Here is a 144,179-nt window from a genome sequence, read left to right on the forward strand (position 1 = left end):
ACCCTAAATATGTGAGAAGCTAAAGAATTTGAAGATTCCTCAAAAGCTTCTCATAATGACCAAGGTAGAGTCCTATGAGAGTGTTACTGTATTAGCAAATGTAAATCTATAGTGTAGTAAATCTATACCCCATGTAATAAAAATAAAAAATAAATTTATACCCCATTTGATTATAAAAAAATGTGTTGGCAGAATTTTTTTAAATATGTTTTTCTTTGTTTGTTTTTTAACACAGTATTGAATGTTTACTTAGAACCATTATTCGCTACAAGTTATAAATTTTGAAGAGTTAACAAACACAAGCATTTAAAAAGTAGAAAAATCGCAGTATTATCTTTTTTATTAACAGACTTACATACCCTAAAATTCTTTTTTTCTTACATACTCTGATTACCTCCTTTTTTTTTTTTACAGATGTTTCTCCTTTTTTTTTTAAATTAATTTTTTTAGAGAAAGAGGAAGGGGGAGAGAAAGAGAAATATTGATGTGAGAGAGAAACATCGATGGGCTGCCTCTTACATTCCCCCTACCAGGGATGGAGCCCAAAACCCGGGCATGTGCCCTAACCGGGAATTGAATCGACACCTCTCAGTCCATGGGACGGCACTCAGTCCACTGAGCCACACGGGCCAGACAAAGATGGTTTTTACATGAGCTAGAGAAAATCAGCCAAAATAGTAAGACTTCAGTGTTAAAATTTCCAGATGTTTTGTGCTGAGGTCAAGGTAGAAACACCTTCAAACACTCTAGATACTAGGAAGATATTTTCTCTGTGGGTCTGACTGAAGTCAGTGGATAGCAGTGTTATTGTTTCCTTTTACTTTCATCAGATTTCATTTTTGTCAAAAGTAATTTTTTCTGAAATTAAACTTCACATATACTATAGCGATGAGAATTTCATGGACAGCAAACATACATATTCCAGTTCCAGGGAATGCATGTCCCCAACTGTACATGAATAGACCGACTTTCTGGTTTGTTCAGCAATCCAACAGGAGCTCCCAGACAGCCAGCCCATCTCTCTGGAACCTTCCCCATTGTGCTTGTGACTTTGAATTAACTGCTATTTAATAAATACTGCTGTCTTTTTATTCCTATTCAGTGAAAAAGCTTACCTCATTAGTGATTTAATTCACACATTCCTCTAGCTCTTTAGAATTTATTTTTCTTTGAAATGTCTTGCCCAATCTTAATCTTTAATTGAATAACACTTTATGTGGTAATTTATTTGCAAGCTGAAAAACACTATATTCAGCCTAATCAAGCTTGTTCTTACTTCAGAAACATGAGATCTATTTTAGGTCTTTTTATAATCTTTTTACACTCTTCAGGTCAAATGCCAACACCTCAGAGGCCTCCTCTGACTAACCGTGTGGAAATGACCTCTCACCGCCAGCCTCAGTCTCTGCGTAGAAAAGTGGCTGACAATACTTAGGGCCAGTGAATGTCTTTCCTAAACAAAATCTGTGAGTCAGTGAATCCGTTTTTTGGAGCTTGTAGACTATTTGAAGAATAAAAGGGACAATTCAATTTTTTTTTTTAATTTTTAAATATCCATACATGTTCATGATTTAAGTAAACATTTGTTAAAATTGTACATAATATAATTGTATATAATATCTATGTTCCTATAATATACAACATTTATGAGTTCATACTGTCTTCCATTTGAAAACAAGTGATCCTTAGCTTCCAATCCTTAGCTCACCAGTCGATGATTTACCTGAGTGATTCTCAAAGTGTGGTCCTCAAGAAAATTGTTACAAACGCAAGTTTTGGACCCGCCCCAGAACAACTGAATCAGAAACTCTGGTGGTGTGGTCCAGTTATGTGTATTTTAACAGAACTCTCAAGTGAGTCATTTGTGAACCACTGGTTTACCTAATAAAAAGTCTAAATCAATATTTATAGCTATTTGAATTAAAATAGTAGCATTGCCATCTGTATATATTGAAGTTCTTTAGTCATTTTAGAACCTACTGATATTATGGTAGAAAATCAATCTTCTATCACTCTGATTTATAATTCCATTCACAGGCTTGGCATCTCAAAATTATCCAAGAGCCCTATACCTTATTTCTCAGCTAAAAGTCAATGTAGACTTGGGTTCATTTCCTAATACATGGATGAAAAGCTATTTCCCATTACATTTCTTTGGTATGGGACAGGGAAAAAAATGAACAGGAAATGACAGTAACCCAGCACCGATTCATCAACCCTGCTGTCATTTCTTAAATATCACTTTCACAAATATGTAATTTCAGAACTTTGGTAGAGGACAAAGGGATGATCTGGCAAGCTCCAAAAAGACTCTTAAATGTCAGGGAAAATATTTTGTTCCAGAATCATGACATATTTATGCTAAGAATAAATGTTTGAAATTCAGACAATATATGTCACTATTTTTTGGTGGCACAAAGATAACAGCGTTATAAGAGAGGAACTTCATTGTTTTACCCTAAGACAAAAAAAAAATAAAAAAATGGGTCTGCTTTGAAAAGGGAAAAACAGTAGCATGTATTACTGAAGAAGCAGGAGCCAGTGATTGAATACCCTCCTGCCTTTTATCTCCACCTGTAGTGAACTCACTTGTACTCTTCCTGCCCTACAAACAGAACTGCAATCTCCAATGCAATTATTACCTAACCTTTGCAAGCTGCCTATATTGTTACAACATTTCTTTTCAGTCACATACTAGACTTAAACAAGCTAGTTACTAATACATTGAAGCACATCTTTCTCCTTCAGGCAGAAATTCTTGACTCTTAAATACAGAGAATTTTTTTCACTTTTACTTTTATTTTGACTGTATTTTAATCTAAAAAAGTGAAAGTTAAAATGTCTATGATTGAAATCATTTGTGAATGAAATTGAGGACCATGTATATAAATATAAAAATAATTATTCATAAGAACTTCATTATATATATATATATATGCACACATATATATGTTGAATATACATACACATATACGAAGGTCTAAGTATGGTAGGGAAACAGAATTTATGACAAAAATGAAGTTTAAAACAATTTTAAAAAGTTAGAGTACAAACATTTTTTAGACCACTTTGTATGTACCCCAATTCACTTACCTACAATTATTGAGAGTTGCATTTTCCACTGGATTGTCCTATGAGTTTCTTATTAAAATATTAATAATATATGATTAAAACATGTGCCCTGGCCCGTTTGGCTCAGCAGTTAGAGTGTCAGCCTGCGGACCAGAGAGTTCTGGGTTCAGTTCCCACTAAGGGCACGTACCTCGGATGCAGTTTGTCCCCAGCCCCAGATTGAGTTGTGTGAGTAGCAAACAGTTGATGTGTCTCTCTCGCATTGATGTTTCTCTCTCTCTCTTCCATGCTCTCTCCCTCCTGATCTATCTGAAGATAAATGCAGGACTGTCCTTGGGTGAGGATAAAAAAACAAAACAAAAAATTTGTATACTACGAAGAAAATATATTTCACAGTTTTTATGATACTTGACATTTTATAATATCAATTATATCAACAATGTTTTTCTTCTTATCATTGTTGAAAGTATTACAGAGGCCCCCCTTTCTTCCCCATTTACCCACTCCTCCCTGCTCCCACACGCCTCCAGCTGTCCCCAACCTAAGGTCTGTGTCCATTCGTTGTGTATGTATGCATATAAGTTCTTTGGTTTCTCTCTTCCCACCCCTCCCACCCCCTTTCTCTGTGAGGTTTGTTAGTCTGTTCCCTACTTCCATGACTCGGGATCTATTTTGGTCAACAGCTTATTTTGTTCATGACATTTCATAAATAAGTGAGATCATGTGGTGCTTGCCTTTCTCTGATTGGCTAATTTCACTCAGCATAATACTCTCCAGGTCCCTCCATGTCTTCTCAAAGGGTAAGAGATCTTTCTTCCTTAAAGCTACATAGTACTCCATTGTGTATATGTACCACAACTTTTTTATCCACTCATCTACTGATGGGCACTTGGGCTGTTTGCAGATCTTAATATTGTAGATAACGCCACTATGAACATAGGGGTGCATATATTCTTTCTGATTGATGTTTCAGGAAAATTTCTTTCTTTTTAAATTTTTTTCTTCATTTATTTTAGAGAGAGAGGAAGGGGGGGAGAGAGAGAGAAACAATGATGAGAGAGAACATCGATTGGCCGCCTTCTGCATGTCCCCCACTCGGGACTGGGCCCACAACCTGGGCATGTGCCCTGACCGAGAGTTGAACTGGTGACCTCTTTAAGCATGAGTTGATGTTCAACCACTGAGCCACACTGGCCAGGCAAAAAATTATTTCTTAAAAATTACTTCTAAATTACGGGGCACGTATGTAGAAAGAGGGCATACTTTGATTCTTCCCCAGAGCAAACAATTGTCATGTAGTGCTTATTTATGAGAGCATAGATTTAATGTGGCTTAAATTAATGTCTTTGTGGAAAATAGCTGCACTTTTTCTAAATATTACAATGTCAAGAAAAACTTAGACCTTCAAGGAACTACCTACTCCAGATATTAATCAATACCAGAATTACATATTTTTAATTCCTCAAATTAGGAAAATACTCAAAAGGAAAAAAATAATTATAATTTGTGATCACTATTTCACTGCCATTATAGATAGTTCCACATTCAACTTACACCTTTTCCCATAGGAATCGATGATAATTGTATAATGTTAGCTAGTGTAAAATCGCATTCATTTTTCAATAACTTCTCAACTACATATATAACTAAAACTTAAAGTGATTGGGAAGAGAAAGATACATAAACAATGTACACATTTGTTTAAAGAGGTAACACATATATTTAATGCCATGTGCACAATTAATACAAAAGCCTTATTAATTTAAAAACAAAAACAGTAGGTTTTCCTATTAAACAAATATGGAATATATTTATGTCTTGGGTATAGTAACAGAAAAATTAGGATTTGTTTACATTGTGGCAGACCAAGATGACATTAAAGTTTAAATTAGAAATCATGTTTTTTGCATTTTAGTTTTTTCTTTCTTTTCCTTGGTGCTTTACGTTTAAAATACCTCAAACCATGGGAAATATGAATCAGGAGGCAGCAGGGAGGATGTACCCAAGTCTATTTACATGGCATGCTGTGAGCCCAAGGGAAATTAGTTTGCACAATTTTTACTGCTGCTTTGTTGTAGAAAAGATATGTAAAGAAACAAATATAGTAAAATATTAAGATGCAGAACAAAAGAGAAAACTTAGCTATCTGATTGTTTTCAAACAGAAATATTGTAAGAATAAGTTATAATGAAACAGGTCGTAGTCAGTTAATGCTGTTTTTTTTTTGTTTTGTTTTGTTTTACCATTTATATACGTTAGCTGGTGATTTGCCTAATTTAATTTAGGTCAGTATTTCCAGTAGTCTCTAATACTTACAACTATTGATTACATGTAATGAAAACATTTGATTTCTACCTCTGTTCTTTTCATCATGTGTGACAATCGTTTTTCATATGATTTTAAAAAAAGAACTTCAATTATACATTCATAGATTCCAGAATACAAATCTTTCACAGCCAATCCAACTGCCAAATGGTGACATATATTAACTCACTAAGTCAATAAACATTCTGAACGACTAGCATGTGCAAGGCTCTGTTTGAAGCCTTGGGTATTCAACAGTAAAATTAAGATTCTGCAGGATCAAAAGACTCCCATTCATGTGAGGGTGAGAGGAAGATGGATATAAAACTAAACAAACAGGCATAAAATGTGCTAGGAAGTGATGAGTTCTAAGCATTTAAAAAAAAAAAAAAAAAAAAAGGATAAATGGACCTGGCTGGTGTGGCTCAGTTGAGCATCGACCATGCACCAAGAGGTCCCTGGTTCAATTCCTGGTCAGGGCACATGCCCAGGTTGTAGGCCAAATCCCCAGTGGGGGGCATGCAGGAGGCGGCTAATTGATGTTCTCTCTCATTGATATTTCTATCTCTCGCTAAAAAAAAATGGAAAGAGAGTGTCATGAAAGGAAAGAAAGTGCTCTTTTGAAATCAAGAGAGATTTCTTTCGGATGGTGACATTTTCCTAGAGTCCTGAAGAAGGTGATTGAACCAGCCACATGGACACATGGGGCAGTACAGTCGTCCTCGCCACTTCACGCTGACTTTCGTGGCTTCACTCTATCGCAGTTTTTCCAAATACTATAATATATTTGAAAAGACAGAGATAGATTGAAGCTGCGAAACTCAAAGTGGTGAGGGACGACTGTACCTCAGTTGAGGCTCAGTCCCCCGCTCTGTTTGGGGTCATGCAGGAGGCAACCAGTCCATGTGTCTCTCTCTCTCTCCCCCTCCTTCTCCCTCCCACTCTATCTGAAGATAAATAGAAAATATCCTCTGGTGAGGATTAAAAAAAACACTTTAATAAAACCAAAAACAGTCATAATAGCTATAATTTATAGTGTTGCATCCGTTATCCATTTTGTTATTTTATTTTTTTATCCTCATCCGAGGATATATTTCCATTGATTTTTCGATAGAGTGGAAGAGAGGGAGGGAGGGAGGGAGGGAGGGAGGGAGGGAGGGAACTTGTGAACTTGAGGGAGGAAGAGAGAGAGAAACATCAATGTGAGAGAGACACATCAATTGGTTGCCTCCTGCATATATTGAACCTGCAACCCTGATATGTTCCCTTGACCAGAATCGAACCCACAACCCTTCAGTCCATAGGCCGATGCTCTAACTGCTGAGCCAAACCAGCCAGAGCCATTATCCAATTTTTTAAAATTAATTTATTGGGATAACATTGATTGATAACAGAGAAGTTTCAGCTATACAATCCTATAATACATCATCTTGTATATTGCATTTTGTGCTCACCACCCAAAGTCTATTTTTTTCTATCACCATATATTTGACCCCAATTACTTTCTTATCTTCCCCCATCTCCCTTCCTTTATGTTAACCATTATACTGTTGTCTTTGTCAGTAAGTTTGTTTGTTTGTTCATTTGTTTGTTGCTTTCTGTTTTATATCCCACATGAGTGAAATCATATAGTTCTTGTCCTTTTCCATCTGACTTATTTCACTTAGCCTGATAGTCTCAAGATCCATCTGTGTTGTTGTGAGTGGCAGTATTTAATCCTTTTTTTCTGGCTAGTAGTATTGTATTTTATATATGTAACATATCTTTATGCATTCACCCATTGTGAATAATGCTGCAATGAACACAGAGGCACATTACATCTTCACAAATAAATGTTTCCAATTGTTTAGGTGCATCTCCAGAAGAAGGATTGCAGGATCAGATGGTAGCTCTGTTCTTAATTTTTAGGGGAACTTTCATACTCTTTTTCATAGTGGCTGTACCAATTAACAATCCTAGCAGCAGTGTATGAGGGTTCCTTCATCTCAGCCTCTCCAGAACTTGTGATTACTTGTTTGTTGATAACAGCCATTCTAACAGTTACGAGGTGGTATTTCAGTGTAGTTTTGATTTGCATTTTCCTCATAGTTACTGATATTTAGCATCTTTTTCATATATCTGTTGGCCATTTGTATGTCTTCTTAGGAAAAGTGTCTGGTCGGCCCTGCTCTTTTTTAATTGGATTGTTCCTTTTTGTTGTTTGTTATTAAGTTGTATGAATTATTTTTATATTTTGGATATTAGCCCCTTATCAGAAGTATTTTTGGAAAATTTTTTCTTCCAAATGGTTAATTGCCTTTTTGTATGTGTGGTTTTTTAAATAGTTTATTTTGTTGTGCAGAAGCTTTATAGTAATGAAGTAATTCCACCCATCACCCAATTTAGTTTTTTTTTTTTTCCCACATTAAGCCTATGAGGCAAAATTACCCACTTTACAGATAAAGAAACAGTGGCTTAGAGTAGTTGAGAGTATGGCCTTAGGTGTGTATAGCTGGACAGCAGTGATTAGCCAGATTGCTAATCAAATTAAATGAAACTTTCTTAGCCAAACAGTTAAGGTCTTCCACATGAAGCTTAAGTTTGAGCTAAACTGACCTGGGTTTTATGTGTCATCTCCATCATTTATTAAAATGATACTCACAATAAAACTTTCCTCAAAATTAATGAGAGGATGCACACAAAACACTTTACACAGATCTTACTGTATTATGTATACTTAACAGCTATGGGCTCTAATCATTGCCTCAATATTACCATGTTCATTGAATAATGAATCGGAACATAAAAGAATATTTCCATGGAAACGTAAAGGTTTTAATTAAATTGTAGGACTGCACACTCAGGGTACTTTTTTTTTATCATAACATGGGTAAAACTATGCCATATTATCAATATACCTATAATATCTGTGAACATTTACAAATAAAAGTTATTCACGCCCTGGCCGGTTTGGCTCAGCTGTTAGAGCATCCGCCTGCGGTCCGGAGAGACCCGGGTTCGGTTCCCGCTAAGGGCACGTACCTCGGTTGCAGTTTGTCCCCAGCCCTGGTTGGTCGTGCGGGTGGCAGCCACTGGATGTGTTCCTTTCACATCGATGTTTCCCTCTCTCTCTCTCTCTTCCTCTCTCTCCCTCCCACTCTATCTGTGCAAAAAATGGAAAAATATCCTCCGGTGAGGATTAAAAAAAAAAAAAAGTTATTCACACTGTATTTTTTAAAATTATTTTTCTTCATTGACTTCAGAGAGGAAGGGGGGGGGAGAGAGAGAGAGAAACATTGATGAGAGAGAACATTAATTGGCCACCTCCTGCATGCCCCCCCACTGGGAATCAGGCCCACAACCTGGGCATGTGTCCTGACCAGGAATTGAACCAATGACCTCTTGGTTCATGGGTCGATGCTTAACCACTGAGCCACACCAGCTGGGTTCACACTGTATTTTTTTTTTAATGTATACTTTGCTTATTGATTATAATTTTAAAAACATCTAAATAGCCCAGCCAATGTGGCTCAGTGGATTGAGCAGTGTCCCATGGACTGATAGGTCCTAGCTCCATTCCCTACTAGGGCACATGCCAGGGTTGTGGGCTCGATCCCCAGTAGGGGACGTGCAGGAGGCAGCTGGCCAATGTTTCTCTTACACATTGATGTTTCTATCTGTCTCTCCCTTCCTTTCTTTCTAAAAAATCAATAAAATCATATTTTAAAAAAATCTAAATAAAGTTGTAAATTTTTTTATTTGGCCAGTTGCCCTGAAGAATAACTTTCCTTATCATTAAAGAATACGACTTTTATATATGTGGCTAGCTATCAGACAGATCAGCACATGGGGAGTGGTTACAGTGATAATGATTAATGCTAAAAATATCATAATTTACAATTTTTCATGTTATTCAAATGCATTACTCATTCAAAATCTTAACTGACCCTGAAGAGTAAAATATGTCAGTGCTAATAGTTTTTTGTTTGTTTTGTTTTATGTTTTACAGTGTAGTGACATGTCTGATGATGGCAGCTTCTATTAGGAAAAATAAAATGGTATTTCTGAAGCTAGTAAATAGTGTACTTTGGCCAGGTTTTCAGTATACTCCTGTTGTGTACAATTGTTAATTGCATAGTGTCAGTCCTCTCTGTGGGCAGGCTCTTGGCTTGTCTCTTATGGGAGGTAGGGTGTATTTTATTTTAAGAATGCATTATAATGGACAGATTTTTATAAAAGCTTCTCAACACCACTCCACCATCGCTGTCTGTAGAAATGTAAATGCAAAGTTACTGACAACAATCTTACTGGCTAGAAGTATATTCTCAAATTATCTGCTGCCCCAACCATCTGAAAATCTCAGTAGAAAGCCAGTCCATCCATTCCTTTGGATCAACAGTTTTCAAACTGATTTTAAGTTGCTGAATCCTTCCTTCAAATAAAATCATATGAGGAACTAAATTTACAAAATCAAAAAAGTGTGTGACTTCCCTGGGAGCCACGCGTGAACTGGCTACCTTCCGCGGGCTTTCCGTTTCCCAGGGCTTCTTGAGGACAACCGCAGGTCCCTGGGGAGCGTGTTCTGCGTTCTGCCCTGTATCCCCAGAGAAGCCCACCTGACAGAGATGCTCTGACTGTAAATCATTCGTTCAATGTAAATCTGTGCTTTAAGATCATAGCATGGCCTGAACTAAAGGACACGCTCTGAGAAGCCATCTATTTTTTTTTTTTTATTCCTCATCCAAGGATATTTTTCTATTTATCATTAGATAGAGTGGGAGGGAGGGACAGAGAGAAACATCTATGTGATAGAGCCACATCAATTGGTTACCTCCCGCACAACCCGATCAGGGCCAAGAACAAACCACTACTGAGTTACGTGCCCTTGACTAGAATCAAACCCATGACTCACTGGTCCACAGGTGATGCTCTAACCACTGAGCGGACTGGCCGGGGCAAAGCCATCTATTAAACCTACGGTAATGATGTTGAAGATGTTTACTGATTTACACTATGAATCCTCAGGAGCCATTTCTCTCTGGTCTTAGGCCTTTCTTGAACAATTTCCTGTGAGGGAATAGAGGACAATCTTCATAGAGTTAGTGATCTTTTAACTCAGCCATTTCATAATGGATTATTTTATAGGACCATTTCATAGGAGGGGAATTTATAGATTTGAGAAAGTGCATGGTGAGTTGAGGTAACAACAAGTGATTTGGTGTGCTGGTAGCATTAATGTGTGAAATAGCGTTTTAAGAAATAAAGCTAGATATATATATTCCCATTTTACACAGTGTAGAATCATTTGCATGTTTCATTAAAAGCTTTGAGGAACAAACATATAATGATTGAAAATCTCTGAAAGCAATGTGAAATGTTCATAAATATTATCCACAAGGAGCATAAAATTTGTGGGCAAGATGAGTATTCCATAGAAACAAACATAGTTTCCTTATGGATTGATATTATTAACTTGGTTTTTAATATCAAATATATCTACATTTTTAAAAAGGATTGAACAAAAAAGTAAATCTCAGAAATGTTGAATGTTAGCAAGGCAAGCTAACTAGGAATATAGTTCTGTATACCTATCTTTCTACAGTAGAGCTCTTTTTATAACCATTTTTGCTGCTAATTTTGAGCATGATTTCTAAGGAGTATCATGTAATACACATTTAAAGTTTCCATGAATCTTTCTTCTATGTTTTATATATAATGACTAGTAATTACCTGTATTTGCTGTCACAAAATGAGTAACTAGAATTATAATTCTTAGATATATTAACACAGTCTCATTAGGTCAATATTCAATAGAGCATAATTTATATCTTATTAAATATCACTAAATCCTTACATTTAAAAATTATTTATCAAAGTTAAAAGTTTCAAAAAATATGAAGGAGGTTTTTTGTTTGTTTTGTTTTTGTTTTCACAACAATGATTGATATTTTCATAGAAAATATTTGAATTTTAAGGGAGCATTTCTCAAATCTAATCTCTATGGAAATAGAGAAAATGATATGATTTTTATTTTTTCACAAATGATTGCTTTTCAAATAAAAAAATCATCATTTTTAAAATAGTATCTTAATGTCCCTTCAGGAAGACATCTGGCTTAATAGAATACTCCTGGGCAGCATTCCATGCAGAGATCTTCCTGGTCTAAAGCTCAGGTTTCCAAATGCTTGTGCCATATTCCAGTGTGGCTTTTGATTGATTTAATTTTTTGTGGTTTTGTCTTCTCATATTTTCTATAAAATATAAGCAAATATATTAAAAGAGTATGTATACTTACTGCCTAGTGTATAATATATGTTCAAAACAGAAAACAAAAGATACAGCAGCAAAATTAATACTCATCCATGCCTTCATCAAGTGTCATAATTATGATTAGAACAGTAACCAGATGTTGTCCGCCAATGGCTGATATCTACATACAACAATACTTGAATAAGCATTCATGGTAATGAATAAAAAAAATAATAATTAAGTTTAAAAAAAACACACCAAGAATATGAAATACAAACTATATGTTTTTTTTATTATATTTATATTTTTATTATTTTAATCATATGCCCTTCAGTTTCTAAACATTTTTTAAAATGTATCTTTATTGTTCAAAGTATGACAGATGTCCTTTTCCCCCACATTGACACCCTCCACCCCCCACCCACCCCTGCTGCCCTCACCACCCTATTGTCTGTGTCCATTGGTTGTGCATATATGCATATACTTTCTTTGGTTTATCTCTTCCCTCCCCTCCCACCCCTCTTCCCTCTGAGGTTTGTCAGTCTGTTTCCTGCTTTTATAACTCTGGATCTATTTTGTTCATCAGTTTAATTTGTTCACTATATCCAAAAAATAGGCAAGATCATATGATACTTATTTTTCTCTGACTACCTTATTTCACTTAATATAATACCCTCCAGGTCCCTTCATGTCATCTCAAAGGGTAAGAGATCTTTCTTTCTTACACCTGTATAGTATTTTATTTTGTAAATGTACCACAGCTTTTTTATCCACTCATCTACAGATGGACACTTGGGTTATTTCCAGATCTTACCTATTATAAATAGCACTGCTATGAATACAGGGGTACATATATTCTTTCTGATTGGTATTTTAGGCTTCTTACGATATATTCCTGAAAGTGGGATCACTGGATCAAATATCAGTTCCACTTTTAATTTTCTGAGGAAACACCATGTTGTTTTCCATAGTGGCTGCACCAGTCTGCATTCTCACCAGCAGTGTACTAGAGTCCCCTTTTCTCCACATCCTCACCAGCACTTGTCTAACGATTTGTTGTTGATGGTAGCCATTCTGGCAGGTGTGAGGTGATACCTCATAGCCATTTCATTTTGCATCTTTCTTTTTTTTTCTTCCTTTTTTTAAAAAAATATTTATTTATTTATTTTTATCCTCACCTGATGACATTTTTTATTCAGATAGAGTGGGAGGGAGAGAGAGAAAGAGAGAGAAAGAGAGAAACATGGATGTAAAAGGGACACATCGAGTGGTTGCCACCCGCACAACCCAAACAGGGCCGGGGACAAACTGCAACCGAGGTACGTGCCCTTAGCAGGAACCAAACCTGGGTCTCTCTGGACTGCAGGCCGACGCTGTAACCGCTGAGCCAAACCAGCCAGGGCCTCATTTTGCATCTTTCTGATGATCAGTGGCAATGAGCATTTTTTCTTATATCTCTTGGCCATTTGTATGTCCTCTTTGGAGAAGTGCCTCTGATTATTTTTAATTGGATTGTTTGTCTTATGTTGAGTTGTATGAGTACTTTATATATTTTGGAAATCAACCATTTATCCAATGTATCATTGGCAAATATTCTCCCATATAGCGGGTTCCCTTTCCATTTTGATACTGGTTTCTTTTGCTGTGCAGAAGCTTTTTAGTTTGATGTAGTCACATTTATTATTTTTTTCTTCTTTGTTTCTTTTGCCCTTGGCGATATATTGGTGAAAATTTTGGTACATGTGATGTCTGAGATTTTGCAGCCTCCATTTTGTTCTAGGATTTTTATAGATTCTCAAGTCACATTTAAGTCTTTTGCATGTAGCTGTCCAATTTTCCCAACACCATTTATTGAAGAGACTATCTTTATTCCATTGTATGCTCTTACCTCGTTTTCAAATATTAATTGAGCATAAAATCTTAGGTCAATTTCTAGGTTCTCTATTCTGTTCCATTGATCTATATGTCTATTCTTGTGCCAGTACCAGGCTGTTTTTATTACAGTGGCTTTGTAGTATAACCTGATATCTGGTATTGTAATTCCTCCAACTTGTTCCTTTTTCAAGATGCTGTAACAATGTGGGGTCTTTTTTGGTTCCATATAACTTTTGGAGATCTGTGAAATATGCCATTGGTATTTTAATGGGGATTGCATTAAATCTATCAATTGCTTTGGATAGTATGGACATTTTAATGATGTTGATTCTTCCAATCAATGAACAGGGTATATGCTTCTACTTTTTTATATCATCTTCTATTTATTTTTTCAATGTCCTGTAGTTTTCTGAGAACAGGTCTTTTGTCTCCTTGCTTAAGTGTATTCCTAACTATCTTAAGTTTTTTTGTTGCAATGGTAAATGATATTTATTTTTTAGTTTCTCTGAGTGTTCATTATTGGTGTATAAATATGCCATCAATTTCTGAATGTTAATTTTGTATCCCATTACTTTGCCAGATTCATTTATTAAATCTAGTAGTTTTCTGGTGGAGTCTTTAGAGTTTTCTATGTGTAATATCATGTCTTCTGAAAATAATGACAGTTTCACTTCCTTCTTTCCAATTTGGATTCCTTGTATTTTTTCTTCTTGTTTGATTGTTGTGGCTAAGACTTCCAGTGCTATGTTGAGTAAGAGTGTTGAAAGCAGACATCTCTATATTTAAAGGAAACACGTTTAGTTTTTGCCCACTGAATATGGTGATGGCTGTAGGTTTTGTTAATACATACACATAGTTAAGATTAGAAACTGATGAAAACCATCATTTAATAAAATTATCTCTGTTTTGGTCCAGATATTTCTTCTTTGATATTTCTGGTTCTAATAACTGTATTACCTATGATGAATTATTTTTTATTCTTGCTCAAAATTTAAACCAAAAGAAAAAAAACAGCACACTATCAACTGTATTGCCAAGGTTTTACTTTTTTCAATGTGCTTGGTAAATTTTTGTCACTAGTTACTTACAGTCTGATGAACATCTTGTTTCTATGTTTTCAGTTATACAACTTTTTCTAATCTGAGTTCTCTGTGATTTTCCTCCCTATGCCATGTTCTGTACCTGTATTAGTTCTCACACTATAATTATATCCTCCTCATTTTATTGAAATAGTAACTTTCTAATTCAATGTTACATGTGAATTTAAGGAGCAGGTTCTGGTATCTGTAAAATACCTAAAGGAAAATTTATTTAGACCCAAGCCATTGTCCCCTATCCCCAAACAATGGGGTAAAAAATAAAAATAAAGAAAAACAAACAAAAATAAAAACCCAAAAAACAAAAAAATAGAAAAGTGGAAAAACAATGGAAAGTTTTCTTTCATTCCAAACCTAGATTTTGGAAGACCTAAAAGCCACTATTGGTGGCCAATATTCTTGCTAGACTCCTATATGTCTTGGGTTCTAAATGAACAGCTGTTTAAGGATAGTTATTCTGCCTAATCTTCTTGTTTTTTTTTCTTTTTCTGATAAACAGACATTTATTGCATTATAGCTCTGTCAATAAACCTTTATCCTACTGATACCTGACAGATGAGCACTGACAAAGAAACATTGTTGACATTTGTATGAATTATTGCGATCAGAAATGACCAATATATCTGTGTGTGTGTGTGTGTACCTACACACAATTATATATATATGTATATATACATCTGATTATTATATATATATATATATATATATATATATATATTGACTCAGTACTACATTGGTGTGTTTATATATAGTGAAGAGTGTAATATTTCAAGGTATTAAAATAGTCTAAAAATAATATATTTTATTAATCTCTTGTACTCAAGAGAGTCATTTCAGCTATATAGTTGGAGATAAAATATTTTTTTTTCTTTTTAAATCCTCACCCAAGGACACTTTTCCACTTGATTTTCAGATAGAGTGGGAGGAAGGGAGAGAGGGAGAGAAAAAGAAAAACATCAATGTGAGAGAAACATACCAATTGGTTGCCTCCTGCACAACCCCAACCAGGGCCAGGGATCAAACCGCAACCAAGGTACATGCCCTTGACCAAATTGAACCGGTGATCCTTTGGTCCTTGGACCAATGCTCTAACTGCTGAGCCAAACCCCCCAGGGCATAAAATACTTTTTCAATTATTTTCTTAAATATTTCATTTGAACAAAATTTAGTTAGGTTCTAAGAGAATAAATTCTTACATTTATATAAAAGATTTTAAGCATTTATAAAGTTTTAAATTAAGTAATATTTTCCTTTTAAAACATGATTAGATAAATTTATTAATTCATTTCTAAAATATATTAAGAATTATAAAACTATTAAGAATAAAGTTTTATTTGGGATTTTTTAAGGTAAGAAATAACTTTAAAATAGGGACATCTGTAAAAGTGTCAACAATAAATATAAAGAAAATATTAACTCTACTACTCAAGGCAGCTCTTCACATAAGTCTCATTCTATCTATCTATCATCTATCTATCATCTATCTATCTATCTATCTATCTATCTATCTATCTATCTATCTATCATCTATCTATCATCTATCTATCTATCTATCTATCTATCTATCTATCTATCTATATCTATCTATCTATCATCATCTATCTATCTATCTTTCATCTATTATCTATCATCTATCAATCTATCATCTCTATCTATCTATCTACCTACCTACCTACCTACCTACCTATCATCTATCTGTCATCTACCTCTATCATCTATCTGTTTTTTTGCAAAAGAGTGAATATCTGGACACTCCCAAAATTCATATGTTTAAACCATAATCCCAATATAATGATATTTTGAGGTGGGGCCTTTGGGAGGTAATTCGTTGGTGAGAATGGTACCCCCATGAATGGGATTAGTGTCTTTATAAGAGGCCAGGGAGTTAGCTAGCTCTCTTTCTGCCATGTGAAGATACAACAAGAAGTCTACAGTTTGTAGCCCAGAAAAAGCTACTCACCAGAGCCGAACCAACCATACTGGCACCTTAATCTCAGACTTCCAGCCTCCAGAACTGTGAGAAATACATTTCTGTTGTTATAAGCCACCCAGTCTGTGGTACATTTTTACAGTAGCCCTAACTGGTAGCATATTGTATCTAATGGACATGATAAATTTTAACTTTAGTTATAATCTATTTAAAGTCAGTAGCATAACAATTTGAAGGAAATATTCATAATTCTTTTGGGAATTTGTGCTTTTAAGAAAAAAAAATATAATTAACATTTACTTCCCTAGATATACTATTAGCATACTAAAAAAGATAATGAGTCTATAAATGTTAAAAAATTCAGATAGTCACTTTAACAGACAAAATATAATAGTTAAACTGTTTAACTGAGTTGGACTTGATCCTTTAGTTGATGGAAAATTGCACCAAAAAAGTAAACTGAACAGTGCTAGGAGAGTAATTATAGTTAGAAAATCTATTTTGGACAATTTCAAGAATGACTAACTGGGGCCAGGTTAGGAGAGGACTGAGAAAGACAAAAAATGTAGTGCCATTCGTTAAAAAAGAAATAACAGCTGAGGAGAGACGGGAGGGATTTACATTTACTAGCTGTTGATGAATCATTTCTATGACTTTCCCTTTTATTTTTTTATGTTGTGGTAGAAATTATTGCCATAATGAAATAAATGATTAAATACTTATTTATTTTATTAATGATTGTTAAGTCCACTGACTCAGTTATATCTTGGTTAATATAACAGATTAAACAATATCACTACTTATTTATAATACATAAAGCAATATGATGAGTCAGTAACATATCTGAAATAGTTGTTTCAATATTTCTTTTTCTGGTCAATTTTTATTTCTTCAGTCTTGTGAGTTTTCTATTAAGCTATCATGCAGTTACCAACCTTCTTATTTTGGGTTATGAGTAGAAATATTCAGAAATATTTTCTCCCAAAATATATTATTTAAGTGTCATAATTAATTTCAGTAGGTGAAAATTTTAATGTTAAAGTAAAATAATAAATTTCTCAATATTGGTCTATCCTAATTCACTCTGTTTATAATAAAATGATAGAAAAATAAAAATTACTGTATATTCTAATGAAGATCATAATTTTTTCTTTATATCATTCAGTAAGTACTGGGTAAAATTAATTAAAAATACCATAGGCTTATATATGACAAACTTTTGAGTAAAAGCATGAGAATTAAAATCCTGGTAAAGCTTAGCATAACTAATAGCAAATAAGTCAATTTGTATAAAACCTTTATTTTAAAAACAGTGCATTAAGTTGTGCCTTATGCTATTTAGATAATGTGAGTCATTCACAAATCACTGTAATCTCTCATCATTAGACAAAAAGTAGCAAAGGTCCTGAAAAATCCCAGGTATAAATGACAGCGGATGGTAATTTGATTATTCTTTGGAAACAACCCAAAATGAAATGGTTGAGATTTTTCTTCATGGTTCTGACCTGAGAATAAGAGAAGAGAGAAAATGAAATACGGAGAGAATCGTTGGACTATTGTTGAAATGTGAGGTGCTGCTTGGTCATTGAGGACAGGGGTTCGGCTCACTGTGTTTGTACCACCAGTCTAGCAGATTAGAATACATGAAGCTAAACAAACACATCTTCAAGCACCGTATGGCAACTGCTACCAAAATATTCAATATACTTTTTTTATGTTACACACTAAAATTATAGTTTAATTATATTTTGCCTTAAAATAATTCTTTTCTTGGTACATTGCAATTTACTTTGTGTTGCCCTTGTGTAAACACTCCCTACATAAATATGAGCATGGAGGTTAAAGGTGGCATAACATTTGTAAATATATATATATATATTCAATTCAAATATACATATTTAACTAAATTATGTAAAAAGCTCACATACTTTGGCTATGAAGGTAGGGAATAAGAAGTTGCATAGACTTATCTATGTTGCTCACCATCTGACCATCCTTACTGTTATTGTTCTTTCTTTACTTAAAACCAGACTTGATCTCTCCATGGATGGTCTTAGTGACAGTATATATTATACTAATTAATAACACAAGCTCTGAGGTTAAATGATTGGGTTCAAACCCCAGGTTCCCACTTGCTCATTATTTGTGCTTGGTCAAGTTTCTTAACCAAGTTTAAGCCTTGGGTTTCTCTTGTGAGTTGTGGTTAAAATAAGAATACTCACATCAGGTAGTGCTTTTGAGAATTAAATTAAATAATACAGCTTTTGAAACACTGCCTGCATTAGATAATAAGTTTATGTGCTACTAATAATATGCCTTACTGCACTCCTAATATTTTTTAGTGTATGTATTTCAAAATCCTATTAGAGATATGTCCACAAAATTCTTTTTAGGAAAGAGAAATAAATATCTAGCAATGGTTGAAAGTAACTAAATGAAGTTTAATGAAACAAAAATTCTTGTGTTGTAAGCAGAAATTATTTTCTATATGTTTGGCACTTTTTATAAAAGAGCTAAATCTGATTCTTCTGATTATGACCTCATAACCAACGATGGCTTACAACAGGTTTTGAAGGATATTGTAATGAATACTTTTTTAAAAAGAGGTGGGAGGTTTCTATGTTCAGTAATCAACACCAATCTTTAGGAGATTTTAAAGCTAGAGATAAAGAATATATACATTAAAATTTGAAATGATATGGGGAGGAGGGTGTCTAGAGGGGAAAAAAAAGAAACATTCGTAACAAAAATAATAAGAATTGAAAAGAGGATAGTATATGTTTTCCTCAGTTTGCCTTTGTTTGAGAAAATAAAAACAGATATCTAGGATTCATTATTACATCAACTTTTTAAAAATTCTTAATAAGAGGAACCAGACATTTAATAATGTATAATGTGCTGGTTGTGCAAAAACTGTATGAATTTTCCTTCAACCTCTAGAAGTGTCTTTCCCCCACAATTCTGATCTCCACCCTCATGTGTGAAAGAGGTCGTTTAAGTATCCAGCATTCCAGTTCGTAGTGTGATTACTACAATGAACTGTGTGCATCTCCAAGCAAGATATACCATTATGCAAAGCCACTGTGAGCAGGTGATACGTTAAGCACAGCTCTGCTTTGCATCCCACCCTTGATACGGAGAAATGCAGCAGCTGAGATGTAATATGCAAGAAAAATCCACTCAAGGTCAGAATGAGGAAAGCAAAATGACATTGTTGGTTTCAAAATAAGAAATTCATTTCTGTTGTACAGTAAAGTGAAAATAAGAGTTAAAGAAAATCAGTAATATGAAATTTAGATATGTTACCTCCTCCTGTCTTCTTGGGCTAGAAAATAGTTCAGTGATTTTTGCCACTACAAAGAAAAGGGAGAATTGTTTACACTGTATATTATCCCTCCTGGATAACTACACTTTTATTTGCTAACATTCTCCTCCTTATGAGAGGAAATGTTATGTAGGTGATAGAACATTACTCTAGAAATTTTCCATGGTCTTTGTGCTATTTATATTTTTATTACTGGTTGGGTGACCTTGAGGAAGTATTTTTTTCTATACTTCTCTTTCTAAGTATAATATATATTCATTGTTTCTGGAGGGATAAAAACTTTGTTAACTGATCAGTAGATTTATTTGGGTAAGTAAACTTTATATGCAAAATATTTTCTTCCTCTTTCGTGGGCACCTCAGGTACAGAGGGATCATTTAATGATATTCTTCAGTTTACCACACAGTGTCCTCATATACCTTATCCTTTTCCTTATATATAATTTCTACTCCCCACTTCTCCTTTTGTGCACTTTTAAAATATGGACTTGTGTGACCATGTTTTATACAAAATACATCCCATTGCACATGCTTAATTTACACAGCTATAACTCAGTTTCTTCTTTCAGTCAATCTTATGTTTAAAATATCTATGGACTCTAATTTAATGTTTATAAAATGGCATAGGATTTTATTGTGCATAACCACTACGATTTACTTATTTATCATGCTCATGTTGCTTCCAGCTACCTTAGATTGCCTCTAACTCCCTGTTACTGCACACAGTGCTCAAATAAAGCTTTTTACTTTCTGTACCTTTCTGGACTTGTACAAGAATTTCTTGAAAACTGAAAACTATGACTGGAATGGTTGTATCAAATGAGACATATAATCTAATTTACTTTAATCTTATTAAATTGTGTGTGTGTGTGTATACTTAATTTAATTGAATGCTCTAAATATTTTTTTTAATCTGCAACCTGAGGATATTTTTTATCTTTAGATAGAGTGGGAGGAAGGGGGGAGGAAGAGAGAGAGAGAGATGTGAGAGAGACACATCAACTGATTGCCTCCCTCACAACCCCGACCAGGGACGGGGACAAACTGCAACCGAGGTTTGTGCCCTTGACCTGAATCGAACCAGCCACTCTTTGGTCCACTGGCCAATGCTCCAACTGCTGAGCCAAACAAGGCAGGACGAATGCTCTAAATTTCCATCAAAGTGGTAGATGTTTGTATTCCACAAATTTTGAGAATTAGTATTTGTTGTTTGATTGTATTGTGCACTTACTATATTTTTTAAGTCTACAGATATATGGAGGTTTTATTTAATTAATGAACTTGATTTATAGAGCAATTTTAGGTTCACAGCAAAAGTGGGCAGAAAGTATAGAGATTTTCTGTATTCTACCTATCCATACACATGTGCAGGCTCCCTTAATATCAACATCCCTTGCCAGAATTGTACATATATTGCAATTGATGAACCTATATTTGATAACTTCATTATCACCCCAAGTCATAGTTTACGTTAGTGTTCACTCCTTGCGTAAAGTCTAGGGATTTGAAAAAATGTATAATGATATGTATCCATACAAAATAGTGTCACTGCTTTAAAAGTCTACCGTGCTGTGCCTATTCATGCCTCCTTCAGCCCTGCTCCTGGGCAACCATTGATCTTTTTATTGTCTCCATAGTTTTGCTTTTCCTGAGTGTCCTATAATTGGAATGATACAGTATGGAGTCCTTGCAGATTGGCTTCTTTCACTTAGTAATATGCTTTCAACTTTCCACCATGTCTTTTCAGGGCTTGGTAGCTCATTTCTTTTTAGCACTGAATAATATTTCATTGTCTGGATGTACCAGTTTATTTATCCATTCACCTACTGAAGGACATTTTGGGGGCTTCCAAGTTTTGACAAGAATGAATAAAACTGCTATTGGACATAAATTTTCAATTCATTTGGGTATATACTAAGGAGTGTGGTTGCTGGAGTGAATTGTGTAAGCATGTTTGGTTTTGCAAAGAAACTGGCAAAGTGTCTTTCAAAGTGGTTGTACCATTTTGTATTCCAATAGCAGTGAATATGTGTTCCCTAGTTCCATATCCTCGCCCAGTATTTGGTATATCAGTGTTTCGGATTTTTGCCATTTTAGTAGATATGTAGTGGTACCTCATTGTCGTTTTAATGTGCATTTTCCTAATAGTATACATTGTTAAACATATTTTCATATGCTTACTTACCTCTGTATATCTTTGGTGAGATGTCTTTTCAAGACTTTTGTCCATTTTTTTTGTTGTATTTTAGGACTTCTTTGTATCAGTCATTATCAGATGTGGCTCTTGCTAACATTTTCCCCCAATCTGTGGCTTGTCTTCTGATTCTCTTGATGTGGAGTTTTTTAATCTATCCCCACCTCCCATTTTATTTATTATGGCCCAGGCCTTAGTGAGTGATATGTCTCTTTTAAAATGGGTTGCTGCTCTTATTTTTAGCCACAATCCATAGGTATAGACCGATTATTAAATAAATTAATTTAGGTTAGGTACTTACACAGTACCTGATTAATGCTTATTCATGATTAATACTTATTAAGATGGAATAATTACAAAGTTTCTTGCATTTCTATATCTTTATTTTATCTGCTTTAGCTAACAGTTTTTATAGGAATATATTGTGTTTTTAATATTTCATAGTTTAATTGTTTTATGTATATGAATATAGTCTGAAGCTATATTATTAGGTGTGTCTTATGCTGAAAATATTACATTGACCCACTTTTCTTTTAATAGTATATAATAGCCCACTTTGTTTATGATACATTATTAGTCTTTTGCTTGTATGTTTTTTCATTGAATATCAAACTGTTTGATATTGAAATTGACATCTTGAATTTGTTTTTGGGTCATCACTTTATTTCTTTATTTTTAGATTTCAGCCTTCTATGATTTAACGTTTCTCATTTCATGACATTGTTAATTCTTATTTTTTACTTGTTTCAGGATGTATAATTATAATAGGTTTACTCACTTACATTTATTGTAATCACTGATAAATTAGTATTTCTTCCATTTTATTTTGTATTTACTTTCATTTTTTTTGTCTTCTTTTGGATTTTTCACACTTTAGCTAATTTGAAAAATTGTTTTTAATCCATTTATATTTTTCTGAAGATTGCCTCCCTTAAGACTGATCTTTATTGTTATTCTTTTCTTTTCTATGTTTCACAATATGTGTAAGTTACCTGGAAAAATTATATTTATGTACTCTTCCCTCCTCCTTTTCCTTTTTTGTACCCATACTTTTGCTTCTGATATTTTTTCTAGAATTTTATATTTTTCAAGACTTTTTTTTGTTTGTTTTAGACAACAGAAAACTTCACTAAATTATATATCAATATCTAACTTATGTATATCTATATATTTTTTTAATTTAACCTTATACTATAAGTGATAATATTGATAAATATAACATTTTAGGTTTAAATTCCTTTGCTTCAAACTTTTCAGTAGATCATTATTATTTCTTGCAGCTAGTATTGCTGTTAAAGGATCTGATATCAATTTATAACTTGTTTTTTTGCAGGTGATTTGCTTTTCTTTTTATGGAAATTTTATAGTTATCTTTTGTCTTCTTTTATATCATGTGTATGATTGTGTGCATCTGTGTGTCTTCTTAAACACCCTGTTCATAGTTTATGGACTTTTAATACTGGGTCCTTTTTTTTTCTTAAATTCTGAAAAATTCTCTACCATTTTTTTGTATATTTCCCCCCAGCCCATTTATTTATTTCTTTAAAAATTTTCCCTAGGCTTCTTTTATACAAATTTTGACATTTTGTTGCCTTTATTTCTATATTTACTAACTTTAATTTTCTATTATCAAACTTTTCATTGCTTATTTATGTCTCCTGGGGAGAATTAAGCCCCATATTTAAAAACAAAAACAAAAACGTATCCTTATGATACCTATTGTAGAGCATGTTCATTTTACTAAATTAAATGAAATTTAATAAATGAAATTAAATAAAATATTCACAAGGTATGTAATGATCATAATAATACCAGTACCATCAACCATAATAATAATACTTACTGCACATTTTCTGAGTGCCAGGAGTTTTCACTCATTTGATCTCACTACAATCCTATGTAGTAAATGCCATTATAGCTCCTGTTACAGATAATGAAGCTGAATCACAGAAAGATCTCAGATTTAAACCAGGTGTCTCACTTGCCAAATATTCCTCACAAAGAGACATTAGGCAATTTCCGTCATAAGCCTCATGTGGATGCTTCATTATTATTAAAGAATTTTCCTGTTTCACTTTTTTCTTTCTCTTTGTTGGCCTCTGTCACTAACGCATAGTAAAATAAGTAGAGCACACTATCTGGTCTTAACCTTCACTGAATATTTAATGCTGTAAATAGTGCCCGATTTGTAATAGTTTAATAAATATTTGAGAAATCAATTAACTGACTGAAGAGAGTCTTAACTTGTATTCAAATTACAAGCAGTCATTGATGTCCATGCTTTTAAAATCACACTGAGACATAATTATAGCATAGATGCATAATTTGCAGTATTTTGAATCAATATATCATTGAATAACAAAACCAATTTTGTTTTTAAACCATTGTTTGTGAAAAATCTGTGTAAGAGTTGCCATTTTCTCAATGGTATATTTGCTATAGAAAAGGAAATTTGATAAAATATTATAAGTAAAATAAATTATTTGTTACAAATATATATAATGTGAGAAATACTAGTAAATAAAATACTTTCAACTTTAATGTATTTGAAGTATAGTAAAGCACTGGCCTCCGGTCATGCTTTCATTTGTCCTTTGGGAAATTCCTTCTTTGAGTTAACAAAGTTTAAAAGGATAAATATATAAATGTTTCCTCAGAAGGCTAGAATTGAAAGGCTCCAGGGTACAGAACTTTTTACTAAAACATCAGAAACTAATAAAAACAAAAATAATAAGAATATTATCTTTGAATAACTTATTGTAGTGGTATTAGATCAAGAAAGGTTACAAGTAGCTGTGAATGGTATTGCTCAGTGGTTAGAATGACGGCCCATGAACCAAAGGGTCTTGGGTTTGATTCCCAGTTAAGGGCACATACCTGGATTGCAGGTTCTATCCCTGGCCCCAGTCAGGGCTTGTGCAGGAGGCAATCAATCCTCACATCAATGTTTCTCTCTTTCTCTCCCCTCCTCCCTCCGTCTCTTCCACTATTTCTAAAAATCAATAGAAAAAAAATCCTTAAAGATTAACAAAATTAAAATTAAAATAAAAGGTTACAAGTAGATTAATTCAATTTGTGAAAGCACCTTAAAAATAGCTCCAGCTGGATAAAGCATTGAATAATTCTGGAAAAATAACATTTCATGGAAGTAAATATATAAATGGCTAACAAACATGTAATAAGGTTACTAATCATTAGTCATTAGGGAAGTGCAAATTAAAGCCACAGAGATATATCTCTGGAATGGCTGATAATTTAACAACACACAATATCAAGTATTGTTGGGAACGTAGAGAAACTTAACACTTAAGCACAGTGAATGAGAAGGTAAAATAGCTCAACAGATTTGGGAAACATTTGACAGTTTCTTAAAAAGTTACACATAACCTATTACACAAGAGATCAGTTTCACTCCTGTCAATCTACTCTACATAAATGTAAACATACGTATGCACAGATACTTGTACATGAATGTTCATGGTAACACTATTTATGTTGGCAAAAAACAGAGACAATTCACATGACCTTCAACCGATGAATAGATAGATAAAAATCTCATGTATCCGTACATGGAATACTGGTCAGCAAAAGTAAAGAGCAAACTACTGGTACACATGCTACAGTAGGAATGTACCTCAAAGACATTGTAAGTGAAAGGAGCCAGATGCAGAGGACTATACCTTGTATGACTGCATTTATATAAAATGTCCTTAAAAGGCAAATTCGCAGAGACAGAGAACAAATCAGTAGTTGCCTGGAACTAGGGTAGTTCTGGGGATTGACTGCAAATAGGTGTAAGGGAAATTCTTGGAGGGATATAAAATTCTAAACTTGGTTGGTGTAATGATGCAGCAAATATCTAAATTTATTCAAATCACTGAATTGTACATTTACAAAGGGTAAATTTTACAGCATTTAATTTGTATTTTAATAAAGATGAAGATGTTAAAAATAGTTACTGCTATAAAGGCAAAGTAGAATTGGTGCATATTGAGAGTTTGTGTTAATATTACTAAAAATTAATAGACATTATATAAGACATTTTTAAAATTTAATAATAATATCAGTAATATAACATAATAAACGTGAATTAAGTATTTCCATATGGCTGGCAATTAACTCATTTAATCTTACCACAATCTTAAGAGGCGCCTACCATTGCCATCCCCTTTTTTGTGATACTGAAATAAAAACCAGAAAGGTTAATCTACTCAGTAATCACATGGCCATTAATTAAACCAAGATATTAACCCAGGCTATTTGGCTTAAGAGAGCCTACTCTTCACCAGATGCTCCTACTGCCTCCATCCCTCCTGTGTGTGCAGCTACAAGGGGCTGCATGAGAGAAAGATGAAGTTGAACAGCATGGTTTTTCACCCAGGAATTTGTTTTAATGTTGTAATAGTAATGACTAACATATTAGAATAAGTGTCTCACATGCAAAATTAGAAAAGATGACTAATTTTTACGGTGCTAGCTAAAATATCAAAAATACAGGTAAAAATTGTGACAATTAGGAGATGCTGAAACAATAAAAAATAAAAAAAAACACACCTAAAAACAGGTAGTGAAAACTTTATGTTCTTTTAAAAATAAATGTATGCACCTGGCCAGTGGGACTCAGTGGTTGAGCGTTGACCCATGCACCAAGAGATCGCCAGTTTGATTCCTGGTCAGGGCGCATGCCCAGGTTGTGGGCCCGATCCCCAGGAGGGGCATGCAGAGGCGGCCAATCGATGTTCTCTCATTGATGTTTCAGTCTCTCTCTCCCTTTCTCTTCCTCTCTTTCTGAAATCAATAAAGAAAAAATAAATCTATGCCCATCTAAGATCTAAGCTGCTACCACCTGATTATTGTGAGATGGGTTTGTACTACTTAGTCACTGCTCTGTATAGTACTTTCCCAGCCGTCTTCTGGAGACCTTGACTGTTATTTGACTGTGAAAATTGAATCATATGGTTGTTATAATTTTTGTACCCAAAAGCATGACACAGGACATGATGGCAGATATATAATATATAAAGAGCATTAGAGTCTGTTTATTAATCTTTGCAAGACTGCATAATTCAACTAATGAATTCGTTCCATCACTGTTCTTAGAGAAAAGATTTCCTAAAAACCTTCTTGCTTTCAGAACAAACATGAAAATCAATTATGTATTGAGATGGGCTCTTTACATTATTTTATATATCACATTAGATGATAATGGAAATTAAACTAAGTAATATTCTCTCTGAGATAGATTGCAAATTTGCAAATCAAGAGAAAATTTGGACTTGACAAGTATCTTGGTAGTATTATTTTTCATATGGCTGTTATAATTTATAGTAATTAGGAAGATATTTAACCTAGTCTCTGAAATGACTACACAATTGTTTAGAATTAACTTAAGCAAATGGTAGAAAAGAAAATATCAATATTCTTGATATTTAATAAAAAATAAAGCATTACCTAAATGCTTGTTTGAAATGACTGAAATGACAGCATGCAGTGTTTCATGTTTCAATGAATTGTGACAATGAAAAATGCCTTGAGGATATACCTTGGAGACTTCATCAGAATTCACATAATAAAAACAAACAAGGAAGGGATGAGAAGAATCATTTTAGGAAAGGTATTAAGTTCAATATTTATAGGGATGAAAATAAAAACATTAGATTGATACTGCAATAGGGAAACTACAATATGCCCTATTTAAAAGATAGCAATATATTATCACTTTAAGAGTAGATAAAAAATAATAGAATATATTGTTACATATCATTGCCTTTTGTTATGCTTACTATTAAGATATAATTAAGGATTCCATTTGTTAAAATATGTGCAAAGAACTTTTGGAAAAATATAAAATTTATTCTAGAGCTTGAGAAGAGCTGTCATCCAAATTACCAGTCACAATGAAGGCTGTTATAAGAAAAATAGTAGCTTCCTCTAGCCCCCTAGGACTAAATATATGATTATATTGACTACTTTCAAAATATTCCTGAGTCCTTGCCAGTTGCAGGATATAATGAGAGTTTAATGAAAAGTACCATTAGATTGAATGATAGTATTGGATTTATCTCAGACAGGATTCTTATATTACTAGCCACCCTGTATAAAAAAAATGTCTTTTTAATATACTTATTGAACTGAATTAAATTAAATTGAGGTTTTAGATTATAAATGCACAAGATCACAGCTGAAGGGCTACATGTCACAGAAAGGCATGACACTCTGCAGGGGAGACTACTATTAAACATTCAGACTAGAATGATACATACTTTATTTTTAGGAAAAGGTATATATACATATGTTTATTGTTGAAAGTGTTATAGATATCCCTTGTTTGTTCACTGTTGACCCCACTACTCCCCAGGCTTTCACTGCACTATGGTCTGTGTCCATCAGTGATGCATATATGCATATAAATTCTTTGGATAATTTCTTCCCAAGCCCCACCCCCACCCCCCTTCCCTCTGAGGTTTGTTGGTCTGTTTCATGTTCCCATGTCTCTGGATTTGTTTTGTTTGCCAATTTATTTTGTTCATTAGAGTCCACATATAAGTGAAATCATTGATACTTGTCTATCTCTGACTGGCTTATTTCTGGGTCCCTCCAAGTTGTCTCAAAAGATAAGAGATCCTTCTTTTTTACATCTGCATAATATTCCATTGTGTAAATGTACCACGGCTTTTAAATCCACTCATCTACTGATGGACACTTGGGCTGTTTCCAGATTTAGCTACTACAAATAGTGCTTCTATGAACATTGGGAAGCATATATTCTTTCTGATTAGTGTTCTGGGATTCTTAGGATATATTCCTAGAAGTGGAATCACTGGGTCAAATGGCAGTTCTGTTTTTATTTATTTATTTTTCCAGATAGGAAAGATAATCATTATATGTTTGGGTAATCCACAGACCCCTTTTATATATAAAAGAATATATAGTGAATAATAACTATAGGTATAATAAGATATTATTGCATTATCTCTAGGTATTCCAATATTGTGGTCACACTTCAAATCTCTTACCCTTTGAGACGGCATGGAGAGACCTGGAGAGTATTATGCTAAGTGAAATAGGCCCGTCAAAGAAAGACAAGTACCACATGATCTCATTTATTTGTGGAACATAATGGAACAAAATAAGCAATTTTGTTTTAATTTTTTGAGGAAACTCCATACTCTTTTCCATGGCCGCAGCACCAGTCTACATTCCCACCAGCAGTGTACTAGAGCCCCCTTTTCTCCACACCCTTGCCAGCACTTGTGGTTTGTTTATTTGTTGATGGCAGCCATTCTGGCAGGTATAAGGTGATACCTCATTGTTGCTCCAATTTGCATCTCTCTGATGATTAGTAACTTTGAACATTTTTTCATATGTCTGTTGGCCATCTATATGTCCTTTTTGGAAAAGTGTCTGTTTAGGTCCCTTGCCCATTTTGTTTTTATTGGATTGTTTGTCTTCTTTTTGTTGAGTTGTATGAGTTCTTTATATATTTTGGAATTTAAAATATCAGATGTGTCATTGGAAAATATATTTTTCCATACAGCGGGATCCTTTTTCATTTTGTTGATGGTTTCTTTTGTTGTGCAGAAGCTTTTTATTTTGATGTCCCATTTATTTATTTTTTCCTTTGTTATTATTTGGCAATGTATAGGTGAAAATTCTGCTATGTGAGATATCTGAGATTTTACTGCCTATGATATCTTCTAGAATTTTATGGTCTCACTACTGACATTTAAGTATATTTTGAGTATATTCTTTTGTATTATATAATTTGATGATCTAGTTTCATTTTTTTGCATGTACCTGTCCAATTTTTCCAACATCATTTATTGAAGAAGCTGTCTTTACTCCATTGTATGCTCTTGCCTCCTTTGTCAAATATTAATTGAGTGTAATGTCTTGGGTCAATTTCTGGGTTTCCTGTTCTGTTCCATTGATCTATATGCCTGTTTGTGTGCCAGTACCAGGCTGTTTTGATTACAGTTGATTGGTAGCATGATTTGATTTTGAAAATTATACCTTCTGATAAGAGGAGCAAATAAAATTTTGGATGGGAATAACAATCATTCTCATACAATAAAAAAGAAATTAAGAAAATTGTGTCTGAGTCTTTATTAACTATTGTAAAATGTGGAAGGACCAGATATTGTTTCTCCTAATCATATCTCTTTCTCCCTATTGATGGTTTTCAAAACAAAATCTAAAGTTCCCTAAATTTACAGAACGAAATAAAAGAATATAGAAAGTTATAGGTCTTATCCCAGAAAAAAATTATTTTATGTTATCCACTAAAAGTGTTTGAGTATGTCTTAATTGTAATGCTAGCCTTTATTCAAGAAAAAAAAAAACCCGCAAGAAAACATTTGTAGATGAACAAATTTATAGAGGTTTCATTATACTATCACTTAATCCCATATGGTTTTATTAAATATTAATGAACAATAATTTTATCTAATTTTTACCATTGAAATAATCTTTAAGGAATAATTGCAAAGCCATTATTGTCTTTTTATTCACTAATTTTAATTTCAATATCAATGTTTTTATTATTCCTATTATCTAGTATAATTATTATTTATTTAATAATAAATAAAATTTGCATGTAAATTAAATAAAACATGATTAAATATGAATATATTTTTAAATTATTTAATAGTCAAAGTTATCCTGGTGACTAGGAGTCAGGTGTGCAGAATGATAAACCAAATAAAAAAATTATTAAGATGCTTATATGATTTTCCTTAGTCACTTAATATCTTTCTAAATCCTCTTGATTATTTTATTCTTAAATTTAAAAATGATTATCATACTTTTTAAAATTTTTTATTATTTTTTTTTCTTTATTGATTTTAGAGAGAGAGGAAGTGAGAGAGAGACAGAAACATTGATGAGAGAGAATATTGATTGGCCACCTCCTGCATGACCCCCACTGGGGGTTAGGTCCGCAACCTTGGCATGTGTCCTGACTGGGAATCAAACTGGTGACCTCTTGGTGCATGCATCAATGCTCAACCACTGAGTCACACAGGATGGACATACATACTTACTTTTAGTGGAATAAAATATAATCAGTGTTGTTTTTCTTAAAACTTTTGATATCCTTTATTGAGCTCTAATTCACATATCATAAACCACCCTTTGAAAGGGTTCTATTCAGTGGTTTTCAGTATATTTACCAAGTTGAGCAACTGTCATCACTGTCTAATTTATAACATTTTCAGTAACCCATTTTTAATCCCCTTCTCTACTCTCCTAAGGTTATTTTGGCTATTCTGAGTTCTTTGCCTTTTTAAAAAATTCCTTTTATTTTAATTTTTTAAAATTTATTTTTAGAGAGGGAGGGAGAGAGAAAGAGAGAGAAACATTGATTTGCTATTCCAGGTACTTATGCACTCATTGGTTGATTTTTGCATGTGCCCTGACCAGGGTTGCAACCTGCAACCTTGACATATTGGAATGTCACTCCAACCAACTGAGCTACATGGCCAGGGCTAGTTCCTTGCCTTTCAGTGTCATTTTTAGTATCATCTTCTCAGTTTCTGTAAACAAAGAAAATCAACTTGGATATTTATAGGGATTGCATTGGATCTGTAGAGCTATTTTTTTTTTTTTAATTCTCACCTGAGGACATTTTTCCATTTTTTGTTCAGATAGAATAGGAGGGAGAGAGGAAGAGAGAGAAAGAGAGAAACATCGATGTGAAAAGAACACATCCAGTGGCTGCCACCGCACAACCCAACCAGGGCCGGGACAAACTGCAACCGAAGTACGCGCCCTTAGTGGGAACTGAACCCGGGTCTCTCTGGACCGCAGGCCGACTCTCTAAACGCTGAGCCAAACTGACCAGGGTGAGCTATTGTTTTAATTTCATTTTTATATTGTTTGTTGCTATCATACAGTTTATTTTTGCATATTGATCTTCTGTTCTGCCACATATCTGAATTTGTTTATTAGTCCCAATAGTTCTCAAGTAACTTACTTAGGATTTTCTCTATATAAGATTATGGCATCTGTCAACAGAGATAACCTTACTTTTTCCATTACATCTAGATGACTTATTTCTCTCTCACTCCCAATTTTCCCGGCTATAATGCCAGCATAGTGTTGAATGGAAGTAGTGAAAACCGATATCCTTGTTGTCTTCCTAATTTTAGGTGCAAGCATAACAGTCTCTACCATTAAGTATGCTGTTTAGCTGTGAGTTTTTCATAGCTGTTTTTTATATATGAAAGCTGAGGAAATTCCCTTCTATTCCTATGCCTTGAGTATATCTAGTATGAAAAGGTATTGGAATTAATCAAATACTTTCCTGCATCAATTGAGATGATGGTGCGTGTTTTCTCTTTTATTCTATTAATACTATCTATTACCTGAATTGCATTTTTTGCTAGAGCTATTTTGCATTCCTGAAATAAATCTTACTTGGTCATGATATATACTTGTTTTATATGTTGTATGATGAATTTTTGCATCGATGTTTATAAAATCTAAACAAGTTTTGGTATCAGTTTAATGTTGGCCTTATAGAATCATTGTAGAAGTATTAAATCCTGTTCTTTTTTGTGGAAGGATTTGTAAAAAAATGGTATTAATTTTTCTTAAAATACTTCATAGAATTTACCAGTGAAGCCATTGTGATTTGGGCTATTTTACAAGAGGATTTATGTTTGTTTTTTATTGTTGTTAATTAATTTAGCTTTTTAAATTGATTTTCAATTTATTCTTCAGTCAATTTTGATAGTTTGCTTCTTTTGAGGAATTTGCCCCTTCTTTGAAATTACCTAAATTTTGACATACAGTTGTTCATAGTATTTCCCTATAATTATATTTACTTCTGCCAGATTTTTATTGGTAAATTTATAAATTTAGCAATTTTAGAATATTTTTTGTGGTCACTCTAGTTGAAGGCTTTGTTGTATTTTATTTTTCAATTGCTGTTACATTTAAGGGTCTATGGCCATACCACCTTGAACAAACCTGATCACTAACTAAAATTTTGACAATTTTGTTGATGTTTTTGAAAAATCACCTTTTAGATTTGTTGATTTTTACTTCTGCTTTTATGTTTTATTTATTTCTACTCTTACTATTAATGATTTCTTCTGCTGGTTTTTAGTTTAGTTGTATCTTCTTTTTCTACCTTTTAAAGGTGAATAGTTAAATATTTATCTGAAATATTTTTCTTCTTTTTTAATTAGGCATTTAGAGGTACAGATTTCCTCATAAGCACCGTTTTAGCAATATCCTATAAGTTTTGATATGTTGTATTTTCACTTATTTTATCTCATACTGTTTTCTAATTTCCCATTTGATTTCATCCTTAATCCACTGGTTATTAGAAATTAGTTATTTAATTTCCACATATTTTTAAATTACCCAAATGTCTCCCTTCTATTTATTTCTAAATTAATTCTATTGTGATGGAAGACAATATTTTGTATGATTTCCATCACTTTAAATTTATTGAGACTTATTTTATGGTTTAACATATGGTTGATATTGAAGAATCCTTGTTCACTTAAGAAAAATGTGTTGATAAAGTATTCTGTAGTTGTCTGTTAAATTTAGTTGTAGTTCCCTTGTTCACACACACGCACGTGCACACACACACACACACACACAGAGTGTGGAAAACTAGGTTTATAGTAGTTTGGATGGAAATAATAAAATAATAAATAATAGAGTAATAACCCAGTTCTTGAACATCTCCCATCTTGAACAATTCTCAACCCAATAACCCTTTTATGCTGATACGTGTATGATCAGTCATGTCTCTCAGGTGACAAATAAAGGAGAGAATTCCCGAGTATGAGTCAGTTTACTTCTAGACCTCACCTTGTTCACATCTCAGGAAATAGTGCTGTGAATATTTTCATGTCTTTTTTATTTTGTTGCTTATTATTAAATTTTTATTTTTTGTTGTATATTTCATTTCCTTCTTGTTAAATTTTCATTTACATTTTATATATTTTTGTTTTTAAAGTATTTATTTATATTAAATAAATAAGTACATTAGACTTGTACTGTGTATAAGAAAGGTTAAAATAGATTATTTGGGGGCCTGGAATGGATTAATTCAATTTATATTATTTCTAATGGGAAAAATGATTTGGTTTTCAAACAACCTCCCAGAATAAATGAAATTTGAAAACTGATGTTCCACTATAATACACTGTTTCATGTACTCACAACTATAAACATACTTTTGCCCACCTTGCATTTGAGATACATTCTTAGTAGTTTACCTAATGATAATAATCAATGCCTTCACTTAAAACAATCTTGTTTGCATGGATACAAATTTAATTTTAACAGTTTTCAGAACTGTGTTTCAGTATAGCTCTCTCATCCCTCCTTAGAGCCATTGTTGTCATACAGATTAAATCTTTATATATAATAGTCCATCAGCATGGTTTTATAATAATAGTTTTTGCAACTGTCTTTTTTAAATATTATTTTTAATGTATTTATTTACTGGGGTGACATTGGTTAATAAGATTATATATTTCAAACATACATTTCCATGATACATGATCTTTGCATTGCATTGTGTGTCCACCACCGAAAGTCAAATAATCTTTCATCATTATATATTTGATTTCCTTTACCTTTTACTACCTCTCCACCCCCCTTCCCTCTGGTAGCCATCATACTGTTGTTGTGTCTATGAGTTTCAGTTTTATATTTCACATATGAGTGAAATCCTATGATTCTTAGCTTTTTCTGACTGACTTACTTCACTTAACATGATATTCTCTTTAAAAAATTTTTTTTTTCTTTATTGATTTCAGAGAGAGAAAGGAAGGGATAGGGAGAGAGAGATAGAAACATTGATGAGAGAGAACATCGATTGGCTGCCTCCTGCATTTCCCCCACTGGGAATCGGGCCCACAATCTGGGCATGTGCCCTGACCAGGAATCGAACCGGCAACCTCTTGGTGCATGGGTTGACGTTCAACCGCTGAGCCACATGATATTCTCAAGGTTCATCCATGTAGTTGCCATTTGGGACAACATGGCTGAGAAGTAGTATTCCATTGTATATATATGTACCACACCGTCCATAATCCATCATTCAAGGACACTGGTGGTTTCCATATCTTGGTCACTGTGAATATACTGCAATGAACAGGTGCATATATCTGAAAATGTTTTTAAATTTTTCAGGTAGATGCCCAGGAGAGTGATTGTTGGGCCATATGGTAACTCTAATCTTAATTTTTTGAGAAACCCCCATACTGTTCTCTATAGTGGCTGTAACTTTGCATTCGCATCAGCAGTGAATAAGGATTCCTTTATCATTACAACCTCTCCAACACTTGTTACTTGTTTTGTTGAAAATGGCCATTCTACCAGGTATGAGGTGTTATCTCTTGTAGTTTTGATTTGCAAGTCTCTAATGGCTAATGAAGTTGAGCATCTTTTCATATAACTGTTGGCCATTTGTATATGTTCCTTGGAGAAGGGTCTGTTCAGATCTTTCATCTGCCCATTTTTTATATAAAGAGTTTGCTTGGTGCTGAGATCTATGAGTTCTTATATTTTGGATAGTAACCCCTTGTCCAAGCTGTGGTTTGCAAATACCTTCTCCCATTTGGTTGTATGCCATTTTGTTTTGTTGGTGGGTTGTTTTGCTATGAAGAAGCTTTTTGGTTTGCTATACTCTCATTCATTTATTTTTGCCTTTTCTTTCCTTGTCTTTTGGGTCAAATTTATAAAATCCTCTCTAAGACCAAAGTTCATAAATTTAGGACTTATATTTTCTTTTATGTAATTTATTATTTTATATCTCATATTTAAATCTTTTATCTATTTTAAATTAATTTTTGTTCATGGTGACAAACTGTAGTGTAATTACATTTTTTTATATAGCTTTCCAATTTTCCCAGCATCATTTATTGAAAAAGGTTTCTTTTATCTACTATAGGTTTTTTGCACCATTGTCCAAAATTACTTGCCTGTATACATGTCGTTTTATTTTGGGACTCTCAATTCTGTTTCATTGGTCTGTGTGTCTATTGTTCTGCCAATACCATGCTATTTTGATTATGGTAGCTCTGTAGTATAGTTTGAAGTCAGTTAGTGTGATACCTCCAGCTTCATTCTTTGTTATGTGGATTGTTTGGCTTTTCTGGGTCTTTTGTGGTTTCATAAAAATCTGATGATTTTTTTTTGTTCTATTTATTTAAAAAATGACACTCATATTTTAATGGGGATGGCATTAAATCTGTATATTGCTTTGGGTATTATTGTCATTTTAATTATGTTGATTCTTCTAATCCATGAACACAAAATATTTATACATTTCATTTTGTCTTTTTAAATTTCTTTTAATAATACTTTATAGTTTTCAGTATATAGGTCCTTCACATCCTTTGTTAAGTTTATTTCTAGGTATTTTATTCTTTTGTTTGCAATTACAAAAGGAATTTTTTCTGAGATTTTATTGTTAGATATAGGAATGCAATGGATTTCTGCACATTGATTTTTCTATCCTGCAACTTTACTATATTTGCTTATTGTTTCTAATAGTTTTCCTGATGGAATCTTTAGGATTTTTCATATAAACAATCATGTCCTTTTCAAAAAGTGGCACTTGTACTTCTTCATTCCCATTTGGGATGCATTTTTTTTTTTTTTTTTTTTTGATACATGCCCCTAGCGGGAACCAAACCCAGGATTCTCTGATTCGCAGGCCTATGCTCCAACTGCTGAGTCAAAATGCCCAGGGCTTGGATGCCTTTTATTTCTTTCTCTTGCCTGAATGCTCTGGCTGGGACTTCTAGTACTATGTTAAATGAGGATGGTAAAAGTGGACATCCTTGTTTGTTTTGGATTTTCAAGATAACGTTTTCAGCTTTTCAACATTGCACATGATATGATATTTGTCATATATGAGAATGACAATATGACATATCACAACTTTTGGGGTGCAGTGAAAGCAGTAATAAAAGAAAATTAATTAAAATTAGAGCAGAACTGAATGAAATATAGAATAAAAAACTATACAAAAATTTATAAAACAAAGAACTGATTCTTTGAAAAGATTAATAAAATTGACCAACCTTTGGCTAGACTCACTAGGATAAAAAGAGAAAAGACTCACAGAAACAAAATTAGAAATGAAACAGGAGATGTTACTACAGATATCACAAAAATACAGAAGATCATACTAGAATAATGTGAAAGACTATATGCCACCAAGTTCAATAAACCAGAATAAATAGATAAGTGTCTAGTAATATATAACCTTGCTAGACTGAATAATGGAGAATTTAAAATTTTAAATAGACCTATTAACATGACATGTGTAGTACACCACATGAACAAAATAAAGGATACAAGTCATATGATCGTATCAATAGATGCAGAAAAAGCACTTGATAAAATACAACATCCATTCATGTTTAAAACATTCAATAAAATAGGAATAGAAGTAAAGTACCTCAATATAATAAAGGTCATACATGTAATTGTCTTTTAAATTTGATATGAGGAGAAAATATTTAAAACAAAAATTCAGTTTTACTAGGTTTGGCATTACCTGAGTAGTAATCTTTACTGGTGCCTTTTATTTCTTAATGTGGATTCAAGTTATTTTTTGGTGTCTGTGTATTTCAATATGAAGGACTTCCTTTAGTATTTCTTATAAGGCATGGCTACTATACAAAAATAAAAATAAAATCCACTTATTTTTCTTTGTTTTATAAAATTTTGATTTTCTTAATTGGTACTTTTTCTCACTGTCCTTTTATTTATAAGAATCCTGTATAAGCATTTTATGAGGTTCTGACAAATGTAAAATTTCAGTTGAAAAATTTTGTTCTATGTCAGTTTTAAATGTGAAATGTTCCACAGGTTAGAATGGCAAAATTCATCTTTTAAAATCAGTGATCATATTGAATAAAATAAAATCTACCACTGGAAAATTTTTCATATTTTATAAAGTGCCTTTACATTATGTTTAAGAACATTTCTGCGCAGAAACAGGACATGTGTATCAGTAGTAGAAAAGTATCAAAGTATTAAAAGTTATATGACTTTCTTTGTCATACAATTGGTAACTTATTTATTTATTTATTTTTAATCCTCACCCGAGGATATTTTTCCATTTTTTGTACAGATAGAGTGGGAGGGAGAGAGAGGAAGGGAGAGAGAGAGAGAAACATCGACGTGAAGGGACACATCGAGTGGCTGCCACCCGCATGACCAACCAGGGCTGGGGACAAACTGCAACCGAAGTACATGCCCTTAGCGGGAACCGAACCTGGGTCTCTGTGGACCGCAGGCCAACTCTCTAACCGCTGAGCCAAACTGGCCAGGGGCTGGTAACTTATTAATTTGAGCTTCACTTCAAGGTCAGATGACTCTTACATTCTGAAATACTTCCAATATATTTTACAAGTTCTAGGTAATAAATGAGAGGTTTATTTTGTGACATTGTTAATGGCAATAGTTATGACATCTCCTTCTTTTTTAAGTAGTATTTTTAGTTACTATGTTCATCTTGCTATTATAAATGTTTGCAATTAATCAAAAGTTAAAGTATAACAAAATAACAAAAATAAGAAAACAGATTTATTTACTTTGGAAGGATAAAAATTTAATTATGCTTAAACAAGATATAATTACCAGCTGGTGTAGCTAACTCTGAACATTTACTGAACACATGTCAAACTCTTGATTTGTTCCCCACAGTGAGTGAAAATCTGGTAGTTATCTCCATTTGATATTAACTGATGGTAGTTTACTGGTAATAAAGAAGTGATTGTACTTAGTGGAGGAAGATACCAAGTGAAAGGAACCATGCAATAGCCACTCTTAGAGACTGGAATGAACATGTTTCAGGAGGAAATTAGTAGTTTGCTACAACAATTAGCCAAGAGTGATTACATCACTGGAAACAAGTACTCCAACTTGCATTCTATCACTAACTAAAAGGTATGAAAAAATAACAAGGTAATGCAGGCTCTTAAAGTGTGTGGTTATGTTGTCTTCCTACCAAGAATAAGAAAGAGCTGACTTCTTATCACATACAAATACAGGGTTTGCAGAGCTCATATCCTGCTGATCAGAAAGCATGAGGATTCTTGATAGAATAAATGAATTCTTTTCACTGGAAAATAACACTAACTCTGAATGTATCCTAGCTTTTCACCCTAGTGTTTCTTGTTTGTATGTGTGCAGCCTCAACCTGTGGATGTTTATATCGATCATTCTTCTCTTGAGATCAGATACTCTCTTCAGTAGAAGACATCCTATTCTCTTTCCAATGTAAAGACAAAGAGAAAAATCCGCTGACACAAAGTCATTAGGTCAGCAGTGAGACTTGCCTGTCCCAAAGAAGTATATAAATAACAGTTAGATATAGTAAGAGTAGAACAGAAGGAAGCAATGGATTAATTTTAGGAGGACCAGAAGTCATGTGTGAGTCGATCTTTATGGGATGAGTAGGATGTTGACAGATGTATAAAGAAAAATGACACTTTAGGGAGGTGGACTTGTTTGAATAGTCTTCTGGGTCTTTATATGCATAGCATTTTAGGAACAATGAATCAACTGTTGTAAGGAAAAGAGAGTGTACATATACCAAGGAGAAGTTGCCCTGAGAGCAAGTTGAAAATACAGATTGATGTTAGCATTTGAAGTGTATTGAATACTAACCAAAAACATTTTACAATCAATAATAGAAGACTCTAAAGATGATTGCGCATGATTAACATGATGATACACTTATTTGGGAAAAACAAGCCTAGTACCAATGCAGAATAGAGTGAAGAAACAAAACCAATAGAGCCCATCGTGACAGCCAAAAAAAGAGATGAACTATCTTGTGCTGTGATATGACAGTGGGAAAGAGAAAGGATAAAACAATGGTATACTTTGGAAACAGTATCAACCGAATGTGGTTTTCGATTATGGGAAAAAAGAGGGATAGGAAACAGTGACATAAATTCTATATTTAATAAATAAGTTATATTTTTCTCCTGAGATAGAACTTTAAAAAGGTAGAAGATGTTTGTGGGGATATGGTTAAATATTCTTTTTTATGTTAAGTTAAAGACATAAAAAAATAGCATACATAAGTATCTGAAGATGAATGGAAATGCATTTCTGAAGCTAATAAAGGAATAAGGTTATCTGGACATGCACAGAGTTATTCATCAGGACATGTATAGTACAGGGAGATCCTTGTTTCCATTTTTCTATTAATCTATTTATTTTTTTATTAGTTAATTTTTGTTACAGATATTTCTCCTTTTCCCCCCACTGATTCACCCCTCCCTTCCCTCCCTGCCCTGTCCCCAGTTTGTTGTCCATGTCCATTGTTCATGCATACATGCATATAAGTTCTGTGGTTTATCTCTCCCCCACCACCCCTTCTTCTGGGGATTGTCAGTCTGTACCCCACTTCCATGTCTCTGGGACTACCCCATTCGTCAGACTATTATGTTCATTATATTCCACAAATAAGTGAGATTATATGATACTTGTCTTTCTCTGTTTAGCTTGTTTCACTTAGGATGATACTTTCCAGGTCCTTCCATGTAGTCTCAAAGGATAAGAGATCTTTCTTTCTTACAGCTACATAGTACTCCATTGTGTATATGTACCACAGCTTTTTTAACCATTCGTCTACTGATGGAGACTTGGGCTGTTTCCAGATGTTAGATATTGTAAATAATCCTGCTACAAACATGGGGGTACATATATTCTTTCTGATTGGTGTTTCAGGCTTCTTTGGGTATATTCCTAGAAGCAGGATCACTGGGTCAAATGGAAGTTCAATTTTTAGTTTTTTGAGGTAACACCATATTGTTTTCCATAGTGGCTGCACCAGTCTGCATTCCCACCAGCAGTGTACTAGAGTCCCCTTTTCTCCACACCCTCGCCAACACTTGTTTGATGATTTGTTGATGGTGGCCATTCTGACAGGTGTGAGGTGATACCTCACTGTTGTTTTAATTTGCATCTCTCTGATGATTAGTGATGATGAGCATTTCTTCATATGTCTCTTAACCATTTGTATGTCCTGTTTGAAAAGGTGTCTATTTAGTTCCTCTGCCCATTTTTTAATTGGGTTCTTTGTCTTCCTTTTGTGGAGTTGTATGAGCACTCTGTATATATTGGAAATTAACCCCTTATCTGATATATCATTAGCCATTATGCTCTCCCATACAGTGGGTAGCCTTTCCATTTTGATGATTGTATCTTTCGCTGTGTAGAAGCTTTTGAGTTTAATGTAGTCTCATGTGTTCATTCTCTCCTTTGTTTCTATTGCCTTAGGTGATGTATCAGTGAAAATTCTGCTGCGTATGAGGTCTGAAATTTTGTTGCCTATGGTTTCTTCTAGGATTTTTATGGATTCATGAGTCACATTTAAGTCTTTTATCCATTTTGAGTTTATTCTTGTGTAGAGTGTAAGTTGATGGTCTAGTTTCATTTTTCTGCATGTAGCTTTCCAATTTTCCCAGCACCATTTATTAAAGAGGCTGTCCTTACTCCACTGTATGCTCTTGCCACCTTTGTCAAATATTAATTGAGCATAATGCCTTGGGTCCATTTCTGGGTTCTCTGTTTTGTTCCACTGGTCTATATGGCTGTTCTTGTGCCAGTACCAGGCTGTTTTGATTACGGTGACTTTGTAGTATAAGCTGAAATCTGGTAATGTGATCCCTCCTACTTTGTTCTTCTTTTTCAAGATTGCTTTGGCTATTCGAGGTCTTTTTTGGTTCCACATTAACTTTTGAAGTACTTGTTCTAATTCTGTGAAGTATGTCACAGATGGGGACTGCATTAAATCTATAGATTGCTTTGGGTATTATGGACATTTTAATTATGTTAATTCTTCCAATCCATGAACAGGGTATGTGCTTCCACTTTTTTATATTTTCTCTATTTCTTTTTTCAGTGGTTTGTTGTTTTTTTGCGAATAGGTACTTTATTTCTTTGGTTAATTTTATTCCTAGGTATCTTAATTTCTTTGCCACAATGGTAAATGGGATTGCTTTTTTAGTTTCTCTTTCTGTGAGTTCATCCTTGGTGTATAAGAATGCCATCGATTTCTTGACATTAATTTTGTGTCCTGCTACTTTGCCAAATTCATTTATTAAGTCTAGTAAATTTTTGATGAAGTCTTTGGGGTTTTCTACGTATAGTATCATGTCATCTGCAAATAATGACAGTTTCACTTCCTCCTTTCCAATTTGGATCCCTTTTATTTTTTCTTCCTGTCTGATTGCTGTGGCTAAGACTTCCAGGACAATGTTAAATAAGAGTGGTGAAAGTGGGCATCCTTGCCTTGTTCCTGTTCTTAAGAGAAATGCTTTTAGTTTTTGCCTATTGATTATGATGTTGGCTGTAGGTCTTTCATATATGGCCTTTATTATGTCTAGATATGATCCCTCTATTCCCACACTGCTGAGTGTTTTCATCAGAAATGGATGCTGGATTTTGTTGAAGGCTTTTTAGGCATCTATTGATATGATCATGTGCTTTTTATTCTTCATTTTGTTTATGTGGTGTATCATGTTTATTGATTTGCAAATATTGTACCAGCCTTGCATCCCTGGAATGAATCCCACTTCATCATGGTGGATACTTTTTTTGGTGTATTGCTGGATTCGATTTGCTAGTATTTTGTTCAGGATTTTGGCATCTATGTTCATCAGGGATATTGGCATGTAGTTTTCTTTCTTTGTAGTGTCTTTTTCTGGTTTTGGAATTAGAATTATGATGGCTTCATAAAACAAATTTGGAAGTCTTCCTTCTTCTTGAATTTTTTGAAATAGTTTGAGGAGAATGGGTATTAGTTCTTCTTTGAGTGTTCGGTAAAACTCCCCTGTGAAGCCATCCGGGCCTGGTCTTTTGTTTGCTGGGAGAGTCTTGATTATATCTTCAATTTCTTCTGTTGATATTGGTCTGTTCAAGTTTTCTATCTCTTCCTGGTCCAGTTTTGGGAGACTATGTATTTCTAGAAATTTGTCCATTTCGCTTAGATTGTGGAATTTGTGGCCATATAATTTTTCATAGTAGTTGTTAACGATCTTTTGTATTTCTGTGGTGTCAGTTGTTACTTCTCCTCTTTCATTTCTGGTTTTGTGTATTTGGGTTCTCTCTCTTTGTTTCTTGGTGAGTCTAGCTAAGGGTCCATCAATCTTGTTTATCTTTTCAAAAAAACAGCTCTTTGTTTCCTTGATCCTTTGAATTGCTTTTTTGTCTCTATGTCGTTTATTTCTTCTCTGATCTCTACTATTTCCTTCATTCTACTTGCTCTGGGGTTTTCTTTTTGTTTGCTCTCTAGTTCTTTAAGGTCTGAGGTTAGATAGTCTATTAGAGATTTTTCCTATTTTTTTGAGGTAGGCCTGTAGTACTATAAAGTTCCCTCTCAGAACTGCTTTCGCTGCATCCCATAGATTTTGTGTTGTGTCTTCATTTTCATTGATTTCCTTGAAGTTTTTGATTTCTTCCTTGATCTCCTTGGTGACCCATTCATTCTTTAATAACATTCTGTTTAGGTTCCATGTGTTCAAATGTCTTTGTATGTTCTTGCAATTGATTTCTAGTTTCATGCCATTGTGATCTGAGAAGATGCTTGATATGATTTCAGTCTTCTTGAACTTGTAGAGACTTAGTTTGTGCCCTAACATGTGGTCTATCTTTGAGAATGTCCCATGTGCACTTGAGAAGAATGTGAATTCTGTAATTTTGGGCTGTAATTCTCTGTAGATATCTATTAAATCCATTTGGTCTAGTGCTTCATTTAGAGTCTCTGTTTCTTTGCTAACTTTTTGTCTAGAGGATCTATCCAGTGATTTCAGTTGGGTGTTGAAGTCCCCTGCTATGTTTGTATTGCTATCGATTTCTCCTTGGAAATCATCCAGAAGATTTTTAATATATTTTGGTGCTCCTATATTGGGTGCATATATGTTTATCAAGGTTATATCTTCCTGTTGGATAGATCCTTTCAATATTATGTGGTCTTCTTTGTCTCTCATTATGAACTTCATTTTGAAATCTATTTTATCAGATATGAGTATTGCTACCCCAGCTTTTTTTCTTTTCCATTTGCTTGGAAGATTTTTTTCCATCCCTTCACTTTCAACCTATGTGAGTCTTTTTTGTGAGGTGGGTCTCTGCTAAACAACGTATAGATGAGTCATGCTTTCTTATCCAATCAGCTACTCTGTGTCTTTTTATGAGAGCATTCAATCCATTTACATTTAAGGTGATTATTGATATGTACTTATTTATTACCTTTTTTGTTTAGTGTGGTTCTCTTTTTCTTCCCATTTCTCCTGCTAATTACAATAGTCCTTCTAACATTTCGTCCAGCTCGTTTGGTGCTAATGTATTCCCTTAGCCTTTTTTTTGTCTGGGAAGCTCTTTATTTGACCTTCCATTTTTAATGATAGCCTTGCTGGGTAGAGTAGTCTTGGATTCAGATACTAGTTTTTCATGACCTTGATTACTTCATGCCATTCCCTTCTGGCCTGGTGTTTCTTGTGAGAAGTCAGCTGGGAGCCTTATTGGGTTTTCTTTGTAGGTAACCTGTTGCTTATCTCTTGCTGCTTTTAGGATTCTCTCTTTGTCTTTAATTTTTGGCACTTTGATTACTATGTGTCTTGGTGTGGGCCTTACTTGGGGCTCTCTGTGCTTCTTTAACTTGAATGCCTTCTCCCTTCACCAAATTAGGAAAATTTTTTGTCACTATTTCTTTGAATATATTCTCTAACCCTTGCTCATTTTCTTCTTCTTTGGGGACTCCTATGATGTGAATATTATTACGTTTCCAGTTGTCCCACAGTTCTCTTAAGCTATCTTCCTGTTTTTTAATCGTTTTTTTCCTTTTGGTTTTCTGATTGGTTGATTTTTTCTACCCTGTCTTCTAATTCACTGATGCGGTCCTCAGCTTCCTCTACTCTGCTTTTTAGACTTTCTAATGTATTTTTCATTTCTGATATGTCGTTTTTAATTTCCAACTGGTTGATTTTCAAGATTTCTATGTCTTTACTCATGGTGCTCATGTCCTTACACATGCTGTTGAGCTTCCTAAAGATCTTGGCTCTGAATTCTAGTTCTGTTAACTTGCTTAACTGTACCTCATTTATCTCATTTTCGGTAGAGGTCTTTTGTTCTTTCATTTGGCTTTTGTTTCTGTTTTTCACCATTTTGGCTATCACAGTGGGCTTTGGAGCCTGCCAAATTTACCCTGTGGGTGTTGGTGTTCTGCTGTTTGTGGCTCCCTCTCCTGGGTTTGGATGAGGCAGGGAGGACCCACTTTAACCACAACTATTAAGTCTTAACTTTCCTCTAGCTTTTTTTTGCCTGGAGGCTATTAGTAGAGGTCACCTCAAGAACCTTGGTTTCTGAGTTGCCTGAAAAACTCCCTCAGGTGATCAGTGTAAGAGGATTTCTGAGGGTGTGGCAGATGCTGGTTGTTAATGGGCTCAATTAGCCCTTCAGTGGCCACCAGGAGGGGTTGAATCTCTGAGGGAGGGGCTGCCACCTCTTCCCAGGGCCCTGGGAAGGAGTAAGATGACCACAGTCCTGCATGGCTAAACTCAGCAAAAGCTCTGAGCACCCTCCAAATCCCTGTGTCCACACGCAGTTCTAGTCCAGTCTGCCTTCCCTCTGCTGGAGCCCAAGGTGAGTGGCTGCTGCCAATTTAGCCTCTGTCAGGGCTCCGCATCGTGGAGCCTCCTGGGACTTTAACCCGAGGGTGCTGCTCCCAGCTAAGTGCGGCCCAGTCTGGGAGTCTGTGGCACCAGCCGAGGGTGTGGCACCCGGTCCAGGTGGCAGCAGCTTCTAGCCCAGTCCCCTGGTCCCAGCCCAGCTGAGTCTGCTGGTCCCAGCCCAGGCCGCTGCGGACCGTGGGCTTCCGGCTCCCTTCCGCGTCCTCAAAAGCCTACCAGGGTTGAGTCAGTGTCCCTGGTTATTTGGTCCTCCAGGCTGCCTTTTGGTTGCCCCTTCCTGATGATTTGTCTTTATTTTCGTTGTAAATCCAGTTTGGTCCTGGGAGATGGTCTGTGTAGCTCCATTCACTCTGCCGCCATTTTTTTTCTCATCCTTGTTTCCATTCTTGAATCAAGTTATTACACAGCTGTAATGTGTTTTTAAATTTTCTCATAATTCATTTATCTACTGTGGTAGTCTCATTAATGTCTAAATTACAAACCAATAATAATTAAGAAAGTGATAGAGTACAAAGTGTCAGGTGCAATTTTGATATTTCTTTTAAAAATAAAATAATTTCTGTTGACATTTTTTCTAGGCTGCTGAAATTATTAACTTCATTTTATTAAGTTCATTGAAAAGAAAAAAGGATTCCTCTTTTAACTCATTTCCAGTTGTGATTACAAATATGACTAGTAAACACTGAGGCAGAAAAATACACGTCAATATTCCTACTTTAACCTAAATCTGTTTCAAAAACAGATTTGTCTTTGAAAAAGAAATATCCAAATCATTTACCTTTTCAAATAATAGGTTTTTAATTGTATGTTAAAGCTTATTAGCTGAATGTTGATACTGTTATATGCTTATAACAGTAGTTATTAGCTTTCTACTTGAATACTTTCTGAATTCAGCATGTTGTATCCACTCATAGTAGTGTAAATCCTGGCTGTTATATGTGTGAAATAGAATTTTAAAGAATGGATATATATCTCCACATTCATTTTGGAATAGGATTACTGCTTTACTCTAAATTTTATTTCTTCTTTCAAGGTAATTCTTTATTCATGGTATTAAAAAAGAGCCCCCAAATACAGAATGACCCCCACTATCAACTCTATTCAGTACCCTTTGATTATTAAAACATATTGCCAGCCCGACTGGTATGGCTCAGTGGTTGAATGTCTACCCATGCACCAAGAGGTCGCCAGTTCAATTCCCCTTCAGGGCACATGCCCACAGTGGGGGAAATACAGGAGGTGGCCAATTGATGTTCTCTGTCCTCAATGTTTCTAGCTCTCTCTCCCTCTCCCTTCCTCTTTCTCTAAAAATCAATAAAGAAAAAAATAAACTTTTAAAGAAGATAGGATCTTCTTAACAAACAAACAAACATACATATTGCCAGTGTAGCCCTTCAGATATTGTGAAGGAGAAAAGCTTATCTTAAACCTCTTAGTCGAACTTTGGTTGTGTAATCCTTTTCTATTTCCCAGTGGTTGTCCAGTGTCCTTCATAGTGACACCCATTTAATAGGTCTTATTTTTAGCTTCACTTCCCCATAGAATGTATATTTTATGTTCTTTATGTCCATTTCCTCAGGACCATATACTAGGTTCATTGGCTTCTTTTGATAACAGGAGTAGTATATAGATATATATAGTTTACATCTCCATATCTATCACAGTAATTAGCACATATCAGGCACAATGTAATTTTGTTGAATAAAGAAGTGAAATAATGGATCTTAGATGTGGAAGGTCATTGTTTTCCTGTGTCATATCTTCTACCTCTTGCTTCCTGAACATTCTTTTCTGTGTAAGTTCTGCTTCTTTCGTCAATGTTGTCTACTTTACTCATGAATTGGGAAAATAACTGTAAAGAGAAAAAAAAAGGATGCAATGTAAATAAGCACATTATTTATAGAAAGTTACTAGGAGCGGAGAAAATATCTGGGTATAAAACACTACCTATATTTGCAGGACTTCCAGGATGCACAGAGGAAAACTACATCAGAACTGAAACCTTGGATTAATAGATCTAGGTAGGAGGGGCAATTCAAAATGAGAAAAAAAAAAAATCTGAAGTGAAAATATTGTTATTATTAAAATAAGACCAATTTTGTTTCTCAAAGTTTTACTAATATCTCTGATTTTGAACAGTTAAATTACCCTATTACTCTCTTGGTAGTGAGTTCTATTTGACCTCATTGACATACATTTAGGTTAAACTAGCTTCAGATATATGAAGATCATTAGAATGGAGAGTTTAAATAACAGCAAAATTATTATAGACTCTTTTTTTTTTTTTTAAGGTAGCAAATTTTAGAAAGGATGTTAATGATACTTGTCCTTTTATAAACCAAAACTAAACATTTTTATTTGTTTCCCTACCTTTTATAGCCTTAGGGGTAATATTGATTCCAGCAAGACCCATGCAGGACAAAAGGAATTCCAAATTAAATGCTGGTTTTAAGTAATCAACTTTAGTATTCTTAATCATATTGTGATGGTTTGAATGAAATAGAAATATTTTAATTGCATTGCTTTCACATGTTTATATTGTTTCTTTATTACTTATACATTTATTCTTATACTATTTTCATGTTACTTTTATAACAGTTTGGGAATCATGTAGAAACAATAAAAAAACATGGTCATTGTTTGATGTAGAAAAATCAAGTTGCTGTGTGTTTATGTGTAGCTATGAAACCAAGTTGTGGTGATCAGGTCAGGTTCGTTGTTTCCCAAAATCGAAGAATGAGTTCACGGACAAAGGGGCAAGCAAAAGGAAAGTTTTATTTGAAAGATAGACAGACTCTCTGAAGTGGGGAGGGACCCAAGTGCATTGCCGGTGAGGCTCCGTTGTCTAGGGGTAGATATATGCCTTGCTAGCCTCGGACTGGTCCTTTCTAAGAATTCTGCCTTAGCAGCATCCATATATTTTAGAGCTTGTGTTTCTTGCCTGACTGGGTTCATCCCTAGGTCATCTAGCCCTATTACCTTTCTGGAAAAAGCATATGTGGGCATCACTGATTTGAAAAAGCTTGCCCTATCAGGTGAATTGGGGCAGATTGGATTAGCAAAGATATATATTGTCCCATAACATTCTCTAGTTGGAAGTGGATCGATTCTGATTTAAAAATAGATGTTGATTAGATAGATATTACTGACATTTGCACAGAAGTTTTAATCCCAGAAAAGAGATAACTTTGTTGTGTGTGGTTTAGAACAAATAAAGTAGAACCAGGTATCTATAGGGGCCTTAATGGCTTTCCTTTCTATGATAATTTCAATTTCTCCCAGACTATTAGTGAGGAGGTGGGGAAATGCCCTTGAAGCAACACTATGCTTGCTTTTGGTTTCTTTTCTAAATCCAATTTTGGTTTCCTATAATCCTTTTTAAGGTAACCTGGCTTTCTACAATAGAAATACACTCTCTAATTTTGTAGTCCAACTCATTCAGCAATCCTGTTACCTTGCTCCCAGTAACCAGTAGGTATATTAATTGGAATAAGAAAGAATCGCCAAGACTATGTTTTTTAGCAGCAAATGAAATTCATTTGCTAACCCATCAGGGTCCCAGAAAAAGGAACTATATATAATCCCTTTCCCCTCTTGCTTGAAACCAGCCTTTTTGGTTTTTTGGTTATGTAATTGACCTGTGCTCCTTCTAGGAGCTTCTAATTTGCAATGGAGATAAGCCTTTCATTTCTATAAGTCAGGAATGTTCATGAGAGCTGGGAGTTTCTGGCTTTGGAGGCACAATTTCCCATTTTTATTTTAGCTTTATTTTGAAATTTGTAGAGTCTGAATAAACCTCCAGATATACTGTGTACTGGGTTCTGACTGTGTGCTGAGCTCCTAGTCATCTCAAACTTCCTGCATATCTCAGTCTTCTCTTCCCATGGTCCTGTCCCTTACTGCCTAACCTATCTCTATCTACTCAACTGAGTCTATCTTTTGTGGTAAGCTACTAAATAGTTCATTGAATAGTTACCAGAGAGAGCTAAGTTATTCTCTTCACCTAGCCTGGAAGACTTTATTTGATTTCTTTTGACCAACTAAGATAAGTTAGTAGAATTTTGTTCACATATGTTCTCTCCTTTATTGCATCTCTGATAAATGCTCTGATCATTAGTATTGACAGAACAGGTTGTAGTAATTTACTAAAATTCACATGAGAGGGCCAACCCAGGGAATTTGTTTACTTTCTGAAGTCATATTACATTTCTTCCCTGAAGCAATTTTATATCCCAGGAGTGTTTCTTCTCATTATGAACAATTTCCATATCTGCTTACTACTGTAGATTAGTCAAAAATGAAAAGCATGTGAAAAAGCAAATGTTTTTAAAAAACTGTGCAAATACCATTATTATTTTTAATCCAAATGAATCGCTGAATCAATTTATCTGACAATGATAATAAAGAAGGAAAAGGATCAATAAATTGCCTTGAGTCTCACTATATTCAATTATGTACAAACTCTAATGAATACGTCAGCCCATGGCTATCAGTTAATGTGTTTCAACTTATAATATTTATAAGTTTTTGGAAAATGAGTTAAATTTTAGTCTCAGCCTAATAGTTTAAGCTTAATTTAAGACATCACAGATAATTTATTAAAAGTTAATCCCAATTTATTTATATTATTACAAGCCAAAAAGCAAAAAGCAGTAACATTGTACTCTCCTTTTATGGTACTTGTGTTCTTGGCTTTGTCGTGTATGCTCACTTTTTCTATATTTTGTATATTTCTCCCATAATAGACTTTTATTGGACTTTATTTTAACAAATATATAGATTGTCTATTTGTTTAAAATTTGAAGTAATAGTTCCTGATTTTACTTTTGACATAAAAATTTATCACTTTACTAAAAAATTTGAAGTAATAGTTCCTGATTTTACTTTTTACATGAAAACTTATCATTTTACTAAAGGATAGTGCTATATAAAAATGACTTTAGTTAATTTATTCAAAATAATGCATAACTCAAAGAAGTAGCTATTTCCATGATGGCTAAATCCCCACTTATTCTATAATAAAAATGAAATCAAAATAGCTTAGAGGTTATTAAATGCATTTCACCTATCTCTTATAATTGAGTATAGTATTTTTCATATCAGAAAGTTTCAATATAAAGGGATCACAAAAAAATTTGTATAAAAAGTATATTATTAACTTCCTAGACAAGCTAATTTCCCCCCTTGAGTCATTTATTATTTTTAATTAAATTTATTGGAGTGAAATTGGTTATTAAGATTATATAGGTTTCAAGTGTACAATTCTATGATAGATTATCTGTATATTGCATTGTGTGCCCACCACCCAAAATCATATAATCTCCTGTCATTATATATTGGACCCCCCTTTGTCCCCATTGACCCCCCCCTTCCCACTGCCACACACCTTTTGCTTTCCCCAACCTGAGGTCTATGTCCAGTGATTGTGCATATATGTATATAAGTTCTTTGGTTTATCTCTTCCCAACCCCTACCCCCTTCCTTCTGAGGTTTGTCATTTGTTCCCTACTTCCATGTCTCTAAATATATATTTTTTCATCAGTTTAATTTGTCCATTAGATGCCATAAATAAGTAAAATCATTTGGTATTTGTCTTTCTCTGATTGGCTTATTTCATTTAGTATAATACTCTCCAGGTCCCTCCATGTTGTCTCAAAGGGTAAGAGATCTTTCTTTCTTACATCTTCATAGTATTCCATTGTGTAAATATACCACAGCTTTTTTATCTACTCATCTACTGATGGACACTTGGATTGGTTCCAGATCTTAGCAATTGTAAATAGCACTGATATGAACATCGGGGTGTATATATTATTTCTGATGGGTGTGTCAGGCTTCTTGGGATATATTCCTAGAAGTAAAATCACTGGGTCAAATGGTAGTTCAATTTTCAATTTTTTTGAGGAAACACCATATTATTTTTTTATAGTGGCTATACCAGTCTGCATTGCCACCAGCAGTGTGCCAGAGTCCCCTTTTCTCCACACCCTTGCCGGCACTTGGTTGACAATTTGATGATGATAGCCATTCTGGTAGGTGTCAGGCAATACCTAACAGTCATTTCAGTTTGCATTTCTCTGATGATTACTGATGATGAACGTTTTTAAAATATTTCTCTTGGCCATCTGTATTCTTCTTTGGAGAAGTAACTATTCAGGTCCTCTGCCTACTTTATAATTGGACTGTTTGTCTTCCTTTTGTTGAGTTATATGAGTAACTTTATATATTTTGGAAATTAACCATGAATCCACTGCATTATTGGCAAATATATTCTCCCATACGGTGGATTCCCTTTTCATTTTGATGCTGGTTTCTTTTGCTGTGCAGAAGATTTTTAGTTTTATGTAGTCCCATTTATTAATTTTTTTCCATTGCTTCTCTTGCCCTTGGCTATGTATTGGTGAAAATTCTGCTATGTGTGATGCAAAATTTTGCTGCCTATATTTTCTTTTATAATTTTTATGGTTTCATGACTTACATTTAAGTCTTTTGTCCATTTTGAATTAATCCTTGTGTATGGCATAAGTTAATGATCTAGTTTCACTTTTTTTGCATGTATCTGTTCAATTTTCCCAACACCATTTATTGAAGAGGCTGTCTTTATTCCATTTTGCTCTTGCCTCCTTTGTCAAATATTAATTGAGCATAATGTCTTGGCTTGATTTCTCAGTTCTCTGTTCTATTCCACTGATCTATATGCCTGTTCTTATGCCAGTATGAAGCTGTTTTGATTACAATGGCTTTGTAGTATAACCTGATATCTGATATTGTGATCCCTCCCACTTTGTTCTTCTTTTTCAAGATTTCTGTGGCTATTCAGGGTCTTTTTGGTTCCATATAACTTTTGGAGCATTTATTCTAGAGCTGTAAAATATGACATTGATATTTTAATAGGGATTGGTTTGAATCTATAGATTGTTTTGTGTAGTATGGACATTTTAATGATGTTATTCTTCCAACCCGTGAATGGGATATATGCTTCCACATTTTTATATCTTCCTCTATTTCTTTTTTTTTTCAATATCCTGCAGTTTCCTCAGAATAGGTCTTTTATCTCCTTTAAGTTTATTTCTTAATTTATTTTGTTGCAATAGTAAATGTGATTTTTTAAAAGTTTTTTTTTTTTTTTTCTGTGTGTTAATTATTTGTGTATAAAATTGCCATTGAGCCCTGGCAGGTTTGGCTCAGTAGTAGAGTCTCAGCAGATGGACCAATGAGTCACAGGTTCAATTCCGGCAAGGGCACGTACCTCTGTTGCGGTTCATCCTAGCCCTGGTTGGGGTTGTGCGGGAGGCAACCAGTTGATGTGTCCTTCTCACATGGATGCTTCTCTCTCTCTTCCTTTCTTTCCCTGTCTCTCCCTTCCACTCTATCTTAAGATGAATAGAAAAATATCCTTGGGTGAGGATTAAAAAAACGAAGAATAAAAATTAAATAAAAATGCCATCGATATGTAGATGTTAATTTTTTTTTCTTTTTTGATTTTAGACAGAGAGGAAGGGAGAGGGAGAAAGAGATAGAAACACCGATGAGAGAGAATATTGATTGGCTGCCTTCTGCATGCCCTGCACTGGGGTTTTGGCCCACAACCGGGGCATATGCCCTGACCAGGAATCAAACCAGCTTCCCCTTGGTTCATGGGACAATGCTCAACCACTGAGCAACACCATCCGGGATAGATGTTAATTTTGTATCCTGCTACTTTGCCTAATTCATTTATTAAATCTAGCAGTTTTTTTCATAGAGTGTTTAGGGTTTTCTATCCACAATATCATGTCTTCTGAGAATAATGACAGTTTTACTTCTTCCTTTCCAATTTGGATGCCTTTTACTTTTTCTTCTAGTCTGATTCCTGTGGCTATGACCTCCAGTACTATGTTGAATAAGAGTGATGAAAGTGGGCATCCCTGTCTTATTCCTGTTCTTAAGGGAAATGCTTTTAGTTTTTGTCCATTGTGTATGATGTTGGGTATAAATTTGTCATATACAGCTTTTATTATGTTGAGGTATGATCCCTCTGTTCCCACTTTGCTGAGAATTTTTATCAAAAATGTGTGCTGGATTTTGTCAAATGCTTTCTTCAGCATCTACTGATATGATCATGTGATTTTTATCTTTAATTTTGTTTATGTGGAGTAACACATTTATTGATTTGCTAATAGTGTACCAGCCTTGCATCCCTGGAATAAATCCCACTTAGTCATAGTGAATATTATCAGGGATATTGGCCTGTAATTTTCTTTCTTTGTAGTGTCTTTATCTGGTTTTGAAATTAGAATTATTCTGGCCTCATAGAAAAAGTTGGAAGTCTTCCTCCCTCTTTGATTTTTTGGAACAGTTTTAGGACAACAGGTGTTAGTTCTTATTTGAATGTTTGATGAAACTACCCTGTGAAGCCGTCAGGATCCGAACTTTTGTTTGCTGAGAGTTTATTGATTACTGTTTTAATTTCCTTAGTTGTTATTGGTGTGTTCAGATTTTCTGAATCATCACTGTTGAGTTTTGGAAGTTTGTATGTAGAAGGAAGGGAATAACAAAGATCAGAGCAGAAATAAATGACATAGAGACTAGCAAAACAAACAATATGAAAGATCAATGTAACCAAGAGCTTTTTTTTTTAAAGATAAACAAGATTGATGAATCTTTAGTCAGACTCACCAAGAAACAAAGAATGAGGACCCAAATAAATAAAATCAGAAACAAAAGAAGTGAGGTAACAACTGACACCACAGAAATAGAAAAGATTATAAGAAAATACTGTGACCAATTATATGCCAACAAATTAGACAATCTTGATGAAATGTACAAATTTGTAGTTGGAGTTTTTATTAAACATCGGAAGTAGTCTATCTTGTAGTTTTATTTATTTGTTTTTAGAGTTCAAAGGGTTAAAGTAAAGAGAATAATGTAAGAAAATGCTAAAATAAAATAGCAAAACTTATTCAAGCTTTGAAAAGTAAGCAGTCACTGAAAGGAAAAGTATTTTAATTTAAAGATGTCAACAGTGTGATAGTCAATGGTTATTCCATATCCAAAATATCTAATAAGTGTTCTCATAGAAATTATTAGGTGCTGATAGAATTCTATAAGAACAGTTGTTTACTAGATGATTTTGATAGAACTCTATGAGAACACTTGTTTATTAAATAATAATTAGTCAGATGGCTAATACAAATTCTATAAGTTAAAAACATTGTGACAGATGAGTTCATAGCAGCATGAAAGGTATTGCAAATAAGTATAGTTAAAAAAAAAGAGTAATTTGCAAAGCAAAATTTTGCATAACCAGTTGCTTAACTGGTGGTTAACATACTTCCATTAAAAGTAACTATTACCAAGAGGATGAATATAATTCTATTTATATCTTCATTGTGGAATTATTTCACAGTGATATAATTGATAAAATAACAAAGATTTGGCAATTATTAAAAATAAATATGCATTAAAATTCTGTTTTTGTACAACCATGGTGAAATTCAGATTAGATTTTTATCATAATTTCTCAATTTTTAAGCTAATCATTGCACTGCTGATTTCCATCATTCATTCATTTAGGAGACATTGTCATCTACTTATTATAGGATATAATTGAGTTATTGGGAACACAAAGACTAATACATTTAAATATATTCAGATAAATGTAAGGACAATGTGTTATTATTCATATATTTTAATCAATACATACCAGAAACTTGAATAATTAATTCGACCTCAGTTCTCTTTATTCATAGGAATTACTTTAGATCATTTATTATATACTTTTTACCTAATTTTGCTGACAGAAGGTTTAAAATATGAATACTTTAATATGGATGAGTTAAACAAATTCCTTTCCATTTGACAGCTACTACAATCTCAGTCTCTGCAGTGTAAAATAAGCCATAAGTTTTCATGTGATTACAGAATTCCAGATACTCTAGATAAAGCTTTGGAGTGTATTTTATCTAATCTGGTAAGATATGCTGGTGTTTCTTCTATAACCTCCCCTTTGGGGATGGGGTGGACTTGGAAGGTTGATTTAGGTATTTGAAATATGGGTGACAGCAGACAAGAAAAGTGAATGAGAATAGGTTTTGCTGAACACTCACTGTGATTATTGGTAGAGGCCAAGATAAGTCACATAATCAAATATAAAAATTGCAGTGACTTTAGAATAAATTGCTGGGCACTTGAATTTGAAAGCCCTTTTGCTTGATTGAATGCAATTGAGTTCTGCATGTATATTAAAGAAGATAACTAAACCACTGCAAGTGTTTTTGTAAGGTTATTATCTCTACATTCCTCCATTAATAATTTTAGGTGGCAAAAAAAAAAAAGAGTTAATAAAAATATTCATTCATATGGTTTTCAATTATATCATGATTGCTTTCATCATAGTGTTAAAATATTAGAAGGGTTCTCAGGAAGATATGTAGTTTATTTCTCTGCTTGTTGCAAGGGATATGCTTAACTAAGCTGAAAAAATAATTACAAATAGATATCTGTGAATCATTTTCCCCTAGAGACACTGCTCTATATAAAGAATGACTTCCTCGAAAATCTCCAGTGACTGTATGTTAACTTCAGGATTAAGACCAAGTTTAGTGAGCTGATATTCTTATTGAATGTAACCACAATCTACACGCAGTCACTTTTTCAAAACCTATTTAAATTTGAAATTCATTCTCATAAACTGCTGCTGTTGGCTTATTCATACTTTTCCCAAATAATCTGGTATATTCATGTTCTCTTAAATATGCCACATGAATTTGACTCCATTATTTCGCTCACATTGATTCCTCTAATTGAATTCCTTCTGTTCTTTTCCTTCCCTGTCTAAATTATAGTAGTTTTCAAGATGTATTTACATTTTACCTTTTGGACTCCCTCCCATTCTCTTTTGCGCAGTCCTTTGGAGTCAGTTTATCTGGATGTCACCACTGTGACATTTACTAGTAGTGTTTCAATGTCAATTCATGGAAAATCTCTATATTTATATTTTCAGTATAACTGGAGATAATAGCAGTGATATCCCATGGGGTTGTTGTGAAGGTTAAATTAACTAATACATGGAAAATATAAACATCCTGTAAGTGCTGCTGCTGTTGTTATTATTTTATAATCCTCACCCAAGGATATTTTTCCATTGATTTTTAGAGAGAGTGGGAAAGAGAGAGAAACATTGGTGTGAGAGGGACACATTGATTGGTTGCCTCCCAGGACCTGTGATTGAACCTGTAACCCAGGTATGTACCCTTGACCAGGAACCAAATCTGTGGACTGAAGGGACTGACGCTCTAACTGATGGGCCAAACCAGCCAGGGCACTGCTGTTATTGCTGTTATTTATAGGCTATGTGTCAACATGCTATTGCCTCAGATTATTTCTTAGCTACAATAATTTAATCTCTTAAAGAACAAACATTTTTATGGGAAATGTATGCCTACTTATTTATAAAATAAACTTAAATATTGACTTAGCAAACATTCTGGCAACTTTAGTTTCTATGAAGTGTTTATTGTCTTAACATTGTTTTAACATGTGAGAGTACATACATTTGTAACCTCTGGAAGTTAAATCTGTATTATGTTGTGTTTACCTGCCAAACATTCAAAATTAGATAGATAGATTAGATAGATAGATAGATAGATAGATAGATAGATAGATAGATAGATGATAGACACATGCACATAAATAGAAGGCTGCATTTCATCTGCTTGAAATTGCTATCCATTCTCTACACTTGTCCTCTTTGCTTTGTGCTCTAGGACTTAGACCTGTATCAACTTATTAGGGGCTCCCTTGCCCTCTGGCTTCCAGCTGATTTTCTCTAAGAGGATCAAGGGCAAGAGATTGGAGTGGGGCATGGACAGTGATTTTAGATTATTCATGTCCCTGGTACCCAGTCTGCAGAGACTCAGCAGGATGCCTATTTCCCTTTACCAAAGGTCTCGGCTCCTGTCATGTAGCCCTGTCAACAAAATCCTCTTTGTTATCAGGTCCAGTAACTGGTTGCTTCCTTCTCAGCAAAAAGTGTTAAAAGTGCACCTTTGTAACTAAACCTGGAGTTCTATACCTTCCCTTATAGTTCCCTGTTTTCCCATATATTGTAAATAGTCACTTTGGTAGTTCTTAAAGTATACTAATTTTAATATGTCACCTGTTTTCTGTGGGACTCTAAGTCCAATAGATGGATAGAGAGAGAGTTCTTAATCATTGGAATCTATGGTGCTGGTGGGATTATATTTTTAAATCCCCATTATATCTATACCTGGTGATGTTTCCAAATTTTAATGCATTTATCTTCTATTTAATCATTGCATATGTTAATAAGTATAGTGCTAAGAATAATAATTAATAGTCACTGTATTTATTATTTGTCAGGCACTGCTTTAGAAGGCTTCAGCATATTAGCTTACAGCAACCCTATGAAGTAAGTATTATAATTATTACCCTATAAAGATGAAAAAAGTGAAACTCACAGGGGTCAAGTGACTTGTTCAAGGTCACACATCTGGTAAGTGGTAAAGTAAGTGAGATTTAAACCAAGGCAGCATGCCTCCATGCTTTACACACTATACAGCAGTATTAATGCTTTATTGGATAAGTATGACAAAAATAATAATAATAATTAGGAAAAAAAGAAATATTTAGCACAAAATGTAGTTGCCTATTGTAGATATCACATAAATGTTAAAATTTCATGTGAGTTGAATTGTAACGTAGTTAAAAAGAGAGTAGCACTTTGAACAATTTAAAAAAGAAATGTGAGGCAGTGTCTCATGCAGTAATGTAACACATAAGTGGTATGAAACTTTTTACAATTTAAAGAACTACACCTAACACTTAAAACTATTTTATCTGTATTTTTAGAAGGCATTTAATTCTGTCTATTTAGTGCCCATAGCAAAAATAAATAACTCTTATCAGAATTTTGTACAGAATTTTCTCTATTTGATGATCTGCTATTATATAAAGTGTGGAAAATAACTTATTTTGCTAAAAAATCATTTAAAGGAAAAAAATCATAAAACTTCAAGTCTTAGAGCCATAAGCAATAAACCTATGTGGAAATACAGAGTATATATTTTTCTGCATAAAGTTCTAGGAATTTTTTTTTTTTGTACTCATCCTATGAAATTAAAAAATCCATAGGCAAAATTTTGGTATGTTGATATACATCCCATATAATGAAAATAAGATGTCCTCTGGGTATAATCTTTAAAATTTTTGTTGAATTTAGGCCTGAGACGAAGAATTAATTTATGATACTGTTTTTTGGTTTTTTTTTAATTTGATGACTTTATTTATTTATTTTTTATTGATTGATTTTAGAGAGAGAGGAAGAGAAAGGGAGAGATAGAAACATCGATGAGAGAGAACATCAATTGGCCACCTCCTGGATGCCCCCCACTGGGGATTTGGCCCACAACCTGGCCATGTGCCCTGATGGGGAATCGAACCAGCAACCTCTTAGTGCATGGGTTGATGGTCAACCACTGAGCCACACTGGCTGGACCATTCACAATACTATTATGTTCAGCTGAATTGATTATAGTCAGAAATACTGAATAGTTATAAAAGTAGCTGTTCTTAAAGAAGTAGACTATTATTTACATTGGCCATATTGAGTGGTATAGGCACTATTTAATCAAGTAGAAAGCATAATAGTCAAAACCAACTGTTTAAATTGTTTTGCTTACTACCACAGGGGAAATTCTACCTTTGGTAAACAGTGTTTGTATGTATGAGGAATGAGCAAGAAGTATAATAGTTGAGCCCTGGCCGGTTCAGCTCAGCAGTTGGAGCATTGGCCTGCGGACCGGACAGTCCTGGGTTTGGTTACTGCTAAGGGCATATACCTCAGTTGCAGTTTGTCCCCAGCCCGGGTTGGGATTGTGTGGGTGGCAACCAGTTGATATGTCTCTCTCGCATTGATGTTTCTCCACCCCTCCAACACACACACACACTCCCTCCCATTCTGTTTGAAGATAAATGTAAAAAAAAAATGTCCTTGGGTGAAGTAAAAAAAAAAAAAAAAGAAGTATAGCAGTTAAACTTCAGAGGTCCAAGCTAAATACATTTGAGTCTAAATTTTAGGCTTAGAATCATTAAAAGAAGAAAGTACGTGTTCTTCTCCACTTTCTAGATGATTGAAAAAAAAAATGCTTCTTAGACTGCATGCATCAGCTTTTCATGTTTTCGAACATTAGTTCTGAATATATTTATCTTGAAACAGTTAAAAATAAAATATTTTGTTTAAGGAAAAATTAAAAACAGACAACGGAAATAATAATGAAGCCCCTTACCACTGCGGGGTAGGAGAAACAATGGATGCTATCGACAGTTCACAGGACCTGAGGAGGACACGCGCTGTCAACAGCAGTACAGCCCGCTCCTCCATCCCTGCCCCCGTCCCACTGCACACACTTCCCCACACAATCTCTCCATTAGGTGAATGTGTATAAGTCAACGCCATCGGAACTGTGGATTCCATCTTGGCTTCCCCTGCTGTGGAGGCAAATTAAGAAGTGGTACATTTACACAAAGGAATTCTATGCAGCTATAAGAGAGAGAGAGAAAGATCTCTTACCTTTTGAGACAGCATGGAGGGACCTAGAGTGTATTATGCTAAGTGAAATAAGCCAGTCAGCGAAAGACAAGTACCACGTGATCTCACTTATTTGTGGACTATAATGAACAAAATAAGCTGATGAGCAAAATTGATCCCTAGACATGGAAGTAGGGAACAGACTGAAAGATATAAATCAAAGAACTTATACGCATAACCCATGGACACAGACTGTGCGGTGAAGGTTGAGGGATGGGGGGTGAGGGGAGCATGGAGAAGGGTAACAATGGATGGGGGGGAGAAAAAAGACATCAGTAATAAAAAATAAATTTGAATTAATTTTAAAAAATAGAAAAAAAATAAAAAGTGCCTCTATTCTTCTGTTCCACACAACAGCAACTTGAACCTGGAAGGTTGATAAGCCCTTATCCTATTTCAAATTATCTGGAAATAGTATCTGAATTCTTAGGGTAGTCTATTCTAATGCTTAAATAACCTTTACTGTCACAACAGTCTCTTATCTCTGAAGTCTTCATAGTGGAACTTATTTTCTCTTGTTATTGTCAGCACAGCTGAAAGATGGCTGATCATTTTCTGTCTAAAGGTCCTCACAGTTTATTTTAGAATTGACTTTATTTCACTTTTGCCTTTCCAGAATGAGCAATCCAATTATGCCAGTTATTTTTGTCTTTGATATTTTCACCTCTTTATCACTAGCTGAAACTCTTTATCTTGTTTGTATTTGTATTTATTTGGATGACTTCCAGAATTCTGAGTTTGGGTGCCGTGCTTGCTTTTCCTTACATATTAATAAGTGAGTTCTTTAACTTTGTTCCATAACACTTTGTGTTTTCAGATTAGTTTGCTATCTAATTCAAGGTTTTTCTGAAAAATTTTAATACTTACCTTTCTCCATAGTGTAGAAGGAAATCTTTTGTCCTTAAGTACCATATACTTCTTTTCTTTAAAAAATATTTTTTATCCTCACTCAAGGATATTTTTACATTATCTCCAAATAGAGTGGGAGAAAGACAGGGAGGAAGAGAGAGAGCGAAACATTGATGTGAGAGAGACACATCCATTGGTTTGCCACTCACAGGACCCCAACCGGGAATGAACCGCAACCAAGGTATCGCCCTTGGTTGGAATTGAACCAGGGACTCTCTGGTCCACAGGCCAACGCTCTAACTGCTGAGCCAAACAGGCCAGGGTGTATACTTCTTTTCTTTACCTGTTTATTTCAATTACCAAATATCTATATTAATACCTTTTTAATATTCTAGTTATTTTCTTCTCACATATACTCTCTTATCTTAAAAAGAGATTTTTTAAAATGCTTATCTGTGACTGGATTGGCAATAAAATTTATCTCAAATATTCTATATATATAGTAGGGCTCAATAAATATTTGCTGAATTCATCATTCATGGTATTGTTAGTGATTTCCTGGGTCACCACGTAGATCAAGATTATAAGAATGATTAAGACTTACCAGGAAGTTGTGACAAAATTGAATAATAGAATCTGTGATCTTGTCCCATTATTCTCAGATATTTATTTTCTTGAATTATATCAGTCAATCGTAAGCATTGATATTTATCTATCACCATATACCCCGGTATCACTTTCCCTGTACTTACTACATGTAACATTTCCCCTGCTTTACTCAATTATTCATTTTGTCAGTGGGATTAGTGCGCAGTTAACTAAATCCTTTCGGCTGTGATAAGAAATAAGAAAATTAGCTCATGTTTTCTTTTCTCTATATGTGCTGGAACATTAGTAAGAGTTGTCTATTTTAAAAATTCATAAAATTCTAGGTGTTTTCCTACTTTCCATTTTTTAAACTAATAAACTTTCTTATTTAGAGCAGCTTTATGTTCACAGCAAAACTGCCCAGAAAGTAAAGAGAATCCAATATACTCCTGTCCCACACATATACAACTTTCTCCACTAAGAATATCTGCATCACAGTGATTGGTACATTTGTTACAATCAATGAGCATATATCGACACATTGTATCACCCAAAATTGTTAGTTTATATTATAGTTCACTCTTGGTGGTGTACATTCTATGAGTTTTTGTAAATGTATAATAATGTGTTGTGATTGTAGTATCACACAGAAAAGTTTCACTTCCCTAAAAATTCTCTATACTTTGCCTCCCTCCCCTTAACCCCTGCCCACCACTGACTGTATTGTTGTGTCCATAGATTTTCCATTTCCAAATGTCACATAGTTGGAATCTTCAGTTTGGATTTTTCTACTTAGTAATACACATTTAATTTTCCTCCAGTCTTTCCATGGCTAATAGCTCATTTCTTTTCAGCAATGAATAATATTCCATTGTCTAGATGTACCACAGTTTATTCATCCACTTACCTACAGAAGGAAATCTTGGTTGCTTCCAAATTATGGCAACTATGAAAAAAATTGCTATAAACATCTATTTTTGTATGGATGTAAGTTTCAGTTCTTTTGCATAAACACTAAGGAATATGGTTGCTAGGTCATATGGTAAGAGTGTGTTTAAGTTTTATAAGAAACTGCCAAACTGTCTTCCAAAGTGGCCGTACCATTTTATATCTACATCAGCAACGAATAAGTTTCTGCAACTCCACATCTTCACCAGCATTTTGTGTGTCAGTGTTTTGGATTTTTGCCAATCAAATAGATGTGGTGCAGTGGTATCTCATTACTGTTTTAATTTGCAATTCTCTAATGACATGCTAGTTGAACATCTTTTCATATGTTTATTTGACTTCTGTATATCTTATTTGGTAATGTGTCTATTAAGGTCTTTGGCCTTTTTAAAAACAGTGTTGTTTTCCTATTGTTTTAAAAGTTCTTTTTATATTTTGGGTAACAGTCTTTAATCAGGTGTGTCTTTTGCAAATATATTCTCCTAGTCTGTGGCCTTTTGTAAATGGAAGTCCAGTTTTCCCAGCACCATTTTTTAAAAGACTCTCTTTGCTCTATTGTATTGTCTTTGCTCCTTTGTCATAAGTCAATTGACCATATTCACATGGTCTACTTTAGGGCTCCCTATTCTGTTTCATTAAATCTCATTGTCAATTCTTTAGCCAATACTACAATGGCTTGATCACTGTAGCTTTATAGTAAGTCTCGAATCTGAGTAGTGTCAGATATCTGGCTTTGTTCTTTGTCTTCAATTATTATATTGAGTTGGGTATTTTTGTCTTTTTCCTCTCCATGTGGACTTTATAATCAGTTTTTTAATATCCAAAAAATAACTTCTGGAAATTATTATTGTGATTGCACTGAATCTATAGATAAAGTTGGGGATAGCTGACATCTTGACACTATTGAATCTTCCTATCCATGAACATGGAATCTTTCTCTATTTATTGTTTTTTTTTTTTTTTTTTTTTTTGCTATCTTTTATATTACTTGACACTATTTTATTAGATTTGTACCCAAGTATTTTATTTTTTTTAATGATAATGTGTTTTTAAGTTCAAATTCTACTTTTTATTGCTAGAATGGAAAGTGATTGACTTTTATACATTAACCTTATATCTTGCAACTTTGCTGTAATTGCTTATTCGTTCCAGGACTTATTATTATTATTGTCTGTTTATTTTTGTCTATTCTTTGGTTTTTCTATATAAATAATCATTTCATCTATGAACAACGACAGTTTTATTTCTTTCTTCCAAATCTTTACACTTTCTTCCCCCACTTTTCATGACTTATTTCATTAGTTAGGACTTTCAGTACAATGTTGAAAGGCAGTGGTATGAGGGGACATCCCTTCCTTATTCCTCATCTTAGCTGGAAAGCTTTGACTTTCTCAGCAATTAAGTATAATGGTTGCTGTAGTTGTTTTGTAGATTTTTTAAAAATCAAGTTGAGAATGTTTCTGTTCTTAGTATGCAAAGACTTTTTATATAAATGGGTGTTGGAGTTTATCAAATGTTTCTTCTTCATCTATTGATATGTTCACGGTATATTTTTTTAATCTGTTGATATGATGGGTTACATTAAACCTATTGAACCTGCCTTGCATACCTAAGATAAATCTGAATTGGTCATTGTATGATTATTTTTATAAATTGTTGGATTTAGTGTGCTAATAATTTGTGAAAGACTTTGGTGTCTATGTTTATGAGAAATATTGGCATGCAGTTTTCTTTTTCTCTAATATCATTTTTGTTTTATTTATTTTTTTATCCTCACTCGAGGACACTTTGCATTCATCTTCAGATAGAGTAAAAGGGAGAGAGAGGAGAGAGAGAGAAACATCAATGTGAGAGAGAGACATTGAGTGGTTGCCACGCACATGACCCCAACCGAGGCTGGGGACAAACTGCAACTGAGGTACGTGTCCTTAGTGGGAACCGAACCCAGGACTCTCTGGACCACAAGCTGATGCTTTAACTGTTGAGTCAAACCAGCCAGGGCTGTTTTTTATTGGTTTTGATTATTAGGGTAATGCTGGCCCCATTAAATGATCTAGGAAGCATTCCCTCTACTTTTATCCTCTGAAACATATCAGAGTTAATTGGTATAATTTCCATTTTAAATGTTTACAATTCATTATTGAATTTACCTAGGACTAACTAGTGCTCTCTGTTTTAAAAGGTTATTAGTTTTTTATTCAATTTATCTAACACACATATAGGCTAGTCAGACTATCTGGTTGTTATTTGTGTGAGTTTTGGTAGATCGTGTCTTTCAGGGAATTGGTTCATTTCATTTGGGTTGAATCATTTAATTTAACAAACATTTGCAAACATATATTATTTACCAGGCACCATTCAAACCCTGGGGACACATAAAAGAACAAGAAAGACACTGTCTCTGTGTTGAAGGAACTTATACTCTTGTGGGTGTAAATAGTTATTAATAAGCAGTCAAGTAGTTAACAAGAACATTATATATAGAGATGATTTGAAGTGATATGTTAAGAGAATGAAAAGGTAGGTGGTTTGTTTTCCTTTGATTTAGCATCTAGAAAAAGTCTTGATAAAGAAGTGCATTTGTACTGAGACCTGGATGACAAAGAGGAACTGATTTTTCAACTCAAAGATCTGAGAGTAGAATGTTTAAGACAGTGTGAACAGCAAGTAAAAGACTTACTGTGGAATTAGCTTGGCATTTTAAAACAAAAGAAAAAAGGTCATGTGTGAAATGTGCTACAGAAATAGTTATACTTTAACATATGTAAACTAAATATAAAATCTCTTTCAGATGATGAATTTCCACTTTCCATGAGGCTCAATCATTTCTAGGAGTTTTAAGAAAAATATCCTCTAACTATAACTAAACATTTATATTCATATACACTTAGAACATTCAGACACCCTAAAGTAAATACCATATAGTTATTCTTTAAATAAGTCCAATACAAGTTGCCTATAAAATAAAGTAATTTGAATCTGCTTCTAAAATAGAATTATATACTGCTATATTTTATATATTATATATAGAATTATATATAAAGATAGATTATATTTTTAATTTTTACTATACATAATTATGATATATAATTAATAATGAAACCAAGTGGCAGTGTTCAGTTTCGTTTTCTCGAAAAATCGAAAAATAAGTTCACGGATAAAGTTGCAAGGAAAAGGAAAGTTTCATTTGAAAGATAGACTGACTCCCAGAAGTAGGGAGGAGACCCAAGTGGGTTGCCGGTGAAGCTCTGTGTTCTAGGGGTAGATACATGCCTTGCTAGCCCCTAATTGGTCCTTTGAAGGAATTCTGCCTTAGCAATATCCATATATTTTAGAGGTTATGTTTCCCACCTGACTGTGTTCAGCCCTAGTTCTAAATTCATATTACTCTTCTGGAAGAAGCATATTTGGGCATCACTGATTTAAAAAAGCTTGCCCTATCAGGTGAATTGAGGTAGATTTGATTAGCAAAGATATAAATTGTCCCATTACATTCCCTAGTTGGAAGTGGATGGGTTCTAATTTAAAAACAGACATTGATTAGATATTCCTGACATTTGCACAGAAGCTTTACTCCCAGGAAAGAGACAACTGAGTTGAGCATGGTTAAGAACATTGCCCTGACCAGTTCAGCTCAGCGGTTAGAGCATCGGCCCCCAGATCAGAGAGTCCTGGGTTTGGTTCCCGCTAATGGCACGTACCTCGGTTGCAGTTTGTTCCTGGCCCCAGTCGATGTGTCTCTCTCACATTGATGTTTCTCTGTCTCTCTTCCTCCCTCTCCCCCTATCGGTCTATATGAAGATGATTGCAAAAATGTCCTCAGGTGAGCATAAAAAACAACAACAACAAAAAACAACAAAGTAGCCCCAGTTATCTATAGAGGCCTTAATGGCTTCCCTTTTTATATAATTTCAAGTTCTCCCAGACTATTAACAAGGAGGGGAAATGCCATTGGAGCAACCCTATGCTTGCTTTTGGTTTCTCCCTCAAATCCAACCTTGGCTTCCTATAATCCTTTCTAAGGTAACCTGGCTTTCTGTAGTAGAAACACACTCTATAGTTTGGCAACAGAACTCATTCAGCAATCCAGCCTTTCTGTTGTGTGTGTGTGTGTGTGTGTGTGTGTGTGTGTGTGTGTGTGTGTGTTGTTGCTCTTGTTATGTAATTGACTTGTGATCCTTCTAGGAGCTTCTAATTTGCATTTCTATAAATGAGGGCTGGGAGTCTCTGGCATCGGAGGCACAATTTTTCATGTTGATTTTGGTTTTATTTTGAGATCTGTGGAGTCTGAATAAACCTCCAGATATACTGTGTACTGGGTTGGCAGCCTGTGTGCTGAGCTCCAGGTCCTCACAAACTTCCTCATGTGTCTCAACCTTCCCTTTCCATGGTCCCCTCCCTGCCTCACCTGCCTCTATCTCCTTAATGATATATCAAAATAGAACATTAATTAAGTACTACTGATTAGATACTATGCTCAGAAGTTTCCAAGAATTATCTTATTTATCAAACCCATTTTACTGATAGAAAAATAGAGTTTTAATAAAATTAAAATAGCCCTGGCTGATTTGACTCAGAAGTTGGAGCATTGGCCTGTGGATCAGAGTCCCGGGTTCAGTTCCCACTAGGGGCATAAACCATAAATAAATAAATAAATAATTAAGTAATTAAATAAATTAAAGTAACTGGCTGAAGGTCAGTACAAAAAATAGTTAAAAACAGAATTCTTTTGCTAGGCATCTTGCTTTTAGATTCTTAATTTTTAATTATAAACCTATCAACCCTTCAATCTGATAAAATGCATAAATCAAGATAAGACAAGTGATCATATTGTCAGAATTTTTAATGTTTTGCAATTCTTTTATTTTGTGACATTGAATCTAATATAATATTATGCTTAACATTTTAGCATTTCATTAATAATATATTATAAAAATATATTACAAATACACATTTTTTATGTGTGGGTGTAACAATTCTTTGTAATTTTATAAATAGAACCAATTTTTAATTTTTTTCTCAATTATTCTTTTATAGATTTGCTAATGGAAGTCAATATAATAGTGTTTATTCATTTGAAATATATTTTATAGTTAGCTTTTCTGTTATTGTCTAACTATGCCACTAAGTTTATGCTTCTTAAACTGAAATAGTCTAATTTTTCTTGAATTTTTACTATTTTTTTATGATGTCATTGAGATTACAAAATATATATAGTAAATCATCCTAAAGTATGATTTTTTTTTAATTAAAGGGAAATTCATCTTTATAATAAATTACGCATATTATTGAATAGAATGCAAATTATGAATGACAGTTTCTTGTTCCCCATTTCTTTTTACCTAAAAGTTTCAATCTTTTCTATCATTAGGTTTATTTAGATAAAAGAGTTTGAAAAGCACTATATTTGGCAATTGCTTTAATCTGCAATTTATATTATTGAAATTTTCCAAACTATTAAAAGATGAAGTAAAAATACTTACTTAGGAACTGTTACCAGCGTATAAATTTGAAGGTTCGAAAAGTGAACTTTAAAAGTATACCATACATAATCAAGCTCATAGATTCCATTAATTTATCATTTAGATAAGTAGTACATAAAAACAGATCACTAATTTACCAGTTACAAAGTAGTGAGGGCTTTCTCTTTCCAATATCCAAAATGCCCACACCTTTATGTAGTGCATCTCCTTTTCTGGTATTAATCTTTTCTTTTCTTTAGAAGATAAATTCATTTAGAGAAAATGCATTTGAGCAGAGGAGGTAAATATTCATGCAAATTTTCTAGTTGGACTCAAATTCATATTACCTTTTTTAAATTGTGGTGGACTCACACTGCCAAATTTAGCCTCTCCAAATCAGATCTTTCTATGCTGGCTATTCATTTTTGTTTATTACTGGAGTTTAAAAATATTAGTATTACTGTTTGGCCATGATCAAGTTACTATACAATCTGTTTTTCCCATATGAGGTGAATGAATTGAACAAAATAATCTATGACTAGTATTTAGCCCAATGCCTGACAAATAATAACTTTTCAATAAAACCCCCTAATTCATTTATTAATTAGTCTCATATATTGGCTAGAGAAGAATACAGTGAGAATATGCAATTCAGCTGTGAAATGCTGACATAAATAGTATATATTTTATTAGAAACTACTTAAATTTTTACATTAAAAAGGGGAAACATCTGTAGCAAAAATAAACTGATTGATTTTTTAAAATGATACAAAAACAATGCTAATCGAAAGAAGAGATAAGTGGGACAAGAACAAATTTTATAAGCTAGAACAAAACTTCATTGGAGGCAATGACTTTTATTTTAAATGTGTCTCTATTGTCAATAAGCTTTAATTTGATCAGCTTTTATACTTGAATTTTTATTTTTTACACTGTATCTTACTTGGAGCACAGTAAAATAGCATTTTGTACTCATAGAACATGTTTCATCAGAAAGGTCAATGTGCTTTTCAAACTCATTAATCCTTACAGCATCCCTAAGGGTGTATAAACCATTAGACAGATGAAAAAATTTAAAGCTGAGATGTGTAAACAACTTTACTCTGTCACACTGAAATGAAATAACCACACCTTCAATTAACCCATTGCAGGTGCAAAAATTCAAGTCATACGAACATGATTTGGGGATAAGCGAGATTTAAAAAAATAATCTTCAACTGAAACAATGTTAGTGAAATAAAAAGGTAGTAAGTTAAATAATTAAACATGCTTCTGCATATGGTAAATATGAATTCATCAAGGAAAACATGGGTACTTACAGTCATTTGAATTGAGCACATTGAGGAGAAATGAAAACCAGTGATTGCTACTCCTGACTTTGATCTAATTTGTGGCAGCTCATTGAGAGTTAAACATTTAGCTTTTAATAACTTTTACTTAAAATTAAATATTATCCAAATTATCTGGAAAACTTTTTATTATAAAATTGTATCTGTTCAGAACTAATGGATCTACTTTTCTTTTACAAGGCAGGATTTATTAGAGAATATGCAGAGCATAGTGAAAATTCTGGTCCAAGCACGCATAGGCAATTAGAGTTATACTAGAATAAATTTTCATTACAAGAAAAATAAGTGGGTGTTCAAATATACCTTGAGAGATTATACATTAATAATTACTTGATGAAATATGTTATGTCAAAAGCAGTTCTGCTGACTTCGTGATCCTAGGGGCGTTATGGGATGCACCAGTTTTCCTACTTTTAATCTGAGAATGCTTTCTAAATATTGCACCAACTTTCATTTATTTTTAAAAGAGAAAAATGCACAGACTGTTGGCATAAATAATTCAGATAATTGGTATAAATACATTATATAAAAAAGGTACTTTAAGGAAAACTCATGGGGTTTTTTGGATATAAAAATTGTATAAAGTGATTACAAGGTTCTTTTCTCATGAATATGTCAGGACAGCAAATTCGCAGACTTTTGTTAGAGAGCCATCCCTCAATCTTATCACTGGTTATGGTGAGTCATAAATATTTTCAACATATTTTAAAATAACATTTTCCATTCCTACTGGCTGTTTTAAATGGCAAGAAAATAAATATTTCTTCTGTGACATTTTGCCTAAAATTTTTAGACTAATGTAGGGAGAAGAAATTACTTTCAGAAAAATCTTCTTGACACTGAATATAACTCAGAATGTAGAGTGTGCAGTATTGTTTGAGTTTACACCGGAGTTCCTGAATGCTGGGGCTGTCTTCGGAAGTTCTCAGTTTCTCTAAGTACAGACTATTAGCTGCTTCTGTCATATCACAGGGATTTGGTAGTTCATACAATAGCTGCCTGGATTGAACACTTTGTGTCTATTCATTTAAAGTTATAAAACAGTCCACAGAGTTCTTAACTTAAAACATGATTTAGCAACACTGAATTTATCGACTTGGATTTATTTATTTATTTTTAAATGTATGTGGGTTACTTTGTTATGTAAATAAATTAATAGGTTTCAAGTATATTATTCTATGATAGTATAGGAAAGAAGGGGTCGAGTGTATGACTTTGGGTGGTGAGCACACAATGCAATATACAGATGATGTGTCATAGAATTGTCATGTATTTATTTTTAAATCAATTTTTTAAATTCATCAAAACTTTACTGAATATTTTCTATGCAGCAGGCATCATGGTAAAATTGAGAAGCTAAGGTAGACTCGATACTGCCCCTAATTTAAATAACTCATTGCCTTATCTAGGGGAGAACTAGCTAGGTAAAGACATAACCACAGTACTTTTTTAATGCAATAAATACTGTGATAGCAATCGGTACAAATTGATATTGGAGTACAGATGAGGGAGATGATTAATTTTGCTTGGGGACACTAAAGATATCACTGATGAGAATATATGAGCTGTCTTAAACAGCAGATGAAGTCCTAATGTAGTAAATGAAGGTAAGAGTGTTTCATGAAGCCTGAAGGAGTGAAAGTGAGTAACATGTTCAGGGAGTTCCAAGTACTACAGTGAAAAGGTTTTGTAAAGATGAAATAAGGTTGGAGCTCATCAATGACATTTTTTTTAAATTGAAAGTATCATTTTTCATTTTAAATTACAGTAGACATACATTATTATATTAGTTTCGAGTGTACACCCCAGTGGTTAGACATTACATAACTTACTCAGTAATCACCCTGACAAATCTTGCTCTCATCTGACACCATACATAGTTATTAAATATTATTGACTATATTACCTATGCTGTACTTACATCCTTGCTACTATTTTGTAACAACTAATCTGTACTTCTTAATCCCTTCACCTTTTACCCATCTCCCCAAACCCTTCCCATTTGACAGCCATCAAAATGATCTCTGTATCTCTGAGTCTGTTTCTGTTCTGCTTATTAGTTTATTTTATTGTTTAGATTTAATTGCTGATAGATATGTATCTTATTGTTAATATTTTTTATCTTTTCTTTCCTTCTTCTTAAAGAATACCCTTTAACATTTCATATAATAGTGATTTGGTAGTGATAAACTCCTTTAGCTTTATCTTGTCTAGGAAGCTCTTTATCTCTCCTTCAATTGTAAATGAGAACTTTTCTGGATACAGTCATCTTGGTTGTAGGTCCTTGCTTTCATCACTTGGAATATTTCTTGCCAATACCCTGTGGCCTGCAACATTTTTTTTGAAAATTCAGGTGATAGTCTTATGGGAACTCCCTTGTAGGTAACTAATTGCTTTTCTCTTGCTGTTTTAAAGATTCTCTTTTTATTTTTTAAACTTCTGTGTTTTAATTGTGATGTGCATTGGTCAGGACCTCTTTGGTTTATCTTGTTTGGGAGTCTCTACACTTTCTGGACTTGTATGTTTCTTTCACCAAGTTAGGGCAGATTTTCTGTCATTAATTTTTCAAATAGGTTTTCAGTTTCTTGCTTTTTCTCTTCTCCTTCTGGCACCCCCATGATGTGAATGTTGGTATGCTTGAAGTTGTCCTAGAGTTTGCATATGTTCGTATTATTATTTTTTTGCTGCTCTGATTGGTGTTTCTTGCTTCCTTATATTCCATATCACTGATTTGACTCTCAACTTCATTGACTCCACTGTTCATTTTCTGTAAATTTTTCTTCATTTCAGTTAGTGAGAACCTCAGCAGCATACAAAAGGACCTGTTGGAAATAAAGGATACACTAAGTTCATTGAGCATCAAGACCAGTGTTTTGAACTCTGCATCTAGCAGATTGCTTGTCTCCATTTGTTTAGTTCTTTTTCTGGGGTTTTGTTCTGTTCTTTTATTTGGGGCATATTTCTTTATCTCCTCATTTTCTCTGCCTCTCTGTGTTTGTTTCTGTATATTAGGTAGAGCTGCTATGTCTCCTAAGCTTGGTAGTGTGGCCTAATGTAGTAGGTGTCCTGTTCTTATAGGGTCCAGTGGCACAGCCTTCCCAATCACCAAAACTAAACACTCAAGGTATGCCCCCCACATGGTCTGTGTACACCCTCCTCTTCTAGTTGAACCTTGATTGCTGTTGGCATGTCAATGGAAGGGACTTAACGCCCCCTCCCAGGACAATCAGTTGCAAGGCCTGACTGCAACCACTGACCACCAACCTCCAACCACTGTGGACGATTAGCTATGCAGTGACCCACCCCACAGAGTAGGACTTATTTCAGCAGGTCTCTGGTGCCTGCTGAGTCTGCCCCTTGAATGTATTGCTTTTTGAGGTGGTTGGGTGATTGTGCTTCAGTGTGGTCTAAAGCTGTCCACTGGGTGTGCTGGCTCTGGGGATTCCTAGGTAGTGTAGGCCAAGATCAGCTACCACCTGTGTTCTGCCTGAGGCCACCCAGCATGAGCTACAAAGCAATCTGAATGTGGCTAATACTTATGCTTGGCTTGGAGGTGCCAGGGCAAGGCCAAACTGTGAACTGAGACAGGCTGCGCCTAGTGCTGGGCCTGGAGCCACTTAGTGAGAGATACAGGGCCCAATGAGGCCAGATGCTGACTATTCGAGAGATTTTAAGGAAATCTGAAGCATGAGCCAAGACAGCACATTCATATAGAAAAACCACTGGAAACTATTTTGGTGGGTCTGAAACTTATTCGCAGAAAACTACAGGTTATTGAAAAAAGAAATAGAGGAAGATATAAAAAAGTGGAAGGACATACCCTGTTCATGGATTGGGAGAATTAACATCATTAAAATGTCCATATTACCCAGAGCAATCTATAGATTCAACACAATCCCCATCAAAATACCAATGACATACTTCACAGAATTAGAACAAGTACTTCACAAGTTCAGATGGAAACAAAAGGACCTCGAATAGCCACAGCAATCTTGAAAAGGAAGAACAAAGTATGAGGGATCACATTACCAGATTTCAGGTTATACTACAAAGCCACTGTAATCAAAACAACCTGGTACTGGCACAAGAACAGGCATATAGACCACTGGAACAGAACAGAGAACCCAGAAATGGACCCAAGGCAATATGCTCAATTAATATTTGACAAAGGTGGCAAGAGCATACAGTGGGGTAAGGACAGCCTCTTTAATAAATGGTGCTGGGAAAATTGGACAGCTACATGCAAGAAAAAAGGAAACTAGACCATCAACTTACACCATACACAAGAATAAACTCAAAATGGATAAAAGACTTAAATGTGACTCATGAGTCCATAAAAATCCCAGAAGAAACTGTAGGCAAAAAAATTTCAGACCTCATATGCAGCAGAATTTTCACTGATACATCACCTAAGGCAATAGAAACAAAGGAGAAAATGAACACATGGGACTGCAGCAAACTCAAAAGCTTCTGCACAGCGAAAGATACAATCATCAAAACGGAAAGGCTACCCATTGTATGGGAGAACATAATGACCAATGATATATCAGATAAGGGATTAATTTCCAATGCATATAGAGTGCTCATACAACTCCACAAAAGGAAGACAAAGAACCCAATTAAAAAATGGGCAGAGGGCCCTGGCCGGTTTGGCTCAGCGGTTAGAGCGTCGGCCTGCGGTCCGGAGAGACCCGGGTTCGGTTCCCACTAAGGGCACGTACTTCGGTTGCAGTTTGTCCCCGGCCCTGGTTGGTCGTGCGGGTGGCAGCCACTCGATGTGTCCCTTCACGTCGATGTTTCTCTCTCTCTCTCCCTTCCTCTCTCTCCCTCCCACTCTATCTGTACAAGAAATGGAAAAATATCCTCGGGTGAGGATAAAAAAAAAATTAAAAAAAAAAAAAATGGGCAGAGGAACTAAATAGACACCTTTCCAAACAGGACATACAAATGGTTAAGAGACATACGAAGAAATGCTCATAATCACTAATCATCAGAGAGATGCAAATTAAAACAACAATGAGGTATCACCTCACACCTGTCAGAATGGCCGCCATCAAAAATCATCAAACAAGTGATGGCGAGGTTGTGGAGAAAAGGGGACTCTAGTACACTGCAGGTGGGAATGCAGACTGGTGCAGCCACTATGGAAAACAATATGGTGTTACCTCAAAAAATTAAAAATTGAATTTCCATTTGACCCAGTGATCCCACTTCTAGGAATATACCCTAAGAAGCCTGAAACACCAATCAGAAAGAATATATGTACCCACATGTTTGTAGCAGCACTATTAACAATAGCTAAGATCTGGAAACAGCCCAAGTGTCCATCAGTAGACAAATGGATAAAAAAGCAGTGGTACATATACACAGTGGAGCACTACGCAGTTGTAAGAAAGAAAGATCTCTTATCCTTTGAGACGACATGGAAGGACCTGGAAAGTATCATCCTAAGTGAAACAAGCCAAACAGAGAAAGACAAGTTTCATATGATCTCACTTATTTGTGGAATATAATGAACATAACAGTCTGAGGAATGGGGTAGTCCCAGAGACGTGGAAGTGGGGTACAGACTGACAATCCCCAGAAGAGGGGGTGGTGGGGGAGAGATAAACCACAGAACTTATATGCATGTATGCATGAACAATGGACATGGACAACAAACTGGGGACAGGGCAGGGAGGGATGGGGGAGGGGGAATCAGTGGGGGGAAAAGGAGAAACATCTATAACAAAAATTAATGAATAAAAAAAAAAATTCAGTGGGATTGGGCTTTAGGCAGTCACCAAGTTGGGGCAAATAGTGTTATCCAGGTTCAGGCAGAGAGACTCAGAAGTGGTGCCTGCCAGCTCTGTGGGGAAAGGGCTCACCACACTGAGCAATGGCTTCTGGCAGTACTTCTTTCTGGCAGAAAGCTGTGCCCACCCCCCAACCATCGCTCACCCTAATGTCAGAAAATGCATTTCTTCCCTGTATGTCTCTGGTGCCTTTCATGCTGCCTCCCCCATGCTGGAGCTCAGAGAGAGTGAGTCTGAGTACACCTGCGCCCAGGCCCTTGAAGAGGAACTGCCTGGGACTCCAGCAGCCTCCCTCAGCCTCAATCCCCACTGGTTTTTACAGCCTGAAGTTATGGGGACTTCTTTCTGGCATTGAAACCGTGGGCTGGGGGGCCTTGTGTGGGGCTGGGACCAGGTACTCCTCAGGGGGAACTTCCACAGACAAAATATCCCTCCAGATATTCATCTGCCACATATGGATATGGGATGAGCCCATTCCTAGTCTCTGCCCCTCCTACCAGTCTATGTGTGGCTTCTTCTTTATATCTTTAGTTGTAGAATTTCCATTCAACTTGGTTTTAGGCAGTTCTGAATGATGGCTGCTCTTTAGTCTGGTTGTAATTTTGATGTGGTTATGGGAGAAGGCAATACCACGTTTACCTATGCTACCATCTTGACCAGAAGTCTCATTGACAGCTTTTGTATGAATTATTTTTAATAGAGGCATAGTCTTCAAAGCATTTTGATTTTATAAATACTATTAAAGTTAATTTGAAAATATAAGTAGTTATGTATTTATAATAAATTCTGAATTGAAGAAATGTATAAATATAGAAACTAACAGAATAAAAATAAAATTAATAATACTTTATTTTAAAATTTTATTTAAAGTCTGATAAAATTGTTTTTAATATAGTTATATTTTAATATATTATATTTTAGTGATAAATATGCTTTATTATGTTTTTGATTATATGTTTTGACTCTGTTTTAAAATTGTTTTATCCAATTAATACATTATCTCCCCAAATGACATAGCTCCAAAATAAAAACTAGCATTACAGTCTTCTGTATTATTTTCAGGAATTATTCTACCCATTTTATCTAGTCATCTGTCAGTGGACACATAGGTTGCTTCCATATCTTGCTGTTGTATGTATTGAATACAGAGGTGCAGCTATCTTTTCAAATTAGTAGTTTTGTTTTCTTTGGATAAACACCTAGAAGTGGAAGTGCTGGGCCATGTGGTCATTCTATTTTTGTGGAACCTCATGATTGTTTTTATCATGGCTGTACCAATTTACAATCCCACCAACAGTGCATAGAGATATTCCATTTCTCCTTATCCTCGCCAACACTTACTTGTTCACTTTTTGGTAATAGCCATTCTTAAAGGTGTGAGGTGATCTCTCACTGGGGTTTTCCCTGATTATGGTGGTGGTGTGCATTTTTTCATGTGTGTTGGCCATATATATGTTTACTTTGGGCAATGCATATTCAGATTCCCTGGGATTGTTTGTTTTTTGCTTTTGTTGTTGTTTCTTATGTTATATGAGATCCTTATTTGGATACTAACCCTGTGTAAGATATATCGTGTCCCATTACAAATACTGTCTCCCCTGCGGTAAGTTCTGTCTTTATTTTATTGTTGATTTCCTTCGCTGTGAAAAGCTTTTTAGTTGATGCAGTCACATGTGTCACCATTGCTCAAGGAGACATCCTAAAAACTATTGCTAAGACCAATATCAAACAGTTTACTGCCTATGTTTTCTTCTAGGAGTTTTATGGTTTCAGAACCTGCATTTCAGTCCTAAATGCATTTTGAGTTGACTGGGGTGGGTCCAGTTTTCCCAGTGCCACTTATTAAGGAGACTGTTATTTCCCCATTGTATATTCTTGCCTTCTTTGTCTTAATCGACTCTATTAGTTATAGTAATTGTTCATGTTTGGTTCTAAGGTCTTTTAGACGACTATTTGCTTTTCCTGGGGTTCTCTATCCTTAGACCTTACATGGATACCTCTACTCATAATTTAGGTTTCAAGTAAAAATTTACTTCCTTTGAGAGGATTTCTTTGGCTCCTCAACTAGATTTGCACTTATCCCATCTTTTAGTCATTCTCTAGCTCGTTTCATTTATTCATATTTTTATAGCCTTTAAAAATATGGGTATGTATTTATTTAGAAATTATTATTAGTCTCCACTACATAGAACATGACCTCCGTGAGAGCCAAAAGTTTGGTGGTGTTCACAGTTACATCACCAATAGCTAAAATAGTGCCTCAAATTTAGTAGGAGCACAATACATAATTTGTGTCTAAAATAATGAATGAGAAATGACTTTTAAATTCTGACCACAGGATAAAAGTTATTATTTCTGTTTAGATTTTTTTTTAAGTTTATTTACATTTACTTCTGAAATTCTCAGAAGAAATGATTGATGCCTATGAGTAGAAGAAGGGGCCAATGAATTGTGGCATGTTTATACAATAGGATACTAGACAAATAAAAAAGCAGTTTTTTTCTACCAACTCCTTCTCTCTGGTAACCACCATACTGTTGTATGAGCTATAGAAGCTACCCCATACCAAAATAAATAAATAAAAATGAAGCACTTCGTAAATGTATAATCCTTATAGAGCTTTCTTCCATGTGATGAATCATGGGTGTAATTTGACTATATACTGAGTAAAAGTGTTTTTAAGGCCATATTTATTTATGTCTTACTATAAAGTTCTATCTCATTTTGTCCGACCTTATTAGTGCAGTTTCACTGTTTATTCAAGATTTGGCTGAATAAGGGAACTGGTAAATTTAGTAAGAACTGTACTGCACTGATGATGTTTGGAAACATTTAGAAAATAGGGTTAATATTACTCCTACCACATTTTATCAAAGTTGTTTTCTTCTCTCTGCCACTGAAGTTAAAATTTTTATTCAACTCTTGCTTTTAGAGATTTTTAACATATTAAACAGTGAAGATACCATTATTTTTCTGAGATATTTTCTCTGAAGTATAGTGTTTTCTCATAACTGGGAACTCTTCCATCCTTAAAATGCTTAACCTTTTTTTTCCCTATAGTCTGTATTAAGTATCAGGTTTTTAAGAGGATTCTACTTCAAGCTATTCTCTGTGCCCTATATTGCATAAGGTTTATCTTGTTTCCACGCTCCACCTCGTGCAAAGAGAGCAGCTGTTGTCCTGTGAAGGAGGGCCAGATTAAAGCCAAAACACCGGAGGCAGGAACGGCCCTGCTGAAGGCCCTCGTTTCTAGAATGCAATGCATAAGCTGGGATAGAAGAGACCTAGTTAATATTAAGTGTGCCTGAGTCTTACATCAAATTTATCCTACTTGGATGGGTTTTTAACTATTTGCCCAGAAGCATAAATACAGTAACTGGAACTCTGAGTTCATTGCACTGCCTTTCGTATAGATAGAGTCATACAGAAAGGTTGGATTTAGAGTTTTGAGGAGACCAGGGCTCAGAGCTCTCCTGACATACCAAGTGTAGGGGCTCAACTTAGAAAGCTCTCAGGCCTCCCTCTGCTCTCTCCACCACACACAAAAATATACCTGCCCTTGCAGTTATATGAGTGTATATATAATTGATGCAAGCAGGTGTTTCTTTTTCATTTGTGGAACTCTATCTCGACTATTCAATTATATTTTAAACACTTGAGCAGAATATAGATTTCTGGATAATACAAATAAGGTCATAGTTGTGCCTATGTAGAAAGCTAAGACCAGCAGTAAACATCCTAATAGTAGGCATTGTTCTATGCACTTATATAGGTCATTTAAGTCATATAACACTTTGAGAGGTAAGAAAATAAAATCTTGGACACTTTAAGTAACTTGTCCAAAGTTGTATAGTATAAAATACTCTATAGCCCTATGTTTAATTTAGGACTGCTTAATGCTCAGAACATGCTGTTTCTACTATGCTAAATTGACCATCAATAAATGATAATGCATTTGACTTGAACTAGTATACATAAATTACAGTTTCTTATCCCCTAGTAGAAGCTTTACATCTAGCTATAATTCTTAGAATGACAGACTTCAGTAAACCATAAGATCTTATTTAAAGTAATAAAGGGCTATATTTCTTAGTTTTTTAAAAAAATATGGTCCTTGTTAATTACCCCTGTAGTATATAATATATGAAATAACATTATACATTTACAAAATAAAGTCTATATATAAAGAGGTGCACAATATATAAGGATGTAAAACTTCAAAAACCCCTTTGAAAAAGTTTAGGACCTGACTCAAAGTAAAATATAAGTACAATTCTATATAATAAGGATTTTCAGAACACTCTGAATCAAGAAATGAACTAACAATGGAAGGTCTTCATGATGATGATGACATTTAGTAGTTTATGCTGTGTTCATAAGCCTTTTAAAAATCTAATTTATAGGTGATGCTACCTTATTATGAAATTAAATGCATGTTATTGTGTAACACATACAGCTTGAGGATTGAAAACGTGCTATGAGTTTTATCCAACCCACAAATCATTACTGTACTTCCAAAAGATTCTTTATGTTCAAATACAGAACATGTTGAGTATTCTGCTAAGACATGCATACTCAGGAGGAAGTAATTTTGTTTCCACATAAAGATTATTTCAAACTTATTTCCTGTTACCCATATGCGCTACTTTAAAGAAAGAACTGACAGTATGTGCCTGCCACTTACTCGTATATTGCAGTGCACATTTTCAATTATACTTGCAGTGTAATCAGTTTATATGCTGTGTCCTTTATTTTATCTTCAGCTATTCTGCAGAAGTGCAACACTGGAAACTACTCCATCTAAGGAAATAGATTAAATATTATTTTGCCAACTTTGCCATACTAAGACCATCTTTAGAATCTGAGTAAGTTTCCAAAGATATTTTACATAATTTTTTTGAGATCATGAACTGATCAGTAGTCAAGGAAAAAGAAAGCACCGAATTGCAGATGTTTTCCTCTCTCTTCTTACTTCATACGTAGTTAAAGATGGTGTAAGGAGAATGGGAAAAAATAAACACAAGAAATGATTCATTTAAAATGTAACTGTCATGGTCTGGATCATATTTCTCAAATAAAAAGTGAAATCTCCTGTTCCTGAAATATATATATATAATCTCACAATAAAAAATTCACTCCAGCAAAAGCTACATCTGCATTAGCATCTCAATTGGGGCATATTTTCATTGTGCTATTCAAGTCACTTTCATCTCCCTCTTTATTTCAGGATGGGCAGCATCAAATTATATGGGATTGGCACTTTCTACAAAAGTCATAGAAACTAACGAAAATGTCAAAATAGAGTCAATCTTTTGTTCACGCCTAAAGAATGACTATACTGGTTTGAAACTTTAAACGGATCCTTATTTTCTACTGACCAGCGTCCTGTTACTGTGACAGTCATATTCTACATTCCAACCCCATCAGCACTCCTCTTCCACACCCACATCCTTCCGGTTCAGTGTACACTGCGCGTGTATGGTGACTTGACATACCCTAGCAGGCCTTGCACTCTCTTATTTTATTCGGAGCCGTCCGTCAATAGCAATGCAACTACCACCCAGTGTAAATCCTCATTCACCCAAATCCATTCATCCAAATTTTAGCCAGCACCACGTCCTCGTGTAATACGTTCTGTAATAGTTTTCATACTTTAATCTTTGAATCTGTTTACTCTTTGAGTCTGCCCCTATATCCTCATGATACCTTGTATTATTAGTATTATAGCTACCGAAATTTTCTCTTGTACTATATTTTCCGATATGATTAACTTCCCTCACTTCTAGATTGTGGGCTTCTTAAGACAAGGACTTTGCCTCAGACATCTTTACTATCCTTCAGTCCTTAGAATATTGTAACTTCTCAAAAATTACTTAATTTGTACTTGAAATAACTTTCCTCAAAAAGCTAAGGTTATTTAATTATTTAAAAGCTTTGTTATTTTAAATAATTCGAACATTGTAAAGCAAGTAAAACATTGCCTTTTGAGTCAGAGGCCAAATACTGAGCATCTGGGACCTCTAATGGGCAAAATAGTTAAAGTAACCTGAGTGCCCGCCAGCTGCAGTGATATGTGTGAAGACCTGCATCATTAACCTCAATCTTGATGTATTTTGCCAAGTTTGTCACCTTATATTATGACAACTATTTTCATATTCAAACTTTTAAAAAGATAACTTCATTATCAGAATGCCTAGGACAGGTACACTTCCTAAATTATATTAAATTGTTCTACATCTGTATACCTTTACCAGCATTTTTCTGCCAATGGTGCATGAACATAGTTCATTCACTCAGTGTGGACAGAGTATCTCCTCCGTGTCAGACCTGTCTGGGCAGTGAGTCGATGACTGCACAACATAACACAGTTACCCTTCTCCTGCTTTCTGTGATCCGGTTGGATAAAGAATAGGCAAAGAATTACAGCACAGTGAGATTTCTGTTACGCTTATTTATGGGCTGTCACATGAGCACTGGGGTGGGACACTCAACCCAGTTTTATAGGGTTTGGAAGGCTTTTTGGAGGAACCGAAGTTTGTGCTTCCCCCTAAAGGGCAGGTAGAAGTTATCCAAGTGAGGAGGGACTAAAGAAAGGCTCTAGCAGAGGAAACAAAGATGAGAGAACATGCTGTGGCTAGGAAATAAAAGATAGCAGCATGACGCACTATACTATACAAAGAGAAGAAATGACAAAGGAGGCCAGAGAGATGTTGAAGGGCATTAAAACCATTTAAGAAGTTTGAACTTTAATCTGAGGTCAATGGGAGATGAGCTTCCAAAGGAATGACATGGTTATAGCTGTTACAAAAATCACTTAGACGGCAGTGTGGATAATGGAGTAGAGCAAGGGGCAAGGACTAGGCAGAAAGAGCATTTGTGAGCATTGTTATCAGTGCTCTTGGTCTGAGTAGTAAAAAGGCTCAGAACATGGAAAGCGTTTGAGTTAATATATAATTGAATAGATGTCTTGAATAAGAAATGAGAAGTGATTGATGACTCTTAGTCGTGTGACTTTTGCAACGGGGAAAATGATGTTGCTGTCCAGTTGGCAAAGCCAAAAATGCAGGAGTAGGACACTGACTTTTTGTTCCTGAGTGATTATGGCTGAGCACCCCTAATCCAGAGCTATGAATTCTAGGCCAACGTAGATCCCACATACTGAGGGTCACAAAGGAATCGAGGGAGTGTGCACATTATTTACTGAAGCATTTTCATGGTAGGATGTTCCATGCAGAGAATTTTTGAATTTATGTTTTTAGTGATAGCTAATAACAAAATGGCTTTGAAATGGCAACTATTTGTAATTAGAAATGACATTGTAATGGTTTTTGTTTGAATATTTCAAAAAGGGAAATTTGAAAAAAAAATGAATTTTCAGGAAATAAAATAATGTTACCAGCAAGTTTATGAGATAATCTACATATATTTAGGAGCAAGTTGTAGAACAGAAATGAGGTTTCAACAACAAGCTTGCTGAAATGCTTAAGTTAATGTCAATCTCAATATAAGTAGGTATGATAAGAAAAGTCTCAATTTTGTTAATTAAATTGGAAACTTCCAGACAATTTAACTGGATAGTGTCTTAACACACTTTAAGAGACTTGGAAAACCAAGTTTAAATGATCTATAGAAGTCTGATATTTACCCCAGGCCTTCATACCTTTTTTAAAAAAATGTGATTATCTACCATGACTACCCACTTGCATTTTTAGGTGTAAGACAGCTGTATGTTCAGGTGGCTTCTGGGTAATCATTGGCAAGGCTCTAGTTACTGTTTATGCTCATATACAAGTCAGAGCTTAGGGAGCACATGGTGTTTCAAATGCCCTAAAGAAGAAGAAAGAGAACATCATCATTTTCAGAGATACTAGGAAAACTGCCCAGAGTCTAAATCACACTAAAATTACTTTTGAAGAGACCTTCTTATGAATTTAATATTTTCCAACAAGGCAGAGAAAAAAATACCTCAGAAATCACAATTCATTCTAGAATATTATATTTATCAGCTGGAAGAATAAAATTAATACCAATTAATGGTATTAGGTCAATGGGTTTATCAAATTGAAGTAAACATAAAAAGAGATACTATAGCCATGTTTAAGGAGTTGTTAAAGGTCCTGCAAAATACATCCTCAGTGTATTTTGATATAACACTTCTTTAAGTGACACTTGGGAATATTTGAACATTGAATTTCATCCATAATGCTGAAAGAGTGTCTAAGCAATTAAACCAGCAGATTTCATTTTCATTTTAGGAATATATTACTCTCAATTACTGTGTCATAAAATAAAATTTTAAGTGAATTAGGCAATAATTAGTATTTTATCTCTTACCTTGTATACTCATTTTGCCTTTTTGGTAAACACATTTGCTCATCTAATATGAAATTATAGATCTGATTTTAAAAAAAGACAAACAACTATTGGACATTGGACATTAATGTTTAAAATGCCACTTATAGCAGTCTTTAAAAGGATTGGGCTTACATATAACTAAAAAGCTTCTGCACAGCAAAAGAAACCATCATCAGAATGAAAAGGGAACCCATGGTATGAGAGAACATCTTCGCCAATGATACATCTGATAAGGGGTTAATTTCCAAAATATATAAAGAACTCGTACAACTCAGCAAAAGGAAGACATACAATCCAATTAAAAAATGGGCCAAAGATCTGAATTGATAAGTCTCCAATGAGGACATATAGATGGCCAATAGACATATGAAAAAATGCTCAGTCACTAATCATCAGAGAGATGCAAATTTAAACCACAATGAGATGTCCCCTCACACCGGCCAGAATGGCAGCCATCAACAAACAACAAATACTGGTGAGGATGGGGAGAAAAGGGAACCGTAGTACACTGCTGCTGGGAATGCAGACTGGTGTTGCCACTATGGAAAACAGTATGAAGTTTCCTCAAAAAATTAAAAATGGATTTGCCATTTGACCCAGTGATCCCACTTCTAGGAATATACCCTAGAACCCCAAAACACCATTCAAAAACAACAAATACACCCCTATGTTCATAGCAGCGCTGTTTACAATAGCTAAGATCTGGAAACAGTCCAAGTGCCCATCAGTAGTAGATGAGTGGATAAAAAAGCTGTGCTACATGTAGTAGTCCATTGTGTAAAGGAAGAATCTCTTACACTTTGCAATGCATGGCTGGACCTGGAGACTATTATGCTAAACAAAATAAGCCAGTCATAGAAAGACAAAGATCACATGATCTCACTTATACATGAAATCTAATGAACAAAATAGGTCCAGAGGCATGGAACAGAGTGACAGATCTGAGAGGGGAGGGGGTTGGGGGAGATGGGAAAAGATTAACCAAAGAACTTATATGTATAGCCTAGAGACACAGACAATAGTGCATTGAAGGCCTGGGGTGGGGTGAAGATAGGGGACATCTGTAATAATGTCAGTAAAAAATAAACTTAAAAAAAAAAAAAGATAGGGATTCCTTAACTATAATGCAAATCAATCTACTCTGTGCAGCATGAACCTTGGGTTTTGCAGGACCAGCTCAGGAACTTGGGAGCAGCGAGAACTAATGTGCACATAAAGCTTATGCTGCCTTCTGTGCCCTGAGTAATAAAGTTCCTGGGTCTTGACCCTTGATTCAGCTGTCGTCAGCCAGCATCCATGAAACAATGCTAGATCAACTTCTCACCATGTAAGAAGAAAACATCTCAATTTGGGGAGAAAAAATCCCAAACTATTCTATTAAGTAAAATAAATACTCAGAAAATATTTAGATGCTGGACATTTTGTTAAAAATGCAGAATCTAGGTCCCAACATAGTAATTTTAATGATTCAAATTTTCTGAAGATGAAAGTATCTCATTTTAACAAGCATCCTAGACCCATAGAAGGTTGAAAATCACTGATGTCAATAAATACATAGATGACTAGACTGCTTCTTAGGTTGTCATATAAACTAAATATTATTATCAGTTAGTTGATTATAAGATAGCTTTTAGTTTTATGAGAATCACTGCATCCTGATAGATAAAATTTGATTAATATATTCTAGAATAGTATTTCCCATAATTCTGAGAAATAGTTCTTATTTTTTAAAATTCTTTGCACACCTCCTCTCCCCACCCCACACCCATTATATTAACAAAATTGATTATTTGGCATCTGTCAGTTTTTACATAAATTAACAGAAACCTGAAGATAAGATGAAAATAAGTGAGTGTGTTTTGTTATGTGTTTGATATGCTAATGAAGTATGTATATAGAAATATCCATTGGTGATAGTACATATGTACGTGTGTGTACCTATGATAGTACATATGTATATGTGTGTGTACCTACTTATTCATCAATCAATATCTGTATCAATCCATATGATTTGAATATTCATCGACAAGTAATTAGATGCTTCATAGTTGATTAATAGCTAAATTATAAAGATATGTCTAAAATGTTTCCCGAAGCCTAGTTACCCATCTAAATATATGTTTGCTTCACTGTATCATTCTTTTCTTCTGAGTACATAGAGGATGTATAGTCTCTACTAATGGTTTGGAATATATGAAAAAGAAGCATGATCTTTGTAACTATAGGATGAAAACATAAGAGACAGGCAAAATTTAACTTCACCGTTATGAATAAATGTTAACTGGAAAACGATGGCACATTTCCTTGGCAAAGGGTTTCTCAAAGAATGTGTTAAAACAGACCAGAGTGGCTTCTGGAAAGAAGGGATTAGTAAATCAAGCTGTTCAATAGGGCTAATAATAGAATGAAATAGTTTCCATTTTCCTAAACCCTAAAGAGTTTTACTAAATGATAAAACAACTGAAATACCTTTTCTTCAGTGGTTAATATCACAAACCCAGAACATGAAGGAATGTTTGTAGCATGTACAGACTTCAACATGAAAAGTGAATATCATACTCGCAAAGAGCTGAATTTTAAAGCTATTTTTACTTATTTGTAAATTACACCACCATATGATGAATCTAAACCCATAATAAATTGGAAGAACAAATCAGAGTCCTTAAATTTTTCATTTCAATACAGAAATGACACTTTACCTTAGCTTCAAAGTAATGTGATGAGTTCCAACCTTCATATTGACACAGTGATGAAGGATAGAAGTAATAACTTCAGTTAAATTTGCTGGATATATTTTTACACATGGGGAATAATGGAAAAAGCTTCTTATTACAGGAAGACAGCTATCAGCTTGAGGATAGCAATGATTTACTGCAAATTACTGCAAGGCAAGGTAAAGAAAAATTCAATAATTTCCTTTATAATGCTGCATATTTAATCTTTCATATTTTGACAGTTACACTTTGTTAGTAATATGATTAACATATCTATGAAATTTTTATTCTGATGAAATATTAGATATCCTTATTCTGGCTGTAGACATAATATTCCTGTTTACTGACATTCAATATTTACCATACAATAACCATCATTTAATATTTACTACATGCCAAGCATTATACTAAATATATTACACATGACTCATTTGATTCTTTAATTTTCTCTAAGAGAAAGGTATTTTTGTTATACTCCCTTATATTTTTAGAGATGTACGTAAAAATGGCCTTATGTCTGAGTGTGATGAGAGATGTTGTGGACGAGAACATTGGCCTGTAATTCAGATACTCTTATTGTAAAAAAACAGGAAGAATCTCAAGTGTCTTGCATCCCTTATTTGTACTTGATGAATAGACAGGCACATACCCTGAAACTTCAAAACAGTGAAGTCAGGGACTCTCCAAAAATCCATGTGAGAATGGAAAAGCCAAGATTCTAGAATCTCATCTGAGGGCTGTAGGGACTGGGAAGTCTGTACCTCTGGCCGGCTATATTATTGTTTCTGACTTGGAACAACTGTCTTGTGAACAATTGAGTTTCATGTCCTGGTCATCATCGATTCTTTATTTTTTGCTTGTTCACATCTGTCATCTATCATGTCATCATCCTTTCATAACCACTGTACATCACACTTTACAGATGAGGGAAACAAATTTTAGAGATATTAAAGAATTTACTAACATTATACAGCCTTTAAGTGGCTAAGATAGGATACAGTCTAAAATCCATCTATGTGAGAGCATAGATTCTTAACCAGCCTATTTTACCACCTACAATTCTTTGTTAGCCAAAGGGAAATTTTCCACTGATAAGAATTTCACCAATAGACATCCTGGACAAATGTGTCAAGCTGATAAAGGGTTGCTACTTAAAAATTATAGCCACATAATTATATGGGAGTAAATGAATACATAGGAAACAAAAGGAAATTTAGAACATCATATTTTTCTGATTTGTTCTTTTTCCATCTCTTTCATCTCTGGTGGCATTAGATAAGCAAACTCTAGTTGCTGGCTCTCTTCCTCAGCAGCGTCCTATTTTATATGCACTCTCTCCTTGCTCTGTGTCTTTGGTGTAGCATATTAAGCCAGAAGGACAGCATTAGGTGATCAATAGGAGCAGATTCAGGTTGTTGGAAAAAAATAGTAGTGATGCTTCAGGTGCAACCTGCAAATCAATAAGGAAGAGTGCTTCTTAACAGACTGAAATGAAGAGCAATTACTTTACTGCAGCTAAATGACATCCTGTTTTGAATTGGTGTTGATGCTGGAGGCTGATGGGCACCAAACTGGGGGCCTGTGAGATAAGTAGTTGACATGGTTACAAATGCCATATACCAAGGAGATGATTTAGCCTGAATTGGTAAATTAGATCTCCAGTTCTATGAACTGTCTGAGTCAGGAAATGTTTCAATCTTGAGTAAATTCAAGAAAACAGTGGAAGGAATTACAATTTTAATTTATGGCAAGGTTCTCAACCTTGGCACTATTGACAGTTTGGACTGGATAATTTTTCTTGTGAGGGACTGACCTATACTCTTTACACCAGTAGTGCCCCCCACCCCATTGTGAGCATAAAATATGTCACCTGAGAGGCAAAATTGCCCCGTTTGATAACTTATCAGATAAATAATTTTTACCTGACTCGTAACATGTTCATACGTTATTTTTTTTCCTGGTATGGTTGTTAGCTAGAAATAAAAGTTCTATGTGCATGCGCCTAAAGGAGCAGTATAAGTATTGCCATGAATCGTATCTAATTTGGGAGTAAGTCTCAAAATACTTGGCGTTCCTCTCTCCTTTGTTGTAATTTGAGTAGATATGTTACATTTATTTGAGTATTACATGGCAGAGATTGGTGGTCTTGTTTTTTAATGTTGTGCAGAAACCACTCTTTAAAAGGGAAAGGAGAAAGATTGCTATGTCTCTGGGCATTCAAATCTTGTCTGTATTCTTAGTTGAAATTCTTTGTTTCCTTCTAATACACTGTGCAAAAGTACTTGACTCTAAGTAGGTTTTATCTAGAAATGGCTTCATTCCCCTTAAATGGCACTGTTTCTATTATGAGTACCCTTCTTGTCTAGCTTCTGTAAGCTGTATTTACTTTCCTGTGGTTCTACATGAGTTATATCTGAGCTACCCCTATAGAAGGGGTGCTTCCTTCCTTTTTGGACTAGACAGTTCAAACTCTTGATGTGTTCTGAATTAAAAACAGGTGTACCCTTGAGTTAAAATATTACTGTCATGTTTTAATCTAATCTCTAATCATTTTAATTTTGGCAGTAATTCCTTGGATGAAACAGCAGAACTTACTGTTTGATCACATTATATCTATTAGTGTACTCTATAGTACACTTTCTGGGCTGCAGTTATTTGGGACAACTGTCAGTCTATTCGATGTGAATACTCATACTTTGTATAGAGTCCTGTGGTTTTCAAAAGAAAAAAATCTTGAATACTGAGATAATTCTAATGATTCACTTGTAAGTACCTTGTTGAAATATAAGTTTTGCTATTTCAAAATTTACTGACTCCTTCTGGGTTATACTAAGTGTTATGCATGGTTTTATACAATAACTACACATAATTTTAAAATTGTGTTATTGTGACAGACCACAGTTCTCCCCTGTGAGGCAGGTAGAAGAGATGAGAAAGGAAAGCTGCAACTTTGTGCAGCTCCTCAGCTCTCAGCTGTGAACCTGAAAAGGCCATGACCTGGACCGATGGTGAGAGGACTGAGGAAGACTCTACAACAAGATGTTTTGAAACATTCTGGATATTAGAAGCCTTTCAAATTTTGTTTGTTTAGTTGCAAAATGCTCACAGCATGCTTCATTAGCAACACTACCTTCTTTTTAAAAACGGTCTGAGTCATTGTAGAGAAAATGAAATCACTGCACAAGAGTAAGTTTAGGAAATCTGGTGACCTCTTTATCCATTCTTCATTCAACACACACACATTCAACAAGACGAGACACTAGAATCAGAGTTTCCAGGGTTCACTTTACCTGTGGAGGTATAGTTGAGGAACTAAAGACATAATTCTCTACTACGTATCTCAGTGATCACTTTATTCTCAGCTTTCAGAGAAAAAATACATTTCAAGAAAAAAGATGTAAGGCTGTAAGAGTCCTTGGGTCTAGATGCATTAGATATATCTGTGAAGAGGCATGATATCTCAGGAAATCATCCTCACTGAGGTGGTACAGAAATATTTTTATATTGAGAAGGCCTTGAGAAGCATGATCCAGTCAAAAGTACCCCTGTGTTATGCAGTCCACTATTTTTCTGTCAGTAAACTCTTCTAGATAAAAATATCAGATGGAGAAACTTCTGGTCATGATGGCCCTATAGGTAAATGCAAATCTCGCCTCCTCCTACAAAAACATCGAAATTACAACTAAACTAAAGAACAACCATCATTCAGAACCACCTGAAATTGAGCTGAATGGAATTCCTACCAACTATGAAATTAAAAAAGTCTCATCAAGACTGGTAGGGGTGGAAACAAGGAACTGGCTGGTCCCACATACTCATGTGGCTGATAAAAATTGGGAGAGATATCTTGACTATGGAGTTTCCCCCTGAGGAGTTAGGGGTTGAAGTCCCCATAACTTCTGGTAAAAACCAGTATGGATTGAGTCCCAGGCAATTCCTCTAAAGGGCCTGGGCAAAGACTAACTCCTTCTGAGCTTCTGTATGGGGGAGGCAGCTTGAAAAGCATCAGAGATACACAGGGAGGAACTGAATTGTTTGGCATCAGGCTGAGAGCTGGAGAGGCAGCTTTCTCCCAAACAGAAGAGCTGGCAGAATCATTGTTCCTTTTATGAACCCTCCCTTCACAGAGCCAGCAGGTGGGCACCATATCTGTGTCTCCATGAACCTGGCCACCCGGTCCCGGTGGTTCCCTGAGACCCTGCCCCACCCAACTTTCAGACTCACCCAAGCTGTCTCCAGTGGCTTTACTGTAGGAATGGCCTGTCTTGGCTCATACTTCAGATTTTCCTAAAATCTTACAAGGAATCAGCCTCTGGCCTCAGCAAGCCTCATACCTCTTATTAAGTGGCCCAGGACTAGCAGCAGCCAGCCTTGGCTCACAACTTGGTCTCGTCTGGGCACCTCCAAGCTCAGAACAAGCAGCAGCCATATGCAGATCACTTTGTAGATTATGCAGGGTGGCCCCAGGCAGAACACAGGAGGTGGTGGACCTTGGGCCAGCACCTCCTAGGAGGCCCCAGAGCCAGCATACACAGTGTACAGTTTCAGACCATGTCAGAGCACCACCACCCAACCACCTCCACAGGTGACACACTAAAGGGGTGAACTCAGTGGATACCAGAGCCCTGCTGAAGTAAGTTCTGCTCTGTGTGATGAAACCCTGCACAGTGATCCTCCAAGGTTGTTGGAAGTCGGGGGTTAGTACGTACAGACAGTCCTTACAGCTGATCAGCCTAGGTGAATCCCTCCCATTGACATGCCAACAGCAATCAAGACTAAATTACAACAGAAGGGTATACAGACACAAAAGGATCACACTTTGAGTGCCCAGCTGGGATGATCAGAGAGGTTGTGCCACTGGACTCTACAAGACATCTGCTACACTAGGCCATGCTACCAAACTTAAGAGACATAGTAACTACCTAATGCATAGAAACAAACACAGGGAAGCAGCCAAAATAAGGAGATAAACATTTCCCAAGTGAAAGAATGGAATAAAACCCCCGAAAATGAACTAAACAAAATGGAGACAAGCAATCTACTAGATGCAGGGTTCAAAACAGTGGTTATAATGATACTCAAGAAACTTAGTGAGGACCTCAATAGCAAAAAAGAACCAGTCAGAAATGAAGGATACCCTAACTGAAATAAAGAATAATTAACAGGGAATCAGCAATAGAGTAGGTGACGCTGAGAATCAAATCATTGATTGGAATGTAAGGAAGCAAAAATCACCCAATAAGAACAACAAAAAGAAAAAAAGAATAAAAAAAATAAATGAGGATAGTTTAAGGAACCTCTGGGACAACTTCAAGCATACTGACATTCTCATCATAGGGGTGCCACAGGAGAAGAGAGAGAGTAAGAAACTGAAAACCTATTTGAAAAAAAAAAAATAATGACAGAAAACTTTCCTAACTTTGTGAATGAAACAGACATACATGTCCAGAAAGCACAGAAAGTCCCAAACAAGATGAACCCAAAGAGGCCCACACCAAGACACATCATAATTAAAAAGCAAAAAGGTTAAAGACTAGTAGAGAATCTCAAAAGCAGCAAGAGAAAGCAGTTACCCACAAGGGAGCTTCCATAAAACTATCAGTATGAGATACTTCAAAATGATAAAAAAACAAGGATCTACAATAAAAATTACTCTATCCTGCAAAGCTATCATTTAGAATCAATGGACATACAAAGAGCTTCCGAGACAAGAAAAAGCTAAAGGAGTTCATCACTACCAAACCATATTATATGAAATGTTAAAGGGTCTTGTGGAAGAAGAATATAAAAAATATATAAATAATAAAATGGCAATAAATACGTATCTATCAACAATTGAATCTATGAACAATATGAGCAAGCAGAACAGAAACAGACTCATAAATACAGAGAACTTATTGTTGGTTGCCAGATGGGGGGGGGGGGCTGTGGTGAAAAAGGTGAAGGGATTAAGAAGTACAAAGTGGTTGTTACAGAATAGTCATGGGGATGTAAAGTATAGCATAGGGAATATAGTCAATAATCTTCTCATATGTAGTGCTGAATGAGTTTGGGATTTATTGGGGTGATCACTTATTAGGCAATGTCTGGTCACTGGGGTGTACAACTGAAACTAATATAATAATGCATGTCAACTGTAATGAAAATAAGAAAATGCTCGGCCAGCATGGCTCAGTGGATTGAGCCATGTCCCATGGACTGATAGGTCCCAGTTCGATTCCCAGTCAGGCTACATGGCCAGGTTTCGGGCTCCATCCCCAGTAGGGTGCTTGCAAGAGGCAGCCAATCAATGTTCCTCTCACTCCCTTCCTCTCTCTCTCTCTCTCTCTCTCTCTCTCTCTCTCTCTCTCTCTCAAAGATCAATAAAAATTTATTTAAAAAGAAAAGAAAGGGAAATGAATAAGAAAGAAAACTGCAACAGAAAAAAAATAATATTAGATGAAATATTGTAGATCCAACATTTACTTCAAAATGTCCCATCATCTGTTCATATTACCGGAGAAGGAGTTGTTCACATAAAGATGATATGTAAAGTCATGAGAATGGATGAGGTCTCTTAGGGAGAGTGAAATGAATTTGGACCAGGCCAGGCAGACTTGAACATTTAGACAGAAAATTGCCTGCAAAGAAGATTGAGTTGTGGAGACCAGAGAAGCTGGGAATGGCCAGGAGCAGGAGATATCACAAATGCCAAAAGACGATGGGATTCATGATGCAAGTAGTTAACCCATTAATTTTTGAGTTAACAACATAGAGGTGTTCAAGAGGAGCAAAGGCCAAACTGGAGTGAGTTGAAGAATAAGGGGAAGTGAGAAAATGAAGCAATCAGAGAAAGCAGTTCCTTGGAAAGCCCTCTTTCACTCTTAGAAATGATGTTACCACACTTATTTTTCACAAAATCTCTTCTTCACTTGAGACACTTATATATTATTGTTTTAGTGATTTACTTAATCTTACTTTTTATTTTAAATATTAGTTTAGTTCTTAAGCCAAAGGAAATGCCTAGGCATAGGATTGTATATTTGATTTCTATGATTCTCCCGTTGTGTGGGTTCTCCATAAGAATGAATGAATTGATGAAAGAATAAATTGTGAAGACAGATAAAACAGTGGAGAATTAGAAATATTAACTGAGCTGGTATGGGAGATTCACTGTCTCTTTATTTTAAGACTAGTAGACTTTAACATTTCTGAGTTCTCCCCATAGTGATTGTATGGAATTCCTCGAAACATTCAGAACACACACATGATCTATTGCATAGGGTTTTTTTAGAATTTGTTGCTACCTACACTAGCATCTGCCAGTCTGTCCTGATGTTAGATTGAAAATCACCATCTTTATGGCCCGGACATGGACTCACCTCAGCCTTATAAATCTAGCATATGGTTCTTCCAGCACAAATTCTATTGAAATGCAAAGGATATCACATTTGTAGTCAAGAAAGTTATTCCTCTGCCTCTAGATGACTTCAATCTGAGAAATGCAGAGATGTACCCTAAGTCAACGTCATAATACTATGTCTTCTCTTTTAACTACAGCTTATTGTAGCAGAACACAACCTGCAAAGAACAATGCACACAAATGTAATCTCATCACATGCTTAGCCTTGAAAACAGCACAAAATGTCTTTCTTATACTACTCTAAGGATTTATCTATATGTCTATTCTTTCAATTCCACAAAATTATATAACTGTATCTATATAACAACAGTTTGTGAATGTTGCAGAAATATAGCATAATTGCTGGAACATATAATTAAATATTTTAATACAAACCCTATTGACTTTGCTATTCTTATATCAAGTGCATATCTTGTATCTCTACATTAAAATGAAAGTGGGTGGGATCTGCATGGGAACATTAAACAGTGCTTTGGGAAGTCTGCCACTAACAACTTTATAAATTTGGGCAAGTAAGTCACTTATCAACTCTAGCCATAGTTTCCTTATAAAATCAAGGGGATTGAACTACATTAACTTTACAGTCTCTACTTCATCTTGAATTATTTATGATTAAATCAAAATAAAAATATTCATATTATTAATGAGCAAGAGGTTATATTTGAAATTAATAAAATGACAAAAATGCATTAATAAATGAAAATAATTGACAACTATTTAGATCTTATCAATTAGTATATATTACCTCACTCGCATTATATTTTGTGCTTTGTTGATTTTTTTCTATCTAAAAGTTAATTTTATAATTTTAAAAGATGACTAACTTTAAAGCTGATGGTCCATCTATTTTTTCTTTGTTGGCAGACTTCTTGAGACTACTCTCAGTTCATAAAGAAAACTATTTGCTTGATAAAGCATATTTTCAAAAGAAAATAAATAGCCACCGAATTTTGTTTGACACTCTTGGAAAAAATGCTTTGTTATTTTTAAAATCGCTATTATTAAACTAACCTCTTATCTGCAAGGCCTAACTCTTCACACGATAAAATATTATATTTTTGAAATTCCATGCTTCTTTTAAAATTGGTTTTAACTTGTAGGAAAAGATATTGTGGCCATAATTTTTTACTCTAGAATTTATTCCCTGCTGTCTTATTCTTTATTTATACTATATGAAAGCATATCAGAAAATCAGATGGTAGATAAAAATGAGTATTGCTTCATCAAAAATCCTAAAACATTCTGCATACTTTGTATTTCCATACATTTTTGTTAACATTGTTTTGATATTATGAATTTTTGAAGGACTTTTAAATAGTCATGTGTTACCAAATCATCAAGCATAAAATACAAGTTTTGTTATTTGTCATGATACTGTCCTGCATATGTCCCCTAAATTTTCTTAAATGCAGTTTGGTCTACCTTACATTTCAAGTGATGAAAAAATATTGTGAAAAATAGATCAGTAATTCTAAGGGGATGCTCAAGTGATCTGGTATTTTTTGGCCAGTAGTTTCTTCATGTTATCTACATTGAGAGTTATTCTGGTGTGGGGGTGACTGAAGTATACTGTGCATTGACAGTTATTCTGGTGGGGGTACTGAGGTATACTATACATTGATAGTTATTCTGGTGGTGGTGGGAGGGACTGAGGTATACTATACATTGACAGTTATTCTGGTGGGGGGGACTGAGGTATACTATACATTGATAGTTATTCTGGTGTGGGTGACTGAAGTATACTGTACATTGATAGTTATTCTGGTGGGGGTACTGAGGTATACTATACATTGATAGTTATTCTGGTGGTGGTGGGAGGGACTGAGGTATACTGTACATTGACAGTTATTCTGGTGGGGGGGACTGAGGTATACTATACATTGATAGTTATTCTGGAGTTGGGGGGTGATGAGGTATACTATTCATCTCCCTTATTTTTCAATGTCATTCTTATCTATTTATATATTACCCATACTTTCTGGATATCTCTACTCTTCATGATTCCTTTCAAACCCTTTACTTCTGAAATAATCCAATAACCTGTTTCATACCAAGGTTTAAATGACTAATAACTTGCCTGGAAATTATCTGGAAGCAATTCTCCATGGGCCCTCGGTATATTTTGTGTAATAAACTAAATCCAGAATTAATCACCCAATAACATATAGATATAATATACCTAAAGGTATTGACACAAAAGTGAGATTTTAGTATCAGCAAAACAATTTGGGAAGGGTATTTAATTTTTTGACAGATAAAGAGATAGCACAGTACATAGAACTTGGAATTCAAATACCTTATATTACTGCCTACGTCCTTTTGAGTAAGCCAATTATTATTCTGAGCCTGTTTTTTTATCTATAAAATGGAAGTGAGGCATTTGAAAACAATCTTAATTTACAAGGATAAATTAGGATACTTTATGGGAAAATAATTTCTGACATTTAATGTATATGGCAGATGAGATGCTATAATTATATTTACTTTTAGTATTCTCCCAATTATACCATGTATTTAATTATGTATTGTCTTTATTCAGTGGGTCAAGCTTATTCCTTAAGTGGCTTGCCTTGCAGTATACTGATATAAAATAACAGATGAGCAATGTACAATTTCTGTACTTTTATATCACTTTTTTTCTCAGGTTATTTTGTACATTAGTAAACAATGTCTTACTTTTAGAAGTCTCCCAGCAGAGTTTAGATAGAATCATTTAGGCAAGAAGTTTAGGATTCACATTATTTAAGCAGGTTGATAACTATTAAAAAACAAGAGGAATAAGCAATAGTCTAGATTCTTAATCAATTTTATATGTATGTTTTCTCATGTATTGGATACAATAGATATTTCTATTTTATAAAGCCACACAATTGGCTATAAAGACTTTGAATTATTCACACAAAACACATTATGTGACTATAAGGATTTTTTTTTTTTTTTTTTATCCTCACCTGAGGACATTTTTCCATTTTTTTGTTCAGACAGAGCAGGAGGGAGAGAAAGGAAGAGAGAGAGAAAGAAACATCGTTGTGAAGGGACACATCGAGTGGCCGCCACCCGCACGACCAACCAGGGCCGGGGACAAACTGCAACCGAGGTACATGCCCTTAGCGGGCACCGAACCCGGGTCTCTCTGTACCGCAGGCCGACGCTCTAACCGCTGAGCCAAACCGGCCAGGGCTATAAGGATTTTTGTGATTATTTTTGAATGCTGTTTTTATTCAAGAAACATTGCACCGTCTAATATGTGTTAGGTATTGGGAATCTGTGTGTCTAGACAGGAGACTCATTTCTCATGTTGTTGCTGTAGTAAACCACTGCAATTGACCATTATTGTGATTTGCTGTGCAAACACATAACAATTATTTCCTCCTCCTTTCCCTTAGGCAAATAAATTTATCTTAAGCCCTCACTTATCCTTTTGATTTAGAAATCACATTTTTCTGGAATATCAGTTGTCTAGAATTATTTTAGGTTTCTTCAGAATTGAGTTTTTAATCATTTTAATCATTTACCCACATTGTTATTATAAGCAGTAATTGTCTGAAATTCTTAGTTAAATCATCTTTTAACTAAGGAGAATTATTCACACAGAGTAGGTTACAACATAGACATATACACACACACCCAGGATTAATCCTGTCTGTAGTTCATTTACTCTAGTTACAAGCAGAACAAACAATCATGCACACGCCAGTGATTTATGGGGGAAAAAAAAAAAAATGTTGCATGTTTTGACTTCTCTTGTGGGGAGGGGGACATAGTTTTCTCTCTTGGGAACTCTGCCTTTTAGCTGACCTTACTAACATTTACCTCGTTTATCTCATGCAAGTTCTCTAACCCTAGTTGAATCCTAAATGCCTGCAAGGAGGACATAGTACCCGCTAAAAAATTGAGTTGTCATGTTGAGCCAGAAGAAGTAATTTAACTCCAGACAATTTCCTCTTGGTAATCTGTGCAATCTGAAAAAAATAGGTCTTGCCTGCCTGAAATTTTGAATGTTTCTTTTTGGTTATTACTTGAACTTATGACAAGGCTTCCTGCTTGCAAAGCAGTAACGGCTTCTGTACACAGTCTCTCTGTGGTCGAGTGTTCCTTAGACTTTTAAGAAAATTCTTTATCACAGAAAACAGATCCCACATCTAACGACACAAACAGATGCAGCAGCATGCCAAAATCCGCAGAGACGTGACCTGGTATTTATCACTGCTTTAGAAATCCTATTCCTCAGTGATGACAGGAAAAGGACTCTGTGATTTTTAATAAATAGAGTTTGAGTTTATACTGACACTTCAGTGGTTGCCACTGGGAAAGAGGCACATTCCAGGTATTCCAGTTTACCTCACACCAGTGTATTAGGTAGCAAAAAATCAAAAGGGGCATTTGTTTTTTAAGCAGTTCATGACACTCCTTTAACATTCCTCCATTTCCTGTCTGTGCTAGAAAAGTTATTATTATTATTTTTTATCCTCACCCGAGGACATTTTTTCCATTTTTTTTTTTTTGTTCAGATAGAAGGGGAGGGAGAGAGAGGAAGAGACAGAGAGAGAGAAAAACATTGATGTGAAAGGGACACATCAAGTGGCTGCCACCCACACGACCCAACCAGGGCCGGGGACAAACTGCAACCAAGGTACGTGCCCTTAGCAGTATCTGAACCCAGGTCTCTCTGGACTGCAGTCCGATGCTCTAACCACTGAGCTAAACCGGCCAGGGCTAGAAAAGTTATTTGTTAATATCTCTGTTAAAGTCCCAAATGAAGTGCTGCCTAATTAAACATATTGGAACCCTAATGCTTCCGAGGTAATTCTAGGTGGAGAAACACTTGGATTTTAATGTACCATACTGTATGTCTTTTTATTGCTCTTGTTGATCAAGATTTATGTTTATAAATGCTTCCAGTGTTTATTAGCACATTGCATTAGTTTAGTAAATGAGCTAATATTTTTATACTTATCATTGAGAAGGCCCAGCAGAGTGGCCCTATAATGAGCATTATGTGTTTAAAAATAACAGAATAATTATAAAAAACTTCAATTTGCTTTTCTAATGGCTGTAAATGATTTTTGAAAAGTATAGTTGTTTTTCTACATGGCCTTTCTCTTTCTAAAGGTACTGCATTGGTTACTTTTAACTGTCTGATTTAGGGGAGCATTGTAGTTGGAGCCAGTGATGCTCAACTGGGGGCAACTTTGCTCTCTAGGGAATATTGGGAAAGGTCTAAAGACAGTCTTGGTTGTTATAATTGGGATCTGGTGTTACTGGCATCTGTAGGTAGAGGCAAGGGATGCTGCTAAGCATACTGTAGTGCACTGGGAAGCCACCTACAACAAAAAATTATATAATTCTAAATGTAAGTAGTGCCGAGGTTAAAAAAGTCCTGGTTTAGAGCTTGAGTTTTACAGTCCAAATATTCGAAATCCAGTTCACATTCTGCTCCCTGTTAACTCTGAAGTTCTGGGAAGCAGTTAAGTGTAAGGGTATCCATTTTCTTATCATTGAAATGGGTATAATAAAATTATCTTAGAGAGATTGAAAGTAATAATACATAAAACATATATCTTGACACATTATAAATATTCACAAAATCTTAGTGATTAATATGAATAAAATCTGAACTAAAGTGACTCATCAGCCTTCTAATCATTTTTCTAAAATTCTAAAACAATATAACATATACTCTCAAGTTTAGCATATTTAAGAATCCCTTCTCACTCTATAGATCTTTTTACCATTAGGTATCAGTTAAATAATGAGGTCTTGAAAACACTCATCACTACCTTCTTGCATTTTTGCTGTAGTTGTACATTAACTTTTCTTTGTTTTGTCCAAGATGTAAGGCTTGCTTGAAATTTTATAAAGGTAAATAAAGCTTTTTCTCAACACTATAAATCCTACTATTGTCTTTTCCTTGGCATAATTTTAATTTACTTTATACAAATCTAAATTCACTGGTAGACTCATGGTTCAGTAAACTGTGGACTTCATTAAAACTAGATTAGAAACTAATGTGATGAACTTTTACAAGAAAATATTTTTGTCTCTTCCAGTAGTAGACTCCATAGATAATAATTCCATAGGACACTGTAGCACCCATCACTAAAAGTAGGACAAGAGAGGTTCCTTTAAGGTGTGTGCTTCAGTGGGAAGGGAACTATGTACAGAATACTTCCACTTAATTTTTATTTAAAATGTGTCACAATGCTAATATAACCTTTAAGATAATTTACAAAGATCATTAGAGAAAGAATATTAAAGAGACCCTTATGACAGTATCCAGGAAAACTATATAGAAATAAAATAATAATGAATAAATGGAAAAATATTTCATGCTGGAATAGTAATTGGGAAAAAGTACTATTATTAAAATGTACTTATTATCCAAAGCAATCTACAGATTCAATGCAATCCTTATCAAAATTCCAATGGTAATTTTTCACAGAAATAGAACAAGTCATTCTAAAATTTGGATGGAACCACAAAAGATCCTGAATAGCCCAAGAAATCTTGAGAAGAAAGAACAAAGCTGGTGGTATGCTCTCTGGTTTCAAACTATACTACAAAGCTACAGGAATTAAAACAGTATGGTATTGACATAAAACAGGCACACAGATCAATGTAACAGAATTAAAAGGCCAAAAATAAACCCACCCACATATGGATAATTAATGTACAGCAAGGCAGACAAGAACATACAGTCTCATCAATAAACAGTGTTGGGAAAAGTGGACAGCCAGCCACATGCAAAAGAATAAAAGTAGACCTCTACCTTACACCATACATGGAAATTAACTTAAATGTAAGACTTGACATCATAAAATTCCTAGAAGGAAACATAGTTGGTAATCTCTCTGATGGGTCTTATCAATATGTTTGTGGATTTGATTCCCAAGGCAAGGGAACAAACAAAAATAAACAAATGGAACTATGTCTAACCAAAAAGTTACTGCATAGCAAAGGAAACCATAATTAAAATGAAAAGAAGATATTTGCAAATCATATTTGTTAAGGAATTAATATTAAAGAACTCATACAACTCAACTACCAAAAACCAAACAACATGTTGAAAAAATAGGCAAAGACCCTAGCTGGTAGGTCAGTTGGTTACAGCATCATCCTGATACACCAAAGTTGTGGGTTCAATCCCCAGTCAAGGCACATACAACAATCAACCAATGAATGCACAAATAGGTGGAATAACAAGTTGATGTCTCTCTCTTCCTCACTCTCTCTCCTCAGTACACACACACACACCCACACACATATAAATGTATATATATATACTTTTTTAAATGGATAGGGAATAGGCATTTCTCCAAGGAAGACAAAGTCACATGAAAAGCTGTATAACATCACTCATTATTGGAGAAATGCACATCAAACACACAGGAAAATATCACCTCCCTCCCGTTAGAATGACTATTATAAAAAAAAAGACAAAAATTGACAAGTGTTGGAGAGGATATAGAGCCAAAGGAACCTAGTACAGTGTTAGTGGGAATGCATATCAGTGCAGCCACAATAAAAAAACAGCATGACGATTCCTCAATAAATGAAAAATAGAAATGCCGTCTGATCCAGCTATTCCACATCTGAGTATTTATCTGAAGAATACAAGAACAGTAATTCAAAAAGATATATGCACTCCTATGTTCATAGCAGCATTGTTTACAATAGCCAAAATTTGGAACAACCTAAGTATTCACTAATGGATGAATGAATAAAATTGTGATATATATGCATAGACAACATAGATAGACCTTAAGATTTTATGCTAAGTAAAATAAGTGACTGACTAATGAAGTGACTGACCCAATTAATTTTCAAATCTAGGCCAGTGTCAAATGAGTCACAGTCATTTTTTGAATCTATATGTTAAGTAATATGTTGTTACTATCACTAAAACACCCAGAATTATACCTTATATAAATGAGAGATGATTCTGATTACTCTGTTTGCATTTCCGAATCCAAAATATTTATGTAAATAAAAGATATGGGAGTTGAGTTAAAGATATATATATATATATATATATATATATATATATATATATATATATATTTAATCCTCACCCAAGGACATTTTTCCATTTTTTGTTCAGGTAGAGTGGGAGGGAGAGAGAGGAACAGAGAGAGAGAAACTTCAATGTGAAAGGTACACATCGAGTGGCTGCCACCCACACAACCGACCAGGGCCGGGGACAAACTGCAACCGAGGTACATGCCCTTAGCGGGAACCAAACCCAAGTTAAAGATACTTAATGAAACTGTTCCCCTGTTCCTGGTTTTGGTCAAAGAAGTTTGTCTCTATGTCATGTTGATACATGAGAAGAAAAGAGATTAAGAACTGCTGCTCCACATTGACTCCTTTTCAGTTCATTTTCCATAGTGTTGATAAAACATACTTAAAGAGATTTTTTTCAGTTGCTTTGATATCTAATGCTATAGACATAATGTCATATTGCTTTGGTAGTTATGAAAGAAAGGTTTATTTCCTTGGAGTTATATCTTGTAGTTATACAATAACTTTTCTTTCTTCATTGGGGAAGGTGCAACTTAGGGGGAGTTGAAACTGCAAAAACATTCTTGAGAAGTAACCTATCCCTTGGGAAAAGTCATTCCCAAGGAAGGAAGGAAGGGAAGCAAAATATACATGTCCAGTGCTTGATAGTTTAAGATCAGGTGATACATTAATCTGTATAGATGAAAGTAATCAACTCATCCATCAATGAGTGAAAAAACATCAAGGGGAAGAACAGTCTATAGATAAACTCTGTCAATAAAGAGAGGAATCATGGTAGCAGATTATTTTCTGGAATGTATAAATTTTAAGGAAGTACTAGTAAATACCAGGCACTGTTAGGAGCAGTGGATTCAACATTAAACAAGACAGACTAAGCTCTTGCCCATATATTTTAGTTGGCTTGGGTATGGAAATGCTTAGGGTTCAAAATCTGTATTCTTGATAACAAAATATACAGTATTCTGCATTGCATATCTTTCTTATGATCTAGAGGGCTTATTAGTAGAAAACCATGAACTTAACTCAGGAGGCATCTTTCTCAGTGTGAATTATCATCCAGGAGTCACTACTTAGCTTCTCCTCCTACAAGAACTCTTACCAATGGTACTGGATCACTCTAACATAATTTCATATTCATCTCTTCTTTTATTTGAACTCAGTTATAATGTTGATATTTTCAGTAATCTTTATGATTTTTTTAAAAAATACTATTTAACTTTAGCCGTTTTTCTAATGTAAATCATTTTTTTTTTTTTCCTGGCTAGCTATTGGGAATTGTTTCAAGTGTTTCTATTCTTTTATGAACAATTGTAGGTGTAAAAAAAATACTGTTTTTTGTTAAGTCAACAACATTTGCTGAAAAAAAAAATTTTTTTTAAATCATGCGTTTAGTTCTAACAAATGCAAGAAGCTATCACAGAAAGTAACAACTGAGAACATTTTTGGCAATTATTAATATAGTTCACAAAAAGGAAAAACTTAAGAAAAAGTATCTCAGTAATCAGTGATAGAAATATTGCTATATTTCCCCATTAATTATATCACTATATTATCCTGCCTAATAAAAATTGGGCTAGGCACATTAGCATAATTACTGCACTTCTGCTTTGCATCAGTTATGAGACAATTTTTAATATAATAAAATCTGTAAAACCAGATGAATCTTAAAATTGGTGCTTTCAACAAGGTATTGTATGTGTTGATTTTATAGCATCATGTTGTCCTTTTCTCATTTGAGTTTAATGCAATGTTGGTATTACTTGTGTTGAGTTATCATTTAAGAATATTTTCAAAAAGTTTTTATTATGACATGGCATTATAACAAGTTATTTTGCATATGGAAACCCAAGGAAAGAAAGAAAAAAGGATGTAACTTTAATATTAGTGAAAGCATATTTGTAATTGGATTGCCTCAATTCCATATTCTTCTAAAATCAAAACCAAATGCTTTGTGGAATTGGAAGAGGGAATATACCCATATGTAGATCAAGCTGTAGCAATAAGATAAATGTGAAAGAGCTCTCTATCAAACATAAGAAACTGAAGAAAGAAGAAATTGCAATGAGAGGCTGGTGTGACCAATTATTGGGTCACAGTGATTTTAATCAGGGAATGGAATATTGTTTTTGTTTTTCCTTTCTTAATGGTATATAAAATAATGTGTTTTAAAATCAGTGATTTTGGATTCAATGAAATGCAAACTGTATGCTCCAGTGAAGAAATGAGAGAAAAAATATTATAGGGAAATAATTGATTTTATTATAATCTTCACACTTGACTAATTAATCACTATGTTTGCCATCTATTCATTCTCTACCAGGACTTCTAAGAATAGGTAATAAAATAGCTGTTTGACAACTAAATGGTTTAAAAACAAACATCATTATATGAATTTACCTCCAGTTTTGAGAAAGATGTAGCTAGGCATATGCACTAAAAATTCCCTTTGGGGATGTGATTCCAAAAGCTTCCGAGTGATTAATTTCTTCATCATGTTGCTAAGTGATGTTATTTATTTCCCTCTGGGCTGGGGTAACCAAATACAAATATGTATATGCCAAAATATATTTTTATATTTTGAATCAAGGAAATATTTGCTATGTCCATCTAAACATGTTCCAAAACATGTAGAATAGAATATATTTTTTGAGTGTAGAACTTTAGACCTGGAAAGGGAATTAAATGAATATCAGCATATCTTCAAGATCTTTTCATCATCTCTTTCAAATGGTTCAGAAAAAGAAGCTCACAAAAAGTAATTTATTCATCCAAGATCACATCATTTCATAGCACCATCCAGTGGCTCAAATTTCAGTTTTTTTATTTTTTATTATGCCCACTTTCCTCATTACTGTATTAAATATACAAATCAGGTCATGAGTGTAGTGGATGCTGTGGCTGTGCCTCCCAGTTCTCCCTCCCTCTGCCCCAAACACACTCTCCCCACACACAAACACACACTTCCAACACTCAAGCTTTCATTTTCCCAGTTGCTGAACATGTTGGCATCTGATAGCATTCAAGTTAAGTCTCTCTCCAAGAATTTCTCTCTACAAAATAGTAATAATAATAATAATAATAATAATAACCTACTCACTCGAGGTTACATCCCCTTCCCAGCGGCTGCCAATGTCTGAGAGTGTAAGCCTCCAACCACTTGCCTAAATGGGAGACAGCTATGAAGTGTCATCCAAGCTTTATATCTCTCTGTGATCATCTGAGATAGTGTAATTGCATAGCATTTTTATTTTTTTTAATTTATTTTTTTAATCTTTTTAAAAATTTTATTTATTTTTTATTAATTAATTTTTGTTACAGATGTTTCTCCTTTTCCCCCACTGATTCCCCCTCCCTCCCTGCCCTGTCCCCAGTTTGTTGTCCATGTCCACTGTTCATGCATACATGCATATAAGTTCTGTGGTTTATCTCTTCCCTACCACCACCCCCCTCTTTAGGTGATTGTCAGTCTGTATCCCACTTCCGCGTCTCTGGGACTACCTCCTTTCTCAGACTGTTATGTTCATTATAGTCCACAAATAAGTGAGATCATATGAAACTTGTCTTTCTCTGTTTGGCTTGTTTCACTTAGGATGATACTTTCCAGGTCCAAGACCTCTTATCCTTTGAGACTGCATAGCATTTTAAAATCCCCTTTGCCAGACCCTGGTTCTTTCACTCCTCCCCAAGTGCTGGCTTGAGGATATGTTCCAATACATTTTTTTGTTTATTGTCTCAATTATTTGTCTCAGAGTCTGTTCTGGGGAACCAAACTACAACAATACATGTAAAATTACTTAAATATTCTAGAGTAAATTACTTTTCTTTTTCTTTTTTTTTAAGTCTAGATGGAAGTATTCAAAATGGTTTAGCTTCTAAAGGATGAAATGTGCTTCTACCAAAGTAATCTGCAGGTTTATTGATCACTTCATTTTATTACTATAAGTATTATTGTTGCTATCATTAAGATAACTATATATGTCAATATGGGTATGAATATAAATATTTCTTTCAAAGATAAGGAAATCAGTGACTTAGGAGCAGTAGAAACTTGCTATGGTCACCTAGTTGGAAAGTGTCTGATTCTGATCGATTCTCCCATTAGACTTTAAGCTGTTTAAAGGCAGGAGCTAGTTCCTGTATGATCAGCACTCCTTCCCATCATGTAATGTAGTACCTTGCCCTCAGTAGTAGTCGATAAATGTTTATCAAATGAATAAATTAATCCATATATGTCTAACCCCAAATCCTTGTCATTAACCCCTATACTATGCAGTCTCCCATGTATATAATGTTAGCCCTGAGTTATTGATGAACATCATGAAGAACTAAAAAAGGCGGGGGGGGGGGGTCTAAGAGGTAAAAAGAAATCTATGCCAAACAAACAGGAATGAGTCATTTAAACATGCATTTTTCTCTAAAAATTGAGAGGGAGAGCCTTGATTTTGTTTCTTTTTATGGTACATACCCACATGTACTTTGTTTGTATCAGATACTACATCAGAGGAGTATTGACGGTGCCTGTTGATTGAGTTGCTGGATTCTTTTAATATACCTTTATTAAAATTGTGTATTCAATTTAATGTAATATCCTAGGAGCATTAAAATGGCCACATAAGGAACACAATGAGTATTTGCCCATGTGTAATGTAAAGGGAATGATCGCCACCCACATCCTCTACGCTCCTAGGCAGCAGCTGTGGAAATAACAATGAAAAAGAAAGAAATATTACCACTGACAATGATCATGATGAATTTACTAATGTCTCTTTTGTCCTGAAACACATTTTTTTTTTCTGAGAATATTTTACAAATAGCACATTATGTATCTAGCATTTGGATGCAGATATCTAGCACAGTGTGGGTTTGGAGTCTGTCAGTAACTGATTCAATAGTTAGGTACGTTTCTTATAGAAGTGAAGTTACAAAGATGAAGAGAAAATAAAAGCTCACATTTCTAAGTAAACTCAAATACCTAGTGTTGGAAAAGAGTTAAGAAGAAGTAAGCTAGAAAAGTTGCTGAAACATTAAATTGAATCAAAATAACGTATTGCTTTTACTCCCAAGGAAGTCCCTGAAACGTCTTCTGTGTTCTGCAGTGCTTCTTTTATACACCAGATAGCCAGGCTGACTTCCTCTACTCCAAATCTATGGAAGAGCTAATGTGGCAAATTAGAAGTAATAGAGGGGGTATGCTTTAAGTAGGCACATAATAAAAACCAAAACAATTATTAAAAATCAATACAATTTTTTAAAAACAGAAGAGCATGATTAGTAAAATACCTCAACCTGAAATCACTGAGCATATGGACACCCCAAAGATATTCCCCAATAGACCTTAGCTTTGCAAAAAAGCAGGGAGATTCATCTCAGTAATGACAATCTTAAAGCATCAGTTTAAATTACAACGTTTTTCTGCATGTAATTTATTTTCGAAAAATGTGATACATTTCAGAAATGTTCCCATGGGACTGCTGGAAGGCAGAATGAACTTGTGGTTAATCAAGCAGACTGCCTGCACTACATTAGTGTCGGGTACGAGAGTACAAACCAACCCACTGAGCTTCCGCTTTCCAGTCTGTATAATGAGGATAATAGAACTACTCCAAAAGACTCTTCTGGGAATTAAATATCTTAAGGCATTAGAAGAATGCTTGGCATATAATACATGGTCAGTAAATAGTACATATTATTATCTCAAGCAGATAACCATTATTCAGCAAATATTTATTTTTAAATACTAACTGTATATGAGAATTGGGTAAGGAGGATCGAGTGGATCTAAGAGAAGTGGATGAATGACTTGAGGTTGCATTTTTTCCAGTACATTAGCAAGGACACGGTTTTTAAATTGGTATGAAGAAATGAGAGACAAGTGTTGGCCTGATAATGCTACCATTTACTGAGAAGGAAGCTATCTGGGGAAGAATAGGTTTCATAGTCAAAATCGTGTTTGTTTGTTTTTTTGGTTTTCTTTTATGTCAAATAAGTGATGTTAAGTTATCAAAGTGATGATGGCTGGTAAGGAAATTGGGACTCAAAGTAGTGATCAGGTTTGCAAAAATAGTCTTCTAGGGAACAATGAAAAGATGAGCATTTAAAACTGTACCATTTCGATGTCAAGTATCCAGAAATTTTCATTGGCTCCTTCAGAATGTTTTATACCAACCTACTGCCATCTGCTCTACTTTCTTTTCTCATTCTCCTCCTTCTTTATATCAACAACAAATCCTACGATTTTGCCACCACAGCAATATGACAGCTAGTCAGTTTCTAGCTCAATGTGTTTTTCTAAACCGAGTGTGTTTTCTTCAGGAGGAGTTCTGGTGCCAGCTTGTAGTCTTTGCTCCCCCACAGCATGATTTCGTAAGCTATGTTTTGTTTCTATCACTGGAGTATAAATGTATTGTGAGAACGAAGATGACATAGACTTGTGGACCTTATTTGGATTACTAAAAAATGCACCCAAAAGTCTAAATGAAATGCATGCTGAAATTTCTCGTAGGTGCACTGCTGTTCTCCTTAGGTCATTGTGATGACATTGTTTTTAGTTGCTTAAATGTCTAGGTTACTACTTTGCTGATACAAATAATGAAACTGATAAATCTAAAACTCTGCACATTTACCTAAGTAAATATAGCCTATAAAGTCCAACAAAAATTAAAAGCTTCGTATATTGATGTTCATTAGTTATTAAAAGTATCTATATTCTCAGAGACACCTACAGAATTCAAATTTAGGAAATTATATGGAAAAAAAACTTCAAAATGCCCTTTAGTTCGGTGATAAAAAAAGAAATTAGCTATCAAGCCATGAAAAGACATAGAAGAACCTTAAATGCATATGTTTAAGTGAAAGATGCCAATCTGACAAGACTCCATATTGTATGATTCCAACTATATAACATTCTGGAAAAGATAAAATTATGGAGATTTTAAAATATCAATGGTTTCCATGGATAGGAGGGGTGGGGGACAGATGAATAGGCAGAGCACAGAGGATGTTTTTAGGGCAGTAAAAATACTCTATTATAACAATGAATAAATTCCATTATAATTTTGTCCAAACCCATAGAATGTACAGCTCCAACAGTGAACCCTAATGTAAATGGTGGATTTGGGTGATTATGATGTGTCAATGTAGATTTATCCTTGGTAAAAAATGTGCCATTTTGATGACTGATATTGATGGGGGGAAAGGGTATGCATATATGTGGTCAATGGTATACAGGAAATCTCTGTACCTCCCTCTCAGTTTTGTCATAAACCTAAAGTTGATCTAAATATATAAAGCCTTTAGTCCTGGCTGTGCGGCTGGGTTGGTTGGAGCCTCATCCCCTGTACCAAAGGGATGCGGGTTTGATTTCCAGGGATTGTGGTGGGGCAGGTGCCTGGGTTGAGGTTCCATCCCCCAGTCAGGGGCGAGTTCGGGTGGGCAGGGAGTTGCCCCGTACGTGTTTCTCTCTCTCCTACTTTCTGTAAAATTCAATAAAAGCATATCCTCAGAAGAGGATTAAATAATAATGATAATAATAAATACAGCCTTTAAAACAATGCCGTTGAGAGTAACTTGATCATTTAAGGACTATTGGTAGTGATATTGCACGGAGAAATTTAATCTCATGGACGATTCTACTGTGTTTTTTGTTTGTTTGTTTGTTTGTTTGTTTTTGTTTTTAAGTCTTGGTGAAAATATCACTCTGTATTGTATGAATGCATTTTTTTAAAACACTGTATTCTGTCTGTGTCCTTACCATATAGGCTGCACATCGACATCGAATGGTGGGCCAAAGTCTCAGCACAAGGGACAGAAAAGCAACGCATACTCCCACCGAGGACCGGTTTAGATACTCCTCCGCCGACCAGACCAGCCCCCACAAAAGCAAGACCTGTCAACTCTCAAGTCTCTGCCTAAGTAATTTCTTGAAGGATAAGGAACTAGTGGAAGTCCTCAAACACTCCAGAGGAACTTACGAAACCCTCACTTCAGAGGTCACCCAGAACTTCAGAGCCACAGCCGGGCAGACCTCTCTGAAGCCAACAGCTAAGACTGAAGGGCTCCCCACATTCTCAGAGAAACCAAAGGACCAAGCTGCGGTGGCCCGACAGCATTCCACCTTTACAGGCAGGTTCGGACAGCCACCGCGAGGGCCGATCTCTTTACACACATATAGCAGGAAGAATGTTTTCCTCCATCACAATCTACACACCACTGAGCTGCAGACTCTCGGCCAGCAGGACGGGTAATTAAATCACCCTATTCCTGTCTCTGAGTAGGAGAAAGATGGTTAGTGTTTCTCGTGCATAGCTCATATTTAAATTGTCATGTACTTTTCATTCTTTTTATTTTTTTTATAAACACACAATTGTGCATTTTTTTTTTTTTTTAGAATGAGGGTTCAAGCATGTTAATTGAATTAGGTTTAATAGCCTTGAAGACTTTATTATATGTATGTATAATAAATGGGACTATCTTACTGGTTTATATAGTTCATAGTTTATTTATGTTTTATCTTTATCAGTCACTGATATCCATTGAAGATCCCAGAAAGTAATGTCAAATAGCACTCTGTTCACTGAATGGTGTTACTGTGAAAATAGATGTGAGGCATAAGTAGATGAAGGCATTGTAAAGAATTTTAAATGACATAGTTCATAGAAGGAAAAGAGAAGAGGAATTTAAAGTCTTATATTTGGTGGTGTATTTATTTGAAGAATGGAGTTTGCTTGCATGTACCCTAGAGATACGTTTGTCTCTCTATTACATACATTCAAGCTCATCTCATCATACTAGAAAAGGGGAAAAGGTGATTTTTTTTTTTACCTCTAAATGTTTAGTTCACACTAGTTCAAAAGGATTTTAGACTGAGTAATTGCTAGCCAAATAGAGAATGACAGCTCTGATCTTCAAAAAAACATTGCTTTTAGTTTTTGCTGTTGATGTTGAAGTACTACTACAGTACTACTACGTATCACAGTGAGGTACAAGTAGGCGGGACGTTGTCGAATCGTACATGCAGCATGACATGCTTGCTTTTTGAGTCATGGCAACAGCGGCACTTTATTTTATTTTTTAGATTTATGGATGGAATATTCTAAAAAAATTATTTTACTTCACTTTCCTTGTAGTTTTAAAATTTTCCATTACATTTTTATGTATATTCAATTTCAACCTATAAACATCAACCCATACCAGATGCACTGAGGAACAGAAAGTTAGTTTCTTGGTAGCCTGGTATACACTATTCTGACTAGTCATCTAGATTTGGAAGACAACATTAAAAATGTGAACTTTGGCAATCTGATCTTAGAAATAAATCTCTAACGGGAGTCCTTACAACTCATTTGATGGCAAACATTTCTCTTCAACAAACAAAGCCTATTTTTAATACTTAAGTGCACATGAGATTGATCAATAAATCTAAATAGTTTATTTATGGTTAATTAATAACAGAGCTGTATGCAGCTCAATCAATCAATCAATATCAACCAGTAGGAACCAGGGCTGCAGTTTTCTTATACAAATATAAAAGCTGATAACAGTATCCACATTAGGCATAGTCCATGCAAATTGAAATTTGTCATACACTCTGCATGATCTGTTTTCCTTGGATTCTCTAACAGACACAATCCATCAGCGCATGCAAATGAAATGAATAAAGGGAAATCAAGACAGCAGTTTTTAGCATGGCATCTGACTAACCTGCTTAAATTAAAGCTATGTGTGAAATGCATCTCCTGATACAAAAAAAAAAAAAAAAAAAAAATGTATTTGAGTTCTATGCTTTGGGGAAAGGCCATTAGATTTCTCCCTTAGCTTTAACTGTTAAACTTTGGACCAATTTTCAAACTTTGATTAGAATTGATAAGAGTGAAGAGTCTCGTGCATATGTTATACTTGTAATTCTAAAGAAAGACACATGTACATCAAGACAAATGTTGGCCAAATGTTTTCGTTCTTTGTGTGTTCATAATTCTGCCAGAAGAGAACAATACGCACCACGATTTGCTTGGCTTAATTAGACTGCTAGCTAAAATTCCCACTCTACTTTAGAAGCTAGAATATTTATGCAGATAATACATTTTGGGCCAGGCAATATTTAAGACATGATAGAAAAACAGAAAAGTTATGATTATTAATTGTGAAATTTAGTTTTATTTGTCCTGAAAGTTGATGTGTGTTGCTAGAGTATTTGAATTCTGTAAATAAATTAGCAGAATAAAATGATCAAGGATTTTTTCCCAGGATATGGAAGAACTATGTATCACAAATAATGTTTTTAATTTGGACTTGGGGAGTTTATAGTTTTGTTTTCCTGGAAGATAGACTTTTGAACTATGCTTTGTAAAGAATAATCTATTTAAGAAAATCTGTCATTTACTAGACATTTTAAGAGATGTTTTAAACACTAGTATTTTCTTGAAAACCCTTTTTTAAAGCTGAAACATTCAAAACGGAAACCTGGATTGAACAGTTCAATTGTAAAAGGAGGGATATTTTTTGGAAATATCATCTTAAAGCTGTTTTGTATCAGTATTTTCAGCATTGTTATAATATTATTTGTAATACTAAGTGTAACTCAGGCCTGGAGAAGGTGTAAGCCCACCATACTAATGTACATCAGTAACTGTAAAACAGGGGTCCTTTGCAAACTCCTCTGGTGTATATATAGTCATTCAAACAAGGGCATGTGGGCATTCTTTCAGCAAATTGATTTCTTTATACTAAAATCTCTAGTTTTCTAAGACAGTTCCATGTATAAAAATGATTTATACATTTCTCCAAGGCAGTACATATCCAAAGACAGGACACCAGGGGGAAAAAGTGCTTGTTTTTCTGACAGAAGCCGTTGTCTTTTCTTTCCCTTCCCTTTTCCTCTGTGCATGTATCCGTGTAGCTAAGCCTCAGTAACCCTGTAAAATTCCTGCTGCAAATCATCTCTTCTGAATTGAGAATTGTTTTAAAGGACACGTAAGAAGAGAGATTCCTCAAGGAAAAGCTGTTTCTACCTGAAATAAACTGTTCCCTTTTTTTGTAATTATTGAAACATGAAACTGTATTTCTATGAACTCAGTGATTTTTTTCAACGGATTTTATACGCTAACAGAATTCTCTCTCAAACTATTTTTGCTTCTTTGGGGCACCATGGTCTGTACACAGGACAACACGAAATGGTAGCTGCAACACTAAAGGTGTAAACCTGCAAGTCTCAATATGCTCAGGGCAAGAACCTAGAGCCACACGTTGTTCAAGTTGTTTTGTTACTTATTGAGTAAGCTATAAATAACGAGCAAGCCACTGTTCAATACCCAACATTTGTAGGCATGCCCATCCTAACCTAACTTACAATGTTTACAAAGATTTTCATGATGAATCTGGGTTAATACCTGTGTTTTACCCCATATATCCCAAGATTTAATCCCGGACCATTCATCACTGTTTTCTGAGTGTTACTGAATTCAAAGGAAATTTCACAGTTCGTTTTATTTTGTTTGCCTTGTATGTGTATAACAGATAATACCTCCCTCAAAAAAGTTAATATTTTTCAATTATTATGTATTTAAAGACCATATCCCCATGATAAACGATCACACCCCACTAGTCCTCCCAAGAATTTCTTAGTAACTTCGTTGTTGAGGGAGCAATAGGAGCCGTTGAATGAATGACAGGTACTGTTTCTCCATATTGATTACCCACATTCATGGTCACTTTTCTCATGATCAAGAAGTAGTATCCATTACATTGTGTAACTTGGAATATTGGGTATAATCTTATAATCTCAATTTTGTTCCACTTTTCACTTTTAGAACTTTACATTCCAATTAACTATAGAAGTAGGAAGTGCTTAAAAACAGCCCCTCCAGCTCCACTGAGCCACCTACAGATCAAAATAGAACAGGAAAGGAGGTGACTGTAAAGGTGTGTCTGTGACTGCCACCACATGACTGAACCACACTCCACATGGCCAGGAGGGAGGCCCTTGCTGACACATCTGTTTAAACAGCACTGATTCATTTATACTAGGATGTTGATTGCATTTTGGGACTTGACTCTTTTAAGGCATTATTATCAGATCTTTTTGTATATTTTCATTTTTTTGTACAAAATAGTTTAATCACACATATGTTTTTGAGTTATTTACTCTCTTAGAATTTAAAGTTTTTGCTTGTTTGTTTTTTTCCCCACATGTTCTTACTTTGTCATGCCAGCTGTAGGCTATATATATAAACACATGGCAGGGATGATAGAAAATATAAGCTAGTTTGGGCTCTTATAAAAAGTTGAATTTCACTGTAGTATAAAAGCAAACAGCCAGCTATCAATCAACCAAACAAAGAAGCCTACTTCTCTAACAAAGTACATTATCATTGCCAAATTTTTGCTTTTCAAATCTTAATCTGTGCCAAATTTTTTCACCAAGAGTCAGCACCACAAAAATATCCATGAACTATTTATTTGCAATAAATCTGATCTTGTTCACACCCAGATGTAGTTCTGAGAAATGTAGCCAAAAAATAAAAAATAAAGTTAAAGATACCACTTTCTGGGTGTGGAAAAGAAGAGTAATTCATCCTGTTTCAGACCTGGAAAACTTCCCACAAAATTTGGACACAATAAATTTCTTAACGAATGCAGAGTGGCATTCTTTCACCTCAGTATGTGATTTAGAATGTGAAATATCACGGTTCTTTCTAGAGAAAGTTCAATGTCGCCTTATTAACTTCTTCACTTTAACAAACATACTTTTTCGTCTTGAACATGAAATTCAGATAAGGAGCCTTCTACATCTTATCCTTTCTATCCTCATCCGAGGACATTTTTCGATATTTTGTTCAGATAGAGTGAGAGAGAGAGAGAGAGAGAGAAACATCGACGTGAAAGCGACACATCGAGTGGTTGCCACCCACACGACCCAACCAGGGCTGGGGACAAACTGCAACCAAGGTACATGCCCTTAGCGGGAACCGAACCTGGGTCTCTCCGGACCGCAGTCCGACGCTCTAACCGCTGAGCCAAACCGGCCAGGGCCATCTTATCCTTTCTAAACATTACCTCCTTGCTTTAGTAAGCTCAGTTTGTTATAACAAAACACCATTGGCTGGATGGCTTAAGCCACACACTTTTATTTTACATAGTTCTGGAAGTTGACACTCTAAGATCACAGACAGCTGTGTCCTTCTCACTGTGTTCCTACATGGCAGAGACAGAACCCGGTGTGGTCTTTTCCTCTTCTTATATGGAGACTAATCCCAGCCCATTGTGACGCCCTATCCCCATGTCTTCATCCAAACTGAATTGCTTTCTAAAGGCTTCATCTCCAAATACCATCACACTGGGGCTAAGGCATCAACATATTAATATGAGGGGAACACAAACATCCAGTCCATAGCTTTCATTTTAAGTTTAAAACGACCTAGTAAGTTTGCTATTGTTTTACTCATTTCATAAATGAGATTGAAAAGGTTAGGTAATGTGTCAAGGGCACACAGAGTCTATGTTTAACTAACCTGGATTCCATAACTTTTACTCTTTCCATTTATACTATGTTTACCTCCAAAGTAGGCTCCCTCCCAAGGAGGCAGAGTGATTCAAGAAAACATCTGCTGCCTCAATGTTCTTTACTTTTAAAATGCCATTGATAGTGTTAGGGAGAAAAAAGTTTCAGCAATGATCTGTTTCAGCAAACCAGAATACCACTCATTCAAAAGCATTTTAGAACAATTATTGATGTTTAAATCAATAAATATAGAATCTGAAGAGGAAGGCACTTAATTTGATTCAAGTTTACCTCCAAAAAACAAAAAAACAAAAAAACCTGACATCCTAATTTTCTTTTCTTAAGGCAATTGGAAAATATACTGAGAAATAATTTCATGTTGTATTTTTTTAAAGAAGAGGGCTGATAAATTGTCTAACATAAGGAAAACCATACAGTAGATGAAAAATAACCTAGTTATCAGATTATCTTATTATTTTTCCCTTATTTTCTGGAGATATTAAGATAGACATCATTGAATTTGATATGCTTGTATTGCTTTATATACATTTAAAAAACAAGATATTTGCAAAATTAGTTTAAATATTCTATTTATGGACAAAAATTACAGCTTATTGAAAAGTTCTTATTCGGAAGTTGAAATTAAATGGCAAATACAAATTTATTTATTCTAAATTTCTAAATAATTTTATTTTAAAAACATTATTTTGTAGTTAATCATATATACCTAAGTAATGTCTGAAAAAGATATAATTCTACTATGAATCATCTCCTCCAAAATCCTGTTGTTAGGAATGCAAGAGATTTGAATATTAAGTTAGCTGGACCCTGTTTTCAAGGGGGAAAATTATTTTATGTATTCTAATACATATAGATCTGAAGTTATTAACATTTATAATAATGTTTTCTATTCCCTAAAACTAAAATTTTAGCAAAAAAGATAAGAAATAGCAAATTACTCTGGAAATTACCTTTTTTAAGTACGATTGAATACCATAGTGTAGTTTCTTACCTGGCTCTTGATTTCTCAATAAGAATAGTGATTTCATTCAATTAAAATAAATTTCACCATTCGACTATATTTTGAGAAAAGACTGATACTCTTAAGCATGGCAATTAGAAAAATATGCATAATTCCTCTGCAAAATAAATTTTAAAACAATAAATATGTCATGTCATATGGTACCTGACTGCTTTTATTATGACAGTTTGCTCTGGACTGTCTTGGTGAGAGATTGGTTTACACATACATTCAAACTGGGCAAAAAGCAATGTGATTTATTTTCAGGTTCTTGAAAGTTGTGCTGATGATTTCATCTGTCAGCTAACATGACTTCTGTATTCACTTTCTTTGCTACAGGGCTTCTCTTGATTTCTAATATGCAGAAATAAAGTGCAATATCCCAGGGACCACTGGGGGAATATGATGCTATCATTTCATTTCAATACTTGTGTGGAATCTCTTCTTTCTCGGCTTTACCCTTTATCTCCATTTTTACAACTGGTCGCAACTCAAAATATATCTTACAATGTTTTAACTTTATAGTTATGAAATCCTGTTTATTGATTCTATGTGTTTTGTAACCGCACAAAATATACAAAATTCTAAATTCTGTCTGTCTGTCTGTCTCTTGCTCGTTCGTTCACTCACTCACACACAGATTTTTCTAAGATGGCTGGAGGATGGGTAATTCAGAACAGCTATAACGCGTTTGAAACGGTGCATGAATGCATATCCATACCAGCCAACAGGGAAGGCCAAACACTTAAAATGCTATTGCATTGCCTTGAAAGCACAGCCCAACGTCATCTGTTTAAACCCTTCAGGTGTTCTCTAACGTCTCACAACTTCAGGGTAAATGGCGCTCTGGTGTATACTTCTATATAATGTGATTTCAAAAAACTGAAATGAACCAATATGATACATTTTATAATTTATATGTAATATGACCTATGGTTTAAGACTCACTTCATTTTCCTGACCACAGAGTTCTCTTCGACTGTGAACTCTATTTCTATAAAGAATATCAAGAAGCACTGTATTGATTTTTTATTAAATTACTTAAGCTATCAAATTTTGGGGGTTATTTTCAAGACTTTATGAGAATTCATAAACTCTACTTCTAGATTCCGTTGGTATTTACAAACTCTTGGTTATGCTTATAATCAATCAGCTCTTTCTTGTAGATGAATTATCTAGGTATTTCTCTTTATATTTTTAATTGTAAAATAATCATTTAAAATATTTAAAATGGAATATTGATATATATATCACTTATACATTCTTTCAGATAGTCTCATTATTAATCTTATTTTAAATGGATCTTATATATCCCATTCCATTTTATGTTTCATATGTCTCTAATTTAGCAAACACTTTGACATTTGTAGAGATGTCAGCGGAACAAGCATCACAGTGTTACATATACAGAAGTGACAAAGTGAATTTTATGGTTAAAGGAAGATTTTAAAATCTAATCACATTTCAGAAGATGACTATATAAAGTAGAACCAACCTTTATGCAGAAAGTTAATTTGAGATAACATAGCCAAGTGTTGTATTTGTAGGTTTCTACCCAAAACTTCACAAGAGGAGAGAGTATTGCTTTATTTAAAGCATTACTTTATTACACTGGTAATCATATGACCAAATGAAAAACCAAAAACAAAACTAAAGAATGTTAGAAAATGCTTTTGCATACTGGGATTCACTGCTAGCATTTGGGTTAATTTTATTTGTTTTTTCCTTTATAGGTTCTTAGACATGAAAAAGGTAATATTCAAGTAAAGATTAACTTTTACCTAGAAACCATATTGAAGATATTCATATCTCTTATACAACAGTTTGAACTCTATATTATATATTTTCTATTAAAGGAAAGCTGGACAGAAAGAGGAATATACACATAAACACAGTCTTGAATTGTGGTGAATAATGGAATATGACCACATCTCAGATATGGGAGCTGGTGCCATGTTTCCACTGAATGGCTGATTTTTAGGAGTCTATACCTGATACGTTAGATCAAGGGATGATAAGAGTTTTATCCTCACACACACTGAACAAATGACTCAAAAGTCATTTTGTCCTGCCACCCTTTAGCTGAGTAAATTTGATAAAACTGTAGTAATGTCTCTCACTAGCCATAATTAATGTTTTATATTAATTTCTAAGGAGAATATTTATTGGTAAAGAAAAATATGAACTTTCAATTTGCTAAAAACTTGCAATTTAAGGATTTGAAACAGTATATTAAATGATTGCTTAGTGTGTGAAAACTGAAATGAAGACCTGAGACAAACCAACTTCTGATTATTTGACGAGGGTTACATCAACCATTACTTTCCTAAACAAGGGCTGAATTCAAAGGTTTCCAGACGAACAGCCATTCATATCAATCTCTTTACATGACAGGTAAGCCCAATACTTAAATTAGGGTAATCATGCTATTGCATTAAACATAAAATTGGAATCATCAAAAATACACCATTTGGTTTCATCCCAAAGATGCTTATACTCAACTTTTTTTCCTAGAAACAAATCTTTTCATTTCTAATTATTCACTGTTTTTATTTTTTTGCTACAGTAACAATAAAATTACTAAAATTATAAGAAATTGTAAATCTTATTGTGCCTTTTAAAATTATTTTTCTCATATTTTAATTGCATAGGAATGAAGTATTTCTCCCAAGGGAAGGTCTTTCTTGTTACCTGCATAATGAGATTGTACAAACACTTCTTGGAATGGAATTATTCATATTAATGAGAATATAGGTTTAAATATTTATAGTTTTTGAACTGCTCAACTGCAGGAGATGATCAAACACTTTCCCAAGATATTTGATGAAGTGTAATACATTTGGGAAAATGATCACAAGAAAAGGAATTCATATCATTGTACTTAATAGCAGGGAAATAAATGAAAGAATTAATATCTAGTCAAACAATGTGCTCTTAATATATCCATCTCTGTTAGTTCTAAAACATGAACAAATAAGACTAAAAGTATTCTGTGAATTAAGCAGTTGAAAGCAGCTTAATGTCTGAGTGCAAACCCCAGACCTGATCCTTTCTTGCTGTGTTCCCTTGGGGAAATGTATTCAGTATTTCTATCTGTAGAATGGGATAATAGGACTTATCTTGTATGGTTTTGATGAGGATTAAATAAGTGAATATTTATAGAGTACTGAAAAATAGTGGTTGGCACAGAAAAAGAGCTACTTAGGGTTTCATCAGTCAAGTAATCAACCAATCCTTTGCCCTTCTTGTTAGGAGGAAATTACTTGTAGTATTTGGCTTTGTCCAAGTCTGTCAACCATGAGCAGTGATGAAGACGGTGATTATGATGGAGGAAAAAAGTCATCTGTTCTTCTGAGAAAATATCAGAAATTCTATAATCTCTGGAAGTTTCAGATTCTTTTTCCCCCTCCTGTTCAAGGATATGTTTTTATTGATTTTAGAAACAGAGGAAGGAGGGAGGGAGAGAGAGAGAAAGATTGGGAGAGATTGATTAGTTGCCTCCTGTATGTGCCACAACCAAGGATCCAACCTGCAAAGCAGGTATGTGCCCTGACTGGAATTGAACCTGAGAACTTTTGGTGTATGAGACGACACTCCAACCAACCTAGCCTCACCAGCCAGGGCAGAAAACTTTATCTTTTGTGTCACATTTTTAGGCTACTATATCACATTTCACTGATATTATGTTGTTGAAAATATCACTGTATTCAAACATGTTGAGTTTACCTCATATTTAAAACCAAATGTTTTAAGTTTTGCCAGAGCTATTTGTTTTTACTATATTTTGCTTCACACACACACGCACACGCACGCACACACACACATGCATGTTTCCTGTGTTATGCCACTTCATTATCTATTAAAAACAAAATTTTTTGGAACCTTTACTGAAAGGTCAAAAATTGATTGACTTTCAATACTAGTATAGAAACTGCTGCCTCTTATTAGTATTGGTAACAGAGATTGATGCTATGCTTAGCTGACAAGCAGAGATGACAGAAAAATGGCACATTCTTAATATATGAGAAGTATATCATCTAAAGGACAGGGATAAATACAAATAGCTAGTGTCTGCTATTTTGTTTTTATTATATTGTTGTGTAAGGAGTCAGAGTTTTCCAATTCTATCTCTCCAATAATTCCTTAATGAGACAGCAGTCTTATAAAAACTCCCCACTAAACTTTCTCTCAATATGTGCATAGAAGCCTTAAAGATTAGATTAGTAATAATAGATTCTCAATTTTCCACTGAAAGTTCTCATGGTGAAAAACCTTCTCCATGCTTTAGGGCAGGAAAAACAACTGAATAGCGCGGAAATCATTTAGAAGAATTATCTATACTTTAAAGAACTGCCCTTTTTTTTATTAAGGACAATTTTAGTATTCCTGAATAAAACCATTCTGTTAATTTTATTGTGTTACATTTATAACCAGTTTTGTTTTCACATAGACAGCTCACCTATTTGTTGGTTTCCTACCATCTGTCAAATTGAGTACTCTGTATTTAGTATGTAAAGACAAAATGATAATTTGTCTATACTCATGGTGTTTCAATATGTGTTTTATTTATTCATGTAAGAATAGGGCTAGGAGCTCTGTCCAATGGCCTGAAATTGATTTTCAATTATTTTAACAAGAGGCCAAAATTACCCTGATCTAAAAGCCACACAAGACACTACCAGATAATAAAACTACAGATCCATATCCCTGATAATTATAAATGGAAACGTTTTTAATAATTTACTAGCAAACTGAAATCAGCAACACATTTAAAGGATCATTCACCATGACCAAGTGGGATTTACACCTGAGATTCAAGGATGGCTCAACATATGCCAATCAATCAATATGACAATCACATTGATCATAGAATATTTTGTTTCCATTTTATTATCTCAATAGATGCAGAAAAAGCATTTGACAAAATTCAACATTTGCCCATTATAAAAACTCTTAACAAATTAGGTATAAAAAATGTACCTCAACATAATAAAGTCATATAAGATAAGTCCACAGCTAATATTGTACTAAATGTTGGAAAGTTGAAAGCTTTTTCTGCCAGATCAGAAGCAAGACAAATTTGTCCACTCTCACCACTCCTATTCAACAAAGTGCTGAAAATCTTTGCCAGATCAGGCAAGGTAAACTGATGAAAAAAATGGAACCAGAGGCAAGGACAGTACATGGAACAAACTGACAGATCTCAGAGGGGAGGGAGGGGAGGGGACTAGATGATAGAAGGCGAAGATATGAGCCAAGGGACATACATGCATAGCTCATGGATATAGACAATAGTATGGTGAAGGCCAGAGTGGGAGGTGTTGGGTGGAGGTGGGCAAAAGGCTGTGAGGGGGTTGGTGGACATCTGTAATAGTGTCAATAATAATAAAAAAGAATAAATTCACTAAATGAAAATCTTAAAAAATGCTGTTACATTTTCACAATGGAATACTACTTGGCTGTAAAGAAGAAGGATATCTTACCTTTTGTGACAGCATGGATGGACCTGGAGAGCATTATGTTAAGTGAAATAAGCCAGTCAGAGAAAGATAAATACCATAAGATGATTTCACTTGTATCTGGAATCTAATAAACAAAATAAACTAACAAACAAAATAGAAACAGACTCACAGATACAGAGAACAGACTGACAGCTGTCAGAGGGGAGGTGAGTTGAGGGGCTAGGTAAAATGTCGAAGGGATTAAGCAAAAAAACAAAAACAAACCAAAAAAACTCAAAGACACAGACAACAGTATGTTGATTACCAAAAAGAAAAGGGGGTGGGGAGAGGTAGAAGAGGGTAAAAGAGGGATAAATGGTGATGGAACTAGATAATTTTGGGTGGTAAGCACATGATGCAGTATACAGATGATGCACTATAGAAATGTACACTTGAAACCTATATATTTTATTAACCAATGTCATTTTAATAAATTCAATAAAAATCTTAAGTAAAATAAAAAGGCAAAAGAAAGAAAGGCATAAGAATTGGAAAAAAATAAGTAAAATTGTCTTCATTTGCAGAAGACATGATTTTGTATACAGAAAAACCTAAACATGGCACTAAAAAAACTATTAGCTCTAATCAATTATTTCAGTAAAGGTGCTGGATACAAAATTAACATTAAAAAATCAGTAGCATTTCTATACACTAAAAAAAGAATTAACTGGAAAAAAATCTCACAACAGCATCAAAAACAATAAATACTAAGGAATAAACTTAACTAAGGAGGTAGAAGATCTCTAAAACTAAATAAATCAACAAAGATACAAATAAATGAAAAGGTATCATGTTCACAATTGAAAGAATTAGTATTGTTAACATGTCTATACTGCCAAAAGCCATATGTAGATTTAATGCAATCCCTATCAAGACTACAATGGCATTCTTTTTTTTTTTTTTTTTACAGACTAGAAAAGACAATGCTAAAATATATGAAACCACAAAAGACCCTAAATAGCCAAATCAGTTCTGAGAAGGTAAAACAAAGCAGGAGTTATCCTATTTTCTGATTTAAAGCTACAGTCTATAAAGCTGTATTAATCAGCCCTGGCCAATTTGGCTCAGCGGTTTAAGCCTCGGCCTGCGGTCCGGAGAGACCCGGGTTCGGTTCCTGCTAAGGAAGGGCACATACTTCGGTTGCAGTTTGTCCCCGGCCCTGGTTGGTCGTGAGGGTGGCAGCCACTCGATGTGTCCCTTCACATCGATGTTTCTCTCTCTCTCTCTCCCTTCCTCTCTCTCCCTCCCACTCTATCTGTACAAAAAATGGAAAAATATCCTCAGGTGAGGATAAAAATAAATAAATAAATAAATAAATAAAGCTGTATTAATCAAAACAGCATGATAATGACATAAAAGCAAATAGATCCATGGAATAGACAAAAGACCTCAGAAATAACCCAAGCGTATATGGTCAAATAATATTTGACAAAGCAGTTAAGAACACTCCATGAAAAAAAAGACAGTCTTTTCAATAAATGGTGCTGGGAAAATTAGATATTCCATGTAAAAGAATAACAATAGACCCAACCTTACACCACTGACAAAAAAAATAGCTTAACATAAATTAAAAACTTAATATAAAAACTAAAACTATAAACCTCCATAAGAAAACAGGAAAATAACTCGTTGACATGGGTTATGGCAATACTTTTTTGGATATGACAGTCACTTCAACAAAGGGTGCTGGGAAAACTGGACAGCTACATGCAAGAGAATGAAACTACACAATTTTCTTATACCGTACACAAAAATAAACTCAAAATGCATTGCAGACTTATGTAAGACCCAAAATCATAATACTCCTAGAGAAAACATAGAGTCAATTCTTCGACGTTGCTCTTAGCAATAACTTTTTGGGCTCTGTCTCCTCAGGCATGGGCAATGTAGCAAAATAAACCAATGGGACTACCTCAAATGTAAAAGCTGCTGCACAACAAAGGAAACCACCAATAAAGTGAAAAGCTACCTACTGAATGGGAGAAGACATTTTCAAATAATATGTGTGATAAGGGGATAATATTAAAAAATATATAAAGAACTCACAAAATTCAATAATTAAAAAAAATTTTATCTACACTAATTTTAGAGAGAGAGAAAAGGAGTGGAAAAGAGAGATAGAAACATTGATGAGAGAGAACATCAACTGGCTGCCTCCTACATGCCCCCAACTGGGGATCGGGCCCACAACCTAGGCATGTGTCCCAACAGGGAATCAAACTGGTGACCTCTTGGTGCATGGGTCGACATTCAGGCAATGAGCCACACCAGCCAGGCTAAAGCTCAATATTTTTTATGTAACTATTTGATTTTTAAAAATGGACAGAATACCTGAATAGAAATTTCTCCAAAGAAGACATACAGATGGCCAACAGACACATGAAAAAATGCTAAATATGACTAATCATCAGTGAAATGCAAATCAGAATTACAATGAGAAACCACCTCACACCTGTCAGAATAGTTATCATCAAATGACAACAAATAAATATTGTTGGTGAGGATTTGGAGAAAATTAAATGCTTGCGTACTTCTGGTGGTAATGTAAATTGGTACAGCCACTGTGAAAAACAGGGACTTATCTGAATTTTTAAACATAGAACTACCACACAATTCTGAAATTCCAGTTCTGGATATTTATTCAAAGAAAACAAATTTGAAAAGATATATGCACTCCCTATGTTCACTGCAGTATTATTTACAATAGCCAATATATGGAAGTAAACTAAGTGTCCATCTGTAGTTGAATGGATATAGAAGATGTGGTATATATACATAATGGACTAGTACTTGACCATAAAATATATAAATTCCTCTCATTTGTGACAGCATGGGTGGATCTAGAGGACTTTATGCTAAGTGAAATAGTCAGACAGAGAAAGACCAATAACTGTTTTATACCACGTATATGTGAAATCTAAACAAAAACAAACTCAGAGAAAGAGATCAGGCTTTTGTTAGCAGAGGTGGAGTATGGGGAAAAGGAGAATTGGAGGAAGGTTGTCAAGAGGTAGGAACTTCCAGTTATAAGAGAAATAAGTGCTAGAGATGTAAGGTACAATAAGATGATAATAGCTAACACTGACGTATGACATAGGAAAGTTGTTAGGAGAGAAAATCCTAAGAGCTCTTATCACAAGGATTGTAAACAGGTACAACCACTATGGAAAACAAGAGAGGATTCTCAAAAAGAACAACTATATGACCCAGCAGTTCTGAGAATATATCTTAATAAAACAAAAACACTAACTCAAAAAGATTATTTGCACTTCCATGTTCATAGCAGTATTATTTACAAAACCCATGGCATGGAAATAACTTGTGTTCATTATAACTTGTGTCCACTGATGGATGAATGGATAAAGAAGTTGTGGTATGTGTGTGTGTGTAATGAAATATTATTCAGCCATTAAAAAAGAGAAATTTCTTTCATTTGAGATGTGGATGGACCTTGAGGGCATCATTATGCTAAGTGAAATAAATCTGACCCATAAAGACAAATAGTGTGTGCTCTCACTTATAAGGGGAATCTTAAAAGCAAAACAAAACAAAACAAAACAAAAAAACAGAAAAAGAGATCAGGTTTGTTTTTATCATGTTTACCAGAGGTTGGAAGTAGCAGGAGGGGGAAGTGGTAATTGAAGAAAGTGGTCAAACAGTACAAAATTCCATTTACAAGGTAAGTACTAGGGATCAAATGTATAGTATGATAATTGAAACTAACACTGCTGGGTGATATATATGAAAATTGTTAAGACAGATTATCCTAATAGTTCTAATCACTGAAAAAAAAAAAGTGCCTTTTTTTTTTGCTTTCTCTTTTTATTGTATCTATTTAAGATGATACATGCTAAATAAACTTATTGTGATAATCATTTCACAATATATGTAACTCAAACCATTATGCTGCACACCTTAATTTCAAACAGCAATTTATGTCAATTGTATCTCAATAAAACTGGAACAAAATTAAAACACTGTTACATGAATTAAGAATGCCTTTGTTGGGTTCATCAGTAAACTGGACATAGTTGAGCAGAGAATTAGTGAGCTTGACAATAAGTCAACAGAAATTTCCAAAACTGAAATGCAAAGAGAATATATAGAATAAAAACAAAACGCAATACCCAAGAAATGCTAAAGAAACTGCTAACAGAGATTCTTGTTTCCTGCCATCACTGCAAGTGCTAGCATCACACAACATGTCACACATTAAAACAAAAACAAGAAACTATATATTTTTTTCCAATCACTGTCTCTTGAAGAACCCCTACTGATATCGCACAAAACTCAGGTTTCATGGAATTTCAGTTCAGTGGCATGGAAATGTAGCAGTCGATAGGTGTTCTTTGCTGGGATCCCTTTATATATGTAGAGTATTCTTTGCGGTTCACTTTTTGTGAAAGATTTTCTAAGTTCACTCTCTCTTTCTTCTGCCACTGCTCCTCTATCCTATAAAAAAGACTAAAACGATTGCTTAAACAGTTGAGATGAGGAACAGATTCTGTACTTAGTGTGACCTTTAAGAATTCTTGATGACTAGTTACATTAAGATAATTTTAAATACTTAAAGATATTCACTGGAAATGGGAGAACTTGCTATAGAATTCTGATAATAGAACTATCATCAATTGTAATATTAGAATGTGTTTGTGTTCAATAAGGGCATTATCATGATTAGGCTGAGAGACTTTAAGTATTAAAAATTCACCTATTCATGATATTTTACATAGAAAACCCTAAAACCAAAAAAACTACTAGATTTAATAAATGACTATGACGAAGAAACAAGCACAAAATTCACATCTGAAAATCAGTGGCATGTTTATATACCAATAATGAACTCTCAGAAAGAGAAACTAAAAACAAAACAAAACACTATTTACTATTGCAACAAAAAATATAAAACACCTGGCAATAAACTTAACCAAGGGGGTAAAAGACATGTATTCAAAAAACTATAGCACACTGAAAAAAGAAATAGAGGAAGATACAAACAATTGAAAGAATGTACCATGTTTATGGATTAAAAGAATTAACATCATTAAAATGTTCATACTTCCCAAAGGAATATACATATTCATTGTAATTCCTATTAAAATGCCAACAGCATATTTCACAGAACTAGAACAAATATTCCAAAAATTTATATGGAACCAAAAATGATCCAGAATAGCCATATCAATCTTGAGAAAGAGGAACAAAATTGGAGGGATCATAACAACAGATATCAAAGTATACTACAAAGCCACTGTAATCAAAACAGCCTGTACTGGCACAAGAACAGGCAGACAGATCAATGGAACAGAACAGAGATGCCAAAAATTGTCCCATTCCATTATGGTCAATTAATATTTGACAAAGGAGACAAGAACATATAATTGAATAAAACAGTCTCTCTAATAAATGGTGATGGGAAAATTGAACAGCTACCTGCAAAAAAAAGAAAAGAAAAAAGAAACTAGATCACCAAATTGCACCATACACAAGAATAAACTCAAATGGATAAAAGACTTAAATATAAGCTGCAAAAACATAAAAATCATGGAAGAAAACATAGGCAGTAAAATCTCAGATATCTCACATAGCAGAATTTTTGCTGATACATCTCCTAGGGGAAAAAAAAAAAAGGAAAAGTAAACAAATGGGACTACATCAAACTAAAAAGCTTCTGCACATGAAAGGAAACCAGCATTGCCCTGGCCAGTTTGGCTCAGCGGTTAGAGCATCGGCCTGCGGTCCGGAGGGACCCGGGTTCAGTTCCTGTTAGGGGCACGTACCTCGGTTGCAGTTTGTCCCCGGCCCTGGTTGGTTGTGCGGGTGGCGATCACTCAATGTGTGCCTTCACATTGATGTTTCTCTCTCTCTCTCTCTCTCTCTCTCTCTCTCTCTCTCTCTCTCTCTCTTCCTCTCTCTCCCTCCCGCTCTATCTGAACAAAAAATGGAAAAATGTCCTTGGGTGAGGATGATAAAAAAAAAGGAAACCAGCATCAAAATGAAAAGGGAACCCACTGTATGGGAGAACACATTTACCAGTGATACAGTGGATAAGGGGTTAATTTCTAAAATATGCAAAGGATTCATACAACTCAACAAGAGGAAGACAATTTAATTTAAATATGGGCAAAGGATCTGAATAGATTTGTCTCTACAGAGACATACAAATGGCTAACAGACATATGAAAAAATGCTCAATGTCACTAATCATCAGAGATGCAAATTAAAACCATAATGAGGTATCACCTCACCCACCCTGTCAGGATGGCCATCATCAACAAATTAATAAATGACAAGTGCTGGAGAAGATATGGAAAAAAGGGAACCCTAGTGTGTTGCTGGTAGGTGCAGCCACTATGGAAAACAGTACTGAGCTGCCTCAAAAAATTAAAAATGGAATTACCACTTGACCCAGTGATCCCACTTCTAGGAATGTATCCTCCGAATCCAAAACACCAATCAGAATGAATATATGTACCACTGTGTTCTTAGCTGCATTACTTACAATAGCCAATATCTGGAAACAGCCCAAGTACCCATCAGTCGACAAGTGGACGAAAAAGCTATTGTATATTTACACATTGGAACACTGTGCAGCTGAAAAAAAAAAAGATCTCTTACTGTTTGAAACTGCATAGATGGACCTAAAGATTTTTATGCTAAGTGAAATAAGCCAGTCAGAGAAAGACAAACATCACATGATCTCACTTATATGTTGAATCCAATGAACAAAATTAACTGACAAACGAAACAGGTCCACAGACATGGAAGCATGGAACAGATTGACAGATTTCAGAGGGAAGGTGGGAAGGAGGACGGGAGGACATTAATCATAAAACTTATATGCATATATGCATAACCCATGGACACATCTGTAATACTCTCAACAATAAAATAATTAAAATGAAAAAAAATGGTTTAGCCACTTTGAAAAAAAATGAAATTCACTCATTCACTGAATAGATTTTTATGGAGGACCTACTTTGTGGCAGGCAGTATTTTAAGTCTTAGAATATACACAAAACAAATGGAAATCTACCCTCAGAGTCCCTTCTCGCAAATAGCATCCATTTCAGAAATGCAGAAAAATCCACATAGTACTTTTCTTTACGGAGAAATTTCATTTCTTAGGCCCCAAATAAAGATCTTCATGTATTCCTTTCTTCCTTATAACATGCCATAGGGACTTATTCTGTTTTCATTCCTCTCATTAGATACCCCATTCCATTCAATCTAACTGGAAAAAAATACATGTCTCCAATGTCCCTATTCTTGTGTCTTGAATGTAAATATTCTATACTCATAAGTCTTGGGATTTTGGTGGTGTTCCATATGGAAGAAGGGGCTATAAGCATGGTTTGTTAAGAAGATAACACTTATCATCTAAAAAGATAAACTTCAAAAAGCCAGTGGTTTCTTTCTTGCTCATGTAATTAAAAAAAAAAAAAAAAAAGTAGCCCATAAAAGTAGGCGTCTTTCTTCCAAACACTGATTTTGAGACCTAGGCTCTTCTCACTGAGTGTACATGTACATGTACAACCATTTGGCTGCTGGTGTCACTGTGCTTCTTTGCATTAGCTGGGTAGAAAGGAAAAGAATGTAGAGCATCACACACAGGAGGTTGTCATGGGTCAGGTTTGTCAGTGATTCATATAATACCTGCTTATATTCTTTTTTTTTTTAATTTTTTTTTCTTTATTGATTTTATTTTATTTATTTATTTATTTATTTATTTATTTATTTATTTATTTATTTTTTATCCTCACCCGAGGACATTTTTCCATTTTTTTGTTCAGGTAGAGTGGGAGAGAGAGAGAGGAACAGAGAGAGAGAGAGAAACATCGACGTGAAAGGAACACATCGAGTGGCTGCCACCCGCACAACTGACCAGGGCCGGGGACAAACTGCAACCGAGGTACGTGCCCCTAACAGGAACTGAACCCGGGTCCCTCCGGACCGCAGGCCGACGCTCTGACCGCTGAGCCAAACCGGCCAGGGCTCTTTATTGATTTTAGAGAGAGGAAGGGAGAGGGAGAGAGAGATAGAAACATCGATGAGAGAGAACATCTATCCGCCTCCTCCTGCATGACCCCCAACTGGAGATTGGGCATACAACCTGGGCATGTGCCCTGATTGGGAATCTTGGTGCATGGGTAAAGGTTCAACCACTGAGTCACACCGGCCAGGCATACCTGTTCATATTCTAATATCTAGAACTTAGTCTACACCCATGCCTACCTGCAAGAGTCTTGAAAATATAGTCTAGATATATGCCTTTGGGGTAAGGAGGAGGAAAACACATTACCTAATGAGGTAGCCAGTCTCTGCCATAAATAACAAGATTGTAGGATTCTGGAATATTTCTAAGATGACTTATAGTAGTTGTTCAATTATTATGGCTTATAAATCTTTATAGTTATGACCTTATTTAAATAAAATCCCCATGAAGTTTGTCTTCTTACATAAAGTTACTCAGTGAATGAATGAATAAGTATATAAAAGCATAAATGAAAAAAAATATATTTTTGGACTCAAGTGAACTGGCTTTTCATATTTTTGACAGTACAATGGTACTTGGAATCATACTATAGGTAGATATCTTATCATTTTGCTTATTCCAAGAAAATAAAACTATTGAAAAAATAAAGTGAAAAAATAAATCTTAGTTATATATTTACTTCCAGAAGAATTTATACCCTGTTCTTTTCTTAATCTCTTCTACCTAAGTGACAAAGGAGCAAGAGGAACTCCAACACAATTATACAGTCATTATACAGTAATTGCATGCATAGCTTGTGTCAAACGATTCAAAATATGATCCATCAGACAGAAGAAGCTCCTGTGGTTGGTTGTTACAGTGATTTATACCAGGTTTGCTCCGGCATCATTGTGAGTCTTACAAAAGACTGTGGATATAGATCTAGCTATTCTTTACTATTTGCTGACACCCCAAAACTGAAGACACATCTTGGATCATAATTTCTAGTAAGTGCAATGTAACGTCATTCACAGTTTTATATTCTCAACACTGTCAGAAAAAAACAAAACTTGCTCACCAAGGGCATAGCTCTTAGCATCCCCTACATACTAGAAGAAAGATAGACCTGTATATCAAAGGTGACAACACCACTGGAAGAGTGTCATATTGGAGGTACATGCAAACTATAATGGTTGGGCACGAAAGAGAATAGTAAACTTTCTAGGGAGTTGACGAAGTCTTTCCAGAGCAACTGCCCTCTGAATTGAAACGTGCCATGTGAATCTAATGCAGGAGGCAAATGAATATCAAGACTGCTTGCAAAGGTTTAGAGAAAAAAAGGGAGCAGCAGTCTAGGTAGCCAGGATATGGGGTGTGGGTCTGTAAGAGAAACAAATAGAAAGAAGGTTGAGGTGCAATGCTGAAGGGCCGGTCATGTTATGTTAAAAAACAGGGATAAATGATAATGATTTGAAAGGGCCAAGCTCATTACAGCGGTTTTGACACAGAAGAAGATGTTTTTATATGTTGAAATTCAAAAACCATTAACTTTTATAACCAAATAATAGGTGAAACAGACATCACTGGTTGCTACTCATTGGGATTTCTATCCCCAGGGAATGTTGGAAATGCAGTGAGCATTAGGAATGGGATGGCATTAAGGGAGGTATAGTTTAAGAGTAAGGACAAGGGGATTATAAGCTCAGGGATGATGTAGGATGTCTACTGAACACATTACTTGTTTTTAAAAAAAGAAATATAAGGGGACAAAACAGTTTGGACTCTAATGGTTTAGGATTATTGGAAATGACCATGTCAAGTGTCCCTGAGTAAAAACGTCAAGTGTACTGTGTTAAGACAGCCTTAACTAACCATTCTGTGCCTTCTAGAAAATAAGGAAAATTGGTTTTTTGTTCTTTTTGAAATATGTTTTATTAATATTTTAGAGAGAGAGGAAGGGAAAGAGAGATAGAAACATCAATGAGAGTGAAACATCAATGGGCTGCCTCCTGCATGCTTCCAACTGGGAATTGAGCCCACAACCCAGGCATATGCCCTGACTGAGAATTGAACCAGCGACCTCTTAGTGCATGGGATGACACTCAACCAACTGAGCAACACCGGCTGGGCTGAAAATTGTTTTTAAATTAAAGGCTTTGTTAAACAAAGTACAAAAATATAATAAATGGCCTCTAATAGGAAGGGATGTTTAAAGATAAACTAAGACCGACATGTTGAAATCACTGGGATCCAGAGCCTAGATAATTCAATATGTATTTAATAAATGAATAACTAAAAATATAAAATAGTTTCTAATAGTTAAGACTATTAGATAGTGGGTCTCAAAAATTAAGTTACTCAAACATAAGCTTAAAAGACGTTGTAGAAAGAATTCTAATAACATGAGTTGTTACTTATTTATGGATTCTCCTAAAACCTAGATTTAAAAACTATTATAAACATAGCCTCAACTCAAAATTGTAACAAGCTTTTCATGAGACTACATACTGAGTAAGAAAAAAGCCTAGATTTTGTGATAATGCCAAGATACATATTGAAGAAAGTCTCCCACCCATAGTTCATTTGACATTTGTTCAAAAATACTTACTGGGTATCTGTTATGTGCCAGTCATTGATTATCAGTACTGATGATATATATATTTTTTTGGACTAAGTTTAATAAAATTCCACACACAGACTGTTTTATTGAAAGACTTAAACAATGAACAAACAAATACATATAAACATGGCAAGTTATAATGAGTTCTGTTTTTTAAAAAGCATAGAAAGAGGTACAAAATAATGAAATATACTGATGATTCTTGATAGAGTGAAACAGTTATTTGAGGAAGAAGGTTTCTGACCAAAAATCTGAATGAAGCAATGGAGCAAACCAAGAACAGATGTAAAAAAAAAGTTTTCCAGTCAGAAGGTAGAGATAATATATAGGCCTTGAAGAAACAAACAACTTTATGTGTTTGAAAAGCAGTAATAATACCAGTGTGGGAGGAGCAGAATGATTTAGAGAAAGAGTTATGGGAAAGAAATTCAAAGAGGAGGCAGGAAAAGATTATATAAGACCTTAAACAGCATGGTAAGGAGTTTAGATTTTAATTTATTTGTGTAGGGAGATCTTGGAAGGGTTTGAGCAGAAAAATAACAATCTTATGTGCATATTTTTAAAATTTACTGTGGCAGCTAGGTGAGGAATAGACTCTAGGAGAAAAGCATACAAGTGAGGAAACAGAAGTCTTCAGTATTCCACACATAATGAACATAGCTTGAACTAGGGTGGTAGCAGTATTTATGTTATGGTTTCTATTGTGAAAGTTGCTCTTTGCTCTTTCAGTATTTATTTATTTATTTTTCTGTCTGGACACACTATGAAGCTGTAGGAATAAGAAGAAGAATAAACTAATCCTGGATTTTTGATCCATAAAAAGTGGGTAAAAGTGGCAACATTTACGGAATGAGAAGACTACATAAAGAAAGTTTTTTGTTTATTTAGTTGGCAAGTGTAGCATAACTGACACTTATCTTTATATGTGTTAATTTTGAGAAACTTCTTAGACATTCAAGTGGAAATGTTGAGAAGGTAATTGGTTCTGTTACTCTGAACCTCAAGAGATAAATCGGGACTCTAATTATTAATTTTGGAGTCCATACCATGTGGATTCCATTTAAACCATGAGATATAATTAGATTATCCAGTGATATTTTGGAGAAAGTCTGAATGCAGTAAGAGGAAACATAAAAAATGAGTTAAGAGAAAAATAAATAGAGTATGGTATCTTGAAAACCAACTGAGGAAATGAGAGAAAAACTCACTGTTTTTCATACAGAAATATCAAGAAATACAATTAGCTTTTCTGGCTAGATTGCTCCTCACATTCTGGTCAGAAAACATCTAGGCACAGTTCAGCATGTTCACATGTTCACATTGTTTAACGTACAGAGGACTCTGTCACCAGCACAACTGTAAAATCTCTCTTCCTCAAAGCTCTGGGTATTACCAAAATATTTCATTGTTCAGGCTCCCTGATTTTATCTACCTCAAATACTTTTTAGTTTATTTTCTTTGTTTTTAAATTGTTTACATTTATCTTTATTGTTGAGAGTATTACAGATGTCTTCCTTTTTTCCCCCCAATGACTCCCTCCCACCCAGGCCTTCACTGCACTATTGTCTATGTCCACAAGTGTTTTATTGTAAGCATCTGTAAAACTCTTACCCTAGTTGGTCCCTTCCCAAAAATACATTTATGTTAATTTTTTTATATTTAAATACAACAGAATAAAACTGAATCCCACCAGATGTGATTCAACAATGAAACATTTAAGAATTTGAAGCATATTCTTAAGAACCTTGAATTTCAGGATGGGGTTTTGTAAATGGTTGTTTTCTATGCAATCTGAGCTTCAGAGAAATTATTCTGGCCATAAAGTCAGAGTGCATTTAAAATAGGACAGAAAAGATAGTAGGCTATTTGATTATTCCAGATTTTAAAAACTGGAAAACCTGATTTGGGTTTGAAGAGCAGGCATGCGGGATATGGGGAGATGACCCAGTAGGCTGTTTGAAAATATAGAAATACATTAAGACTCTCTAACAGTGACAGCGGTTGGAATATTGAAAAGAGTAAAAAGAAAAGAGAGAAGAGAGGAAGAGGAACAGAATAAAAGGTAATATATGTATTTAGAGATGAGAGAAGGAAGAGGTGTTCTCTAAAAGACTGAGAAAAATGAAAGTAGGAATCATGGTAAGGAGATCAGACACTAATGATAAAGAAAAAACAAATATTTAGTGCTGGCTGGTGTGGCTTAGTTGGTTGGAGCATTAGCCAGTGCATCCAAGGATCATGCCTTTGATTTCCAGTCAGGGGACATACTCAGGTTGTGGGTTTAATCCCCGGACAAGGCAGGTGCATATGGGAGGCAACCAATTAATGTTTCTCTCTCACATTGATGTTCCTCTCTCTCCTTCTCTCTCTCTCTCTCTCTCTCTCTCTCTCTCTCTCTCATCAATATAAACATATCCTCTGGGGAGGACTAAAAACAAATATTTATATTTGAATGTTTGGGGGGCAGTGGAAGGCATAGATTATTTGTTGCTTGCAATAGAACTGACCCTGTAACTTATTGCCTTAATTGAGACACAAATGAAAAAAGATACCAAACAATAACCATGTCAATTTATCTACAACAGATGTAAAGTAGGACTGTACCTGGAATGTAGGACATACAGTCACTATGGATAAGAAGAGTGAGTTGGGGGACAATTACAAACTACATAGCTGCTAATAGGAGAGTGAACACTTGGTGAATTCAGAGAAGGGAAGAGAAAATAAAATCAAGAGCACAAGCAAAGTAGTTAGCTTTGATAAAAAACAAAAATACTTGGGGAATGGGGTTCTTTCTAAACATCAATAGCAAATTTAGAGTAGGAACACAATTGCTTAGAGACATTTATAAATGGAAAAGAGACCTTCCTTTAGGAGACCTCAATGAATCATTTCAGTGAGTAGGCCAAAGGGTCAACTAATGAAAGTGAAAGGTGGAGTTGGAGATCTGAAGATAGCAGAAAGCTTTTCAAAGGACCACTCTTGGAAACAGTGCAGGAAGTCATTATACATTAAATGCAAAGGTCATCAAGCATGATCAAGGTCACACTTGGGGTTTTAACTCTACAGAAGGTAAATTTTATAATCACGGCTATGGTATACTCTGCTCTAAGTGCTTTACCTGAGTAAATTCATTTTAATCTCAAAACAAGTCTATGCAATAGATGCTATCATTATGCCCTCATTGTGAATGAGAATACTGAGGCACAGAGTGTTTGCATGGTAATCCATCAAAGATCACACACCTAAGATGTAGAAGGTCAAGATTCAAACATAGACCATCTGGCTTCAGAGGCCAAGAGCTTGACCACTGAGCACACTGCCTCTCATGGTTGATGTTAACCATGTTTTGAGGTCATAAGACAGATTTCAGAGTGGCATTCATGTGTAGAAGTAAGTAAGTGTTTCACAAGATTATACACATATTTAAGGTAACTCCATTGGAAAGAACTGCACAAGGTAAGTGTCTCTTATTGGTTGCATTGTTGAGGCTTCCACCATGCTCTCTAATAATACCGTCATTGATGCCAATGCCAAGTAGGGTATAGTCAGTCTGCCACAGGAAGGTGTACGCTACGCTGGCCTATCGTTCCACAAGTGAAAATATGATTTTAGTCTGTGGGGTATCATTTACCAGGATGGTATTTTCAGAACTTCAAAGAATATCAATCAGAAAACCCTGAAAGCTGAAATGTGCTTGCCTAAAGTGAGCAAGCTGGTACAATAATTCTTAAATCCTTTGTTGTTGTGGAGAAAATGTCTATGGGTTTCATTATAATAAATATTTTATACCACAGCTAGCAAAAGAACCATATCAATCTAAGATCTAACATGAGTTATTTTATGGTTTGGTTGCTAGGTAATAAATGCTCACTAAAAAATGCAGTTTGAGGAGAAAAAAAGAGTCCTCAATAAAGAGAATTTCTCTATGGTTTGTATGACAATACCAACTAGTATTTTACATTAAAAAAAGTTAGATACAGGAGTGTCTAAAAAAATTACAAATTTCACCACAGTTCTCCATAAAAGTTAATTTTTAGCATGTTTACACCTTGCATAGTGGTTGACATATATGTTCAATAAATAACTATTGCATAAATTACATATTTCCACTTTATAAATTCTAAACTTTATGTGCACTACTAAATAAACATAATATTTGTTGTGATAGTATTTTATTTAAAGAAAACCATTTTTCCCAGTAAAATTCATAGATTTATGTACAGCTGATGAGATTATATGTAGTTATTTGATATTGTATCTGAAAGTAAATTTCCATATGTAGATACTGTTATTCAATCATTAAATGGTCAAGCTGACTTTGCTACATATACTTTCTAGAAAAATAATACCTTAAGGCCAAATTTCAAATACAAAACAAAACACCTGTATCATTTATAGAATTTAAGAGACCATTAGTAAAATGTATTATAAAGAACAAGGTTGCAAAATTATGTATCTACAGGTGCCTGGATATTAACAAAATGAGTGAAGGGATAGGTAAGGAAGGGGGTAGCAATGGAGTTTCAATAGGAACGCCTGTTGAATTTTAGGATCACCTGTCTAAAGAGAGTAGCTATTACTCATGTCACTGACCTTTGCCATAAGTCACTATTTTAAGAGTAGTTCTAGAAGAGTTCATTTTAATGTAAAATCTCCTATTTTTGAATGGTTCAATGCATTCAATAACATATGAAACATTGTACAACAACGAACACCCTTGGGGGATCTATAGCCTGGGCTGACAGTTGCTTCTAAGCATAGAGTTCAGAATCCCTCTAAATTGGCATCACAGTCTTGGCTGGAAAAGGTGTTGAGACTTACTCCCAAAATTTGTCATGCCTTCTTTGAAATTGGTTGAATCACCTTCTTTTTTCCATAAAATGTATTATGGAAATTTGCTTCTGTTGTACCTAAGCTATAGTCTGAAAGCCTCTGAAAAGCACACATACATACCGAAGTGGAGTTAAAGAATACAGGTTACTGTGGTCTTTCTTCTTTAAAATTTATAATTAATGCTGTTATGCTTCAGGGTTAAAACCCCTTTCTCATAAATGTCTCTGCTATAGGAGTATTTTTGGTTAATTAGTGTATTCCCTAACTAGTATAAAAAAATAAAGGCCATAAATACCCTGCAATGACAGTCTTATTGGATGACTCTTCACTTTTATTTTGCAGGTGACAAAATTTCCAAGTATTATAATTGCCAGCATTTTAATGTTAAAAATGCATTTACCTAAAGCCCATGGTTTCTCAAGGCAATGTGAATTTGGGAATGTAAATGTTCTCAAGTGAATAAAATGAACAGTACTAAATTTAGTTGCAACACAAATTGAAAGTGTTCAAAACTAATTCTGCAAATGTTATAGGAAATATTTGAAGATTATTATTAAAAGTAATAGTTTCTTAAGAAAATGAAAAGACAAGTCAGAGACAGGAAGAAAATCTTTGTAAAACATATCAGATAAAAGACACAGCCAAAATACACAAAGAACTCTAAAACTCAGACGAAGGAAGGCAAGTGACCCAGTAAAAATGTGGCAAAAGACCTGAACATAGACATCACCAAAGAAGATATACAGAGGACAAATAAGTGCTGGGAAAGATGCTCACCATCATTTGTCACTAAGGGATTGCATATTAAAGTGAGATACCACTACACACCTATGAGAATGACAACAATCCAAAACAGTGACACCACTACACACTGGTAAGAATGTGGAGTAACAGGAACACTTATTGCTTGCTGGCAGGGATGCAAAATAGTACAGCCACTTTGGAAGACAGATAGGTCATTTTTTCAATAAAACAAACAATACTCTTTCCAGATGATCCATCAATAGGGCTCCTTGGTATTTACACAAATAAGTTGAAAACTTATATCCACTCAAAAAACTGCAAATGAATGTTTATAGCAGCTTTATTCATAATGACCAAAACTTGAAAGCAAACAAGATGACCTTCAATACGTGAATAGGTAAACAAAATATGATATACAATAGAATATTATTCAGTTATTAAAAAGAAATGATTGGACAAGCTACAAAAGACATTAAGCACTCTTAAATACATATTGCTAAATAAAAGACATCAGTCTGAAAAAGCCAAATACTGTTTAATTTCAACTACATGACATTCTGGAAAAGTCAAAACTATGGAGACAGTAAAAAGATCAACGTTTTCTAGGGAAGGAAAGGGGAGGTGTGCAAACAGGTGAAGTACAGAGGACGTTTAAGGCACTGAAACTGTTCTCTGTGATACCATAATGGTGTATACATTTGTCAAAATCCATAAGAGGCACAACAAAAAAAGAAAAGTGTGGGGTTGGGAGGTTGGAAGATGGACGTTTTTTAACCTTGTGCTAAACACTCTCAACTTTGTGTTAATGCATTCTCGGAATCCTAGCCCAGGGGAAACCTGGCCCGCCCAGATGTTTTGGGTGCTTCATTTGCATGTGAATAAGGGTTTGTTATCTTTTGGCTTCAAGGTTGTCTTCCAGTAAAAACCAAAAGACAAAGCTAGGGTGTATGTTTACAGTAATGCCATTTTAAGGAAATAATTTACTTCAAACCACTTGTGACCTGGGGGTACCAATCTGCAAATATATGGGACTGCATCAAGAGAACTGGAGCATTTGCTACCTTGCAAAGCTCCGCCTCACTCCAAGCAGCATGTGCTTGTAGTTTCATTGCATTGCACCAATCCCTGCAGGCTGAGAGATGGCAGGAAAGCCCAATGTAAGCCATGAATTTTAGTTAATAATAATGTATAAATGTTGACTCATCAGTTGTAATAAATATACCACACTAATGTAAGATGTTAATAATTGGGGAAATTGAAATGAGGAAAAAGGCATAAGGGAACTCTTTGTACTTTTGGTTCAATTTTTCCATAAATCTATAATTGCTTAAAAAATACAAACTATTTTTTAAAGATGCTATTCAAGCAAGAACTTTAATTGGTTCATGGAGGAAGACTTAGAACTGTATACATTTCCCATTATACTAAGGACAATTTTTTTTTTCAAATAAAGAAAAAATTTTCTCAATCAAGAGAATGTATTTTCATAAAGCTGAGCCATATTACTAACTATAAACAATGAAACATTCATATCATATGTTGAAATAGCACATGAGATTTCAGAAACTAAACATTTACCTGTAATTTATTGATATATTTCTACCATAGCCTGAAATGATTAATTAGAAAAATATAAAATTAGCTCATTATGATTGACTATAAATATATAAACTTCATTGATTAAACTTCATTGTTTCTCAAAGAAAAATAATAGTTTTTATAATTTTATAGGTAAGTTTCTGAGAGAAAAAATTTATTTTTAGATCTTGCATATAAGTTGCATTTTTACTGTTTTTCTTTATTTTATTTTTTCCCATTACTATTTATTCTCTCTATACCATTTTTTAAACTTTTTTCTTAATAACATTTACTATATGTGAATTTAATTTTAAACTGGAGTTAATAAAAACAAAACATACACATTCTTAAATGTGTTTATAATATAAGTTAACAGTACACATAACATGATGGATAATATACATTTAGGTACATATTCAACTGAAAAATTTGTATACATACATAGAAAATAGATGTGCAAGTTATGGTGTACTAATACAAAGAAATATAGATAATAGTTTTTTTCAATTCTAAAACATACTATTTAAAACATTTTAAATTGCTCTAACATTGAAATGTGTCTTAAAATTAACATCAGTTTAAATTAGATGAATTTCAATGACTACACTATTAAAAGATTTTGTGCATATAATATTTTGGGTTTGAGCTCAGTTTAACTGGAACACATTTGCTAATATAAGTTTCCAGTTTTATTTTTAAAAATGCAAGATCAATATCCAGGTAAAAAAGAATACTGTATTTCACTTATGAAATTTAGTGCTTATATTGAATGAGAGTGTAGAGATAGGAAGTATGTAAGGATGTGAAAAGTGTTTCTCCAATTTGTAGATCATTTAGATGGTACATTTCTTTTTTCTATGCATAATTGCTGTAAACAAAGTGCTATACCAGGTCTTGGGTTAATTGTTAAAGGAAATAAGAGCCTCGAATTCACATTTTATTTTTATGTTCCTTTTCTTTTTTCTTTTCTAATTCTCACCTGAGAATATCTTTTCATTTATCTCAGATAGAGTGGGAGGGAAGGAGGGAGGGAGGGAGGGAGGGAGAAACATCAATGTGAGAGGAACACATGGATTGGTTGCTTCTTGCACAACTACAACCACAGTCTGGAAAAACTGCAACTGAGATATGTGTCCTTGACCAGAATCAAACTCGCGACTCTTTGGTCAAGAGCTGACACTCCAACCACTGAGCCAAACCGGCCAGGGCTGGATTCACATTTTAGAGTTTAGTCTATTGAAAATGATAGATCATAGAACATGTTATATAACATTTAACAACTTCAACTGAATCTTGAGTCTTTCCATTTTATATGCTAAAGTTTGTATTTGTTTTGATTAAAGTTTGGTAATATTAATCTGGGGATATATTAGAGAAAAGGGGTTATAAAATAAACTTAACAATGAAAAAGATTGAATTTTGACATTAAGGAGAGCATAAGTTGTTCCAGGTTGAACAAATAAATGGCGTATAACTAGAGATATAGTAAACAGATACTGTTTCTTAAAATATTTTAAAAATCCAGTTCTCTACAGTGAGACAATTTACTAAACTATTTACTGAATGCCAACAAAATGGTATGTCTGTGTAAGTCATAGGTTAGATATTTGTGCTGCATTATCTTCTCTTATTAAGAAACCAATGATTTATTTTCCCAGTGCTTTCATAGCTCCCAAATGGGCTAGCGGGTTCACAATAAAATACCTCAATTATTAGAAATATGATGCTCATGTCTTTTTCTCTAGTATTAGCCATTCAAAGCATGTCACCAAATGGTTATTTTTATTATTTTTATTTATTATAACACTGCTGATTTGCATGTAGCACTTTAAGCAAAAACCCTAATAACAATGTCTTTTAAAAATCTCATATAAAATGTTTAAAAAGCCCAGCCAGTGTGGCTCAGTAGACTGAGCATTGTCCCATGGACTGAGCGGTCCCAGTTCAATTCCAGGTCGGGGCACATGCCTAGGTTGTGGGTTCCATCCCCAGTACAAAGCATGCAGGAGGCAGCCAATCAATGTTTCTTTCTCACATTGATGTTTCTATCTCTCTCTTTTTTCATCTCTCTAAAAATATCAATAAAAACATTTTTAAAAATGTATTAACAATAAAATAAAAGGTTTAAAATGCATTTTTGAAATAGATGAGGTATAGCCATACTCAAAGCAATGCAGTACTTTAAATAGCAATACTTCAATATTGATAGGCAACTATGTTTTTAATCAAATATTTACCCAATAACATACAAAATAGTCACATATATAAAATATTAGTAACTTAGTAAGAGGGGTTATAGAAAATTAAGATTAATCAGGAAAGTAGTGAGTAGTAAAAATCTTTATAATTCAAGATTGGATTTTTCCTTTGAATTATGAAATCTGAGTGGGCCTAATGCCATCAGATGTGTTAGAGCTTGAGAGAGAAACTGGGAAAGCCAAAGAGGTGCTGAAGCCTTTTATAGTGTGTGCTCTAGAGAATCACTAACTTATGCAGGTGAGATTATGTTGATAATGCAAACTGTAAGGCTAAGATACCTAGGTTTTCTAGGTCATGCAATGGTGCTTACCTCCATGTGCTCAGACACTCTTTCTCAAGTCAACAAAATAGTGTTTGAAAGCTTTCAAATGTCAATGAGATACAAAATGATCAGTGCACAGGTTTGAAACCCCATGTGTTTTAACCAACAAACCAACTTTACTTAGATGCATCTGATTATATTTTGGGAGAGAAAAATTTGCATACATCTATTTCCAAATAGTATGACTGACAGTTATTTTCCTATTTTGATGATACAGACCTTTCTCCTTAAACTAATTTTAAAATATCATCACACTTCGAAATAATCAATTTTTCTTTGAATTAAGTAAGAGAGGGAATTGTTTTAATAAAATCAGTGTGTCTCTTCATTATCAGGAATACTCTACAGGTACATTTCATTCCCAAGGTAGGATTCCTCTAGGGTAGAGGGCAGATGTCTTTACAGAATAAAACCACATAGATTAGTTTGGTTTCCTCTTCCAGTGGCTACTCAAGTGGGCTTCTTAGCACTTGGGAGCAAATAAGGTGCTCTTTAGATTTGCTTGGAATCCATGTGCATTGTATGAAGCAGTCATTTATTTTACAGCTGCATAAAACAGTACATGGATTTCATGATGCAGAAAGGCAGTTTATACCTCATTTTCCATTATGTAAATTTTTACTGAATAGATTTGCAGGAATAGTCACCCTCTTTTTAAAATACAAATGAAAAATGCCATCATATATGCTTTCCTCTTTCTAAGACTTTCTTTGTCAAAAGCAAACATTTGAAGAAGAAATGACAAAGCACAATTTTTTTAGGGTAAAACTGCCAGGCAGCACTGCAGGTAATTTTAAGTGCTGCAAGAGTAAGATTTAGAGTAAGAATAGAGGAAGCAGATATAATTTGAAAATAGACTCTTTACATTCATTAAAAAATTAATAGGGAAAAACATTATCCGCCCTACAAAGAACTACATAGAATATGGTTGGAGCATCTTCAACCTATAAAGGAAGTTCGTATGTCCAAATCAAAGTAAAAATATCATGATAGAATCAGAAAGTACTTTCCTTAGAAATAATGAATTGAAGTAATCTGCATTATGCCAAAAAATGAAAGAAAGCCAATTGTTGTATATATAACTGAAATACATTTCTTTTACATTTATTATCAACTCTAATTACTATTTTAAGTTACTTCATTTCTATCATAAGTAGCATTAATAGTGTGAAAATGAAGCTGATGTTTAGAAGTATGTTAGACATTTACATTTATATTTCCTAACAGGATGAAATTACAGTATACACACCTGTAATTTAATTGTTTGTTTTCTATATTTGACTTAATAAAAATAATTTAGAATATATTTTAAAGATACATATCACATAACAAAATTTGAGTTTTCTAGACCAACATAGTATATGATCAGTGCCAAATAACCCCCAAAAAAGTGTAGTTACAGGATGTCAAAGATAGAATGATCTCACTAGACTGATATTTTCAAAGATAACCTCATAAAGAACTTGTATTATATTATAAAGAATAGAAAAGATACGGCGCAAATAAGAAAGGACATTCAAATAAAGCATGTTAGGACTTAAAGTGTAAGAATTTCTCAGCCTTGGCGCTCTTAATATTTGGGACTAGATAATACATTATGGGTGGCTCTCCTATGCATTATAGGATGTTTACATACATTCCTGGACTCTTCCTACTAGATATCAGGCCATCAGAAGTTTCTCCATGTCTGATATGGTCCCTTCTTAATATTTTGTTAGTCTTGTTGCCTTCAATGAATAAGATCCTTTAACAGCTTCTGTACCTTTGTTCTTGTTCTTCCAGATCACAACTATGATGAATGGGACCTGCCTGACCAGCAATAGTTATTACTATCACTGATTTTCCACCTTCACAGTATTTAATCACTTTGCATTTTGTTTCCAGATCAGTCACTGAATGTGGCCTCTTACTGGCAACATTAGCAGCAGATTCTGTAGCTTAGAGGCCATGACGAACAAAACGTTATGGGATTCAATCAAGCACAAGCTAAAATAATGCAACCAAGTGACACAGTAACTATAAGATGTATAAGACTTCTGT

Source organism: Molossus molossus, unplaced genomic scaffold (genome assembly GCF_014108415.1).
Source record: "Molossus molossus isolate mMolMol1 unplaced genomic scaffold, mMolMol1.p scaffold_m16_p_1, whole genome shotgun sequence".
Taxonomy (NCBI): domain Eukaryota; kingdom Metazoa; phylum Chordata; class Mammalia; order Chiroptera; family Molossidae; genus Molossus; species Molossus molossus.